Below are 144,179 nucleotides of genomic sequence, written 5' to 3'. Positions count from 1 at the left end.
GAGTCACAGGGAAGTTGTAGAGGCCCAGAGACTGAATTTTCTCCTCTTTATGGCAGTGGTCCAAGTCAAAGCACATAATATGCATAGCTATTCTCATGTACAGGTGTATCTGTCTACGGAAGACCAGAACACTTTGATCCCGGCAAAAATCTTCCTCACGAGCCATTATAAGTGAACCAAAGACCAATGTGGCTACTTTTCTCCAGATCTCTTATACTAATGTGGCCAGCTTTATTAGCCCTTCAGGACTTTTCTCATGCTGCACCAATTCTGTGGAACTCGCAGCCCCAGACCCTTAAACGTTCTCCTCACACTACCACTCTTAAGCTCAGCTTTAAAAAAAAACCTCATTCCTTCAAGAAAGTCCATATCATGAAACCATAGTCCAGACACAACCTGCAATGGTCAAACATCTACACTCCACCCTGTCCAAAACTAGCTACCAACAATGCATCTGTCACAATGCATAGAATGACAACAGAAGGCAAATGACCAGAAACTAGGCCTCACGGCTAGGGAAAGGGAAACGATCGCCACCTAGGAAACCCTAAACCTAGCCCTGACTCCTGTCAGTATGAATAGACCCTAAAGGTGGGAATATTCATACACCGGAAACCTAAGCCCTAGTAACCCTGAATAGCCCTAGGAGTAGTGACAGGGTCTGAGACCACTGGTTCCTTCACAGATGAACGAACCAGTATCTCCCTGAGGCCTAGTAGACAACAAGCAAATGGGAACAACAAAATACAAAGGGAAGTACACTTATCTTCAATAGAAAATGGATGAGCAGGAACTCAGATGAGGACCACACACCAGCTCTTCCAACTCCAGGCAGATATCATCAACCGCATGGTATGAAGTGTGAGTCCAGACTAAATAGAGGAGCAGTAATGAGAACAAGCTACACCTGAGACAAGAGGTGTGGTCATTACCAACAGCAACACTGCAACAAGTGAAAACAGATAGGCTGTCAGATAAACGAACGTGCAGCCAGTCTCTCAGATCTTCTAACCTCTATCACAGGAGGGACCGTGACAGTACCCCCTCTTCTACGGGTGACCTCCGGACACCCAGGACCAACCTTATCTGGATGAGCCCTGTGAAAGGCTTTCACAAGGCGACTGGCGTTAACGTCGGCCGCTGGAACCCACATTCTCTCCTCTGGACCGTAAACCTTCCAGTGAACTAGATACTGGAGGAATCTACAGAGAATTTGTGAGTCCACTATCCTGGCGATCTGAAATTCGAGATTACCGTCCACCATGACAGGAGCGGGAGGCAAGGAAGACAGTTCAGCAGGTTCGACATATCTCTTCAGCAATGATTTGTGGAAAACATTATGAATTATCAAAGTCTGCGGATGTTCAAGACAAAAGGCTACCGGGTTAATAATGGCAGAGATCTTATATGGACCAATAAAATTTGGACCCAACTTCCAAGAAGGTACCTTCAACTAAATGTTTCTTGTGGACAGCCACACAGAATAACCCACTCTCAGGTCCAGACCACTCATACGTCTCTTGTCAGCCATCCGTTTATACTTGTTGCCCATTATTTAGAATTTTCTGCCAAATAGATGACAAAGAAGAGGAAAATATTTCCTCTTTAGGTATACAAGAAGTCTCAGTACGAGAAAATGTGCCAAACTGCGGATGGAACCCATATGCCCCAAAAAACAGCGACTTATCAGTGGACTCCTGCATACGGTTATTTATGGCAAACTCGGCCATGGACAAAAATGAAGACCACTCCTCCTGATTCTCTGAGACAAAACATCTCAAATAAGTCTCCAGATTCTGGTTAGTGCGTTCAGTTTGTCCGTTCGACTGAGGATGAAAGGCCGAAGAGAAGGACAATTGTACCCCCAGGCGAGTACAGAACGCCTTCCAGAATCTAGAAACAAACTGAAAGAAAGCACATGGGCACCATTTACTAGGTGAAGGACCCTGCGACAAAACTGCTCCTGTCAGGAGAATAAATTAAAATATCATCCAGATACACCACCACAAACCTGCCCACCAGATGATAAAAGATGTCATTGATGAAATGAAATGTTGAAAAACCACAGGGGCATTGGTTAACGCAAAAGACATGACCATATTCTCAAAATTACCTTCTGGGGTATTAAAGGCTATCTTCCATTCGTCCCCCTCTTTGATCCTTACCCAGTGGCGTACATACAGGGGTCGCAGTTGCGACCGGGCCCGGCACTCCAGGGGGCCCGGCCGCCTGTGGACCCCTGGCCCCTCCATTAGTGCCACTGAAACTCAAGTGTGGGCCCGCGGCAGCGGCAAGTGACAGGGAGATGAACGCTTCCATTGTGGAAGCGTTCATCTCCATAGTGATCTGTATCGCTGTCCTCAGGACAGCGATACAGATAGCTGTGCTGCGGCCGGGCAGGGGAGGGAGGCGTCTCCCTTCCCTGTTCCTCTGATAGGCTGTAGGCCTTGTGTCGGCTGCCTATCAGAGCGGAGCCATACAACGTGGGACACAGGCCAGAAGAGGCCTGCATCGCATCGCTGCTAAGGAGGTAAGTATAAGGGTTTATTTATTTTTTTATATACCGGACTTTACTGGGACATGAGGGGGAGGGGGTTGGCGCTTACTGGCATATAGAGGGGGGTTGGCACTTCATACTGGCAGATGAGGGGGGGTTGGCACTTCATACTGGCAGATGAGGGGGGGTTGGCACTTCATACTGGCAGATGAGGGGGGGTTGGCACTTCATACTGGCAGATGAGGGGGGTTGGCACTTCATACTGGCAGATGAGGGGGGTTGGCACTTCATACTGGCAGATGAGGGGGGTTGGCACTTCATACTGGCAGATGAGGGGGGTTGGCACTTCATACTGGCAAATTAGGGGGGTTGGCACTTCATACTGGCATATGAGGGGGGTTGGCACTTCATACTGGCAGATGAGGGGGGTTGGCACTTCATACTGGCAGATGAGGGGGGTTGGCACTTCATACTGGCAGATGAGGGGGGTTGGCACTTCATACTGGCAAATGAGGGGGGTTGGCACTTCATACTGGCAAATGAGGGGGGTTGGCACTTCATACTGGCAAATGAGGGGGGTTGGCACTTCATACTGGCAAATGAGGGGGTTTGGCACTTGATACTGGCAAATGAGGGGGGTTGGCACTTGATACTGGCACACGGGGGGGTTGGCATTTGATACTGGCACATGGGGGTTTTGGGACTTGATACTGGCACATGGGGCGGTTGGCACTTGATACTGGCACATGGAGGGTTGGCACTTGATACTGGCACATGGGGGGAGAGAGGCACTTGTTACTGGCACATTATTGGGGGCACTATTGGGGACCACAGGGCACAGTATTGGAGTAGTAGGATGTTTTATCCAGAAGATGGTGGGATGATGGAAAAGTAGTAAACTAGGATTTTTTTTTTTCTGTCAAACTGCAGAGATTAAAAAAGGCGTAAAAATGGTGGTCTGATCTGAAAGGAGAAGATGAGGACAAAGAACATCTATATCAAAGGAGACGTCACTGGATGTAAGAGGTACGGGCGCGATTTATGGGTGGGGCTGTGTGTGGGTGTGGTTTGAGGGCGGGTGGGGACACAGGGGCCCCATAATCTCCTATTGCCCGGGGAAACGCCCCTCCTATTGCCCGGGGGGGGGCCCATGGATCAGTTTTGCACCGGGGCCCCATGGATTGTGTGTACGCCACTGTCCTTACAAGATTATATGCCCCCCTCAAATCCAATTTAGAGAACACCTTGGCACCGACAATCTGATTGAACAATTCCGGGATCAAAGGAAGGGGGTAAGGATCACGGATAGTAATGCGATTAAGCTCACTGAAGTCCAAACATGGCCTAAGAGTTCCGTCCTTTTTCTGAACAAAGAAGAATCTTGCATCCACTGGGGGTTTGGATGGTCTAATTATGACCTTTAGCCAAACTCTCTGTGATATATTCTCGCATGGCAGCTCTTTCGGGTTCATAAAGATTATACAACGGAGACTTGGGCAACTTAGCTCCGGGAATAAGGTTAATGGGGCAATCATACTCCTGATGTGGAGGTAACTCCTGGTCTCCACTTTCAGAGAATACATCAGAAAAATTAGAAATAAACAAAGGTTCAACTTTAGTGGTTACAACAGAAAGCGATGTGCTAAGACAGTGGTCTATGCAATAATCACTCCAATCAAGGATCTGTCTTGCTTGCCAATCGATGGTAGGCTTATGTTTGCTTAACCATGGTAAACCTAGCACCAAGGGAGCAGGCAGACCCTCCAGCACAAAACACGAAATGGATTCTTGATAAAAAAAATCTCCCACTTTTAAATGGATATCCTGTACCATTTGTGACAAACATTTCTGTGTGAGTGGAGCGGAATCAATTGCAAACACCAAAATATTTTTGTCTAATGCACCTATTGTCAACCCATGCATACGGACGAACTGACCATCAACTAGGTTGAACCCTGCCCCACTGTCAATAAACAATTCAATTCCCACAGTTTTGGAATCTAGCGCCATCTCAGCAGACAGGAGAAATCGGGTACCACCAGTAAATGACAAAAGTAAATTCTCAGATTCCCCACCCACACCACCAAGAGTGAGATGAAGATTAAACATTTTTCTTTTGTTTTCACCTTGACGCTGAACATAAGGACATAAAGGTACGTTAACAAAATTTCCCCTTTTTCCCCAGAAAAAGCAGAGTCCCTTCTTAAGCCTAAAGTTCTTATCACCAGGTCCATGTGTGGCTCCCCCCAACTGCATTGGTTCGTCACCAGACATGAACTCAAGTGTCTCTCTACCCACCTTATATGATACTACGTCCTGAGAGTGAGGAACCTTAGATCTCTCCCTCAGGCGTCTATCAATACATACAGCAAGGGACATGGCTGCTTCCAATGACTCAGGATATTCGTGAAACGCCAATGTGTCCTTTCGGCTCTCAGATAACTCTTGACAGAATTGACTACGGAGAGCAGGATCATTCCATTCCGTATCCTTAGCACATCTCCTAAATTCAGAGCAATAGGTCTCCGCAGAACTCTTTCCCTGCGGTAAGCCACGCAACTTGGTCTCGGACAGGGAGATCCGATCTGAGTCATTGTAGATAAGACCTAGAGCTCTGAAAAATTCATCTATCAACCGGCTTTAAGTAACAAAATGATTATACCCACTCTTTGACTCTCATCCCCAGAAGAGTTAGGACGTAGTTTAAAATATAATTTGCACAAATCCCTGAACCGAATAAAATTGTCACTTCCCCCGGAAAATCTACCCGGGAGAGCGACCTTAGGTTCAGGACAGGCCTCGTTCCCACTGCCAGAACCAGCCGCCTGTGGTCTCTGGATCTGTGAGACGGTCGTGCGGAGGTCAGCTACCTCCAGACAGCCCCTGCAGTTGTTCGACCAGTGCAGAAATAGCATCCATTGCTGCACTGACACAAACAAAATGGCGGTTTTTTGGCGGTTGATAATGTCACAATGTAGGGGGAGGGGAGGATCATATAATGACAACAGAAGGAAAATGACCAGAAACTAGGCCTCACGACTAGGGAAAGGGGAACAGTCACCACCTAGGAAACCCTAAACCTAGCCCTGACTCCTGTCAGTATGAAAAGACCCTGAAGGTGGGAATATTCATACACCGTAAACCTAGGCCCTAGTAACCCTGAATAGCCCTAGGAGTAGTGACAGGGTCTGAGACTACTGGTTCCTTCACAGATGAACAAACCAGTGTCTCCCTGAGGCCTAGTAAACAACAAGCAAATGGGAACAACAAAATACAAAGAGAAGTACACTTATCTTCAATAGAAAATGGATGAGCAGGAACTCTGATAAGAACCACACACCAGCTCTTCCAACTCCAGGCAGATAATATAAACCGCATGGTATGAAGTGTGAATCCAGACTAAATAGAGGAGCAGTAATGACCACAAGCTACACCTGAGACAAGAGGTGTGGTCATTACCAACAGCAACACTGTAACAAGTCAAAACAGATAGGCTGTCAGATAACGTACAGCCAGTCTCTCAGATCTTCTAACCTCTATCACAGGAGGGACCGTAACAGCATCACTCTGGACTTCGTTTCTGTGTTGACTCAGATACTGTCAGGTGATAGGTTTATAGAGCTCAAGGGACTGGTGCCCTGGACAAAATAAGTGCTGTGTACCCATTGTGTCACCCTCCTTTGCCATTTATACAGCAGGGACCCCTCTTCTGTAGAGTGTAAGCTCTTATGGGCAGGGTCCTCTCTCCTGTAGAGTGACAGCTCCTGTGGGCACAGACCTCTCTCCTGTAGAGTGTAAGCTCTTATGGGCAGGAATCTCTCTCTTATAGAGTGTAAGCTCTTATAGGCAGGGTCCTGTCTAACGAAGAAAACCGTTTTTTATGGTTTCTCTGACACCTGGCTATCCGCCGTTCACCACTCCTGGCCGGATATCTCCCCTGTAGGCAGTGTATTGCACCCATGAAAAGATAGAGTCTCTCTCCTTTCTGGCTTCTGTATTATTGAATAGGTGATATGGATGGGTTGTCATGAGAGCGCCTTTAGATACAATTTTTTAGATTGTCCACATGATTCTCTTTTTCCGTGAAACCTTGTGACCTAATGTTTCCTTCACTAATAAACCCATTCTGTGACGTTACAGGTCGCGGTGGCCGCGTGGGCACACATGGAGGTACCTTGTCATCTTTCATCGTGAAGAACATCGCCCTGGATAAGACGGATGATAGTAATCCTCGAGAAGCCATTCTTCGCCATGCAAAGGACGCAGCGGACAACCCCTACTGGGTGGCACCGGCCTATTCCACGTGAGTTATGGGTCTACATTCAGAAGGTCTTTCTTTTCTGTTTTCTTATTGACATGGTCACCCTTACTACATTAACCTGCACTGGTCTCAACCTAGGCTACTCAGCTAATTTCTGGCGGCAGAACTGATTGAGCCATTTGCATCCATTTTTGCAAAAATTCCAAAGAACATGGAGCAAAATCATTGCAATACTTTCAGACATTGAGGTAGTCATCCGGCCGACGAGGTTTTCCGCTCTGCACACTGCAGATTAAAGGGGTTGTCCGGGTTCAGAGCTGAACCCGGACATACCTTCCATTTTCACCCAGGCAGCCCCCCTGACTTGAGTTCATGCTCCGATGCTCTCCTTTGCCCTGCACTAAATTGCACAGAGCAAAGGCATTTTCAGGAGTTCCGGTGACATACTGGGCTCTCCATGGGGCTGCCAGGAAGCCCGGTGATGTCACCGGCACTGATGGGCGGGATTTAGCGCTGCCCTAACCTGTAAAATGGCTAGGGCAGCGCTAAAGCCTGCCCATCTGAGCCGGTGACGTCACCGAACTGCCTGGCGAAAGCTTCTGCCCGGCAGTGTGTTATTGTAAACAAAAGAGCCTGTGCCCTGCGCGATCTAGCGCAGGGCAAGAGAGCGCATTGGAGCATGAGATGCTCCGATGCCAACATCAGGGATGCTGCCTGGGTGAAAATAAGGGTATGTCCGGATTCAGCTCTGAACCCGGACAACCCCTTAAATGGGGGTTTCCAGCCCCCAAAATAACCCCACAGGCTCTGCCTTCTTGATATTTTTGCCTCCCCAAAACCACATATGCCTGAACGGACTGACTATAGCTGGTTTGGCGAACAGGCTACGGAAGTGGCCTCCAGCATTCTCATTGTGAAAGGATCGGACACGGTCCGGATTTGTCGTTGATCCTCAGAACAAGAACTACAAGTAGCAGCGCTGCTACTTGTAGATCTTGTTTGTTTTTGCATTGCAGCCATGGTAGCGTGCACCTGCACTCTTTTTATACATAGTTTGGAAGTGCTGGTTTTAACTCTCTTTTGCATTGTATATTTTAGGGAGTCCATATTTAACCAACGTTTCAGTTGGTAAAATCGGGGCATCTAGGCCCCATCTCCAGAAATGACCCCACCCAGGAACACCCACTTATGCATGGGGTTTGCATCAGCCCCAACCATTTTGGCCCGGGACAGTGCAAATTTGCCCGGGACTGTCTGCAAATCGGGGACGGTCCTACTTAATAACTTAATTCGGGACACTGTGGGAGTGGCTCCCCTCATTAGACCGTGCACTCCATCTGCTTGGTGCTTTTAATCAGAGTATCCCATAGTTTGATTCTGCATTGCCCTGAAATTTGTAGGCCAAAAGCCCAGGAGAGGCAAAGTCTGATAGTGTAGGTCCTGTCTGATAGAAGCCACCTTGTCGCTGGTAGATGGGCCCCGACGTAGCTTGTAATTTTCATATAGTAAGAAGTTATGCAGTTTACATGTATTCTTGTTTTCTATGTTTGCGCGTGTCTTTGTGCATAAAGCAGTGTGATGCTACTTATAGTCCTTTTTTGTTGTTGCATTGCAGCCATGGTAGCGTGCACCTGCACACCCTTTATACATAGTTTGGAGGTGCAAGTCCGTATGTAGTCACACCTGCCTCTACTCCCTGGGCACTGCACCTGGTTAGGTATGACAGACCCCCCACACACACATACCTGGGGGAACAAACCTGCAAGATTTTATCCTGTAAAAAAAATTTATTCAATTAAAATTCCACATTTTTTTGCTTGATTGGATGTCCAGTCTGTTATTTTTGGTGTGTCCGCACAGGCAAGGGTTAAGGTGGCCGTCCATGCAGAACTGATGCCCGGTTATTGAGCCACATTTACCATGTCTGACAATAGCTGTCAGGTTCACATGCTTCCAGCCATTGTTCATCCCGCCTGACAAGCTTCCACATAAATATATGTATCTCCTGCGGTGTAAGCTAATAGCGGCCATCGCCTCCATCCGGCCGGCTGCCTCTCCCCCCCGGCTACTGCTCTTTACAGGAGCCTGTAATGCAATCAGCCCACGTGTGGGACGCCCGCCCTCCCGGGATCAGTGTCTATTAAATCTTTCATGACTGTAACATTGCAGGTGTCATGAATGTAACCGGATATGTAGGGGACGATGAACCTGTTACCGAATTACCTTTATGTCCTTCTTCTGGGATCGATGAGTGTATTTCTCAAAAGTATGAGGGGTGTGACAAAGGAGATGAGCCCCTGTGGGTATATGTGTGTGTATGTATGCATACGTATGTGTGTGTGCGGATATACCTAGTATAGTAGATAGCATTGGTATCCAAGTGGCTGGATAGTAGATAGCGGTGGTATTCTGTGCCTGTATTGTAGATAGTGGTGGTATACAATGTCTGCATAGTAGATAGCGGTGGTATACAATGTCTGCATAGTAGATAGCGGTGGTATACAATGTCTGCATAGTAGATAGCGGTGTTATACAATGTCTGCATAGTAGATAGCGGTGGTATACAATGTCTGCATAGTAGATAGCGGTGGTATACAATGTCTGCATAGTAGATAGCGGTGGTATTCTGTGCCTGTATGGTAGATAGCAGTGGTATACAATGTCTGTATAGTAGATAGCGGTGGTATTCTGTGCCTGTATTGTAGATAGTGGTGGTATACAATGTCTGCATAGTGGATGGTGGTGGTATTCTGTGGCTGTATGGTAGATAGCAGTGATACACAGTGTCGGTATAGTAGATAGCGGTGGTATTCAATGTCTGCATAGTAGATAGCGGTGGTATTCTGTGCCTGTATTGTAGATAGTGGTGGTATACAATGTCTGCATAGTAGATAGCGGTGATACACCGAGTCTGGATAGTAGATAGCGGTGGTATATTGTGCTTGTATAGTAGGTAGTGGTGGTAGACTAGGGGGGTCATTTATTACGCAGAAATACTGTTAGTTCTTCTCCCCACTCACGCCAGGTCAGTGTGGCGGGTAAGGCGGAGGGCCGGGCTGTCTGATTTACCATTTTTACGCCTGCTTTAGGAGTAGAGAATGGTCTAAATTTATGCCAGCAAGGAGTTATGTAGAGGGCGGCGCAGGGGCTTATTAAGACGGGTCTCTAAATCGTCGGTAGTGGTGGTTTACTGTGTCTGTATAGTAGGTAGTGGTGGTTTACTGTGTCTGTATAGTAGGTAGTGGTGGTTTACTGTGTCTGTATAGTAGGTAGTGGTGGTTTACTGTGTCTGTATAGTAGGTAGTGGTGGTTTACTGTGTCTGTGTAGTAGGTAGTGGTGGTTTACTGTGTCTGTATAGTAGGTAGTGGTGGTTTACTGTGTCTGTATAGTAGGTAGTGGTGGTTTACTGTGTCTGTATAGTAGGTAGTGGTGGTTTACTATGTCTGTATAGTAGGTAGTGGTGGTTTACTATGTCTGTATAGTAGGTAGTGGTGGTTTACTGTGTCTGTATAGTAGGTAGTGGTAGTTTACTGTCTCTGTACAGTAGGTAGCCGAGGTTTACTATGTCTGTATAGTAGGTAGTGGTGGTTTACTATGTCTGTATAGTAGATAGCTGAGGTTTACTATGTCTGTATAATAGGTAGCTGAGGTTTACTATGTCTATATAGTAGGTAGTGGTGGTTTACTATTTCTGTATAGTAGGTAGCTGAGGTTTACTATGTCTGTATAGTATGTAGTGGTGGTTTACTATTTCTGTATAGTAGGTAGCTGAGGTTTACTATTTCTGTATAGTGGGTACTGGTGGTTTACTATGTCTGTATAGAAGGTAGCTAAGGTTTACTATGTCTGCATAGTAGGTAGTTGTGATTTGCTATGTCTATATAGTTGGTAGCTGAGGTTTACTATGTCTATATAGAAGGTAGTGGTGGTTTACTATGTCTGTATAGTAGGTAGTGTTGGTTTACTATGTCTGTATAGTAGGTAGTGTTGGTTTACTATCTGTATAGTAGGTAGCTGCGGTTTACTATGTCTGTATATTAGGAAGTGGTGATTTACTATGTCTGTATAGTAGGTATCTGAGATTTACTATGTCTGCATAGTAGGTAGTGGTGGTTTACTATGTCTGTATAGTAGGTAGTGGTGGTTTACTATGTCTGTATAGTACGTAGCTGAGGTTTACTATGCCTGTACAGTAGGTAGTGGTGATTTACTATGTCTGTATAATAGGTAGTGGTTGTTTAATATGTCTGTATAGTATGTGGTGGTGGTTTACTGTATCTGTAAAATAGGTAGTGGTGGTTTACTGTATCTGTATAGTAGGTAGCTGAGGTTTACTGTATCTGTATAGTAGGTAGCAGTGGTTTACTGTATCTGTATAGTAGGTAGCGGTGGTTTACTGTATCTGTATCGTAGCTAGCGGTGGTTTACTGTATCTGTATAGTATGTGGTGGTGGTTTACTGTATCTGTATAGTAGGTAGCGGTGGTTTACTGTATCTGTATAGTAGGTAGCGGTGGTTTACTGTATCTGTATCGTAGCTAGCGGTGGTTTACTGTATCTGTATAGTAGGTAGCCACATATATACTTCTTCCATATTTTCCCCCTGCCCCTGTCTACGTCACTGTGTCTGAAGCTGACCGGCCTTATCACCCCCTCTTGGTATGACCACCCCCAGACATCGCTGTGTAATATTCGTCATTGACCCCTATGTCAGGGATTACTTGCTGTGCTGCGGCATTGATCTGGGGTAATACAGAGGAGTCTTATACGTGAGCCGCTCCCTGTCGTGGGGCATGAAATGCCTCATTTATCCATAGGATGGAGGCTTCTGATGAGTCACGGTCCAGATCTGTATCTTGCTCTGGACTCTATCTCCAGTCTATTCATACAGCGAGGGCTCAGATGTCACGGCTGTGACGAATTTTCTGCTTTTTTCCATGTTAAATTGTTGGCTCCTTGACTCAGGAACCGCAGTTTATCCTCTTGTAATTGACCCGTGACTTCTAATCTTATTCACAGCTGTATCTGCTCTGATTCACTGGCGATGCATAGGGCTGCGGGAGTCGGTGACGCTCTCTACTTAGGGGTGTTTGAGGGTGACCCTTCCCCAACAGCAGATGTTGGGGAGAAAGAAGGAGGATCGGGCATGCTGTATTTCAACATGCCTGATCCTTTACTCCAGCGGAAGGTAAGAGGTGTCTTGCAGGGACTTATTCTCCTCTCCCTATTGAAAACACATGCACGCTCGCCTTGCTCAGCATGCATGTGTAAACCGAATAGCTGTTGTCGAACGTATGTGAATGGACAGAAATACATTAGAGGGATCTACCTGACAGTCACATGTAGTGGTGGGCCCCGGAGCCAGAAACACCTTCAGCAAGCGTGGACTCCAAATATCACCCAGTATTTCACTGTGCAGGTGAGGGTGGTGTCAGATGGGATTGTGCTTTTTTATGCAGGTTTTGTTGCAGGTCTGCAGTGCACCTCAACCTCTGCATTGCAAATGTTGAAATCAACTATTAGAATTTGCAGCATAGTGGGCATGCTGCTATGAAAATCTGCAACATAGTGGGCATGCTGCTATGAAAATCTGCAGCATAGTGGGCATGCTGCTATGAAAATCTGCAACATAGTGGGCATGCTGCTATGAAAATCTGCAACATAGTGGGCATGCTGCTATGAAAATCTGCAACATAGTGGGCATGCTGCTATGAAAATCGGCAACATAGTGGGCATGCTGCAAATATGAAATTCTGCAACATAGTATGGGATGCTGCAATAAAATTTTTTAAACATAATGGGCATGCTGCAAATATGAAAATTAGCACAATAGCGGGCATGTTGCTGATACACAAATATGCACCATTGTGGGAAATGCTGCTATGAAAATTTCCAACATAGTGGTTATGCTGCAGATGTGAACATTTGCAACATAGCCGGCATGCTGCTGCTGTTATGAAAATATGCAACATAGTGGGGAAGGCTGTTATGAGAAATTCCATCATAGTGGCTTTTCTGCAGATATGAACAGTTGCAACATAGTAGGCGTGCTGCTGATATGAAAACATGTAAAATAGTGAGCATGCTGTCAATATGAAAACATGCTACATAGTTGCATCCTGCTACAGTCATATGGAAACATGTAACATAGTGGGTGTGCTGCTGATATGGAAACATCCTACATAATGGGCGTGCTGCTGATATGAATACATGTGACATAGTGGGCGTGCTGCTGATATGAATACATGTGACATAGTGGGCGTGCTGCTGATATGAATACATGTGACATAGTGGGCGTGCTGCTGATATGAATACATGTGACATAGTGGGCGTGCTGCTGATATGAATACATGTGACATAGTGGGCATGCTGCTGATATGAATACATGTGACATAGTGGGCGTGCTGCTGATATGAATACATGTGACATAGTGGGCGTGCTGCTGATATGAATACATGTGACATAGTGGGCGTGCTGCTGATATGAATACATGTGACATAGTGGGCGTGCTGCTGATATGACTACATGTGACATAGTGGGCGTGCTGATGTGACATAGTGGGCGTGCTGCTGATATGAATACATGTGACATAGTGGGCGTGCTGATGTGACATAGTGGGCGTGCTGCTGAATGATTTTTCACTGTGTGAATGCTGTTTTGAAAACCCCATCCGTAAGCGTTGTACTGCAAATGGTTTTTGACCTTTGGTTCAGAATCCGCACAGAAACTCTGATAATTCTGCAGTGTGTGAACATTCCCCCTAGAAGCCTGTTCTTACAGAGACGCTAAAAACCTGATCTACCGGTGAAACTCAAAAAATTTGAATATCAAAGTTCATTTATTTCAGTAAAGCAACTTAAAAGGTGAAACTAACATATGAGATAAATGTTACGTCGGGAACTGCGTGCACTTTGTGAGATAAAATAATACGTAACTTTTATTAATCTCTTTAAAATAAGTGAGACCGTGTTACTAAAATTCTTACACACGCACTTTGGTGCGTATGGCTCTTTGCTAGGAGAGGGGTATACGGTCTTTTGCCCTAGTGAGGGCTTGGCGGTTTGTGGTGGGGGTTGCTTCTAGGCGAGATCTGCAGACTGTCAGCTTTAATTTGAGGGGATTTACATCCAAATCAGGTGAACGGTGCAGGAATTACAACAGTTTGCATATGTGCCTCCCACTTGTTAAGGGACCAAAAGTAATGGGACATAATAATAATCATAAATCAAACTTTCACTTTTTAATACTTGGTTGCAAATCCTTTGCAGTCAATTACAGCCTGAAGTCTGGAACGCATAGACATCAGCAGACGCTGGGTTTCATCCCTGGTGATGCTCTGCCAGGCCTCTACTGCAACTGTCTTCAGTTCCTGCTTGTTCTTGGGGCATTTTCCCTTCAGTTTTGTCTTCAGCAAGTGAAATGCAGCTCAATCGGATTCAGGTCCGGTGATTGACTCGGCCATTGCATAACATTCCACTTCTTTCCCTTAAAAAGCTCTTTGGTTGCTTTTGCAGTATGCTTTGGGTCATTGTCCATCTGCACTGTGAAGCGGCGTCCAATGAGTTCTGAAGCATTTGGCTGAATATGAGCAAATAATATTGCCCGAAACACTTCAGAATTCATCCTGCTGTTTTTGTCAGCAGTCACATCATCAATAAATACAAGAGACCCAGTTCCATTGGCAGCCATACATGCCCACGCCACGACACTGCCACCACCATGCTTCACTGATGAGGTGGTATGCTTAGGATCATGAGCAGTTCCTTTCCTTCTCCATACTCTTCTCTTCCCATCACTCTGGTACAAGTTGATCTTGGTCTCATCTGACCATAGGATGTTGTTCCAGAATTGTGAAGGCTTTTTTAGATGTCGTTTGGCAAACTCTAATCTGGCCTTCCTGTTTTTGGGACTCACCAATGGTTTCCATCTTGTGGTGAACCCTCTGTATTCACTCTGGTGAAGTCCTCTCTTGATTGTTGACTATGTCACACATACACCTACCTCCTGGAGAGTGTTCTTGATCTGGCCAGCTGTTGTGAAGGGTGTTTTCTTCACCAGGGAAATAATTCTTCGGTCATCCACCACAGTTGTTTTCCGTGGTCTTCCGGGTCTTTTGGTGTTGCTGAGCTCACCGGTGCGTTCCTTTTTAAGAATGTTCGAAACAGTTGTTTTGGCCGCACCTAATGTTTTTGCTATCTCTCTGATGGGTTTGTTGTGTTTTTTCAGCCTAATGATGGCTTCACTGATAGTGACAGATCTTTGGATCTCATCTTGAGAGTTGACAGCAACAGATTCCAAATGCAAATAGCAGACTGGAAATGACCTCTGGACCTTTTATCTGCTCATTGTAATTGGGATAATGAGGGAATAACACACACCTGGCCACGGAACAGCGAGAAGCCAATTTTCCCATTACTTTTGGTCCCTTAACAAGTGGGAGGCACATATGCAAACTGTTGTAATTCCTGCACCGTTCGCCTGATTTGGATGTAAATGCCCTCAAAGTAAAGCTGACAGTCTGCAGGTAAAGCGCATCTTGTTCGCTTCATTTCAAATCCATTGTGGTGGTGTATAGAGCCAGAAATGTTAGAATTGTGCCCATGTCCCAATATTTATGGACCTGACTGTATGTGTTAACTGCTGACCGATGATTTCTATGTGTTGCAGGACGCAGCCCCAGGCCGTGTTCGCCGAGGTGTCTTCTGAAGAAGACGAACCAGACAATGAGCCAGAGTGGAAAAAGCGTAAAATCTGAAAAAGCGGCACCCGAGATGTGTAAATGGAAACTGATGCGATGTGTATATTTTATTACCATTCTTTTTATATAAATAAAGTAAACTGCACACCAGTGTGGAACGTGTCATTGTACAGGGACACCCTAAAAAGAAAAGCGATCAGGTTATCGGGCTTTACCTTGTCTCATTTCACTTCCAGACAGAGGAGATTTCTGCTGCAGCAAGCTGCTTCCCAGCCAGAAATGGAGTCCCAGCCCTACCCTAGTGTTTTATGATCTTTCAGTTATTAAAACCCTTGCAACTTTCTGCAACTACTGTTTCAAATAATTTCTAAGATCTCTGCTTGCTACTGTTACATTAAGTGGGTGTAGAACCACTGTGTCAACCAACAGGTTTAAATTTGGACTAAACCTATGGGCATTATCCCGACAGTCCTCTCGTTTTCAGTCATTAAATTCTGTACAGAGATCCAACCTTCGCTGCAGGGTAGCCAACAGGCCGTTACCTCTTGGAGTAGTCCTGGTGTGGTTGACAGCTGACCCATGGGGGCCAGAGACACCAGTGCGTGGCACCAAAGGAAGAGGCAAATACTTAGTCGGGAACAGGCTGAGGTCAATGCAGGCAGAATTCGTGCAAATACATGAAACGGGTCTGAAGTCAGGACAAGTCAAGCAGTGGAGGATCAGAGTAAGGAATTGGGCAAAAGCCAGTACACGGGCAGGCAAATGGAACAGCACACTTATCACAGAACTTAGCAAGATACAGAACCTTATTGCTCAGGCACCTTCCCAGGTTAACCATCAATTAGCAGGTTAAGGCGTGCGTGTGCTGACCCTTGAAGAGCTGGGGAGAGTGGCAGAAGAAGGTGGACAGGGCTGCACTGCGGGAGGGCAGAGGAGGAGGAGCAGCCAGTCCAGACAAGCGGCAGGGCGAGTGAAGCGGAGCCCACGCACACCCAGAGAAGTGAGGCGGTAGGCACGGGACGCAAGAATTGGAAATTCTTATTCACATTCAGAAGCTGAAATGCCCTTGGGCAAAAGATTTGAAACGAGAAAGATCAGGATACTGTCTGATACTTGCGTTGTAAGGGCCCATTCATACTGCATTTTTCTCCTGTGGAATTTCGGCGTGGACACCTGTGCCAAAATTCCGCCAGCGGCCTCATGTCTTCTGCCTGCCATTGCTTTCAATCGCAATTGCTTTCTACGTTCCTTCCACTATTTTTAGAAGAAAGCAGCCATTTTTTCCTGGACAACCCCTCTCGTGTCAGCAGCAGATGTCACCGGGACTTGATACATGTTCTCTACCACACAGTCCAGTCCTTCTGTCAATTTGTCAAATATGTGTCCATAAATGATTATTCTATAGCATCAAATAGCCCAGTAACACCAGATCATAAGAGAGAGAATCGTCTGCCGTAGGGCTGCCTACAGTGGGCGCTGTTGCTCAGTGGCGCTGACCGTTATGATTTGCGGCTTATAACGTCTGCATGAGGTTCTTCATGGTTTTTCCACACGGCAGGAACCTGAGGACAGGGACTTGTACAAGCATCTAGCGTGCTGCAAATTATTGATGTAACAGACTCAAATCTGTCATTTACTGATTTTCCTTCCTTTTGTCATAACTTATGGAGCAGATTCATTTTGTAATAAATCTTTATAGCATCCAAAGATCTGGTTTTCTGATACAGAGCTCTAAATTCCCTGCATAAACATAGTTACATGATACATTCAATAATAGTCTTCCTGCATCCACGACGAGGGGGGAGCTCTCTATGTATAATCAGTATGCAGTAAGCTCTTGAGCTCCTCCTAGTGGTGGCTGCAGGTAGACAGAATCGTATCCTTTACTCCTATGGCTATATAGAAGATTTTGAATATATTATCTTGTATGTTATACCTTTTTTGGGGGTAAGGGAGTGGTTGTTAACGGTGAGCTGAGGGCAGTTTAAGGACTTTACTATCTTTACTTGCGATTTTCTTTTTCTTTCTTGTGGATTCCCTAAGCACTGACTAGACAGAGGTCACGTTGACATTTATCCTGTAGAGAGAGTTCATACAAGCCACTTACTAATGTATTGTGAGTGTCCATATTGCTTACTTTGCTGGCTGGATTCATTTTTACGTCACATTACACACTTCTCATTTCCATGGTTACGACCACCCTGCAGTCCAGCATCAGTGGACGTGCTTTCACACTATAGGAAAAAGTGCCAGCCTCTCTGGAGGCAAGGACCATAGGAGCACACATAGGGCAGCGCTCTTTCCTGTGGTGTGCAAGCACGGCCATCAATGCTGGATTGCAGGGTGGTCGTAACTGTGGATACGAGCAGTGCATAATGTGATGGAAAAATTAATCCAGCCAGCAAAGGAAGCAATATGGACAATCACAACACATTAGTAAGTGACTTGTATTAACTTTCTCTACATTCTAAATTCCATTTGCATAAGAGAGATGACCCCTTTAACCCCCACAAGGAGGTGTGTGATTTGCCGAAAAAGATCCCCGGGTCACGGCCACCAGAATAGTCACGGATTTGCAGCAGTAGCTCTGATGGAGCAGTAGCGTAGTCAGGAACGGAGCCAAGGGTCCTCACGAGGAGATCGATGCAGATGTGACAGGCCAGAGCATGAGACATTAGAATACCAAGTAGTAAAGATAAAACAGGTACCAGACAAAGGGTGAGGCAGGTGTGTATCTAGGAACAAGGTCAAGATCAGAGTCAACATTAGACCCAATAACACAAAGAACGAGAGACAGCAGGCAAGACAGTGGAGGCTACTTGACCTTTCAATACACCGCCAGTCTTGTGGTCACTGGCCGTGGTGGTGAAGAAAGCCGGAGCTGAATCCAGAAAGGCCCTGGCAGATACTGGACCAGAGGAGGCGGCAACCAGATCCAGTAGGGTCTCCAACTGCTGGAATTGAGACGTCGGAGTAACACAAAGATCTAAATATAAACCCAGAAAACTCATCTGATTCCTCATGAAGTAATTCCTGATTTATTTGCAGGCTACAAAGCGACTTGGATTTCTGTACAGGATCAAATACGTAAGTTATACAAGGCCTGGAAACTGTTTACCTTCATGTGATACCGAACAGCGCCCGCGAATGTTTTACTATTTTCTCTACAAAAACACATGCCGACAGAACAGTATGTAACTGAAAAAACCCTATAAAAGCCGGAGGAGGGGAGGAGAGGTTCCCAGCTCACATGGGTGACTATGGTTGGGAAGTCAGGACGGGATAGGAGGCCGTTCCCCTTATCCTTCGCAGAAAAATAAACATGAGCCAATCATGATCTGCCTCCAGGCATGTGTAGCCGATTACAGAGCTCAGGAGCAGCCGGCTGTAACGGGAGGATAAACTCTACATCCATCTACAAACCTTACACCGTCCATATGGTTTACTGTATCTGTGGGGTTTACAAGCTTTGACAGACAGAAAAAAACACAAAAATCCTTTATTGCCTCCTGTGTTCTCTGGGCTTCTGAAACCGGTTGTAGTAACACATGCGTCTCTGGTGGAAGCCAAGAACATAGGAAAAGATTGAAGGAGCCCCGGCAACTCCAGCAAATATCGATAGAACCATGGAGGACAGTGTAGGGTGCTAATTTCCAAAATTACACACCCCCTGCAGGCCTTGAGTACTGGGATTGCTGTTGTGGGAATTTAAAGGGACTGCTCATGCCTGCTTTCTTCGAGAAACAGCGCCACGCCCGTCCATGGGTTGTCTCCGTTATTGTAGTTCAGCACCATAGAAGTGAATGGGCTGAGCCTCAATACCACAAGTGACCTATGGACCAGTATAGTGCCGTCACTGGTGGAAGAAAGGAAGATTTTCTATATTATTTTTTTTTTTACTTAAATCCTGAACAAACCCTTTAAAGAGAACCTGTCAGCAGGATCAACTCTAAGGCTAAGTGCACACGATCAGGATTGCGTGCGGATTTTCCGCGCGGAAAATCTGCACCGTAGGTCATGTACATTGTATTCTATGAGAATTTGAAATTCTCAATGCGCACAATGTGGATTTTTTTTTCCGCAAGGATTTTGACCGGCGGTGCGGAATTTAAAATCGGCAGCATGTCAATTTATTTTATTTGTCCTGACCGGATTTTTCTTCATTCACTTAGTAAAATCCGCACACAAATCTGCATGCAAATCCACACCAATTGATGCGGATTGAAGGCACAGATTTGCCTGCGAACACCTGCGGATTTCAGTGCGGATTCTCCGCACATGAATCCTGAACGTGTGCATGTAGCCTAAGGGCTCTTTCACACAAGCGGATGCCGTGCGGGTAATCCGCTGCGTGAAAGAGTGCGCTCTGGACAGCTGAGACACGGAGTATTAACATGATTGGTAATACTCTCTGTGACCTTTTTACTACAAAATCACAGTGACAACTTTATCTCTGTGATTTTGTAGTAAGGCTACTTTCACATTAGCTTTCGGGGCTCCGCTTGTGAGTTCCGCTTAAAGGCTCTCACAAGCGGCCCCGAACGGATCCGTCCAGCCCTAATGCATTCTGAGTGGATGCGGATCCGCTCAGAATGCATCAGTCTGGCAGCGTTTGGCTTGCAGCGTTCGGGTGTCCGCCTGGGCCGTGCGGAGGCAAACAGATCCGTCCAGACTTACAATGTAAGTCAATGGGGACGGATCCGTTTGAAGATGACACACTGTGGCTCAATTTTCAAACTGATCCGTCCCCCGTTGACTTTCAATGTAAAGTCTGGACGGATCCGTCTGAAGCTACTTTCACACTTAGAATTTTTTCTACAATATAATGCAGACGGATCCGTTCTGAACGGATCCCATCGTCTGCATTATATGAGCGGATCTGTCTGGGCAGACCCCAGACGGATCCGCTCTGAACGCAAGTGTGAAAGTAGCCTAAAAAGGTCACAGAGAGGCACGGATCATTATCAATCATGTCTCTGCTGTCTGGAGCTGGGCTTGGCTCTCTTTCACGCAGCGGATTACCCGCACGGCATCCGCTGATTACACTGATACCTGTCTTGCAAAATTCAGTTATGGTATTATCAAGAAAAAATACTTTTATGCTATATGCATAAAAACATGCTCACAGAGCATTGCCTAGACTGGATACAACTGTGCTAGTTTGTTACAATGTATCAGTCTGGAGTCCAGGCTGTTTAGCTCACAGAGCATTGTCTAGACTGGATACAACTGTGCTAGTTTGTTACAATGTATCAGTATGGGGTCCAGGTTGTTTAGCTCACAGAGCATTGTCTAGACTGGATACAACTGTGCTAGTTTGTTACAATGTATCAGTCTGGAGTCCAGGCTGTTTAGCTCACAGAGCATTGTCTAGACTGGATACAACTGTGCTAGTTTGTTACAATGTATTAGTCTGGAGTCCGGGCTGTTTAGCTCACAGAGCATTGTCTAGACTGGATACAACTGTGCTAGTTTGTTACAATGTATCAGTCTGGAGTCCGGGCTGTTTAGCTCACAGCGCATTGTCTAGACTGGATACAACTGTGCTAGTTTGTTACAATGTATCAGTCTGGAGTCCGGGCTGTTTAGCTCACAGAGCATTGTCTAGACTGGATATAACTGAGCTAGTTTGTTACAATGTATCAGTCTGGAGTCCGGGCTGTTTAGCTCACAGAGCATTGTCTAGACTGGATATAACTGAGCTAGTTTGTTACAATGTATCAGTCTGGAGTCCGGGCTGTTTAGCTCACAGAGCATTGTCTAGACTGGATACAACTGTGCTAGTTTGTTACAATGTATCAGTCTGGAGTCCAGGCTGTTTAGCTCACAGAGCATTGTCTAGACTGGATACAACTGTGCTAGTTTGTTACAGTGTATCAGTCTGGAGTCCGGGCTGTTTAGCTCACAGAGCATTGTCTAGACTGGATACAACTGTGCTAGTTTGTTACAATGTATCAGTCTGGAGTCCAGGCTGTTTAGCTCACAGAGCATTGTCTAGACTGGATACAACTCTGCTAGTTTGTTACAATGTATCAGTCTGGAGTCCGGGCTGTTTAGCTCACAGAGCATTGTCTGGACTGGATACAACTGTGCTAGTTTGTTACAATGTATCAGTTGAGTCCGGGCTGTTAAGCTCACAGAGCATTGTCTAGACTGGATACAACTGTACTAGTTTGTTACAAAATGTATCAGCCTGGAGTCCGGATACTGGATACAATTATATCCACTTCTCAGCTGAGAGCAGGACTAGTTATGGACAGGATTATTGTTTTTGAATGGGAACTAGAGTGTTCTCATTCACTGACCACAAAGATCTTGATAAGATTTGAAACATAAAATCTGTAGAACTTTTCATTTATACCTGTATTTATATAAAATCGTGAAACCTTTAGCGAAGCTCTGAGCAATTTTAATTTGCATGGGAAAAAAAGACACATTTTTTTTTAAAATACTTTAGCCAAGAGATCTCTATGAAGCCTGGAAATGTGGTTGTGTGTAGAAGCAGGCGGTGCTGCACAGGACCATCCAGAGCCCGCCTGGATAAACACTGTAAATTGCACGTTTTACAGAAGTGATGCAGACCATGGCTGCTGAATTCCTTATGACCCGTCTTGTGCAGAGGATAGAAAAGGACTACAAACGGTCACAGGGTTCAATCCCAGCATGCACGGCATTGGAGGCACTTGTAAATTACACCCACTGCCAATGATCTGCAGTAAATGTATATATATAGTCCTAGCTGCTTTTATAGTGCCAACCTACTCCACGACGTTGTACAGCGATTGTCAGCACTCACATCAGAACCAACGGGGCTCACACACATTGGGACCAATTTGATTGGATTGGAAGCAAATGATCCTATCAGCAAGAAACCAGAGATCTCAGAGGAAACCCACAAGAAGCCACAAAGAACATGCAACTGTTATCCTTGGTGGGATTCGAACCTGGGTCCCCAATGCTGCAACCATTGGGTGATCATCCATGAGCACAGTCTTGCGCTTCCAGGTCTGAGGGAGAAGCGGACTTGGCTCCACGGATAAACTTCACACTTAAATCTCCGTTTTTACCATCCCAGCGTGACGAATCTGACTCCAGCATGAGGGCTGCACCTGCGCACAATTACCATGGAACATTGGTCACATTACCATGGCTTGTTAAATGGACAGAATGCAATTGGAGCTGAACGCTACCAAAATACAGAATTCCCCATCGTTGTATTAAAGGGATATTCCTTATAAAAAAAACAAGTGCAAATGAGGATTTACTAAATGAAGGGTGCACTATGATCAAACTGTACGCAGAAGACATGAAATGGTCAAGTTTAGGTTTCCCCCACAAGAACACGGGAAGAACATGCAGCTCCATACAGAGGTTTGTCTTCAGCGAGATATGAGCCCAGGTCTGCTGCGACCACTGGGTAATTATCTATGAACGAAGACACGTATGCAGCTTGGGCGCGCTATGATCTAACTGTATGCAGGACGCTCGCAACACAAAATGGTCATGTAAACATCAGCTCTGCTACATGGAACTGGCCATTAGGCTAGGGCTACACGAAGACGTGTCGCGTGACAATTTTTATAATGATAGTCTATGGTTTCGCCCTGCGACATACGGCGACACGACAGTAGCGAAAAAATCCATCCAAGATGTCGCAGTCGCATCATGCCGCATGTTGCAGTGCGACACCATAGACTATCATTATAAAAATTATCGCGCGACATTGATGCAACATCAATGTCGCGTGACACATGTGTCAGTGTAGTTGTGCCCTATGTGTCATGCGACTTATTGTCGTCGTGTAGCCCTAGCCTTAATCCAACTCTGCGACATTGGCCCCGCCACTTCATCAACTCTTCTACATCCAGCTGTACTGCATCAGACTTGCTACTATTCTAGCTCTGCCACTACATCTGCTTCGCTACAACTTAGCTTCCCGAAGTGTGCTTCAACTCTGCTTCATCACTGTATGTTTACAGCTCAGCATTGAAGCACTACTACAGCTTCCCTACACCAACGGGTCCTCCACTCTGCTTCATTGTTGTACATCTACAGTTCAGCATTTTACAGCACTACTACAGCTTCCCTACACCAACGGGTCCTCCTCTCTGCTTCATTGCTGTACATCTACAGTTCAGCATTTTACAGCACTACTACAGCTTCTCTGCACCAAGTGTCCCTCAGCTCTGCTTCATTACTGTACATCTACAGTTCAGCATTTTACAGCACTACTACAGCTTCTCTGCACCAAGTGTCCCTCAGCTCTGCTTCATTACTGTACATCTACAGTTCAGTATTTTACAGCACTACTACAGCTTCTCTGCACCAAGTGTCCCTCAGCTCTGCTTCATTACTGTACATCTACAGTTCAGCATTTTACAGCACTACTACAGCTTCTCTGCACCAAGTGTCCCTCAGCTCTGCTTCATTACTGTACATCTACAGTTCAGCATTTTACAGCACTACTACAGCTTCCCTACACCAACGGGTCCTCCGCTCTGCTTTATTGCTGTACATCTACAGTTCAACATTTTACAGCACTACTACAGCTTCTCTGCACCAAGTGTTCCTCAGCTCTGCTTCATTACTGTACATCTACAGTTTAGCATTTTACAGCACTACTACAGCTCCTCTACACCAAGTGTTCCTCAGCTCTGCTTCATAGCTGAATGTCGACAGCTCAGCATTGTACAGCACTGCTGCAGCATCTCTACACCAAAAGCTCCTCAGCTTCACTTCATTACTGTACATCTGCATGTCAGCATTGCCCAGCTCTGCTACACCAAGTGTTCTTAGAGCTCCGCTTCATTGTTGTACCTTTTATATCTCAACATTGTGCAGCACTACTACAGCTCAGCTACCCCAAGCATGCTACAGCGCTACTTCATTGCTGCCTGTTTATAGTTCTAAATTGCGTAGCACGACTACAGCACCACTACACCATGTATTCTTCAGCCCTGCTGCATCGGTTCTGCTCGGATTACACCCCCAGGTCACCTACATCTCGGCTTCTACGTCATAAAGTCTCATTCACTTACTGCCTGCAAAAGACATGACTTTCTTATTGCGCAGTCAGAATGGCCGCTGCCGGCTAAGTGCCCCCTAGGCGGACACCAGGGGGCACTTAGCTTAACAAGACATCCTCAGGACTTGTCAAGCTGAGGGTGGGTTAAGCGAGGGGTCCACATAACGGCCATATTGGTAGCCCGCTCCTCTGCCACCCGTGAAGCCCCTCATGTGCAGTCGCCCTGGAATGAGATTATATTGTCCAGAAATTCCTCCTTCTGCTTTGTTCCAGAAATTGGCTTCCTTGATAGGAACAAAAAGATTACGCCTTGTGCCAGAGCCGTGGCGGAGGGGTAGATCAGAACGCTGAGTAGGAGCCAGCAGAATTTGAGCGTATCTGTGAAATGAGGCGCTGGTTAGGATTACACAAGGGGAAGGAGCCTCCTGCCAGATCGCCCATCTGGTGTCAAGGTGCTGAATGGAAGCTACTCTCCGCATAATGAGGACATGAATCTGCGGCTCAGGCGAGGCAGGAGGCGCCTTGTGGAGCTGCCCAGTGTCCGTGTATGTCTGTGGACCGTATTCTTCTCGGACAAGCGATAAGCCGGTGATCACATCCCGAGGAACGTCCAGTGGAAGCCCCTGAGATCTGAACGAAGCCCTCCCAATCCTTCTGACATGACCTTAAATGGAATTTATAACGATTCTCCATTTTTATTATGTATCAATTTCTTAAATGTAATTAGTTAAGGACTGCCAACCGTTTATTACAGCGTAGGCGTTATCCAGCTGCAGTCAAAGATTGCCTTCTTTAAATCCTGTGTATAAAATATACGTGGCGGTGCCGCTGCTGACTCTATTGGTGCCGGTTGTCATGTAACCGGTCAAATGATCACGAGGAGGTCGGTACCAGGGGACACCTGGGCATGACCAAACCAGGCACAGCCCTGAACGTGGGGGCCACAGCGGGAAAGTATTTTGTTAAAAATACTAATAATCATAAAGGCCTACAATGGTCTTTTCTGAGCTTTGAAGACACAGGCCTTAAAAAAAATTCCCCCCCCCAAAAAAATGTAATAAAACAATTTTTCCCAATCTGATTTGCCCTTGTACTGCTGGCCAAGACACGATTACTCTAAATTAAATTTGTAATCTGTTGATTTTTACAGTAGAGAATGCTGAGGACAAATAAAAAGTAGATTTTTGGCTAATAGTGTATTATGACCAGAAAAATAAAATTGTCAAAATCTAAAAAAGAAAAACGGAATATTTTAAAATATTTCCTTTTACTCTCATCCTAAAAATAAAAAAAAATTAATAGCTGTTAAAATGACACGTGAAAATGGGCTAAACTCCGTCTGGTCCTGAATCGGTTAATTGATACCGTCAATGTAAACAAACCTAATAATGCAATATGGCCGGGACATGGACCATCTAGGACGAGGATCAGCAACCTCTGGCACTCCAGCTATTCTGAAACTGCAACTCTCAGAATCCACCTTTCACTTCTATGGGAATTACAAGAACAGCCAAGTAGGTGAGCATGCTAGGAGTTGTAGTTTCACAGCAGCTGAAGTGCCGAAGGTTGCTGATTCCTGATCTAGGAAAACTGTGGGTAGAGAGGGTCGAGGCTAAAAGGAAAAAAGATGACAACAAACTAGGCGGTTCTCTGAGTGAGGAAACCTAAGGGCTGGGGCCATGAGGTCCTAGAAGGCATCAGTTAGGGGAAAGCTGGTTAGATGTGGGGATCAGGCAAAGGGTAAAATGTAACTGACCTTATGGCTAGCCCTAACAGGTAAGTACAAAAAGGAGCGGTTTGAACCTTAAGTAGGTTTAAGAACATAGATTTCATTCATCACTGGTCAGGCGGTAAAGGTGGACACACGAGGGATTTAAGTGCAGGTTCTGCCTTCCATCACTTTATGATTTTGAGACGGACTGTGATGTTATACACAGTAAGTTAATTCACGCACACGGCATTAGCTCGGTGGTGCGGCATGTTCACCCAGTAGGGAGCGTTAGCGGTACTGCGGCTTTCAGGATGTGAACAGTAAATTGGAGGAGATCAGTGTTTTCACACATGGTCGGCCAAAAGATGCTGACATGGTATCCGATTTGGAGTCAGGCAAGGCCCAGCTCATGGAGAATGGGAGATAGAACGAGTCCGGAGAGTGCTGCGATATACCGAGGGGGACAACAAGGGCTACATGGATGTCCAAAGGCATGCACATGGCAGAGAACCCTCAAATGCTGCGCTCCAGGACCTAGCTCATGTTATCATGGGCATACACATGGCAGAGAAACCTCAAACGGTGCACTCCAGGACCTAGCTCATGTTATCATGGGCATGCACATGGCAGAGAACCCTCAAACAGTGCGATCCAGGACCTAGCTCATGTTATCATGGGCATGCACATGGCAGAGAACCCTCAAACAGTGCGATCCAGGACCTAGCTCATGTTATCATGGGCATGCACATGGCAGAGAACCCTCAAATGGTGCGCTCCAGGACCTAGCTCATGTCATTATGGGCATGCACATAGCCGAGAACCCTCAAACAGAGCACTCCAAGGCCTAGTGCATGTTATCATGGGCATGCACATGGTAGAAAACCCTCAAACGGTGCGCTGCAGGACCTAGCTCATGTTATCATGGGCATGCACATAACAGAGAACCCTCAAATGGTGCGCTCCAGGACCTAGCTCATGTTATCATGGGCATGCACATGGCAGAGAACCCTCAAACGGTGCACTCCAGGACCTAGTGCATGTTACCACATGCATGCACATGGCAGAGAACCCAACCCTCAAACAGTGTGGCCCAGATCCTAGTTCATGTTCACAGGCATGGCAGAGAACCCTCAAAAGGTTTGACCCAGGACCTTACACATGTTATTGAGGGCATGCACTTGGCGGAGAACCCTCAAATAGTGTGCTTTAGGACCTAGCACATGATATTTAGGGGAAGCACATGGCAGACAACCCTCACATGGTGTGCTCTAGGACCAAGCCCATGATATTGAGGGCATGCACATGGCAGAGAACCCTTGAACAGTGTCCTCCAGGACCTAGCCTATGCATATTATCAAGGGCACGCACATCATGAGAGCCTCAGGTTGAAGACCACTACTCCAGATGCTCAGATCTTTCTAAATTGATATATCTCTACAGGAAAGCCTGGTGGTGGAGACCCAGGTGTGTATCTATACAGAGTGCGGAGATGGCAGTCACATCTGGGTCCTAGTGCCTAAGTGGGCCCCTCTGCCACATAGGAAGGTCCCAGTTTTATAAATGGCACATGGTAGCTGGGGATCTTGCTACAGATTTTAAGAAGCTTTGGGTTATGTCTTTGTGCCCCCTTCCCCCTATTATAATGGGCAGTAGTGAGATCACACACCCGTTATAAATAGTAGTCACACTTTATAAGATCATGCCGACGCCGTTCTTGGGGGTGAGCTCACTGTGGTTTGCAGTAGTTTTAGTCATGGACACACGGGTGACATCACAGGCGAGTTTCGCCTCCTCAGGGAGCAGAGAATGTTCTCCTTGTGCAGGGCTCAGAGATAATAATATCACTTTGTCTGGGATGTCTCTGCCCAGTGACATGTTCTCGTCCATCTTATGGCTCATCCTTATTTTTAAGACTGCGGCGCTATAAATAAACTTGAGCGATATTTATACTCTTATTACAGCGTTACATAACCCCCCCTCTCCCGAAAATAAGTGGATTATTCTATTACACCCAGATCGGAAGGTATTATAATAGAACAAAATGACTTGTCAAATGAGTCTGGTTGAAAAACCTTCCGGACGCTGCGATTGTGCGATTTTCCATTTTTTGCTCCCCACTTTCCCGGAACCATAACATAACTTTTTTTTTATTTTTCTGTTCACATAGACATATGATGGCTTGTTTTGTTTTTTCAGGACAAGTTTTACTAATGGTGCCATTTTATATTGCATACGATGTAGTGGGAAGCTGGAAAAAATTGGAATTGGAAAAAAAAAACTATTCCACCATAGTTTTATGGGTTTCATTTTTCGTGTTCATTAGGAGGTAAAACTGACTTTCATTTTCCATACAACTACAACAATACCACATTTATATAGTTTTTCCTAAAAAAAAAAAAAAACATATATAAATATTGTGATACAGTGAGGTGTTATGTCTGGCAAGGCATGTATTTTCCTCCCAGCATGTGCGGCTGGGCTGGTTTCCAGTCAGGTGAGGTCAAATACCGGACCGGGTTTTGGCAGCACCTGGCTGTCCTTAAATAGGCAGCTAGGTTCAGCAAAGATGTCTCTGTTTTTGGGATCTGAGGATTTGTGCCGTGCTGGAGGGTTGAGAGCCACACGCTGGGGAAGCAGGCCCCCTAAAGCCTGCTGTGGACTACTGGAGGCAGAACTGCCAGCACGGTGACTTGTGTTATATGAACTTTCCATTGTGTGTGAATTAACACCAAGACTGCAGAGTTACGTGCTGTTTTGTGCAATTGCCTCAAGTGTGAATAAACACTGACGTTTTGAGTTAAGAACTTGTATTTTGCCTCTGTGCCCGCTTACCCTATCTACCAGAGCGAAACCCCACAATATCTGTGTATATATATATTTTTTTTTCCATTGCCATATTGTGACCCCCCCATAATATTTTTATAATTACGTCTACGCAGATGTGTCAGAGCTCATTTTTTGTGGAGTGATCTGTAGTTTTTATTGATACCATTTTAGGGTGTATATCACTTTTTGATCACTTTTTATTACATTTTTTTGGGGAGGTGAAGCAACCCAAAAACTGCAAATTGTTTTCACCTTTATTTTTAGTCCCTCTAGGGCAGGGATGGGCAAACTGCGGCTCTCCAGCTGTTGTAAAACTACAAATCCCATCATGCCCTGCTGTAGGCTGATAGCTGTAGGCAGACTGGGCATACTGGGAGTTGTAGTTTTACAACAGCTGGAGAGCCGCAGTTTGCCCATCCCTGCTCTAGGGAACTTTAAAATGTGATCGTCTAATCACTTCTCCCATAGACTGAAATGATTTACTACTGTAGTCTATGGGAGATTCTCTACTCTCCTATCTGCCATAGGAAGGGTTCAATAAGAACTTTGCTATCACAGGCCTTGGAGCCTCAGAAGGCCCGAGGCTGCCATAGCAGCTGAACGGTTCCTGCGATCTCTCCTCGGGGGAGCCATTGGGCATCTGGCTGCCTGGTAAAACAGCAGGCACTCGGCAGCTATGGCACCCCCTCGCAGCTCCTTAGCAGGTGCTATCTTTAAAGAGGTTATCTGACTCTTTGTAACTGATGACCCGTGACGTCACTGGCCTAGGGTAAGCAACGATAAGGCCACAGAGCCACAGGACCTTTTCAAATAGCTGATTGGCAGGGGGCCTAGGTATCGGACAACCACCAATCAGATGCAGAGGATAGGTCATCAGTTACAAAGAGTTGAATAACCCCTTTAAAAACATGACATCTGCTATATATGTACGGTGGATGTCGGGAAGGGGTTAAAGGGAACTCTGCTTACAGGTGCTGTGGATACACATCGTTCCTGAGAGTACATTACAGCATTACAGATACTGCCGATACTGCGCTTTGAAAAGTATGTGCCCCCTATTGTTCCATATTTATAACTGTGGGCTCTATTTACACTAGTGACATGGATTCTGATGAAGGACACCATAAATCTGACTCTATGTTGCGCCTCCTCCCCCTCAGCTCTCTACCAGTGTCTTCTGATATCAGCTTGTCTTGGTGTTCATAATTCTCATTAGAAAACGGGTTAACCAACCACTTGGGGAAATCCTCTACTGATTGGCTGCTGCGGTTTAAAGGGGATTAACCGCAATGTTATTACTATAAATTGTTTAGAAAATGAGTCACCAAGAAAAAAACAAAACCCAAATGTTCTGGATAATGGTTGTCTGCCCCTCCGCCATTATGCTTAGAAAGTGTGTGGATCAAGTAAGCTGTGCCAGACATAGGGGTACGGAGGTACCAGTCGCATCTGGGTCCTAGTGCATGAAGGGGGCCTGGAAGCCCCTCTGATATATAAGACTGAAAGGAATGCTTTCCTATATTACTTGCTGACCTGGTAATTTTGCCTCCTTCACTACAGAGGCACAAAAGCTTTATGCTTTCAGAATACTCTTAAAGGCACAGTATGCTTGTTGGTTACAGGAACACACTTGGTGGCACTATACACTTGGTGGTTGCCCCATCATGGAAAAATGATGCAGCTTTTTGCTTTTTAAACTGGTACAGAGGTAGCAGTCACATTTGCGTACTAGTCCCTGAGGGGGCCCATAAGCCCCTCTGCTACATAAGAAGACTGAAAGGGATTATTGATCGCAGAACATTACAGTTGAACCAATGACTTTACCTGCTTCCCCACAGAGGCAATGCTAAGTCATTACTAAATACTCTTAGGCTAAATGCATACGATCAGGATTGCGTGTGGATTTTACACTCTGAAAATCTGCACCGTAGATCATGTATTTTTTGAAATTCTCATGCACACGATGCAGATTTTTTTTTCTGGCGGATTTTGACCTACTGTGAGATTGTGAAACAGCTCTCACTGTTCAGTCTGTGTGTAATGAAATATCGGCCTGTCATTCTGTGTTTTGGCCACTAGATGCCACTGTTTTTTAACATAGCTAACATTCTGCAAGTATTTGTATATTCAATTGTAGGTGGAGACTCTCGCTCTGGAGAAGAAGCAGGAAGCATCTTAGGAGAAAGGCAGAGGGGCTGGAGAACAGAATCCAGTTGCATCCAGACGTCACAGGGAGTCCTTGAGTGGCCGGAGTTGCAGCTGAAGGAGGCTGATCGCAGTCCAAGTCCCAGAGTCCGTCCGGAGAAAGAGGATCTATCTGCATCCAGGTCTGGAGCATTCTTCAGTGATCAGAGCTGCAGTTGAATGACCTCACCGTTTGTTCCAGAACCAGATTCTGTTCCGAGGAAAGAGCATCAATTTCAGGAAGCTGATGAGGACAGAGAAGCAAAGTTACAAACCATGCAGGATCACATGTTGTGGCAGGGACTTGTTGTTCGATCCGGAGCCGCCAGCGGATACAGTACAAACCAGGGTCAGTAAATTTGTGCACGCACCTCATAGTTTTGGCGCCTAGAGACTGAGTTACGGCCTGTAGTTAGCTAGTTAGGGCCTCTCTCTTGTGTCAGGCCGAAAGTGTTATCATTAATCCCAGGAATTCCAGCCAGTTTTATGTGTTTGTCCAGGAGTGATTCTTAGGCGCGTGCTACGTTATTAGTTAAGGGAAAGGGGGGAATTCTGTGTAATGTTGCAAGATTGTAAGCTCTTGTGTTGCACCGCAGGCTAACCCGTCCTACGCACCCAGTTATTCGCATTTTATTTAGGGTAATAACAGGTATGCAGAGGCAGAGTTAGCTCTGCTCGCAGTAGGTAAATTGTTCAAGTGTTTTCAGGCTACCATTGGAGGGCGCCATGCTGTGCGACAAAGGGATCTCAGCCTCCGGGCTTAGTGTATGTAATATAAACTTCTGTTCACTGCATTTGGGGTTGTGTTTGATAACCCGTTACAGTAAAAAGTCTGTTTTACAAAAGCTAGTGTCAGAGTTGCTTTTCTCGTTCGTGACTTCGCTGTATCCTGGGGAGCCCACCCCGCTACGCGGCTTACAACTTGGCGTAGTTGGCAGGATACAGCGACCGTTATGGACGGGAATGCAGCGGGAGACCTTCCCTTGGCGCCAATGGCACCTGATCAGTACCCAGCTCAGGGTGCGCCAGCGCAAGGCCAGCTTGCCCCAACACTACTGATACAGCCCGCCCCCAACGCTATGCCCGCCCCAGTAGGGTATGTAACGGATCTCCTGGCACCCCGACCGGGTACCTCTGTCGATTAATGCTCCTAGCGCTTCCCGAGGACTCCAAGCACTCCACTTGACACCGTAAGCACTGCAGACCCCACGAACCGCCGAAGCTTGGTTGAGGTCTCTCCGTCTCCTACCCACCCTGGAATGGAGACTGGGCTCCCAATTCCCTGTAGATTACACGGCCGCTGGGGAATGGAGACTGGGCTCCCAATTCCCTGCATATCACACTGCCGCTGGGGAATGGAGACTGGGCTCCCCATTCCCTGCATATCACACAGCCGCTGAAGAATGGAGACTGGGCTCCCAATTCCCTGCATATCACACAGCCGCTGGGGAATGGAGACTGGGCTCCCAATTCCCTGTACATCACACGGCCACTGAGGAATGGAGACTGGGCTCCCAATTCCCTGTAGATTACACTGCCACTGGGGAATGGAGACTGGGCTCCCAATTTCCTGCATATCACACGGCCGCCGGGGATGGAGACGATGCACTCCTCTCCCTGCAAAACATCCTGCCGCTGGAGAGCAGGACCGACTGTCCCTACTCCCTGAAACTCCGTCTGCCGTTGGGGATCTGGGCCGACTGCCCAGCATCCCTGTAGGGCCAGTGGAGAGACCTAGGTCCCATCTCCACCTGCCATATGGGGTTCCCCCCAGGACCCGTCTATGAGGTCCCCTACCTGTGTAGCTGGTACTGAAGCAGGGGATACTTCCGTCGGGTCTTCCCAGTAAACCTCCACAATATCCTCCCAGCTGAAGGGCTCTGGACCTGGGTCTGACACTCTGCTCTCTCGCTGAGCCCTCTCAATGGAGTGGAAAAGATCTTGGTAGTCCTGCTCCAGTTCCCACTCCAGGGTTGCTAGGTGAGCCAGGTCTTTCTCTACCTCGTGGGGGTCATCCCAATCCTGCCTCGCCTCCCTCTCGTAGAAAATGTTCTGAAGTCTGGACTGTGCAGGGCTCCCAAAGTCAGGCTCTGCAAAGGACTCCCATAACAAGCCAGGACCATCAAACTCCTCTCCCTCTGGCTTGTCATGCTCAGCTGTCCAGGGTATATACTGTGCCATATACCACCAGAGCGCCTGGTAGGCCTCCTCCAAACATAGCTCCTGCGATACCCGGTGCTCTAGTTCCTTCACCCATTCCTCCAGGGGCTGCTCTCCCAAGAAGGGCATCCGCAGGGCCACTTGCTTCTGCAATCGCTGCTCTCCACTGGGGAGACTCTCACCTCGCTGGTATTGTACATTACCCAGGGCCTGGTACCAGATGCCTTTCCTTAATGCACCCCGGCCATCCAGGTCTTCCTCATCGTATGCCACTGCTGGTTCTATCCTGCTGCTGTAGCCAGGGGCGCTGTACGGATACTAGCGTTGCCCTCAATTTTGTCAATACACGAACGGTGTCTCCGAGCTGCTTCTCCTCTCACTAGGACGCCATCCCACTGCTTGCCACCAATGTAACAGATCTCCTGGCACCCCAACCGGGTACCTCCGTCGATAGATGCTCCTAGCGCTTCCCGAGGACTCCAAGCACTCCACTTGACACCGTAAGCACTGCAGACCCCATGAACCGCCGAAGCTTGGTTGAGGTCTCTCTGTCTCCTACCCACTCTGGACCTACGACAAGGCTCCAGTCTCCAGTGGGTGAACCTCTCCTAAATCCAGAGAGCCGGAACAGCTCTTACAAGAGCTAATAGTATAGCCAGGGGAGTATAGCAAATCTTCAGCGTATAGCAATCCCCAGTGTCGATCAGTGTGATGTTGTGATAGATCACTGTGACCTTTACCCTTTTTCTCCTGATGCATGATGGGGGAGGAGGAGCTGTACCAGGAAGTCAGACAGTGTGTGTGAGGGGAACTGGAAGCAGACACATGAGGCTGAGAAGGGATTACATCTGATAAGGACAGAAGCTGTTGGAATAAGACTCCTCCATGTAAGAATGCAATAATGTTCTGAGTAATAAACCTTGCTCTGGTTAAGTAGTACATCGGCCTGTGTGCGTAACTTGCTGAGCAGATACCGGCAGCATTGCCAGCAGCACCTGAGAGACACAGAGTGTCCAGGGGACAAAACAGTGGCGACGAGGATTGTGGATTTTAGCACACATGGCCTTCATAGGGTTTATTCAACCATTTGATCCTGCAGCTGAGTCATGGATCTCCTGGGTGGAGAGGCTGGAACAGTATATGGAAGCGAATAATGTGACTGTTGAAAAGAGAAGTGCAGTTTTTCTCACTGCATTGGGTCAAGCTGCATATGGAACCCTCAGAGACCTTGTTTCTCCAGACAAGCCAGCCTCTAAGTCCCTGCCTGAGTTAATTCAGACGCTACATACACACTACAACCCGAAGCCGTTGGAAATCGCGGAGCGGTTTAAATTCTACGGTAGAAGGCAGCAGGCCGGGGAGGATATAAAGACATATATCATTGCTTTACGTAAACTGGCTGCCACTTGTCAGTTTGGAGACTACCTACAGACGGCTCTCCGTGACATGTTCGTCATGGGACTCTGCGACCCAGCCATACAGAAACGTTTACTCACAGAACCCGACTTGACTCTGACGAAAGCCACTGACCTTGCTACGGTCATGGAGTTGGCAACACGGGATGCCACCCTACTGAAGGCACCACCTACAACTCCTGCAAGCCAGGGTGAGGAAATATTCCACACTGCTATCACTCAACGCTCGAGACGCCCGTCCCCTGCCACTCAGCTTAAACCTCGCCACCCTAATTCTTCTGTCTCTGGGACCCCGACTTGCTACTGTTGTGGTAACACTACTCACAGTGCGCCTGCTTGCAAGTTCAAGGATGTCGTTTGTTTTCGCTGTGGGAAGACTGGTCATATTGGGCGCGTTTGCCGCAGCTCTCGCTCCCCGAACACTACCACTAAAGATAGACGTAAACAGACATTCCGTGTGGATATGGACAATAACGGTTTTAGCTCTGATGAGGAGACATGTGTCCAGCATGTTGGACTGTTTCGAGTAGCTGGGAGTACTCCGGCGATTAAAGTGGATGTCACACTCAATGGCTGTCCTGTCTCCATGGATGTTGATACAGGGGCAGCTGTGTCTGTCATTTCATGGACTGATTTAAAGGCATCGGGTCTGTCCCTGCCGCTAAAACCTACAAAGCTCACGCTACAAACCTACAGCAAGGAACTACTACAGCCCTTGGGTTATGTAAAGCCCCTTGTTACATTAGGCAACCACAGTCAAAGTCTACGCCTTTATGTTGTAAGGAATGGAGGTCCTCCGCTGTATGGAAGGGACTGGATCAAAGCCCTGGGCATGCCTCCTTTTACCATTGGCCAATGTACATTGCTTTCTAAAGTAGACCATTGGGTGGAATCCCTGAAGTCACGTTTTAAAGAGGTTTTTGAGGACTCTTTGGGCACCGTAAAAGGAAAGATGGCCCACCTCCTCTTGAAGCCTGGTGCTACACCTCGTTTTTGTAAGGCAAGATCAGTACCTTTTGCCTTGCGGAAAAAAGTGGAAGCAGAGCTGGACCACCTATTGGCTGAAAAGATCATAACGAAAGTGGATAGAAGTGAATGGGCATCACCAATTGTGCCTGTCAAGAAAAAGAATGGAGACATTAGGATTTGTGGTGATTTCAGGGTAGCTCTGAACAACCAACTTCTTGTGGATCAATACCCATTGCCTCGACTTGAAGATTTATTTGGCTCACTGGCTGGGGGGCAAAAGTTTACAAAAATAGACTTAAAGCAAGCTTACCTGCAACTGCAAGTACACCCAGATTCACGCCATCTGTTGACCATTAACACTCATAAAGGATTATTCCAGTATAACCGCATGGTTTTTGGCATAGCCCCTGCTCCAGCCATCTGGCAGCGGATCATGGATGAGGTACTGGCAGGAATACCTTTCACCCAATGTCTACTGGATGACATGCTCATCACTGGTCCCACTGATGAAGAACACAGAAAGAATGTTGAAGCTGTGCTAGGGAGACTCCAAAAGTATGGTTTACGTGTCAATCTGTCAAAATGCGAATTTCTCAAGTCTCAACTGGAGTTTTGTGCCCACACGGTGGACCGTCATGGGTTACACACTACTGAAGAAAAGGTTAAAGCCCTTACCCATGCCCCTACCCCCCGGAATGTCACCCAGCTCAGGTCCTACCTTGGCCTCCTAAATTACTACCACCGTTTCTTGCCGAACCTAGCGCACCAGCTCTACCCATTACATCGCTTACTGGATGCAAGAGCTAAATGGATATGGACAGACAAATGTGAAGAAGCTTTTCGGCTTTCTAAAGAACTCATTCTGTCTTCTCGAGTTCTGGTCCACTATGATTTAAAGAAACCCGTCATCCTGGCTTGTGATGCCTCGCCTTATGGACTGGGTGCAGTGCTTTCCCATGTCATGCCGGATGGCACGGAGCGCCCCATTTCTTTTGCCTCCAGGTCTTTGACCTCAGCAGAACAAAACTACTCCCAGATTGACAAGGAAGCTTTGGCCATTGTATGGGCCACAAAAAAATTTCACGCGTACGTCTATGGTCGGGAGTTCACACTTATCACTGACCACAAACCTCTGTTGTCAATACTGAACCCTCAGAAAGGAATTTCTACAACAACCGCATCTCGCTTACAAAGGTACGCTTTATTTTTAGGAGCTTATGCTTATTCGATCAGATACCGCTCCCATGATACCCATGGCAATGCAGATGCATTTTCCAGATTGCCACTAAGAGATGACCACCCACTAAGAGAGGTACGTGTAGTGGAAGTACACAGGCCACAATCTTGCATGTCCACCTCCCTGATTGCCAGACATACAGCCACAGATCCTTTCCTGTCTCAGATATTCTCTTATGTTCAGACTGGATGGCCAGGGAGTGTTTCAGGTGACTTTCGTCCGTACTTTGCCAGAAAATGTGAGCTTGTGACTAATGCTGGTTGCCTACAATGGGGCAATAGAGTGATTGTACCCCAGTACTTGCAATCAACCATGCTAAGGATACTGCATGAAGGCCATCCTGGTGTGGTGCGCATGAAGCAGCGGGCCCGGAGCTATGTTTGGTGGCCACAAATGGATACAGCAATTGAAGATTATGTTGCTCAATGTCCTGGGTGCTGTCAAGCCCAGCGACCCCAAAAGAGAGGAACCCTGCAACCTTGGCCATGGCCAACAGAACCGTGGTCCAGACTCCATCTTGATTTTGCTGGCCCCATCCAGGGAAAAATGTATTTGATCGTGGTAGATGCACATTCAAAATGGCCGGAGGTTTTTCAAATGCCTTCTATTACCTCAGTTGCTACCATTCTAGTCTTAAGGAAGCTCTTTGCTCAATTTGGCTTGCCTACAGCCATAGTCTCCGACAATGGAACTCAATTTACATCGCATGAGTTTCAATCCTTCCTTAGTGGTTTGGGTGTCCAACACTACAAAACAGCTCCTTATCATCCAGCTTCAAATGGGCTGGCAGAACGATTTGTGCAGTCATTTAAGAAGCACTTACTGTCCACTCTGGACCAGGTTGGACTGTCAGAAGAGAAGCTGCTGGAATTCTTGATCATGTACCGTAACACGAAACACGCTACTACTGGGCTGTCACCGGCTTTTCTTATGTTTGGCAGGCATCTCCGCACCAAACTTGATTTAGTTTGTCCGCAGGAGCAGTCACCAACACCTCCTCCGCCGGGCCGTCTGGGATTCCGTGCCGGTGATCTTGTATGGTCTCAGAATTACAGAGCTTTGCCTCCTTGGCTTCCTGGCGTTATTGATGGAACTCTTGGCAGAAGAATGTACCTTGTCCGCCTGGAGGAAGGCATTTGTGTTCGGCGACACCTTTCACAATTGAGGAAACGCATTTGCCGGCCACTAGTGACGAAACCGGACCCTTCTTTCTGACCACCCACCAGAGTCTACTCTGAACTCTGCTGGTGACATATGGCATGGTGTCTGGCATGATCCCACAAGTTTACACCCAAACCCTGAACCGGTTGGTGACCATATTCCTGAGGAGCCCGGACATGTGCCTGAAGTTACAGAGACTGATTTGTCTGTGGGACGCCCACTGACATCTCCAGTACCTTTGACTGACTTTATTCCTCCCGGTGCTGTACCTCTGCGTAGGTCTACCCGTCAAAGACGTCAAACGCCTCGCTGGCAAAGTGCTGAAATCTTACGGGACACATTGGAGGTCAGGGAACAGAGACAAAGGGCTCATGAAGTGCTGCGGAAATCACAGACCTGAATTGGAGATACTACTTGCTGAACTGATCTCGCTTGCCTTGTTATGTTATGTGTTCAACATTTTGTTCTCTTGTTATGTTTTTTTTTTTTTTTTTTTTTGGGGAGGAAAGGAGGTGTGATGTTGTGATAGATCACTGTGACCTTTACCCTTTTTCTCCTAATGCATGATGGGGGAGGAGGAGCTGTACCAGGAAGTCAGAGACAGTGTGTGTGAGGGGAACTGGAAGCAGACACATGAGGCTGAGAAGGGATTACATCTGATAAGGACAGAAGCTGTTGGAATAAGACTCCTCCATGTAAGAATGCCATAATGTTCTGAGTAATAAACCTTGCTCTGGTTAAGTAGTACATCGGCCTGTGTGCGTAACTTGTTGAGCAGATACTGGCAGCATTGCCAGCAGCACCTGAGAGACACAGAGTGTCCAGGGGACATAACAATCAGTTACCCAAACACCAGCCTCAACATGATGAAGGGTAAAACAGGAACTCTTTATTGAACACACAAGCATTGACTTATACACATTTTCCAACAAGGTTACCACCCACAGGGTTTTGTAAAAACAACCAATAAACACGTACAATACAGTAAAACACTCCCACACAAAATCCTCCCCTCTGCCTGTGATAGAATTACCTCACACAATGGGTTGATGTAATTAACACAGGCAGGAGAATACACAATGTCTTCTGTCCTGGAGACAACCGAGGAGTAAGTCAATTATCTCTCAGGACAAAGGGAAATCACCAATACACACGTGGGGACAATAGGACAGACATCACTACTCAAATATACAATGTCCCACCCTTTACAGTACACATAGACATTTAACATATCCCAAAATGGCACGAATTAGACCAGGGGTTCAGAAGTTAGTAAAAGTCCTTTGTGAACAAAGGAAGCCTGGATGATAAGAGGGCCCATAATCCTGGGGCAAGAGGCTGGTAGCCAGGCTTCTCCACCACCCAGTGGCGAGGTTGGTTTCATCACAGTTCTCCCCTTTTCCAAACAGACTAACAGGGTCTCTGACCTTCTGCCGGTCAGTGCCCTTGTTAGTCCAGCAGTACAGCCCACCCACAATAAATTGTTACTACACCTGAGCAAGGGATAAACCTGTCCATGTGCCTCACCACGGCTGTGTGGGGGACTGGTAGACTGCCTTGGTGGGTTGCTGAGTGGCAGAGACCAGCGGTACTTTGCCCTGGTGCCAGCGCTACCACGGAAGAAGCCTGGTTGTAGCCTGGTTGTTGTAGGGGGAGACCAACTGTCTCCCCTTTAGATACACCGCTCTGCTGTTGTAGGGAGAGACCGACTGTCTCCCCTTTAGATAGACCACCATGCTGCTGTGGGGGGAGACCGACTGTCTCCCCTTTGGCTAAACAGCCCTGTTGCTGGGGGACAGGACCGACTGTCCCTACCCCCTGTGCTGTGAGTGCAGAGACCCTGGTCCCATCTGCACTGTTGTGGTGCTTACTGTATCCCCCTGGTGCGTTAAACTGCCACTGGGGGATGGAGACTGTGCTCCCAATTCCTTGTAGATCACAGAGCCACTGGGGAATGGAGACTGGGCTCCCAATTCCCTGCATATCACACTGCCGCTGGGGGATGGAGACTGGGCTCCCCATTCCCTGCATATCACACTGCCGCTGGGGAATGGAGACTGGGCTCCCAATTCCCTGCATATCACACGGCCGCTGGGGAATGGAGACTGGGCTCCCAATTCCCTGCATATCACACTGCCGCTGGGGAATGGAGACTGGGCTCCCAATTCCCTGTACATCACACGGCCGCTGGGGAATGGAGACTGGGCTCCCAATTCCCTGTAGATTACACGGTCGCTGGGGAATGGTGACTGGGCTCCCAATTCCCTGCATATCACACTGCCGCTGGGGAATGGAGACTGGGCTCCCAATTCCCTGCCTATCACACTGCCGCTGGGGAATGGAGACTGGGCTCCCCATTCCCTGCATATCACACTGCTGCTGGGGAATGGAGACTGGGCTCTCAATTCCCTGCATATCACACGGTCGCTGAAGAATGGAGACTGGGCTCCCAATTCCCTGCATATCACACTGCCGCTGGGGAATGGAAACTGGGCTCCAAATTCCCTGTACATCACACGGCCGCTGAGGAATGGAGACTGGGCTCCCAATTCCCTGTAGATTACACTGCCACTGGGGAATGGAGACTGGGCTCCCAATTCCCTGCATGTCACACGGCCGCTGGGGGATGGAGACGAAGCTCTCCTCTCCCTGCAAAACATCCTGCCGCTGGGGAGCAGGACTGACTGTCCCTACTCCCTGAAACTCCGTCTGCCATTGGGGATCTGGGCCGACTGCCCAGCATCCCTGTAGGGCCGGTGGAGAGACCTCGGTCCCATCTCCACCTGCCATATGGGGTTCCCCCCAGGACCCGTCTATGAGGTCCCCTACCTGTGTAGCTGGTACTGAAGCAGGGGATACTTCCGTCGGGTCTTCCCAGTAAACCTCCACAATATCCTCCCAGCTGAAGGGCTCTGGACCTGGGTCTGACACTCTGCTCTCTCGCTGAGCCCTCTCAATGGAGTGGAAGAGATCTCGGTAGTCCTGCTCCAGTTCCCACTCCAGGGTTGCTAGGTGAGCCAGGTCTTTCTCTACCTCGTGGGGGTCATCCCAATCCTGCCTCGCCTCCCTCTCGTAGAAAATGTTCTGAAGTCTGGACTGTGCAGGGCTCCCAAAGTCAGGCTCTGCAAAGGACTCCCATAACAAGCCAGGACCATCAAACTCCTCTCCCTCTGGCTTGTCATGCTCAGCTGTCCAGGGTATATACTGTGCCATATACCACCAGAGCACCTGGTAGGCCTCCTCCAAACATAGCTCCTGCCATACCCGGTGCTCTAGTTCCTTCACCCATTCCTCCAGGGGCTGCTCTCCCAAGAAGGGCATCCGCAGGGCCACTTGCTTCTGCAATCGCTGCTCTCCACTGGGGAGACTCTCACCTCGCTGGTATTGTACATTACCCAGGGCCTGGTACCAGATGCCTTTCCTTAATGCATCCCGGCCATCCAGGTCTTCCTCATCGTATGCCACTGCTGGTTCCATCCTGCTGCTGTAGCCAGGGGCGCTGTACGGATACTAGCGTTGCCCTCAATTTTGTCAATCCACGAACGGTGTCTCCGAGCTGCTTCTCCTCTCACTAGGACGCCATCCCACTGCTTGCCACCAATGTAACGGATCTCCTGGCACCCCAACCGGGTACCTCCGTCGACAGATGCTCCTAGCGCTTCCCGAGGACTCCAAGAACTCCACTTGACACCGTAAGCACTGCAGACCCCACGAACCGCCGAAGCTTGGTTGAGGTCTCTCTGTCTCCTACCCACTCTGGACCTACGACAAGGCTCCAGTCTCCAGTGGGTGAACCTCTACTAAATCCATAGAGCCGGAACAGCTCTTACAAGAGCTAATAGTATAGCCAGGGGAGTATAGCAAATCTTCAGCGTATAGCAATCCCCAGTGTCGATCAGTTACCCAAACACCAGCCTCAACATGATGAAGGGTAAAACAGGAACTCTTTATTGAACACACAAGCATTGACTTATACACATTTTCCAACAAGGTTACCACCCACAGGGTTTTGTAAAAACAACCAATAAACACGTACAATACAGTAAAACACTCCCACACAAAATCCTCCCCTGTGATAGAATTACCTCACACAATGGGTTGATGTAATTATCACAGGCAGGAGAATACACAATGTCTTCTGTCCTGGAGACCCTGATGCATTACTCCAATTCGCTATAGAAAACGCTAAATGACATTCAGCGGCGAGACCCAGAGGCCATGGGAGCCTTCCGGGAGGTGGACCGGCTACTAAGAGACCAGTTCATAGTGGGGCTCTCCAACAAGTTCCTACAGGATAAGCTGCAAGAGATGACTTGGACGGCGGCCGACATGACATTCTACAGTGTCTACCAAGTTGCCGTGTCTACCAAGTGTCTACCAAGCTGTGACGGCGAGAGTAGTGAGCATCACCCACCCTACAAGGGATCGACCGGGGTCTGAAGAATCCGAGTCTTTAAAGTATCTGGTCCAGGCCCTGCGGACAGAATTAAGAAAACTTCGGTTGGAAGTGTCCCAGATAAAGGCGGATCACCAGAGCCGGAGCCGCCAGCGAATACAGTACAGACAAGGATCATAAAATTTGTGCATGCACCTCATAGAAGTTTTGGCGCCTAGAAACTAAGTTATAGCCTGTAGTTAGCTAGTTAGGGTCTCTATCTTGTGTCAGGCCGAAAGTGTTATCATCATTCATCCCAGGAACTCCAGCCAGTTTAATGTGTTTGCCCAGGAGTGATTCTTAGGCACGTGCTACGTTATTAGTTAAGGGAAAGGGGGGGGGGGAATTCTGTGTAATGTTGAAAGATTGTAAGCTCTCGTGTTGCACCGCAGGCTAACCCGTCCTACGCACCCAAACAGCTATTCACATTTTCTTTAGGGTAATAACAAGTATGCAGAGGCAGAGTTAGCTCACAGTAGGTAAATTGCTGAAGTGTTTTCCGGCCACCATCGGAGGGCGCCGTGCTGTGCGACACAGTAATCTAAACTTCTGTTCACTGCATTTGGGGTTGTGTTTGATAACCCGTTACAGTAAAAAGTCTGTTTTACAAAAGCTGGTGTCAGAGTTCCTTTTCTCGTTCGTGACTTCGCTGTATCCTGGGGAGCCCACCCCGATACACGGCTTACACTACGGTGCAGATTTTTAAATCCGCAGCATGTCAATTTATTCTATTTTCCTGACCGGATTTTCTCCATTCACTTCAATGGGGAGAGTAAAATCTGCATGCAAATCCGCATCAAATCCACATGTAAATCCTCACCAATTGATGTGGATTGACCTACGGATTTCCCTGTGAACACATGTGGATTTCAGTGCAGATTTTCCACACATAAATCCTGAACGTGTGCATTTACCCTTAAAGGGCACCTGTCACCAGGATTCTGGATTATTATCTGCAGTAACATGTGTAGTACTACTCTGAGTGATGACAGTGAGAAAATAGGGGGCAGTAGAAAAATAAATAATAGTGATCTGACTCCTTATGTGCAGGACTACTCATGTACTACTGCAGATAATAGTCCAAGATTGTGGTGACAGATTCCCTTTAAAGGCATAGCATGTTTGCTGGTTGCAGAAGCACACTTGTGGCACCATACACTTGGTGGTTGCCTCTCATGGCTTTTTGCTTCGTATATTGACCCAAATTGATATGAGCTTTATTGTGTTTAGCTCTGCTACATCTGTAGTTCTAATCTTTGTGAAAATAAAGTGAGAAATGGATACAAGAAATTATATTTTTTATATTGCATTTTATAGATGCTGGGTCTGAATGTTTGCCATTACTGCACCCCTTCCGTGTAACGTCTTGTTCCATGGAAATTACTAAAGACCCATTTTCTGTAACTTGTTTATAGAAATAGGATGGGAAAAAAATCACAGAAAATGCAGAATTATATCACAGTCTCACTATCTGTCAGGATCTTGTATCACAACCCTATGGTGTCGGCTTCATGTGGTACCTTTGCTGAGATTATAACTGGATGTAGTGCCGTGATTGACAGTTTGCACCCAAAGCAAAGGGTAGGATTGGAGAAAGCTCTGATCCCAGGACTCCAATGGCAATCGCTGGGGCTGACAGATTTATTGGACAACCCTGGGTCTAATAGGGCCCCCTAAGGCCCCAGGGCTGTCCCAAGGTAATGCCTTTTAGTAGCACATTCCTGAAGTACCTGTGTATTAAAATGGGTCTGTTCTTATGATCCTGGATCGGCAGACGCCTACTTCGGTTTGTTGACATTGCCTCCATTTTGCTGCAGTTTCAGAACCCCATCGCCTACCTTTACCATAGTTCATAATGCAGGCATCTCAGTCAGCAGAATATCCTTCCATTACACCTTCTTCCTATCAGACCACTCCTGTGACTGGTCGGGATTGTCCAATAGGATATAGGGGTCTGAAGATCTGATTTGGGGTCAGATATTCTGATCTGAGGATCTGATATGGGGTCTGCCATGGAGGTCTAAAGGGGGTCTGATCTGAAGTTTAATATTGGGGGTCTTACATGGTGGTCTGATGGGGGTCTCATGATGGGGGCTGAGGATCTGATCTAAGGTCTGATATTGGGGTCTGACCTGAGGTCTGATATGGGGGTCTGAGCATTTGATATGAGGGTAAGAGGATCTGATCTAAGGTCTGATATTGTGTTCTGATCTGAGGATCTGATATGGGGGTCTGACATGAAGGTCTAAAGCGGTCTGATCTGAGGTTCGATATCGGGAGTCTAACATGGAGATCTGATGGGGGTCTCATCAGAGGTTTGATATGGGGATCTGATATGGGGGTCTGAAATGAGGATCTGACTCAAGAACCCCCCTCCCACACATGTTCTGGGCCCCTCACCGGTAATATATTTACCCTGCTTGACGCTCCCGGCGCTGGTTCTGGTCCCCGCATCGCCGCTGCTGCTTCTCGCTGCACACGGATGAAAACATCCAGTGTCGGGGAGGAGAAGCCAATGGCACGCGGGGACGAGCCTCCCTAGTCCCACCAGTGATGCTAGGGAGGCTGGTCCCCGTCCCCGCCTGTTATTGGCTGCTCCCCCCGACACCCAATGTTTTCATCCGTGCACAGGAAGAAGCATCAGCGGCGGTGCGGGGACCAGTAGCGGCGCGGGGAGTGGGGTAAGTATTACCGGTAAGGGGCCCGGCACATGTGGTGTTTTTTCTTGAAATTGGATAAACCCTTTAAAGGTCTGATTTGAGGTGTGAGCTGAGGATCTGATAAGAGGGTCTGATCTGAAAGTTAAGAGGGTATATTTTGTACTGGCACGCATTATAAAGTGTTATTTTTGTTACTGGTGCATATTGTGAGGGGGCATTTTTCTACTGGCACACATTAAAACAAGAATTATTACTACTGGGGGATTACTGGGGAACATGATTGCTAGTATGGGCACTATTGGGGGCACTGTTAACAGTATGCAGATTATTACTATTGGTGGGACTTTGGAGAGCACTATTACTGTGGGGGTCACCCTGGTGCAGTATCAGCTTAGCACTATTATTTATAGGGGACATTATGTTTACACTATTAGTGTCTGGGACACTATTCTGTGGGCACAGTTATTTTTTAGGCTACAGTGTGGCAAAAATTATTGAAGAAGGCACTTTTTGTATGGTTCTATTATTTTCCAGGGGATTATCTGTTTCTGCAGTATTGGGGAACACAGAGCACAGTATTGGGGTGTTCAGAAGGTGGGAGGATGATGGAAAAGTAGGAAGCTAAGATGTTTGTTTGTCTAACTCTCCAGAGACGAGAGATGGCTGAAAGAAATAATCATTGTGACCTTATCCGAATGGAGAAGATGAGGAAAAAGAACATCTACATTAGAGGAGACCGTCACTGGATGTAAGAGGTATGTGGCGCTGTATTACCTCGTAAGATTTATAGCACTGTGTGCAATGTTTTCCAAGTATGTCTTTAACAGTAAGACTGGAGGGGAAGGGGTTAGGTTGAGAATTCAGGCATGGGGTGGGGGCGCTGTGTACATTTTTGTCTCAGGCAGCAGAAAGGTTAGGTGCACCCCTGCCCCTTGCTGCAAAGCACTGAAGGAAGGGGAGCCTAAGCTAAACTTGCACCGAGGCCCATGAGCCTTCAGCTACGCACCTGCATAGACCCTAGTAGTAATTGATAGCTCCAAAGTCACCTCCAATGGAGCAGTCTTCTGCTGGACCAAGGGTCCATTCTTGAGTCTGAACCCACGAGAGGATCCTCTGGGGGCAGTCTGACCCTGTACCATCTATGAGATGTAATACACCACTGGATATGAATAGTTTCACCTGCACAGAATAAAACGTCAATATGACATCGGTTCCTGTCTCTATCTCTAGATCTCCGGCCTCTTCCTAGAATTCACGGATGCCTCCTGATAAGATTTAATCTTCGTTTCCCATATTTTACATCACACTTGTAGTGATGTTCCTTCCTGTGCAGTGTGTTTTATGTCTGACTGTTGCTGTGATAAATCCCACACAAAATTACACAAACATACAGTGTAACGCCCCTAGATTAGGACGACGCTCATTCTACAATTCTCCTGATTATCACCATTCATCATCAACATTTCTCCTAAATTCCAGATAAGAATATTGTCTTGGCACGCTCTCCACCAGTCTTTCACATTGCTGTTGGGTAACTTTATGCCAATGCAAGCAACTTGGCTTTCTTTGATGGTTTGATCACATTCCAGAGGTTATCAATTGGGTTCAGGTCTGGAGATTTGGCTGGCCATGATCTGGTGGTCTGCACCTCGATTGACCTGGCTGTGTGACATAGGGCATTGTCTTGCTGAAAAAAAGAATCGGCGGAGTTGGAGTACATTGTCAAAGCAGATTCATATGTCCTTCACAAAGACACATCTGCCTGATTCCAGCCTTGCTGAAACACCCCTATGTCATCACCGATCCTGCACCCAATTTCACAGTGGGTGAGAGACACTGTGGCTTGTAGACCCCTACATAGCTGAAAATTGGACTCATCAGAGAAGACCTTACTCCAGTCCTCTATGGTCCAATCCTGGACGTCTGTTGAAAACTTCTACCTGGCTCTTCTTTGCATCTCATTGATGATGGATTTTTTTTCTAGCTCTGCATTATTTCAACCTCTAGAAGCCTGTTTTGTACCGTTCTTGCAGTGCATTTCACCCGAGCTCCCACTTTGTAAGTCACTTGATGTCATCCTACGGTTTTTAAGTGAGATTAGAATGAGGTGGTGGACATCATGTTCAGTAGAGAGTTGTTTCTACTCTCTGCTAGTCTGTAGCTTTGTTGTCCCCAATGTTTGCAACTTGACCATGTTCTTATGAACCCTTGTGTTTGATGGAAGCAACCTGACACTCCATGTTAACTGCTCAAAGGGTCTGCACTGGTCCTGATGGTCCAGGCACCTGAAGCTTGCACTGCGGATTCCCCCCATGCCTGAACATGAGGAATATCAGCTGCATTGGATACCGCAACATCCCCTTGTATTTAGGTTCAGGCTCGGACTGGCCCACCGGGGAGGCGCAGGATTCTTCGGTAGGCCCTCAGTGTCCTGTGCCCGGAGATAAGACAGAGGAGTAAATATTTCTCTTGTTTCTCAGGAGAGATAATTATTGTAGCCACTAGGTGGCAGTATCACACAGTGATGCAACCTCCTACTGGTGTAAATTGTACAGGAGGCCCCGCAGTATCCTCTAAACCTCCAGGGCTGCTGGCAGTGAAGGAGGAGAGAACATGTTTGGCCGTCCTCCTGCCCTCCCTGCTGTCAGAAAACTGGCTGCTGGAGAGAAGGACTCCTCTGTGGTGCTGGGCTGATTTCTCAGGTGTGTGACAGTAGTGAGCTGTAGGAGACTGTAAGGGGGAAATAGGGGATTTGTTTATAGCAGACTCAGATCTGTATATGTGTGCTGCTCTCTGCAGAGTTCAGAGTGGCATTGGGGGGACTCTGCCATAGGTCCCCCCAATGCCTCTGCTTTAGGTGCACCCCCATAAGTGCCCCAGCTCCAGATTCCCCCTAATTCCCCCACTTTAATGCACCCCTAATATTGCATCTTTTCCAGTTTCTCCCCTAATACCTCTGCTGCAGGATCACCACTATTACCCTGCCTGAGGTGACCCTAATGCCTCTGCTTTAGGTGCACCCCCATTAGTGCCCCAGCTCCAGATGCCCCCACTCTAAATACACCGCTAATATTGCCTCTTCTCCAGTTACCCCTGCTCCATGATCCCCACTATTACCCTGCTTCAGGTGACCCTAATGCCTCTGTTTCAGTTCTGACCCTCCGGTTGTGCCCTTTGCTCACGTTGCTCCTCTAGCGCCTTTGCTTGAGCTTTGTTAAAGGTTGTGACCTGCAAAGGGGGTTGGATTTATGCCTGAAAAATTCTGCACAGTGCGTCACATTCTCCAGTATTGACACGTACGGTTTACATGGCGGCAGTGACGATATTCCGTATTTACATCATTGCTGCCATGTAAAGAAATACTGGTGGTGGAGGATTTAAAGGGGTTGTCCAGGTTTTCAAGTTATCCTCTCCACACCATAGAGCACATCTATATGATTAGTGGGGTCCAATTCTGCGACCCCCACTAATATCAGGAACGGGTCGTGTTCCCCCTTTTGATGGTAAGTTTTCCCCCTTTTTGATGGTGTGACAGGCCACACATACGCCCTGCTGCTCCATTTATTCTCTTTGGGACCACTGGAATTAGCCAGCGCTGTACTCCGCCATCTCCAGCGACCCCATAGAGAATGGATGGAGAGGCAGGGAATATGCTCCACCTGCCACTCAATCAAGAAGGGGGATCAGTGGGGGCTCCAGCGTTGAGACTGCCACGGATCACTTAGTTATCCCCGATCCTGTGGATAGAGGAGAACTAGAAAAGTGGACAAAGGCCCTTTAAAAGGCGAACATTTCTATTTTAGTTTGACACATATTTTGGGCCAGATTTTAAATTTTTTTTTTTTTTTACACCCAAAGAAAACCTTTAAGGATAGGGAATGTGAAAAGCTCCAACAGATATGACACGACAGGTGATAAGTGTCTGATTGGTGGGGGTCTGACTGCTGGGACCCCCCATGATCAAGGGAACGTGGTCTTAAGACCCTTGTGTACATAGATTGGCGGTAATGTAACTGAATGTCTCAGGACCCCTTTTTCCATGATCAGTGGGTGTTCCAGCAGTCAGATCCCAGCAATCTGATATTTATCACCGATCCTGTAGATGGGCGATTGGTCATTATGGTAGGACAACCCTTTTAAATACACTGTAGATTATGTGCAATCTGAGGAGGTTACGATTTGGTAAATTTCATGCCAGACATTTATGGTTAAAGGGTTTTTCTCACTTCAGTAAATGACATTTATCATGCAGTTAATACAAGGCACTTACTAATGTATTGTGATTCTCCATATTGCCTCCTTTCCATCACATTATACACAGCACATATCTGTGGTTATTACGACAGTGTAAACCAGCAGTGGTGGCCGTGCTTACACATTATAGGGAAAGGCTGGAAGTGCTCATAGGCCATCACCTTTCCCTATAGTGTGTAAGCACGGCCACCGCTGCTGGTTTACACTGTCGTAATAACCACGGATACGTGCTGTGTATATTGTGATGGAAAGGAGGCAATATGGAGAATCACAATACATTAGTAAGTGCCTTGTATTAACTTTCTCTACATGATAAATGCCAATTGCTAATGTGAAACAAACCCCTTTAATCCCTTTTAAGGCCTCATGCACATTACCGTTGTGTGTTTTGCGGTCCGCAAATCGCGGATCCGCACAACAAGGATGTTGTTCGTGTGCGTTCCGCATCTTGCGGAATTGCACGGAAAGCCTTTAATATAACTGCCTGTTCTTGTCTGCAAAGAGCGGACAATATTAGGACAGGTTATATATTTTTTGCGGACCACAGATCGGAGCAACGGATGCAGACAGCACACGGAGTGCTGTCCACATCTTTTGCAGCCCCATTGAAGTGAATGGGTCCGCATCGGAGTCGCCAAAACTGCGGCTCAGATGCGGACCAAAACAAAGTCTTTTTTTTTTTTTTTTTTTTTTGCGGCCCCCATTGAAGTGAAGGGAACGGTACGGACATGGAAAAAAAATAAGTTAGTGTACAGGAGGCCTAAGATGGGCCCCCCAAATCAGTTACACTGGTGGACCCCAAGTCCCCCAGTCCGACACTGTATAGGTTATGCAGTAGTCTGACCTTTGAGACCCCCACCTTTCAGGAGAATGGGGGGTCCTGTTCAGGGTTGCCAACAATCTGTAGATTTACTTACAGTCTGCAAACAGGGTATTTTATTCTACAGTCCACAGCGTTATCTTCAGTATTCACGGCACATGCGTCATGAATCCTGTGGCTCTGTTGCCACTGCCGCCGTGAATGATGTAGGCTGCAGGCCTCTTCCAAGCCAGCCTGTAGCCTGAGTTACTTAGCTCTACTCCGACACAGGCGGCTTGCGCATGTTGATGTCATCATGCCTGCATGTTTGGGATGACATCATCATGCAGCACACCGCTTGCGCCGGGACAAAACCAACTTTGGCTGCAGGCTGGCCTGGAAGAGATTTGCATCGTACATCACGGACAGCGGCATGGAGGAGGAATCAAGTAAGTATTTTTTCCCCCAGAAATACAGACCACGCAGGCAGTGTGGCACTATAAGGGACAATGTAAACTACTGGGGCACTATAGGGGCTTTGTAAACTACTGGGGGCACTATAAGTGGCCATTTATACTACTAGGGGCACTGTAGGGGACCATTTATACTACTGGGGGACTGTAGGGGACTATCTAAACTACTGGAGGCATTATAGGGGGCTATGTAAACTACTGGGGGGCACTATAGGTGGCCATTTATACTACTAGGGGAACTGTAGCCGACTATCTAAACTACTGGGGCACTAAAGAGGCCATTTATACTACTGGGGGAACTGTAGGGGACCATTTATACTATTAGGGGCACTGTAGGGGACTATCTAAACTATTGGAGGCACTATAGGGGGCCATTTATACTACTGGGGCACTATAGGGGACTATGTAAACTACTGGGGGCACTATAGAGGGCTATCTAAACTAGAGTAGCATTATAATTACTGGAGGTGCTATATGGGAGCATTATAACTACTGGGGCACTATAGAGGGGTCTCATTAGTTCTGGGGGCACTATGAGGGTCTTTATCAATACTGGGGACACTATGGGGATCTTTATCACTACTGGGGGCACTTTTACATCAATTTTACTGCTGGCTTACTATGGAGGGCTTTATTACTATTGCAGGCATTATGAGGAAAATTATTTCTATGATGGGGCATTATTACTACTACTAGGGGTACTATTGGGGAGCATTATTACCATTTGCGCACTATTACTAACGAGGGCATTCTGGGAGAGAATTATTAGTATTAGTGGGACTTAGGGGGCACTATTAGTATGGGAGGACTATCTGTATGGCACGGTTAATTTTACGGTATAGTATTGGGGGGCACAGCAGGAACAGTATTTGGGTAGCAGCAGGATGAAGATAAAAGAAAAGTAAGGAACTTAAGATGTCTGTGTGCAAACTCTACAGAGAGAAGATGTGGCTGATGATGATGATGATGGTCTGAGCCAAACAGAGAAGATGAGGAAAGAGAACATCTATATCAGAGGATGTAAGAGATATGTGGTGCTGTATTCTCCTGTGTGTTTGGTAGTGTGAATGTAATGTCCATCCAAATATATCTTTAAAGGGGTTGTGTAACCTCTTTATATTGATGACTTATCATCAAGATAGGTCATCAATATCTGATCTGTGGGGGTCTGACACTCGGCACCCCCGCCGATCAGCTGTTCGAAGAGGAGGCAGCGCTCCATGCGCCGCCGCTTCCTGTTACACTGCCTGTCGTCTCCCCTGTAGCGGTGGTAGTGTAATTGCAAGTACGTATTCACGTGAATGGAGCGAGTAATTATCATTACACTGCACTTCTGAGACGACGGGCAGTGTAATGAACAGGAGGTGGCGCTCACATCCTATAGCTCCTTGTTTACAAACTGCCGCGGGGACTTACTGGTGTACGGCATGTTACTGCTTCAGCCAATCTCCTCTCAGTGGTCTAATGCTGAGGACAGTGACTGGCTGCAGTGGTCCCATGCCGACACTGTACTTGCCGGTTATATACCTGTCAGTCTTTATTTACATGGCCGCAGCAATGATGCCAGAAAGTCAGATGCGTCACATGCATCATCACAGCAGCCATAGAAACAAAGCACTAGAGAGGCGCGGATGGAACAGCTGAGAATTGTGGATTTTTATCCACATGTTGCTGCCAGATTTTATTTTTAACTACTGGACAACCCCTTTAATTCTGGGGTGTTTGTGATTCAAGGGCATTCTGTTTAAGACATTTTGAGGCCGTGAAATGGGGCCGTGGTCTCTAAAAAAGGGTCGTGGTGTAAAAGTTTTAGGCTGTCCTTAAAAATTTAAAGGGAAAGTTGGCAACCCTGCTGTTCCCCATAATGAATGGAGTGGCAGGTTGCATATGAATATGACCCCTATGTCTGGCACTCTCATAAAGATGAATGGATCGGCTGCGGTCACACACAATCTATGACTCCATTCATTCTAAACATTCTGAAGATTGGGGCCCCCATTCTTGTGAATGGTGGGGGCCCCAGGGATCAGACCCCTCCCCCCTCTCTTGCTGATAAGTTGGTTTTCACCTATCCTGTGGATAAGGGATAACTTGAGAACTTGGCACAAGCCCTTTAAGGCTTTTTCATTGCACAAACCATGAAAATTTAACTATATTTGCAATTTAGATATATTAAAACATTTATTGGGGGATATACTGTATGTACAACTGCCAGAGGGGGAGGAGACTGGAAGATTGCTGAGGATTATATTTACAGCTGACAGAGGGGGAAGTAGACTGATAAGTAAACCTACTGTGTACTATATTTAGAGCTGGGAACTTACTGAGGATTAGATTTACAGCTGACAGAAGGGGAAGGAGACTGATTAGGGAACTTATTGTGGACTATATTTATAGCTGCCAAAGGGGGAGCATGACTGACTGGGAACTTACTGGGGATTATATTTAGTGCTGGAAGTGGGATGAGGAGACAGACTGAGGAACTTACTGGGGTCTATATTTACAGCTGCCAGAGGGGGAAGAAGACTGACTTTATGTTCGAATTATCTAGTATGTGGTATCCATAGGAATTTTCAAACCCAGTTACCCAAATGCATAGGTGCTGGTAAGACACATATAGTAACAGTCCTTCATTATAGATCGGCAATCAAAATGACTGCTCACATACATGACAGCTCTGCGAGAAATCTACATGTGAACCTATCTTCGTGCTGCGAAAACCTGTGGCTTATTCTTTTCTATGCGGCTCTCACTCAGATACACATGCATCTCGTTTAGAAAAATTCCTCTGCAGCTGCACAGGCAATAATGTAGTGTCATATAGATATATAACATCTTCTAGTTAATGGGAAAAATATGAAAAAAAAAACAAAAGGCAATAAAATTATTTTTATTTAGTAAGTTAAAAACATTCCCACATGAGGCATCACCATACTGATTGTTAGCTAGACCATAATGTCATGGCATCTATTATCATGAACAGGGCTGACCCTAGCTTTTCTGCTGCCTGAGTTAAAAATTGAAATAGTGATCCCCTGCCCTCCTGCCAAATTCTCCTTCTAACACCTTCTCTTCTCTCCCCCTACTGATACAGACATAGTTGGATGGACATTACATATTGCACTTCCAAAATTGCAGGAGAATACAGCACCACATACCTCTTACATCCAGTGACGTCTCCTCTGATGTAGACGTTCTCTTTCCTTATGTTCTCCATTTCACCCAGACCGCCATGATGACTTCTTTTAGCAATGTCTCATCTCTGCAGAGTTTGCCACGCAGACGTCTTAGGTTTCCCACTTTTCTATCATCCTCCTCCTGCCCCAACATTCTTATCCTGCCATACATACCAACATGTGAAAAATAATACCTGAAAAATGTACAACCCGCCTCGTAAAAAGCCTCAAATTGCCCAGGCTCTTATGGGGTTAAATTAATTGATGATTCCGGTCAGGTTTCTTGGAGTGTCCGTAAAACAAAAGGGTAAAAACGAGAGTGCAGTAAACGTCCCTGACAGCGTGAAGATCTCCGCCTCGGATATTAAACGGCATGTCATTTATGATGTGCGTGCGCGAAGCACGTGACAGTTTAATGCAGCAGATAAGAAGACAATTGTGTAAAAGACAAATCTGAAAGCAAAACTTTGTCCTGTTTATTGGCTCAGCTAAAAATAATGGGAAGATGTCACCAGGAAGGTACAAGTCTCTGCTTTTTGCCTGATAAAAATCATTGTCATTAGGCTTCAGCGAATGAAGTTTCGGATCACAGATCCCAAGTTGATTGGTTCAAAAACTTAGGTTTTAATGCAGTTTCCGTACCGCACTAAAATGTATTGGCTCTGCGGAGCCAAACTTCATCTCGCCCGAAGTCGTGTAAGACCTCTGTGAATTATTACGATATTCCTATCTGCGTCTTTAAAACATTTTAAAATAGGAATCCAGCAATTGCTCCAGCCCACTCTGAAATTTTAAAATGCTTTTAAAGGCGCAGATAAGAATACCGTAATAATTCACTAAAATCTCGTGCAACTTCGGGCGAGATGAAGTTTGACTGCACGGAGCCAATACATTTTAATTCAGTACGGAAACAGTATTAACACCGACGTTTTTGAACGAATCGACTTCGGATCTATGAAGCTTGATTGGCTCAAGTCTAATTGTCATTCTGCATCTATCTATCTGTACTGTGACATCACTGTGTTTATTATCCCTGTACTGTGACGTCACTGTGTTTATTATCTCTGTATTGTGACATCACTGTGTTTATTATCCCTGTACTGTGACGTCACTGTGTTTATTATCTCTGTATTGTGACATCACTGTGTTTATTATCCCTGTACTGTGACGTCACTGTGTTTATTATCTCTGTACTGTGACATCACTGTGTTTATTATCTCTGTACTGTGACATCACTGTGTTTATTATACCTGTACTGTGACATCACTGTGTTTATTATCCCTGTACTGTGACATCACTGTGTTTATTATCCCTGTAATGTGACATCACTGTGTTTATTATCCCTGTACTGTGACATCACTGTGTTTATTATCCCTGTACTGTGACATCACTGTGTTTATTATCCCTGTACTGTGACATCACTGTGTTTATTATCCCTGTACTGTGACATCACTGTGTTTATTATCTCTGTACTGTGACATCACTGTGTTTATTATGCCTGTACTGTGACATCACTGTGTTTATTATCCTTGTACTGTGACATCACTGGGTTTATTATCCCTGTACTGTGACATCACTGGGTTTATTATCCCTGTACTGTGACATCACTGGGTTTATTATCCTTGTACTGTGACATCACTGTGTTTATTATCCCTGTACTGTGACATCACTGTGTTTATTATCCCTGTACTGTGACATCACTGTGTTTATTATCCCTGTAATGTGACATCACTGTGTTTATTATCCTTGTACTGTGACATCACTGTGTTTATTATCCCTGTACTGTGACATCACTGTGTTTATTATCCCTGTACTGTGACATCACTGTGTTTATTATCCCTGTACTGTGACATCAGTGTTTATTATCCTTGTACTGTAACATCACTGTGTTTATTATCTCTGTACTGTGACATCACTGTGTTTATTATCCCTGTACTGTGACATCACTGTGTTTATTATCTCTGTACTGTGACATCACTGTGTTTATTATCCCTGTACTGTGACATCACTGTGTTTATTATCCCTGTACTGTGACATCACTGTGTTTATTATCTCTGTACTTTGTTAAAGATCCTTCAAGGGTTCAAAGTGAAGACTCTGAGTCCGCATACATGTTCTTTTACGCATCTTGTCTTTTTTTCTAGCGCTTCTCACGTAGACACAAGAGAAGGCAGTCGAGATGGACGGGTTATAGTTGTAGAATAAGTATCAGCCCCGTCCTGGGTACTAGGGACATAGGTGCAGCAGGTTCTGGACAATTTATCTAAAAATAAAAAAAAGTTTACGGACAAATTGCAAACCGTCATGAACTATAAGGATTCTCGGTCTATGGTGAACATATTACCAGCACTTATTGTGAGCTCTAAAATGCTGAGAATAAATCTGAAGCGACGTGCTCACCAACAGTCTAAAAAAAAAAAAAATCACAGCACATCTAATTTTTTTCACGGACAAAAGTCCCCTGTTTTCATGGACAGTCCAGGAATTTCTGTTACAGATTTTGAATTTGCACTTACGTTACACCTCCGATAGCGTCACGTCGGTCTGACTCCTTCTGCAGCGTGTTCTTCAGCTGCATTTTTTGTGGTCACCTTTACTAAAATAGTTTATAAACCCCGGCTTTTCTGGAGCAGGCCACAACCCTTATGCACGCTGCATTGATGGTCATGCCGAAGGTCACACAACTTCTTCATACAGATGTAGAAAGGTTTTACTGATCAGTAGGCCTTAGGGTGCCCCCCCCTATCAATCCTTGTAAAAAGGGAAGATGGAGTGAGGACGTCTCCATGGTGCAGCCTGCTGACTTCTGGGAGTAAATCTTCTGCAGGAGGCCTGAAATACAAACGTCTCTGTCCTACATCACTTCTGTTTATACAGACGTCAATAGCGGCAAGGAGACCTGGACATGTCCTTGGAAGACATCTTTCTGCATTCAGAGATTTCTCAAGTGCTGGAGGGGAGAGCAGGGGGGAGAGCAGACTGCAGCCACGGGAGGGTTAATACAGGAGAACTAGTCACCATGGGTTCTGATGGGGTGTCCATTCTGCAGTCAGAGCTGAAGCTGTAAACCCATCATTAAAGGGGGTTTCCTGTAAATTATTATTATTATTTTTTAACAAGTTCTTGCAGGAAGGACAGAGTCTGATGAGGCACGTAATTGTACATTTGGTTCAGGCTCAAGAGATTTGTCAGCTCTTGTAGAAATCCACAAGCCTCCAAGAAATTCTGGGAGAGATGCAAGTAGTTACGGTCTTGGGCTACTTTCACATGGATCCGGATCCGTCATGGGTTCAGCAAAATCACATCCGTTCAATAATACAACCATCTGCATCCGCTCACTATGGGGCATGTAGGGGCACTCTTTACTGGCACATTATTGGGGGGCACTATGTGGGCACAAACGTGGAATTTTATATGGGGGGCACTATGGGAGCATCTAAGGGCACTCCTTACTGGGACATTACTGGGGGGCACTATGTGGGTACAAAAGTGGTATTTTATATGGGGGCGCAAAAGTGGTATTTTATATGGGGGCATCTAGGGGCACTATGTGGGCCCATCGTGGTATTTTATATGGGGGCATCTAGGGGCACTCATTACTGGCACATTATTGGGAGCACTATGTGGGCACAAACGTGGAATTTTATATGGCAGGCATTGGGGACATCTAGGGGCACTCCTTACTGGCATATTATTGGAGGGCACTATGGGGGGGGGGGCACAAAAGTGGTATTTTTTTATATGGTGGGCACTATGGGGAAGGGGGGAGAGGAACATTATGGGGGCATCTAGGAGCACTTCTTATTGGCACATTATTGAGGGTCATTTACCGAGAGCCCAATGAAGGGGTATTTTATATGAAGGCTCTGTATAGGAGCATTTTATACTGGGACACATTATGGGGGGTACTATGGGGAACGAGGAGCCCTATGAGGGCATCTACTGGGGGCACTAAGAAAGGGTATTTTATACTGGCAAATTATGGGAAACGCTGAGGGCATCTACTGGGGCACTATATAGGGGCATTTTATATTGGTACATTATGGGGGCACTATGGGGAATGGGGGAGAGGAGCACTATGGGGGCATTGACTTAGGGGGCATTATATAGGGTATTTTATGCTGGCACACCTTATGGGGGCACTATGGGGACATTAGGTTAACTGGGGCATTAAAAGGGGGTATTTTTTGCACTGGCACACATTGTAAGAGGGCATTTTTTGTACTGTACTCATTTTACGGGGGCATTTTTCTACTGTCATATTATAAGGAGAATTATTACGACTGGGGGGGGGGACTGTGGGGAACATAATTACTGTTATGGGCACTATTTGAGCATTATTACTTCTGGGGCACAGTGGGGACATGTTGGTGGCACTGTAGAGGCAGTATTACTACCAAGTGTGCTCTGGCAGAGAATTATTAGTTGGGACTTTTGGGAGCACTATTACCATGGGGGCACCCTGGGTTTATCTGTTTCTGCAGTATAGTATTGGGAAGCACAGCAGCACAGTATTGGGGGGTATACGTAATGTTAGTAGGGAAGGGGTTAGGTTGAGAATTTGGTATGTGGGGGGGTGCTGTTTCAATTTTTGCCTCAGGCAGCAGAAAGACTGGTTCACCCCTGACATAGCCCCCCAGTTACCATGCGCCATTTTAATGCTGGTGTCTTTTGTGTGTGGCAGAAGGACCTTTGGACCCTGCAGATACCAGTTGGTGGGTGTGACTTCCACCTTTGTAGCCACACCCCGGCATACAAACCACCTCCCCCTGTAGGATATAGGTACAGTTTCGGTAACAGACAAAACACAAACCACAAAGGATGATAGAAATGAGTTTTATTTTGTAAAAAGTTAAAAAATGAATATTGTACAAAAATAAAGTTTGTAGAGAACTTTGGTTGAGTAACACAAATGAACGAGACATAACTCATAGGTGAAGTCTAAACTTTCAGATAAGCACATAGTTATAGCTTCATACTGTTGGGGAAGGATATATACGACCATCACAGACTTTACCCCTTTTTCTCGGAACATGAAGTGATCAAAAAAGAATTAAAACCCTGAAAAAAAAAGCCCCAAAAAGTTTAAAATGGGCAAAAATATGTGATCCACAGAAGGACTTAGAAACTTTCTTACAGCAAGCAGCTAATGCAGAATATTCACAATACTAAAGACTTCAGAGCTGAAATCTCCCAGCATCCCCTGCTGGTTCAAGGTCTGCCCAGTATCTATATACCAGCCTCTGCACAGTAATATGGGAAATAGTAACCGTACAGAGTGCAGTGCAGCAGAGGGCGCTGTAATACAGAAACTGATGGGTTAGGGGTTTGTCGACAACCTGTTGACTGTTTCCAACAGCAACCAGCAGATTTGTGGATACAAGCGTTTAAGGCTTTCACCTCCCAGTATAAAAATCAGGAAAGCCTACTGTGAACAGACACTGAACCAGCAGAGGGTGCCAAGAAACATTAAATCACATATTTGAATTTTAGATGAGAATGGGCTACCAATAAGTGGAGGACAGATGGATTGCAGGAGCAGACTACAGAAAGCTTGTTTGTAGTCTGTAACCATGGAGACTCATAGGAGTTGCAAACACAAAACTGGAGGATATTTCTCATCAAGTCCGTTTGCAAAGCTGCTTGTTATTTTTTTATTTTAGATGCATTTGAACAAAAAAATATTGCAAATGTGGACAAAAAAACTTTTAACTGCTTGGCTCAAATGTTTCCATTCATCCTTCTTCACAGGTCTAAGATCCAGCGCCAGAATCATACCCAACCCCTTCATAGTAACTGTTCATGTGCAGCCTCTCCACTGGACTCTTGAACTAACATTAAACCACTGGGAAATTTTTATTTTCCCCATTTTAGGGGGTTTCTGCTTTTTAAACCCCATTTTTGCGCACCATATGGAGGTAATGTATGGGGGTCCGCCATTCATCATATTCTTCTATTAGCCAAAAGAAAAGAGCAGCTACAAAGAGCGTCTCTTGCTGAGGAGGACTCAGCGCATTCATGCTTTACATGGACTACCCATTCATTTTAATGTGGCGCCGTGCAATACTTTATTTACCCTGTGGGGGTGCTGCAGGGAACTAAACACTCGCAGACAGATTTCTTTACAAATTACAGGTAATTTCTGTAGATCCTCACAGCAGTGTACCATGTAATCAGGTGTTTTCTGGGGACCTCTTCAAGCAAAAAGTGGACACCCCCTTTAAATATAGTCATGCGAAGGTTCTGCTGTCCTGACCATTAATTCTCAATTTTTATAGTATTTAAAAAAATTCTCTCACTATATTATGATCCATGGGTTTGCAGTATCTGGACAAGTCCACATGAGCACTTCGATTCTCCTCCAACTGGTGGTCCTGGATTAGAAAAAAAACCATGGCTGTGTCCTTCCGAAAACAGCGCCACCTCTGACCACAGGTTGTTTGCACTGTGGTGGCCGAGCTGCAGTACCACACGCAACCTGTGGACCAGTGTGTTGCTGTTGGTCTGTTTATTTTTTTTGGAAGAAAGCAGCCAAGTTTCCCATATCCAGGACAACCTCTTTAAGCCTTCCAAAAACATAAGCAAAAAAGGGTAAAGTCTGTGATTCTACAGCTACCAACATACAGTTGCTTGCATCCGTCTCATCGTAGTCTTGAGAGCATGCTTCGCTTTGGCACCATCAAAGAAGAAATTGCAATAAATAGGAAAAAAAAGAAACATTCATAACTGGACTGTAATAAATAGCAATAACTTAATAATCAATAAATATATTCTATATTTTTCATGTATCTGAGTGGATGCATGGCATCAAGTAGTCTGCTCGGCCTCTTGGACCAATTACCAACGTACTGTCGAAAAATAACAAAACAAAAAAAACATGAACCTCTAAATTCATCCTGTGTATAAATCGGTGTGATCATTTTCTGTGGTTTAGAATGTATCTACCAATAAAGGCCTTCACATTGAGCCATACTTGATTTAAAGAGCAGCCATCAGCAGGGTTGACCCCATTAAACCCATCAAACTGCCTGCTGAAATTGATCCTGCTGATTAAAATGATACCTATCTCGTGAAAATCGGTTGTAGCATTCCAGAGAAAAAAGATGACTTTTATTCTTCATGCACCAAGGGGCGGGGCTTAGCTCTTTAGCTTTCCAGTGATGGCCACACCCATCCGTTCACTGAAGCCCTTATTTCCATAAAGAATAGAAGTCTTTTTTTGGGGGGAATGCCGCAACCGATTTTCACAAGACAGGTATCATTTTAATCAGCAGGATCAATCGTACCAGGTAGTGTGCCTGCTTTAATAGGATTGATCCTGCTGACAGGTGCCCTTTAAGTAGATGTCCTCAGCAGGTTTAGCCATATGGTGGGTTTCCCTGAGGACTTGACTGGGAAAATCTGAAGGCATCTTTGGTTCTGGCATACCCTGTAACTGCTACTCAGGGACCCGTATGTGCAAGGTACAATGGCCAAGGCTTTCCATATCAGGCTCCATGCACATTTGGCTATGGCTCCATGAGCCGTATATTCAGCGCCAATGATGGATCCAGTTCTTTAGGAAAGGCTTCCCTGAACTGATAGAATAAGTACATTGCCCTACTCATGGGCAGAAAACGTTTCTATTTTTTAAAAATTATGGGGTAAAAAAGAAAGAAGAAAATAAAAAATAATAATAAAAAAAAATTTGAAATGGAAGTGACATCATTGATAATTACCTGTAGATTGTACTGAGAATGACTGACAGTATTTGGTACAGTAAAGTAATATGAACTGGAGTAGCAAAAATTTTAATTAAACCCCAAAACACAGAACTAACGGATTATGTAATACACTTGTTTTTTTGATGTAACAAAAAGATATACAGGAAAAACCTGACATGCATGATGTATAAATGCCGGTGCTTAAAAGCTGGATATCGACCTTTCCAGTCAACACTGCTGGTGAGTCACATATAGAAAAATCTGTCAAAATCCATCCCCCGTCTTAGAGCAGTGTCTGCATCTCTCCTGTGGAGGATTTTTTTATTTTTTATTATATCCTGGCACTCACTGGATTAATGCCACAACAGATTTTCATGATAGCTCCATGCCCAACCATCCTTGGTCCTCTTCTCCATCTCTGACTTCCGGGAGACCTCTACGTGGCGGAAACTTGATCCCTTCCTTTGCCTTATTTCAGGAATGCAATACGCACTGCCGCACGGCTATCCAAAAAAATGAAATCATACGCATCCACATTTCTTAGCGGAATGTTGCCTCAAGGTGTGGTAAACTAGATTGTCGTCCAGAAATGAAACGTCATCATCAAAGGCAATGGGCCTGCAGCATGCTTGCTTCACCTTGTCGTTAACCAACTTTTTCTTGATGGTCAAGTTTTTTAGAATTTGGTCATAAGTTGTCTCTGGGTTATTGCAGGACCCACTGCAGTACCGGAACTTAAGTTCTTCTTTGGCTTCATAGCCCAAACCCAAATCAGTCACATTCAAGTGTATCTCCCTAAGAACGCATCCCTTGTTTCTCCTTTTTTTAGTCTCCTTGCTCGTCTTTTTACTGGAATCTGACTTTCTACTGGAGTCTATTGTAGCAGCTCTTCCTCTGTCTCGTCTGGAGAGGGATTGCCTGTTGGATGACCTCCGAAGTCTTTTTATGGTGTCTTGAATAAACTCTAACACATCATCGAACTGATCTGGGTAGTCATCGGGCACTTCAGCTGCAACTACATTTTTTAAGGAAAGAAAAGAAAATATTAAAAATCATGCCACAAGATGTGCAAGTCTTTAAGATGTGTCAATGAGAAATTCTACTAATTCTTTCTTCTTCATGACTCTAGAGTAAATTCATATCCCACATTCCATAATCAAAGACTCATCGTGTTGGCAAAAATCTTGTCCATGTGTCTGCCGTGAAATATTATTATAAGCATGCATAGTGATATTCTACAACAAAAACATGTAAAAATAGGCAAATATTTATTCATTTCCATCAGGACAACCCCTTTGTAGTTTGGAGAAGATCCAGTGAACTGTTTTAGATCTTGTTTCAGAAACAATGGCCAGCCAGAAGAAATGTAGTATTGCATGGCAACCAGGGGCATAGCTATAGGGGAAGCAGAGGAAGCAGCTGCTTTGGGGCCCTGACCCAAAAAGGGCCCATCCAGAAGGAGGAGGACTAAAAAAATTGTCAGGGTCCCCTCAACAGTATTACACAATGAAATGATATACAGTGACAGTATAGACAGTGTAGGAAACGGATGGAACAGCTGCCAGGCCTGGCCTGAGAGAGGGATCTTTACTAGCCACAGGAATGGGGGCGGCATGAAAGGAAGGGGTTGCGAAAAAATGACTGAGAGAGGAGGCCCCATTCAAAAATTTGCTGTGGAGCCCAGTCATTTCTAGCTACGCCACTGATGGCAACTATTTACCAGAATGGCTGAACATGTAATGCATAAATGAGCTGGTTCTGCCAGAATGGGATGTCCATAGACTGGCCCAGCAATCAGCTGATCCATGCAAGTCTTCCTTCAGAAACAATGCCCACTATAGGGGAAATACAGTATTACATGGCAACCATTTAACCGAATGGCTGAGCAGGTAATCCATGAATGAGCTGAGTCTGCCAGAGTGGGAATATTAAACAGCAGCTCCGAAGGGTGGTCCTATTAATAGGGTATATGGAAATAGGTCCTCCATTTCATACAGTAATGGGCCAAAAGCAACTATATGAGTTCCATTCACCACTGAGTATGGAACATTTCAAACCTGAATGTCTATTAAGAAAGTCAAATACATATGAATGTTTCCTTTATTTTATATTATTTTTCACAGAACTTCTTTTAAGTTTTAGCAAGCAATTTCTCACTATAATACTGAATGTGTAACAGTGTTTAAAACGCATGAAATGTGTCATACAGAGAAAATATAAATACACTCTACCACCCTAGTCACCAGATTTATATAGCAACAGTGTTTGAATGTCAAATTAATTCTAAGAATTGGGTTGTGAGCTGTCCTGGGGTTACTGTAGGACCCATCGCGGTTCCTGATTTGTATCTCAACAGATGCCTACTTTATTTTACTTTTTGCTGTATAGTTTTTATTCAGTATGATCTCTGCATACACACTAAGTTTACTTCTAGAGTTTACTTCTAGATAAGGCCTAGTAACCTTGTGGGTAATGTAGCCCGATCTTCATGCTGTGAAATTTTACATTTTAAGGGTAAATCTTGTTTTATTTTAAAGAAATATGTTTTTTCCCCCTTCCCAATAGGTCAGCATGTAATATAATTGTAATTAAAAGCATGCTATGAAATGGGCATGGTCACCAGAGACCAAACAGTGCAAAGTATAAGGAGGAGCTCAAAAATGTTACAGTGGCCGTATGCAACTAATAGGTCTTAGAAATTAAGAGAAAACTTAAGTGAGATCCAGTCACTGAGAATACAAGTCTATGCTGTATAATGCAGTATATATACACAAGACTGGCTGGATTATCAAAAAGGTCTGTGCTTACCCTGAAATATATAATGAAGACCACATGTCCACCATATGTTTGCATACACAGCTCCAATATAAATGACACAAGTATCTCATTATATCAATGCATTCCATCAGTAAATAACAGAACTATGTACTAACAACAAATTCTTTCATAGAAAACTTTTTAGACACAACCAAGCAATGAAATAATTGAGGGTTACGTTTCTTTTAGATTTTTATCGTGTGTACATGCTCAATACATTTGCTACTTCATGAAGCACTCTATGAAATATTTATTTTATTTTTTGCCTCTTTTTTTTTTTTACACTCTTCCTGGACACTTTATGACCGAGCTATCTTCTCCGGTCCACCGTTATACTGGGAGACCTATAACTACTACCTGAATCCTACAGTGCTGTGTGGACCGAAAGTCAGTCTTTCCATGCATGAGAGCTTCAATGTGAATCTCATAGGCTTACATGAAAAGCCTGAGATCTGGTCCACACAGCAGATATTGTAGGATTAGAGTAGTCTGAATGCAGGTCATGTGAATGGTCATCCATACAATGCATGGTCGGCTGCGTCTGCTGGAGCAGCAGACACTCTTAAAGGGAGGCCCTATGTTCTGGCTCCAAGAAGGAGAGCACCGAGTGGGGACACCCATCTATGTCCTCCATATGCCTCAATAAGACCTGGGGAAGAAATAGTCTTTATCAGAAAAAACCCTTTAAAGGTCATCAATATCATATCGGTGGGGTGACGGTCCAACATTACGCACCCCTTACCGATCAGCTGTTTCAGGCAGCTGGCAATGGACAGAATCAGAAGAAGAAGGACCTATCTAATTTGTGAATCAAATATAAACGATATAGCTATAGCTATATAGGTAATGTAATATTGTGATGAGGTTGTATAGCCGGTGGATTGGGACTCCACGTGGTCTTGATATACCCCTTGCTATGTGGAGGAGGAATTTGATAATATCACTTATTCAGCTAAGTACAAAAGATTTATTACAACCTATAATAAAAACATCAAAAACCTCATAAAATATAACAACAAACTAGTAACTTCCACCCGCCGGACCCTTGTGGTAATGGGTCTAGTATGATTTTGTAGACAATAAATACAATAAGGCCTTTTATAGGGAAAGTTAAAAAATATATCTAAAAAATAATACATTAATAATATTATTAAAAATAATAATAATAAAAAATATCAAATCGCCCAAAAGGAGGAGCAGTATAAAGAACAGCTGGGTCGTCCCAATTGATCATTAAAGCATATGTCTTATTTGTGGGATCAGCATTAAAAACAGAAGGAAACTACACAGTGGATGGAGGCTTCTGCTTCCGTCATTGGCCAGACTCAGCTGATCGGTGGGGGTGCCCGGTTCAGACCCCTGCTTATCTGATATTAATGACCTATTGGAGGATAAGGTCATCAATATCTATGTCCCGGAGAACCCCTAATGTACAACACTGACCAATACCGCCTTTATTCTGGTTAATACTTTGCCTATCCTGGTATTTAGGTCACTTTGACTTTGCAAACCTTCAGAGATTACACTTAGAAGTGCAGTTCCACTATGGCTTTAAGTCACAGACATGACAGAGCAGGTGCACTGCATACTAAGCCCAATGTCCCATATGCAAAATTCAGCACAGTAAATATCTGTAGAGCGTGGACCGTGGTTTACACCCCCGTTCCTAGTAATCCCGTCAAGGAACTAAGTATATTTTATCACACTTTGGGTTTCAATTTGCAGGACTGGAGAAACGTGGCTGCTTACGCACCAAAACGGCACCACACCAGTCTACAGGATGTATATGGTATTGCACTTTAGCTCCATTGAAGTGGCGGAAATGAGCTGCAATACCAGGCATATCCTGTGGACAGGTGTGGCGCTGTTTCCAGGAGAAAGCAGCCATGTTTTTTTTTCAATTCCTGTAAAACTCCTTTAAAATCGCAGTCACTGAAGGAGACGGGCATAATCACCAGATGTTAAGTTTGCAAGTCAAAAGACCGCTCGCTGATCGTTCAAATAATAGTCGTCTCAGGTGTCTTCACAAGCTTTCCTGTGTATAAGCTGCATACAAATGCGGATCAAGTTATTCGCTCATTCCCTTGGCATTCATGTGTCTTGTTTGCTTGATTACCTGTTCTTGTTCCAATGAATATTCTATTTGATTATGCAAATTCTGCTCGACTTTGGCTTCTCCTGATCCGGCTTCTTATATACAGTGTGTAAAGCCTACCCAGGATGCATTGTGCTCTGCCGCAGCATTAACATTAATACGTAGGGAATGTATTGTCAAAAAATGACAGGTTTTTATTATAAAATAAACAAAATATATATTTTTTTTATGTGACTAATATCAAGAAAATCGTGCAATAATTTTCAAACTGGCCACTAAAGAAGTCACAATAGGCTGAAATGTCCTGTCGTCTGCAGCTTTGCTGTATAGACTGGGACAGTATGAGCAGAGTCGTCTCATTATCATTAGAGGGCAGGTGAGATTGTGATAGCCATAGAGGCCTAGATAAGATATAGAGACACATGATATTAACAGATAAGGTTCTGATCTATTCAGATTTCTTTAACCATTATCTGTCATCCATTGCAGCTGTCAAAAAGTACACACAATTTAATGCCATGTCTTTATAAACAGACTGTACCGGAAGTGTGTGTCTCCAATATGGCCGCCCCTATACAGACAATACAGGAAGGAAGTGTGTGTCTCCAATATGGCTGCCCGTATATAGACAATACAAGAAGGAAGTGCGTGTCTCCAATATGGCCGCCCCTATACCGACAATACAGGAAGGAAGTGTGTGTCTCCAATATGGCTGCCCGTATATAGACAATACAAGAAGGAAGTGCGTGTCTCCAATTTGGCCGCCCCTATACCGACAATACAGGAAGGAAGTGTGTGTCTCCAATATGGCTGCCCGTATATAGACAATACAAGAACGAAGTGCGTGTCTCCAATATGGCCGCCCCTATACAGACAATACAGGAAGGAAGTGTGTGTCTCCAATATGGCCGCCCCTATAGAGACAATACAGGAAGGAAGTGTGTGTCTCCAATATGGCTGCCGGTATATAGACAATACAAGAAGGAAGTGTGTGTCTCCAATATGGCCGCCCCTATACCAACAATACAGGAAGAAAGTGTGTGTGTCCAATATGGCTACCCCTATACAAGCAATACATGAAGGAAGTGGGTGTCCCCAATATGGCCTCCCCTATACAGAAAAAACTGGAAGGAAGTGTGTGTCTCCAAAATTGATGCCCCTATACAGACAATACAGGAAGGAAGTGTGTGTCTCCAAAATGGCCGCCCATGTGCAGACAATACAGGAAGGAAGGAAGGAAGGAAGGACATGTCTCCAAGATGATCAATAAAACTACAATTGCATACACAAAACATGCCCTTTAATGAATAATTCTATGTTTGGTAGAAGGTATCTGAATATATTCAGGCCGTTACCAAGCATAGCAAGAACAGTGGCTATACCAGATCTCCTTACCACTGTGGATCCTGAGCTAGTCACCAACTAGTCTCGAATTTTTCTACACTACAGAAAGAAAAAAATTACTGAAAAATAATTAAAAACAGCAAAAACTTCATGAAGATAACACACACAGAAGGTGGGTTGTCCATCTACTGACTATTTTGACAATATTGATCATCCTTCTAAGAACTGTGACATAGACGGAGAGCTTGTTGGCAGGTATTATACGGACGTTTGGTGGATAATAGTGGAAATGTTGAAGAACAAAACCTGCCGGTCATACAGTAGCACCTGTCAGAGAAGCACACATAGATATGTAAATGAAGGCCTAAAGCCCAGAATAACTCTGAATGCCAGGATATCACGTATCACCAGTGCACAATGCCGGCTCCTGTGCTGCGAGTCCATACCGAGTGTTGCTAAGTGAGGTATGTTACACAGATTCCAAAAAGTTTAGGTGCTGTGCCAGACTGTAGTGCTAAGGACCTGCTAATATCCTCATATAGAGGAAATCGTGGCACTTCTGTCCTGTGGCTCATGTTTCATACATGGAGGTAGCCAGTGCTATTACTGTTCTATATGCAAATTAGCTCTTCTCCAGAATGAAGAAAACTATCACATACCAACCAAACAAGATGCTCTTCCGAAAGGAGGAGCCACCCATATGTAGTTTTCTTCTCTCTGGAGGAGAGCTAATTTGCTTATTTTCATCCCATGAAACATTGCCTGGAAATAGGTCTTCATACACTTCTATATCCCTTCAGAGAGAACCAGTACTCTCCTCCACCAAAGTCCAGCAAGATACTATTGGTGGGGCCCAAGTACGAAGACCACCACCACCAATGGCTGGAACTTGGATACTTTTCTAGTTTGCTATGTTTGGAAGAAAGGGCCATTGTCCTTCTGCTTCTATGTCCATGTTCATGGATTGCCTTCTACCTACACGTCCATGCATGGTGGAAAGAGTTATTGTCCTTCCGATTTTGGATGATAAGAGTCACTGCCTTTCTGCTTGGGGACAGAATGACACACTCTTCTTTGACCTCTCTTGGGTTCCTTCAGAAGTTTTCAGGCCATAGACTTTAATGATTCAAAAACATCTCTCCCAAAGGAAGCTTCGAAAGCCAAGAAAGTTAAAAAGCATGGCACTCAGTAGAGTTAAGAAGGCCATATGTTCTAAAAAAACAGTAGAGACTCAATACATTGACTCCACTTTACCTAACAAGACCATTATGTCCCAATGACATGTTCTGAATGCGTGGTGCATTTCTTGAGGTGTCCTTGACGCAGTCCACCCAAGAAGCCAAACTGGAAATTGAAGAATATTAGTGGAATGAGAGCTGAAAGACTACGGCAGCTATCATACCAAGTACCAGTGGCTCAGGTGGTGACATACATTGAGTCCCTCACCCTTTGAGATAGTTTCTCTTGACTAATAGTGAAAGAGAGAAGGAGCCTAATCCAGACAGTAGACGAGTAGCAATAATTTGATCACATATCAGTCTTGAAGGAGTGATACATGCGTGACATTGTAAATCTGTCTGTGACAGACCAAGTGTAACTTCAGATGAGCTGCTGGAGAGGAAGACAGAAACCGTATATTATGCAGCCTTATAAAATGTCACCTAAACTCAAAGACCAGCGGAAGGGTATAAAAATGTGCCACACCACTAAACTCATAGTCACACAGCAATCATTTCCTACTTCATCATGAGGTCCACAAACTCTAGCTGTTCATAACGCAAGTCTCAGATGGCCCAATTGGTCCCCATTTTCTCTGACATCACTTAAGACCAGCCCACAGAATATTATGGGTTAACCTCAAGTAGGTCAACATGGTCCTATGTAACACAAAGACAGGTTAATCGATTTCAGAAAATGCAAATGTGACGCTTGTCCCATGACTGGTGGCTTGAGAACCTTTACTATAAGGATTCTTGACTATTCTTCTCTCACGCCTTGGGACGATGGCATATCACCCAATGGAAACACCTCCTGTCCACTCTCCGAACAAGATAACGGTTTATTGAGGGCAAGACTGTCCTTGAAACCCAAGGGTCAGGGATTCTATCAGTCACGCCCTACGGATGATAGACCACTTACTTTCTTCCCTTCTTGCGTTCACCTGGCCCATCGTCTTATACGTTCCTTTTCTAACCTTCATCCAAAGTTGGGATCCTCTCCCCAGTTCTCAATATTCTGTGTCTCCATCTTTCTTATTACCCATGTATTTTAAAATATAGTTGAAGTTGCTGGACAACTACACACCCGAACCCCAACTACAGCTCGCTAGTGGACTGTGGACATCTTATTTCTACCAGGGTTGGTCTTAGGAGGTGGAAAACATGGCAATTGTCCAGAGCCACTGATAACTAGGAACTGTCCCCCAAGGATAGGAACAGTAGAAGCAAAGTAAAATCACATAGTAGTATTTATAGATAATTAGATAATAATTCTGCCCCTACGTATAAAAATATAACTGCTAAAAACTGCTATGTACAAGAATATAACTACTATAATACTGTCTCCTATGTACAAGAATATAACTAATAAAATACTGCCCCTGTGTACAAGAATATAACTACTATAATACTGCTCCTATGTACAAGAATATAATTACTATAATACCGCTCCCCTATGTACAAGAATATAGTAGTTATATTCTTGTACATAGGAGCAGTATTATAGTAGTTATATTCTTGTACATAGAAGGCAGTATTATAGTAGTTATATTCTTGTACATAGGAGGCAGTATTATAGTAGTTATATTCTTGTACATAGGGCAGTATTATAGTAGTTATATTCGTGTACATAGGAGGCAGTATTATAGTAGTTATATTCTTGTACATAGGAGGCAGTATTATAGTAGTTATATTCTTGTACATAGGGGGCAGTATTATAGTAGTTATATTCTTGTACATAGGGGCAGTATTATAGTAGTTATATTCGTGTACATAGGAGGCAGTATTATCGCAGTTATATTCTTGTACATAGGAGGCAGTATTATAGTAGTTATATTCTTGTACATAGGGGGCAGTATTATAGTAGTTATATTCTTGTACATAGGATCAGTAATATTGTAGTTATATTCTTGTACATAGGGGGCAGTATTATAGTAGTTATATTCTTGTACATAGGAGCAGTATTATAGTAGTTATATTCTTGTACATAGAAGGCAGTATTATAGTAGTTATATTCTTGTACATAGGAGGCAGTATTATAGTAGTTATATTCGTGTACATAGGAGGCAGTATTATAGTAGTTATATTCGTGTACATAGGAGGCAGTATTATAGTAGTTATATTCTTGTACATAGGAGGCAGTATTATAGTAGTTATATTCTTGTACATAGGGGGCAGTATTATAGTAGTTATATTCTTGTACATAGGGGCAGTATTATAGTAGTTATATTCGTGTACATAGGAGGCAGTATTATCGTAGTTATATTCTTGTACATAGGAGGCAGTATTATAGTAGTTATATTCTTGTACATAGGGGGCAGTATTATAGTAGTTATATTCTTGTACATAGGATCAGTAATATTGTAGTTATATTCTTGTACATAGGGGGCAGTATTATAGTAGTTATATTCTTGTACATAGGAGCAGTATTATAGTAGTTATATTCTTGTACATAGAAGGCAGTGTTATAGTAGTTATATTCTTGTACATAGGAGGCAGTATTATAGTAGTTATATTCTTGTACATAGGATCAGTATTATTGTAGTTATATTCTTGTACATAGGAGCAGTATTATAGTAGTTATATTCTTGTACATGGGGGGCAGTATTATAGTAGTTATATTCTTGTACATAGGATCAGTATTATTGTAGTTATATTCTTGTACATAGGGGGCAGTATTATAGTAGTTATATTCTTGTACATGGGGGGCAATATTATAGTAGTTAAATTCTTGTACATAGCAGTTTTTAGCAGTTTTATTTTTATACGTAGGGGGCAGCATTATTATCTAATTATCAGAATATGGGTCCACCCAGCTGTGCCCAACCATTTCCCTATTACTTTAGGGTCATACTGATGCTTGTTAAATGCCGCCCTATTGCCAGCACCACATGATTGTGCCACATCTTTTACTCAGCCATGGACAATTTCATTTCTGAGTTTGTTGAATTCAAATTCTACCATTTGACTAATGATTGCTGCCTGATTCATTTAGCTAAACAGACCGTGGCGGAGTAAATCTACATCTCTATATGTACAGGAGCCGCTGCGCGCATTGTTGTGGTCTGGGGGAGGGGGAGTTTGCACCTGCTGACATCCATATAGATGCCTCCACAGCTCAGATGTGTTGGTTATTTAAAGCCCTAGGATTATAATGTACATGAGCCAGGAATGTCAGGGTCCTTTGTAGGTAAATTAATCTGGCTCGATGACCACAAACAGTGCCTACGGGTCTATAATATGGACCACTATTGACTCTGTGTGCTGCTTTGCAGGGTACGTGCACATAGCACTGCCACGTATGTGGACCTGATCTGTGGAGGACATTTACATAGACATCCATTCATTACATCAATTAAATAAAAAAGAAAGCATGCCAGTAATGACAGCTGTATACAGAGCAATGCTTGCCTGGCGGATGCAGAAAGGACGTCTGTCCGCCCCAATGGGGTCTATGGGTCCATTCGATATTTGCACCGGGATCGAAAAAATTGCTGTAAAACCTAAGATTACCGCTTCACAACTTCAATATTCTCCAATGAAAGTCATGACATGCAACCATAAGGCCATCAGAAGTTACCCAGCGCGGTCAGCGCTTTCTTTCTTGAAACTGAAGCACCACGACTACTGAGCGCCGCCGTATTACACGGGAGCCGTAGCCTCGCTCTTTACTAATGACTACTGAGGTGAGACAATATGGCGATCCCGGGGCACAGAAGGCCTATGGGGTGTGTGACCAGGGCACAATGGCTGACCTAAAGCCTCCAATCTGAACATTGGATATCAGCATTATTTAGACATGTTATTTAGCACTATATGGCGGTATTATTTGAGCAATGTATAACAGCATTTACTGTCAGTGTATTATTTTGCTAATTATGGTAACACTTGATATTGGGATTTTGTCGATGTATGGCACTATTTGGGCACTAAACGGCACATATACGTAGGCACTGTTTGGGCACTGTACTATACGGCACAGATACGTAGGCACTGTTTAGGCACTATACTATACAGCAGATATACGTAGGCATTGTTTAGGCACTATACTATACAGCAGATATACGTAGGCACTGTTTGGGCACTATACTATACAGCACATATACGTAGGCACTGTTTAGGCACTATAATATGCGGCACATATACATAGGCACTGTTTGGGCACTGTACTGTACAGCACATATACGTAGGCACTGTTTGGGCACTATAATATGCGGCACATATACGTAGGCATTGTTTAGGCACTATACTATACAGCAGATATACGTAGGCACTGTTTGGGCACTATAATATGCGGCACATATACATAGGCACTGTTTGGGCACTGTACTGTACAGCACATATACGTAGGCACTGTTTGGGCACTATAATATGCGGCACATATACGTAGGCATTGTTTAGGCACTATACTATACAGCAGATATACGTAGGCACTGTTTGGGCACTATAATATGCGGCACATATACATAGGCACTGTTTGGGCACTATACTATACAGCAGATATACGTAGGCACTGTTTGGGCACTATAATATGCGGCACATATACGTAGGCACTGTTTAGGCACTTTACTATACAGCAGATATACGTAGGCACTGTTTGGGCACTATAATATGCGGCACATATACGTAGGAACTGTTTAGGCACTTTACTATACAGCAGATATACGTAGGCACTGTTTGGGCACTATAATATGCGGCACATATACGTAGGCATTGTTTAGGCACTATACTATACAGCAGATATACATAGGCATTGTTTGGGCACTGTACTGTACAGCACATATACATAGGCATTGTTTGGGCACTGTACTGTACAGCACATATACATAGGCATTGTTTGGGCACTGTACTGTACAGCACATATACATAGGCATTGTTTGGGCACTATAATATGCGGCACATATACATAGGCATTGTTTGGGCACACAGAATATTGTGTTTCCTTATTACATCCGAGTGATTTGCGGATAACAGGGAGACCTATGTAATCTATACAATCTACACCTCCTCAGAGTGACACAAAACTGCGTCCATTCCCTGGAACGTCGTGTCCAGTATTAAATATCCTGGGACTATTAGGCTACATGCACACGACCGTGCTGTTGGATCCGCAAAAAACGGAAGCCGCCTGTGTGCCTTCCGCAATTTGCGGAACGGGCGGCCATTGATATAACTGCCTATTCTTGTCCGTTTTGCGGACAAGAATAGGACATTTTATATTTTTTTCGTGGGGCCGCAGAACGGAGCAACGGATGCAGACAGCACACCGAGTGCTGTCCGCATCTTTTGCGGCCCCATTGAAGTAAATGGGTCCGCAACCGAGCCGCCAAAACAGTGGCTCGGATGCGGACCTAAACAAAGGCCGTGTACATGAGGCCTTACTCTCATCTGACTCGCTACAACTACATCTAAACTATGTTCTCCAGCGGTAACATAAGACACGACCTCCTGGTGAGTCACCGCGGCCTGCGGCCTGTCACCTGGGATCCAGTCTTCTCCCATAGGGTGCTGCATTTCAGAAATTGCATTAAATCATATGTGAAGATTTGAGATTTCCGCCCATGTACCAGCAATGGAGGAGTCCCGACCCGCAGTCCATCAGTGTTAGTCTTTTTGGGGGATAGAACAGTCAATAACGATTTACTGTGTCTCCGAAAAAAGACGAATACTGGTGTAAACCATGACGCCTTCCTCTGGATCAACTCTGCAGGAGAACAGGCTGAACTGGATGGAGCGGGGTCTTCTTTCAGCCTCACAAACTGTGTTACTATGATCTAGAAATCCCATCAACAACAGGAAAACTCTATCAAAATCTCATTATCTATCTAATATCTATCTACAAAAAACAGCTAGAGCAGCAGCACAGTTAGACAATTTCTCAGGGAAAGTAGGCAAATCTTCCACTGTTCAACAATTCCAAAAAATTAGGCAGCACTCCGACATCAAGTAAAAAAAGGTGGTGACCCAATTTATTCCCAGGCTGAAACATTGCCTAGGAATAAATTGGGTCAATACCTTTTTCACTTGATGTCGGAGTGCTGCCTAATTTTTTGGAATTATCTATCTATCTAGAGTCCGGGCTGTTTAGCTCACAGAGCATTGTCTAGACTGGATACAACTGTGCTGGTTTGTTACAATGTATCAGTCTGGAGTCCGGGCTGTTCAGCTCGCAGAGCATTGTCTAGACTGGATACAACTCTGCTAGTTTGTTACAATGTATCAGTCTGGAGTCCGGGCTGTTTAGCTCACAGAGCATTGTCTAGACTGGATACAACTCTGCTAGTTTGTTACACTGTATCAGTCTGGAGTCCGGGCTGTTTAGCTCACAGAGCATTGTCTAGACTAGATACAACTGTGCTAGTTTGTTACAATGTATCAGTCTGGAGTCCGGGCTGTTTAGCTCACAGAGCATTGTCTAGACTAGATACAACTGTGCTAGTTTGTTACAATGTATCAGTCTGGAGCCCGGGCTGTTTAGCTCATAGAGCATTGTCTAGAATAGATACAACTGTGCTAGTTTGTTACAATGTATCAGTCTGGAGTCCGGGCTGTTTAGCTCACAGAGCATTGTCTAGACTAGATACAACTGTGCTAGTTTGTTACAATGTATCAGTCTGGAGTCCGGGCTGTTTAGCTCACAGAGCATTGTCTAGACTAGATACAACTGTGCTAGTTTGTTACAATGTATCAGTCTGGAGCCCGGGCTGTTTAGCTCATAGAGCATTGTCTAGACTGGATACAACTGAGCTAGTTTGTTACAATGTATCAGTCTGGAGTCCGTGCTGTTTAGCTCACAGAGCATTGTCTAGACTGGATACAACTGTGCTAGTTTGTTACAATGTATCAGTCTGGAGTCCGGACTGTTTAGCTCACAGAGCATTGTCTAGACTAGATACAACTGTGCTAGTTTGTTAGAATGTATCAGTCTGGGATCCGGGATGTTTAGCTCACAGAGCATTGTCTAGACTGGATACAACTGTGCTAGTTTGTTTCAATGTATCAGTCTGGAGTCCGGGCTGTTTAGCTCACAGAGCATTGTCTAGAATAGATACAACTGTGCTAGTTTGTTACAATATATCAGTCTGGGGTCTAGGCTCTTAAGCTCACATAGCATTGTCTAGACTGGATACAACTGTGCTAGTTTGTTACAATGTATCAGTCTGGAGTCCGGGCTGTTTAGCTCACAGAGCATTGTCTAGACTGGATACAACTGTGCTAGTTTGTTACAATGTATCAGTCCGGAGTCCAGGCTGTTTAGCTCACAGAGCATTGTCTAGACTGGATACAACTGTGCTAGTTTGTTACAATGTGTTGCAGCCTCTTCATGGTATACTAAGCATAGCGCCATACATTGTATATTGGCTGTGCTTGGTTTTTCAACTGTATCCCATTCACTTGAATTGGACTGAGCTGCACAAAGTCCATGTGACTGATGGACTGGACGTCACAGGCTATCTATCTATCCATCTATCATCTACTGTATCTATCTTTCTATCATATCTATCTCATATCCATCTATCTATCTATCTATCTATCAAATATCTATCTCATATATATATATATATCTACTGTATTATCTATCTATCTATAGAATATTTAGAATCCAGGTGCACAGTGGTTTTATTGTATTGGATGGATTCTGTATTACTGTTACTTTCTATCATTTCTTTGCTTGCTGTCAGGAGCAGAGCCTGGTGTCAGATTTGCCGCCACACATGTCTTTATTACCACCCTGTCCACACAGGCATCAAAGGCCCTGTACATAATGCTGGTGAACATGCCAGAGGCTAATCCAGAGCGGCGGAGCCTCCCCATTTATGTGCAGGGAGGGAATATGACATGAAAGGTGCCGAGGTCAAAGCCTCATTCTTAGTGATTAATAAAGGCTTCTTTCTCCGGCTCATTCACTGATTCTTCGAGTGCAAAAAGACACAGGATTCCTCTTCCTCCAGCTCTAAAGATCTGCTGAAACCGACACGACCCCCGCTATCACCTGTCACCGTATTAAATGACAATGCCTCGGCCCTGTCCACACTCATTCACATCCACTTACCCCAAACACTGAGGCCTCATTCTCACAAGGAGGGTTCCTGACCTTTCTACAACTTACTAATACATTTTATGGCTTGAGTCTTCACTGTTTCTAAGATCTCTGCTGGCTGTCAGTGAATGAGGAAATAATCATGTCCATAGCTAGTTCTGCTCCCAGCTGGGAACTGGATACAATTGTATCCAGTGTAAACAATGCTCTGTGAGCTAAACAGCCTGGACTCCAGACTGATACATTGTAACAAACTAGCAGAGTTGTATCCAGTGTAAACAATGCTCTGTGAGCTAAACAGCCCGGACTCCAGACTGATACATTGTAACAAACTAGCAGAGTTGTATCCAGTCTAGACAATGCTCTGTGAGCTAAACAGCCCGGACTCCAGACTGATACATTGTAACAAACTGAGAGATTTGTGCTGCTGATGGAGTTGAGCTAGCAGAGCATTTTCTAGACTGGATACAACTCTGCTAGTTTGTTACAATGTATCAGTCTGGACTCCAGACTGTTTAGCTCACAGAGCATTGTCTACAACTGTGCTAGTTTGTTTCAATGTATCAGTGTGGAGTCCGGGCTGTTTAGCTCACAGAGCATTGTCTACAACTGTGCTAGTTTGTTTCAATGTATCAGTCTAGAGTCCGGGCTGTTTAGCTCACAGAGCATTGTCTATACAGGATACAACTGTGCTCGTTTGTTACAATGTATCAGTCTGGAGTCCGGGCTGTTTAGCTCACAGAGTATTGTCTAGACTGGATACAACTGTGCTAGTTTGTTACAATGTATCAGTCTGGAGTCCGGGCTGTTTAGCTCATAGAGCATTGTCTAGACTGGATACAACTGTGCTAGTTTGTTACAATGTATCAGTCTGGAGTCCGGGCTGTTTAGCTCATAGAGCATTGTCTAGACTGGATACAACTGTGCTAGTTTGTTACAATGTATCAGTCTGGAGTCCGGGCTGTTTAGCTCACAGAGCATTGTCTAGACTGGATACAACTGTGCTAGTTTGTTACAATGTATCAGTCTGGAGCCCGGGCTGTTTAGCTCATAGAGCATTGTCTAGACTGGATACAACTGTGCTAGTTTGTTACAATGTATCAGTCTGGAGTCCGGGCTGTTTAGCTCACAGAGCATTGTCTAGACTGGATACAACTGTGCTAGTTTGTTACAATGTATCAGTCCGGAGTCCAGGCTGTTTAGCTCACAGAGCATTGTCTAGACTGGATACAACTGTGCTAGTTTGTTACAATGTGTTGCAGCCTCTTCATGGTATACTAAGCATAGCGCCATACATTGTATAGTGGATGTGCTTGGTTTTTCAACTGTATCCCATTCACTTTAATCGGACTGAGCTGCACAAAGTCCATGTGACTGATGGACTGGACGTCACAGGCTGAGGAAGAGGCCGCAGAGCTCACCCGAGGCCCTTTTCAACAGCTGATCGCGAGGGTCCCTGGAGTCAGTCCCCATGGATCAGATACTGATGACCCTTTTTTGAGGATATGGATATTCTGGACAACCCTTTTAAGCTTTATTAGCTTTATTTACATTAAATCAACCCCCCCCCCCCCAAGACTAGGCACCAGGCAGATCTATACATGCACAGTCTGTATATACTCTGTTTGACACTTACAGTTATGTTGGATGCCTTGTTGCCCCTGCACGGCAGTGGGACGCTCAGAATTCGCTGCGTACATTCCCAAAGCCGAGTCCTCGTCTTCCAGCAGGGATTCTTGACTAGATCTCTTCTTACCAGTTGACCAGCTTGAAGGCAACGGGGTGTTGGACACAGATCTCAACAGCAAAATGCAGACAGCCAAGATAGCCCATAACTTCATCTTAGAAAAGCTTCCAAGAAAGGGACCTTCCGGGGGACAAGGAGAAGAAGACATCTTAGTGTCTCAGTTTAGTTATAATGCATCACTTCTTCCTTCTCTAATGCAATTGCCATTAAGTTACATTACTAACCTGGCATCTCCTGATAATTTCTAATGTTAGAATAGATCACTAGGAAATCCCATAATACTCTGATTGGCGGTGGTCTGATTTAGGAGAACCCCCACCAATCCAGAGAACAATGAACCAAACCGGCTGCATGTATAGATGTAGCAGAGCTGAGTTTGGGCACTGCTATTTTATCAGAGACGTCACATACAATACTACACAAAATGCAATTATGTTACATCTGACCAACTCAGCTCTGCTGCATCTGTTAGCTAATGGCTCACATAAAAAATGTGGAAGAGCGCCAGTTGAGCTGATGCGGTGACCATTTGTTTATCCAAGATCGGATTGTGATGGATTAAGATATCAAATGGCTCTTAAAATATTTTCATTTTTCTCATAAATACGAAAACATTGCGATGTAGCAGAGCTAAATATGTTAGTCAATTAGTTCTTTTGTGCATCTAAAAAAGTCGTTATTTAGGTCCTGACTACGAAAAAAGCACATAGAAAGATATAGGATATCCATTCACAGAGGTGGAGCCCAGACGTCACCAGAAGCTATACTGTACCTGTTTCTGATCATACTTGACCCCCTAAACAAAAAATGACCCCCCAGACCAGACGCTATAAATAAGCACACATGCAGGATCCCCAAACACATACAGACCTAAAGAACAGAGCTCCTAAATACAGACCCCAGACCAGATCCCCTAAACTAATACAAGCTCCAGACTGGAACCTCTCAACTAATATAGATGCCCTAAATATAGAGACCACAGTCCAGACCCCCTGAGTAAATATACAACTAAGACCAGGTCCCCTAAACTCATACAGAACCTGTAAAGTAATGCAGACCCCCCTAAATAAAGAGACCCCAGACCAGATATTAGTTTAAAAAAAAATTACAAATCCGGTAATGCAGACCAGACCTATTTATTGAGACCCCAGACCAAACCCCCTAAACTAATACAGGCTGAAGACCAGACCTTCTACATGCTAGACCCCAGACCACATCCCCTAAACTAATACAGGCTGCAGACCAGACCTATTTATTGATATCCCAGACCAAACCCCCTAAACTAATACAGGCTGCAGACCAGACCTACATGTTAGACCCCAGACCACATCCCCTAAACTAATACAGGCTGCAGACCAGACCTCCTGCATACTGAGACCCCAGATCACATCCCCTAAACTAATACAGGCTGCAGACCAGACCTTCTACATGTTAGACCCCAGACCCGATCCCCTAAACTAATACAGGCTGCAGACCAGACCTCCTGCATACTGAGACCCCAGACCACATCCCCTAAACTAATACAGGCTGCAGACCAGACCTCCTACATACTGAGACCCCAGACCAGATCCCCTAAACTAATACAGGCTGCAGACCAGACCTCCTACATACTGAGACCCCAGACCACATCCCCTAAACTAATACAGGCTGCAGACCAGACCTCCTGCATACTGAGACCCCAGACCACATCCCCTAAACTAATACAGGCTGCAGACCAGACCTCCTGCATACTGAGACCCCAGATCACATCCCCTAAACTAATACAGGCTGCAGACCAGACCTTCTACATGTTAGACCCCAGACCCGATCCCCTAAACTAATACAGGCTGCAGACCAGACCTCCTGCATACTGAGACCCCAGACCACATCCCCTAAACTAATACAGGCTGCAGACCAGACCTCCTACATACTGAGACCCCAGACCAGATCCCCTAAACTAATACAGGCTGCAGACCAGACCTCCTGCATACTGAGACCCCAGACCACATCCCCTAAACTAATACAGGCTGCAGACCAGACCTCCTACATACTGAGACCCCAGACCAGATCCCCTAAACTAATACAGGCTGCAGACCAGATCTCCTACATACTGAGACCCCAGACCCGATCCCCTAAACTAATACAGGCTGCAGACCAGACCTCCTACATACTGAGACCCCAGACCAGATCCCCTAAACTAATACAGGCTGCAGACCAGATCTCCTACATACTGAGACCCCAGACCCGATCCCCTAAACTAATACAGGCTGCAGACCAGACCTCCTGCATACTGAGACCCCAGACCACATCCCCTAAACTAATACAGGCTGCAGACCAGACCTCCTACATACTGAGACCCCAGACCAGATCCCCTAAACTAATACAGGCTGCAGACCAGATCTCCTACATACTGAGACCCCAGACCACATCCCCTAAACTAATACAGGCTGCAGACCAGACCTCCTGCATACTGAGACCCCAGACCACATCCCCTAAACTAATACAGGCTGCAGACCAGACCTTCTACATACTGAGACCCCAGACCAGATCCCCTAAACTAATACAGGCTGCAGACCAGATCTCCTACATACTGAGACCCCAGACCACATCCCCTAAACTAATACAGGCTGCAGACCAGACCTCCTACATACTGAAACCCCAGACCACATCCCCTAAACTAATACAAGCTGCAGACCAGACCTCCTACATACTGAAACCCCAGACCACATCCCCTAAACTAATACAGGTTGCAGACCAGACCTTCTACATGTTAGAACCCAGACCACATCCCCTAAACTAATGCAGGCTGCAGACCTCCTACATACTGAGACCCCAGACTAGATCCCCTAAACTAATACAGGCTGCAGACCAGACCTTCCATATGTTAGACCCCAGACCACATCCCCTAAACTAATACAGGCTGCAGACCAGACCTCCTACATGTCAGACCCCAGACCACATCCCCTAAACTAATACAGGCTGCAGACCAGACCTTCTACATACTGAGACCCCAGACCACATCCCCTAAACTAATACAGGTTGCAGACCAGACCTTCTACATGTTAGAACCCAGACCACATCCCCTAAACTAATGCAGGCTGCAGACCTCCTACATACTGAGACCCCAGACTAGATCCCCTAAACTAATACAGGCTGCAGACCAGACCTTCCATATGTTAGACCCCAGACCACATCCCCTAAACTAATACAGGCTGCAGACCAGACCTCCTACATGTCAGACCCCAGACCACATCCCCTAAACTAATACAGGCTGCAGACCAGACCTTCTACATACTGAGACCCCAGACCACATCCCCTAAACTAATACAGGCTGCAGACCAGACCTTCTACATGTTAGACCCCAGACCACATCACCTAAACTAATACAGGCTGCAGACCAGACCTTCCATATGTTAGACCCCAGACCAGGTCCCCTAAACTAATACAGACTGCAGACCAGACCTCCTAAACAAATACAGAGCCCTAAATATAGAGCCCCCAGATCCAATTAACTAATACAGGCTTTCAGACCTTCTACATATTGAGACCCCAGATCAGATCCCCTAAACTAATTCAGGCTGCAGACCAGACCTCCTATATATTGAGACCCAGACCAGATCCCCTATACTAGTAACGGCTGTAGATCAGACCTTCTACATATTGAGACCCCAGGCCAGACCCCCTGAATAATTGCAGACTCTAAATCAAATGCCCTAAATAAGGAAACCCCAGACCAGATATTATTTTAAAAAATTACAATCCTAGACCCTTTAAATAGAGCCCCCAGATCCAATAAACTAATGCAGGCTTCCGATCAGACCACACAGATAGTGTCCCTTTTGATAATTATTGCCACATAGTGCGCTAAAAAATTGCGCCAAGCAAATAGTGTCCCTGACACTAACCGTGTCATAACCATAATGTCCCACAAAAATAATTGTGCTAAACTGATACTGTGCCAGGGTGCCCCCCACAGTCCCAGCCAGAGTGCACTTAGTGATAACGGTGCCCCCATAAGTAATAATATCCCTACTGCGCTCCAGAAGTAATAATGTGCCCGTCCTAGTGATCATGATCCCCTTAGTCCCGTAGTGGTCAGACAAATACAGACCCCCCCACCTACATATTGAGACCTCAGATTAGACCCTTTTAGATAAATCAAAAACCCTAAAAAATAGACCCCTTAAATAAAGAGACTCCAGCCCATACACCTTGAATAAATAAAGATCTGAGATTTCCTAAGCGAATACAATCTGTAGAGCAGACCCCAGACCAAACACCCTAAACTAATACAGACCACTGACCAGACCCTCACAGCTCTTCCAAGAGTTTTCCTCACTTTTTGGGAACCTTCTAGATATTTTATGAGGGTTGGTCTAGTAGTATCTCCTGAGCTTTGTAAGAGCTGGGAGTTGTCTAGCGACCACTTCACTTGCTGTCTGGGCGACCACCATTAGAGCGCATGCACTGTTGGTCACAGGATGTCCTGATGAAGACTGATTTGATTGCTTTGACACGTGAACATGGGGCATTTGATAACCCGAGGGGCTGTGGCGACCGTGCCAATGACCGGACAACATGGTGTCACTTTAAACTGTTGGGAAACTCTAGCAGTCAGTTCACAAAGCGATCGCATGTCCAGAAGAATGCAGTAAAAGCAAAGTTTACACTACCAAAATACTCTGTGTGGGAAACACTAGAGCCGAGTGTATGCAAGGCAAAAATAGCCATCACTCCTGTTGGACTTAACCCCTTCTATCCCTGGAGCACATGGGGATAATCAGCCCCTGCAGAACCTGACCCCATAGGGAGGTGGTCTTCTCTGGAGGTGTACTCCACTGTCCATCCTCCCATGTACATACTGAATTCCCATCTGGTGAACAGGGGGACATCATGAGGACCTCAGAAATAGATGGGGTGCCCACCATATAAAATCTTAAAGGAATTGTCCTTTTTTGATAGAAGGACCCTAAAAAATAAGCTGATCACTTGGTCTCCCTCAGCGATCAGCGTCGATCTTCAGCAGACCTGGCAGAAGGTTTTGATTCCCTTGCAGCGCCAACCACAGGAGAAATGAAGCATTACATGGCGCCCATTGAGACGAATGTAATAGATAATTGTCCTGGGTTCCTCCAGAGAGAGAGGGAGATGCTCTTTGTAGGTATAGTACTTTCCGCACTGGATGGTTACACATGGGGGAGGATGATCCCTTTAAATATAAAAAAAATCCAAATATCTGCTACCCAGGTGAAGCTCGGAGAAGTGTTGTGGGTGCCTAGATCTATGGAGGTTCTCATTCATCCAGGCCTTGGTATATCAGTACTAATAGGTCAGGGCAACCGGACTTATTGTAATTTTTTCTTGAAGACTTTTTGCTGGTCGTCCGACCAGCTTTCTCAATTAGAAGGTCTTGTCCAAAAAAGAATCTGTTTATCATAATCAGGAGAATCTTAGAGGTAAGATGATTGCATTGGTATAACTGAATCAGGTGTGATTAAACTGCCTGGGGAGAGGTGTTAGAACAGCTTTGTAAGTGGCAGACAATAGATGTCTCGCCTCTATTTAAGCTCGGTTTCTCCAATTTAACGTAACTATCTCCTTTCTCGCCTCTTATGAACCATCCTCCTGCAATATAGGCGCCATCGACAACCATATTACTAACAGGAATGAGAACTTCTTGAATTTTTGTCTTCTGTTGGTTGGCGATTGAAAATGGATCCGCCCTATGTATCTATGGCTATACGCATACACTACGGCAGATGTAGCAGTGCTGATATTGTGATGTAGCTCTGTAATTCTACATGCACTGCGTTTGGCTCGCCAGCAGATACCAGTTGTGCTCATGACAATCTTGGCTCTGCTACATCTTCATGTGTTGTATGGAGGAAACTATCGTGCATTTGGCGATATACCCTGCGTTGTTTTTTTTTCAGGATTAGCCTCAATGTAGCGGGGAGGACAGGTTTCACGTCTTACCATTTCACCCATCTTGCTGGGATTGCAGATCCTTCTGCCTGTGGTTTGTAACTGGAGATGTAGAGTTAATCTCAGCAGAACCTGTCACACGCGGAGACATTACCCAGCGCCGCGCGGACTGTTTAAACAAGCCCTATACCTTCCCAGCCCCGGACAAATGAGCAAGATTAATTTTGCTGCTACTATTTTTAAGCGTGTGGCTGGGAAAAACGTACGGGACCTGACACACGAGCAGCGCCACGGCCTATGACGCCTGGACCGACCAATCATTATATCTTATAAATGACTAGATATTCCCTTCCCCCAATTCTGGCATTTCACACCCCATCTTAAAGAAAGATTTTTTCAGCTATCTTCCAAAACAGCGCCACACCTGTCTACAGGCTGCGTGCGATATTGCAGCTCCACTACCGTTTCTATGCCGGACACAACCCATGGACAGGTGTGGCGCTGCTTTCACGAGAAGGCAATCATGTTTTGTGCCATGTCTTAAAGGGGTTGTACAAACTTCAGTAAAACTTAAAGAGGTCTTCACAGCCAGGTGCCCTCCTGATATTGAGCTTTTTGTAGGGAGTTTTGTCATATGCACCCCTGGACCAAATGTAACTGCCATGGGGAGCCGCCAACAAGACCTTTCATGTCGCTGCATTTGGCATGGCACCCACTGAAATCTGTTCCATCCAGCCGGGACTAATAAAAAGAGAGAGTTGTGCTGCTACTGCTTTCTTGACTGATACACTGTAGCAAACACATCAGGCTTCCATTCACTGAAAGCAAGCAGAGTTTTTGAAAATGGCAAGGAACTGAAACATAAAGTTGTGAACTTTCAATTAGTCGTCGCTTACGTTTTTTTTTTTTTTGCAGAAGACTGAACCATCCCTTCAAGCCGTCGGGGACAGACTGACGGACAGGACCCCCGCGGTTACTGGATTAAGACGAACGACTAGTGGAGCTCAGGGCGGCCCCCAGATTACAGCTAATGATCCGTTGTCACCGTCACTGACATGTAGCAGTGATCAAACAGACGGGTGACAGGGGGGACACAGCGCAGACAAATGAGCACAAAACCAAGACCCCCCCGAGCAAATAACCCCCGTGCCCTCCATCCACAACCCTCAAGTCTTACTTCCCCTTCTCCAGTCTCAATTCTAGCCATGCTGGAAAACAATTGGGCATTGACTATTGTGCAGGGGGTGCAACTGCTCATCTGGAAGGTATAGCGCCCCCTATGGATCGTGGATGTGTACAGAAGGGAGGGGGCCTCCAGTGCCAGGATGGAGCTCCCTACTGGTGCTGGCCAACGCACCACACAAAGCCCCCCCGGCTCCGATTTTTACCCCCTTCTATTGGTGGTGGTCTGATGGGCACATAGAGGCAGGGGTGTAGCTATGGGGGGTGTCTGGTGACTGGAGGGGGCCAAGGACTACTCTACCCTTCCCCCACCTACCTTGTGCCATTCTTACAATGTCCAGATGGGCAAACCCCTTTAAATCTGTTTGTGCCACATATGTCATGTCACCGAAAGCATTAAAGGGGTATTCTGGATAGGGGGTATATAACTATTATATTGGTGGGGGTCCTACCTACTGTTGAGAGAACAGGGACCCCCAAAATGAATGGACCGTTAGGTCGAGCACATGGCACTAGTGGTCCCAGTGGTAGGACCCCCACCCATCTAATAGTTCTCCCCTATCCACATAACCGGAATACCCCTTTAACCCTGAGCAGACATGAAAACCTCTTACCATATAAGATGATTTCTCTGCACCTGTCACTTTACACCAAGCAGCATGAATGCTAGTAGTCCTGATACACCAAACCTGCACATACAGATGTAGCAGAGCTGAGTTTGTCATCTGTTACGGAGCTACATCTTCTAGGAATCTATACACTTCAGTGGAGCTGCACGGCAATACCAGACACAACCCATGGACAGCAGCCATCTTTTTTTTTTCTAAACCTGTACAACCCCTTTAATTATAGGACCTTTGTATAGTAGTTTTATCATCATGCAGGGGGAGGGGGGCAAAGGAAAAGGAATGGACTTATGTGACTCTAATCTAGGTCAGGAAAGTCTGGCCTAGGTTTTCTATTGATATATTATACAGATGTAGCAACGCTGTGTTGGTCAGGTGTAGCAGAGCTGAGTTAGTCACTCAATGCACCTCAATGGGAAGATTTGCTAAGCAGAATGTGTCGGAGTTCTCTAAAAACGTGGAGTATGAAAAAGGTGCAGGAGGAGTTGTAAAAAGCGTTAAATTTATGAATGGCCCGCGTAATTTTGGGGGCAAATATTGATGTGAATGAAGGGAGAAGCGGAGGGGTCTGCAAGGCAAATGTATCATCCCATAAGCACCATGTCGATACATTGTCACATAAGCCGATACATTGTGTGACGTTATCGATACATCGTCCATGATGTATTATCTGAGGTTTTACATGGGACTGCCGGAGACTTATCCCAATGCCGTGCAACCCTAAAGAGTTCAGCGACAAGATCAGCTCTGCTTCATCTGCACGACCTGCGGCACGTATATCTGATTCTATGGCGTGGATTCTGACGCTTCTGATATTCTTGCCTCGTCCACAAATCTGGGTCTGTTTATTGAGAAAAAAAGAGAACCACATGTGCGCGCTCGGGGGGGAGCGGGGGGGGGGGGGTATTTTTGTGTTTTGAAACACTATACTTTAATGAAAGCCACTTGTGCTGCCCCCTCCCAGCTTTGCGTTGCACGGTTTGGCGGTAAGAAACGTATACATTGGTATGGGAGGTTACAACCGAGAGGCTGAAACGCACGGTGTCAAACTGTATCAATATATTCATCCTGGAGTCAAGTTTTTAAAAAATTCTGTTCAGCAGTTCCTGGTAAAGCTGGGTGACATGTGTCTGACTGGATAAAGACAAAAGACTGCATTCCAAGGGGGTCCCCCTGAACTAACCAAAGCAGAGAGAGAGCCCCTCTGTGCATTGTAGGGAGGGTCCATAGAGTTCAGCGAATGGCCTTTTTTTACAGCTCACCAAGCACAGCGCCGTACATTGTATAGTGGCTGTTTTTGGTATTGCAGCTCAGTCCCATTCACTTGACCATGTGACTGATGAGCGTGACATCACTGGCCCAGAAAGAGGCCGCAGCGCACGCCAGAGAGCCACATCCTCTTTAAATGGCAGATGGGCGGGGGTGCCGGGAATCGGACCCCTGCCGATCCAATACTGATGATGACCATCCAATATCAAAATCTCGGAAGACCCCTTTATTGACCTAGGACAGGGATCAGCAGCCTTCAGCACTCCAGCTGTGGTGAAACTACAACACCCTGCATGCACACATGCTTGGCTGTTCTTGTAACTCCCATAGAATTGAATGGAGCATGCTGGGAGTGGTAGTTTCACCGCAGCTGGAGTGCCGAAAGTTGCTGATCCCTGACCTAGAACTTAAAGGACTTTTCATAAGGAGAACCACTTCTCTGCTTTTGACCCCTCTCTGCCGCAAAGTTCCATCTATTACATGGTTTCCTATCCATATAAATGGGCGCCACGCAGTACCACATTGTTCCTGTAGTGGCCGCTATAGGAAAAAGTGCTTTCAGTTTTAGCTATCAGATCGGTGTCGATCATCTGATCACCAGCACATATTTTTTAGCCAGGCACCGAATCTTTACCCAGACTGACCCTCTAACCACCAGACCGACTCTTTGGGCTATGTTCACACATAGCAAATTTGTTACAAAAATGGATTTTCTATAGACGCGAATAGGGCTATTTCTGCAGCAGGTGCGCAGATTTCTGCACATTTAAATGTATGGGACAGTCACAGAAATGTCTGCAATAAATCTGAACTTAACCCTTATTGTGCTGCTATTCTACGGGGCGGTCTGCCACATGTGAGCTTAACCCTTAATGTGCTGCTATTCTACGGGGCGGTCTGCCACATGTGAGCTTAACCCTTAATGTGCTGCTATTCTACGGGGCAGATAGCCCCTCTGGCACCAAGGGCTTGCATCATCTATGTAGATCGGCCGCATCATGTACCTATAGTTTTAGACTGGAGAGGCGTGTATCTTTCAGCACTGCTACGTCTGTTAATTGTGAACAGTAGTGCATTAACAGCATCTTATTCATGCAGAATAGTCTATTATTTGGGACTTTTAGATTAATGGGGTCTGGAGGGGGACACTTTGCTAGCCTGTATTATGCAGCTCGAGATATTATATAGTTGAATTTTCTCAAAGTGCTAAAAAATCTATAGTATTTTCCTGGATATTAATGGTCCAGTGTGTCATTTGATAAGTGTACTTCCATAATCTGGCCACAAGAGGGCAGGAGAGAACAATCCCTATGATTACTACACTGATCAATTCTTTTAGTAGATGGTGAGGAATTCTTCAGTCTGGATTTCTGGCCGGGGGTTATTGCTGTGTGGATTCCCCCTGATCAGCAGTCATCACCGGGGGGACCCGTGGCTAAACCACCCATTGTTGCAATTTTCATTAGAATCAACAGGCATCAACTGATCCGGAGCAGATTGCTGCAGCCCTTGTTTGGGGTGTATTTACATGAGTCCGTTTTAATTGTATTTATTTGCAGATCTCGTTCATAATTGTACAAAAATTGCGTCACTTTTGCTGCAGTTTTTGCAGCAAATATAAAAATGGTGGCAAAAAAACAAAACGCCACAAAAAGAACGTAAATTTAAATAGACCCTTAGGACTCATGCACACGACTGTATGTATTTTGCGGTCGGCAAAAAATATGAATTGCGGAATAATAGAACAGTCCTATCCTTGTCCGTAATGCGGAAACGGAATGCACACGTTTTTTTGTGGCCCCGTTGAAGAGAATGATTCCGCATACGGGCCGTAATAAAACCGGACGGACGCGGAAACAAAATACGTTGGTATGCATGAGCCCTAATGGAGTGGATCCTGAGCAGAGGACCTTAACATGTCCTTACCTGTACACAGGTGCACATGTAGCAGAGCAGAAGTTGTCATATAGCACATCTCTGAGGTTTTACATAGGACTGCAGCTACACACACACACTACACTGCAATGTCAGTAAGGCAGGAGGATATAGAATTTTACTACTGTACAGGTATCAGTACAAAACCTGAGCAAATCAAGATAATGTGATTGCTGACGTTATATCCACTAGATGTTACATTTGTCATTCATTTCATCAAGATAAGTTCCTTTGCAGTCCCATGTAAAAGCAGCAATCTGCTACAAGGGCTTTCCTGCTGGGGACTTCTAGTCTAGCCACAGGTTGTCGATGCGGACTGATCTGGATCCTGACATTTTATCTTCCTTCAGAATATGGGATTTCCATCTATTCCACATTACTGCTGCTCCTGGCTTTATTACTCTCAGGCCTTGTTCACACTTCAGTTATTTCCATCAGTTATTGTGAGCCAAAAGGTGCGGATCAAAAACACGGAACAGGTGCAGATCTTTCCCTTATACCTTATCTCTGAGGCTTCCCTACTGATTTTGGCTCACAATAACGGCTAACGCACACGACCGTTGCTGTTTCGCGGTCCACAAATTGCAGATCCGCAAAACACGGATACTGGCCGCGTGCAGCCCGCATTTTGCAGAACGGCACGGCCGGCCCCTAATAGAACAGTCCTTTCCTTGTCCCGTAATGCGGACAATCATAGGACATGTTCTATTTTTTTGGGACATACGGACACGGAACGCACACAGAGTCATTTCCATTTTTTTCGCGGCCCCCATTGAAGTGAACGGTTCTGCACACGGAATGGACAAGAACAAAAAAAAATATGTTCATGTGAATGAGCCCTAACTGATGGAGATAACTGACCCTATAACTGAAGTGTGAAAACCCCTTTGCATTGTTTGTTTTGCATTTTGCACTTGATACAATGTTTCACACGAGGCTCGTGAACTGATGCATTCTACATATTCGGCGGTTAGGTTTGTGATACATTGTTACATTTTAGGGGTGAGTACCGGATATAGTTTCACATTGGGCTTGACCGCATACAGTGTACATGTAAGGCTGCGTTCACATCACATTTTTGTCCCAGGTGTAATGTAAACACATGACTTATACAATAAACGGACGCCTCCTCCGCCTCCTCCATACAGTGGCGTCCGTCATAAGCAAAAAAAAAACGATTTAACCTGCACTTTTTTCTGCTGGACTCTAAAGGATGGAGGCCGCAGTGTACTAAAGATGGTCAGCCCCTCAGATGACTTTCACACTGCACATATAAGTATACACCGTCCTCAGTTACACTGTGCGGTATACGTTATTTTACTGGAGACCATCGTGTGGAATCGTGTAAGGTGCTGCGCTATTCCGTACGTCATATAACGGACTAGCGGAGGCTGTAAGGACACCCCCCTTGGCCTCCGCCTATGGATACGTTTGATGTATGTGCTGGGAACTTTCAGTGTGAAAGCAGCCTCGGGCTTCTAAAATGCGAGTGCTTGATACATTGTTACGTTAGGGTTTTTACATATGAATATTGATACAGTGTTTCATCCTAGGCTTCTGACATATAAGTATGTGATGTACTATTAGGCATTGGGGTCACGAAATGTTAGCAGTTGGTACAGTGTTACATGCTAGGGCTGTTATATGTTAGTATACATTGTTACATGCTAGGGTTGTTATATGTTAGTATACATTGTTACATGCTAGGGCTGTTATATGTTAGTATACAGTGTTACATGCTAGGGCTGTTATATGTTAGTATACATTGTTACATGCTAGGGCTGTTATATGTTAGTATACATTGTTACATGCTAGGGCTGTTATATGTTAGTATACATTGTTACATGCTAGGGCTGTTATATGTTAGTATACATTGTTACATGCTAGGGCTGTTATATGTTAGTATACATTGTTACATGCTAGGGCTGTTATATGTTAGTATACAGTGTTACATGCTAGGGCTGTTATATGTTAGTATACATTGTTACATGTTAGGGTTGTTATATGTTAGTATACATTGTTACATGCTAGGGCTGTTATATGTTAGTATACATTGTTACATGCTAGGGCTGTTATATGTTAGTATACAGTGTTACATGCTAGGGCTGTTATATGTTAGTATACATTGTTACATGCTAGGGCTGTTATATGTTAGTATACAGTGTTACATGCTAGGGCTGTTATATGTAGTATACAGTGTTACATGCTAGGGCTGTTATATGTTAGTATACATTGTTACATGCTAGGGCTGTTATATGTTAGTATACAGTGTTACATGCTAGGGCTGTTATATGTTAGTATACAGTGTTACATGCTAGGGCTGTTATATGTTAGTATACATTGTTACATGCTAGGGCTGTTATAGTTAGTATACATTGTTACTGCTAGGGCTGTTATATGTTAGTATACATTGTTACATGCTAGGGCTGTTATATGTTAGTATACATTGTTAATGCTAGGGCTGTTATATGTTAGTATACATTGTTACATGCTAGGGCTGTTATATGTTAGTATACATTGTTACATGCTAGGGATGTTATATGTTAGTATACATTGTTACATGCTAGGGCTGTATATGTTAGTATACATTGTTACATGCTAGGGCTGTTATATGTTAGTATACAGTGTTACATGCTAGGGCTGTTATATGTTAGTATACATGTTACATGCTAGGGCTGTTATATGTTAGTATACATTGTTACATGCTAGGGCTGTATATGTTAGTATACATTGTTACATGCTAGGGCTGTTATATGTTAGTATACATTGTTACATGCTAGGGCTGTTATATGTTAGTATACATTGTTACATGCTAGGGCTGTTATATGTTAGTATACAGTGTTACATGCTAGGGCTGTTATATGTTAGTATACAGTGTTACATGCTAGGGCTGTTATATGTTAGTATACAGTGTTACATGCTAGGGCTGTTATATGTTAGTATACAGTGTTACATGCTAGGGCTGTTATATGTTAGTATACATTGTTACATGCTAGGGCTGTTATATGTTAGTATACATTGTTACATGCTAGGGCTGTTATATGTTAGTATACATTGTTACATGCTAGGGCTGTTATATGTTAGTATACATTGTTACATGCTAGGGTTGTTATATGTTAGTATACATTGTTACATGTTAGGGTTGTTATATGTTAGTATACATTGTTACATGTTAGGGCTGTTATATGTTAGTATACAGTGTTACATGCTAGGGCTGTTATATGTTAGTATACATTGTTACATGCTAGGGTTGTTATATGTTAGTATACAGTGTAACATGCTAGGGCTGTTATATGTTAGTATACATTGTTACATGTTAGGGCTGTTATATGTTAGTATACATTGTTACATGCTAGGGCTGTTATATGTTAGTATACATTGTTACATGCTAGGGCTGTTATATGTTAGTATACAGTGTTACATGCTAGGGCTGTTATATGTTAGTATACAGTGTTACATGCTAGGGCTGTTATATGTTAGTATACATTGTTACATGCTAGGGCTGTTATATGTTAGTATACATTGTTACATGCTAGGGCTGTTATATGTTAGTATACATTGTTACATGCTAGGGCTGTTATATGTTAGTATACATTGTTACATGCTAGGGTTGTTATATGTTAGTATACATTGTTACATGTTAGGGTTGTTATATGTTAGTATACATTGTTACATGTTAGGGCTGTTATATGTTAGTATACATTGTTACATGCTAGGGCTGTTATATGTTAGTATACATTGTTACATGCTAGGGCTGTTATATGTTAGTATACATTGTTACATGCTAGGGTTTTTACATCTGGCTGAGTATTTGAGGCTTCTTACAAGAGGATGTGATACATTACTACATTTTAAGGATGTTGTATTTTAGCAACAGGGTTATTATATGACAGTATTAGTTACATTGTTGCACATTAGGTTAGTTATAGGTCAGTATTAGTTACATTCTTACACATTAGGGTTGTTATATGTTCATATCTGATACTTTGTTACATGCTATAGCTGTTACTTGTTCCTATTTGAAGCGCGGTGTCCTGTTAGAGCTTATTCCATGTGATACATTGTTATGTGTTACGGTTGCTACAGGTTGATACTTGATCAATTTATTACTGCCCTTACGTGTGCGTTAACTGATACATTGTGACAAGTTAGAACATGCTACAATGTCATGTGCTTGGCTCCCATTCTAGATTCACTCAGTGTTTTAGAGAAGTTTTTGATACATGGCGGCTTGTGGTATTGTGATACATTGTTGCGCCTTAGTTATGAATACATTGTTGCATGTTAGTTTGGTGGCTGGGTGTATAGGTAAGACACCTACCGTTTGTCTGGCCTCTCTAGCCCTAAGATGGACATGAATCCAACCTCCTGAGGATGAGTGACCTGCTGGGAGTCCAGGGATCCTGACAACTTGTCCTGGGGGAGAGCAAAGACCAAATCACAAGGCTGGGCAGGTGGGCTGAGGCTCAGCAGACCTGTCCCTGAAATGAAGCAGCTGCTGTGTCCTCCTTCCCTCCAGTGATCAGCAGGAGAAGAGACAGCAGCAGTTCTGCAGAGTGCAGCTCTGGATGCTACAATCCTGCTGAGGAATCCAAGGATCACACACCATCAACAACTGTGGGGAGTCAAATGAAGACATGGGGGCTCCTGTAACAGCAGCTGGGCCAGGGACAACCACAGAGGGGGCCAAACAGCTGAGCCTGGGCACCACAAGGACTCTAGACTGGTGCAAAGCAAGACTTTCTCCAGGGTAAGATCCAAGTGGAATGTGTAGAGATGGATGACTTCTGCAATGCAAACTCCTTCCAGTTTGAAGAAGAAGAAGAGGAAGAAGAAGAAGCCTCCTAATCCTGCAGGGTCCTGGGCTGGAGGCTCTACCTGCACAATGCACTCACAAGCTGGAGGGCAGATGTGCTGCACTCTGCACATGAAAGGGAATATTTGCCAAGACAAGAAGCAGGGGGAATGGATTTATAGGCTCCCTGGGTGTGACTACTCCTCCAGCCCTCCTCTGATTGGCTCCCCTGCACATCCAGGACCTCTCCAGAGTTTCTGAATATCTGCTGGGTGAAGTCAGGCTCTAAAACCATGCAGCTCTGGATGCATGCAGGCATGGCACAAGGGTGGCATCTCCTCTGCACTGACCTCAGGGGCATTTCCCTGCCACGGCTGCCATCCTGGCAGTGTCTGGGAGTGGATGCCCAGCACCTCGGATTTCCATACACCCTCCTAGGACAATCCCTGTGACTTCCTGCAGGACCCAGGACAAGTCAATGTTCTGCTGCTGAGGACACAATGCAAATCAGTGACAGAAGAGGAGCAAACAGAGGGAAATGAGGCAGGAAACAGGGTCCCCTGCCAAGGATTCAGTGCAAAAGTCTTCACACTGTGTGAGAGCTCATATCTATCTCATATCTATTATCTATCATCTATCTAATATCTATCTATCTATCTATCTCCTATCTAATATCTATCTATCTCCTATCTATCTTCCATCTATCTCATATCTATCTATCTATCTATCTATCTATCTATCTATCTATTATCTATCTATCTATCTCATATCTATCTATCTATCTATCTCCTATCTATCTATCTATCTATCTTATATCTATCTATTATCTCTTTTTTCAATATTCTAGTATCTCTTTATATATATATATATATATATATATATATATATATATATATATACAGACGTGGACAAAATTGTTGGTACCCTTTGGTCAATGAAAGAAAAAGTCACAATGGTCACAGAAATAACTTTAATCTGACAAAAGTAATAATAAATTAAAATTCTATAAATGTTAACCAATGAAAGTCAGACATTGTTTTTCAACCATGCTTCAACAGAATTATGTAAAAAAATAAACTCATGAAACAGGCATGGACAAAAATGATGGTACCCCTAACTTAATATTTTGTTGCGCAACCTTTTGAGGCAATCACTGCAATCAAACGCTTCCTGTAACTGTCAATGAGACATCTGCACCTCTCAGCAGGTATTTTGGCCCACTCCTCATGAGCAAACTGCTCCAGTTGTGTCCGGTTTGAAGGGTGCCTTTTCCAGACTGCATGTTTCAGCTCCTTCCAAAGATGCTCAATAGGATTGAGGTCAGGGCTCATAGAAGGCCACTTTAGAATAGTCCAATTTTTTCCTCTTAGCCATTCTTGGGTGTTTTTAGCGGTGTGTTTTGGGTCATTGTCCTGTTGCAAGACCCATGACCTGCGACTGAGACCAAGCTTTCTGACACTGGCTAGTACATTTCTCTCTAGAATTCCTTGATAGTCTTGAGATTTCATTGTACCCTGCACAGATTCAAGACACCCTGTGCCAGACGCAGCAAAGCAGCCCCAGAACATAACAGAGCCTCCTCCATGTTTCACAGTAGGGACAGTGTTCTTTTCTTGATATGCTTCATTTTTTCGTCTGTGAACATACAGCTGATGTGCCTTGGCAAAAACTTCGATTTTTGTCTCATCTGTCCACAGGACATTCTCCCAGAAGCTTTGTGGCTTGTCAACATGTAGTTTGGCATATTCCAGTCTTGCTTTTTTATGATTCGTTTTCAACAATGGTGTCCTCCTTGGTCGTCTCCCATGTAGTCCACTTTGGCTCAAACAACGACGGATGGTGCGATCTGACACTGATGTTCCTTGAGCATGAAGTTCACCTTGAATCTCTTTAGAAGTCTTTCTAGGCTCTTTTGTTACCATTCGGATTATCCGTCTCTTAGATTTGTCATCAATTTTCCTCCTGCGGCCACGTCCAGGGAGGTTGGCTACAGTCCCATGGATCTTAAACTTATGAATAATATGTGCAACTGTACTCACAGGAACATCTAGTTGCTTGGAGATGGTCTTATAGCCTTTACCTTTAACATGCTTGTCTATAATTTTCTTTCTGATCTCTTGAGACAGCTCTTTCCTTTGCTTCCTCTGGTCCATGTCGAGTGTGGTACACACCATATCACCAAACAACACAGTGATTACCTGGAGCCATATATATAGGCCCAATGGCTGATTACAAGGTTGTAGACACCTGTGATGCTAATTAGTGGACACACCTTGAATTAACATGTCCCTTTGGTCACATTATGTTCTGTGTTTTCTAGGGGTACCATCATTTTTGTCCATGCCTGTTTCATGAGTTTATTTTTTTACATAATTCTGTTGAAGCATGGTTGAAAAACAATGTCTGACTTTCATTGGTTAACATTTATAGAATTTTAATTTATTATTACTTTTGTCAGATTAAAGTTATTTCTGTGACCATTGTGACTTTTTCTTTCATTGACCAAAGGGTACCAACAATTTTGTCCACGTCTGTATATATACAATCACCTACAATCCATATATACCATTACTTATCCTGTACTGATCCTGAGTTACATCCTGCATTATACTCCAGAGCTGCACTCCCTATTCCGCTGGTGGAGTCACTGTGTACATACATTACCGTACTTATCCTATGTTACATCTTGTGTTATACGCCAGAGCTGCACTCACTATTCTGCTGATGGAGTCACTGTGTACATACATTACTTATCCTGTACTGATCCTCACTTACATCCTATATTATACTCCAGAGCTGCACTCACTATTCTGCTGGTGCAGTCACTGTGTACATACATTACATTACCTCCCCTGTACTGATCTTGAGTTACATCTTGTATCATATTCCAGAGCTGCAATCACTGTGTACATACATTACTTATCCTGTACTGATCCTGAGTTACATCCTGCATTATACTCCAGAGCTGCACTCACTATTCTGCTGGTGGAGTCACTGTGTACATACATCACATTACTTATCCTGTACTGATCCTGAGTTACATCCTGTATTATACTCCAGAGCTGCACTCACTATTCTGCTGGTGGAGTCACTGTGTACATACATCACATTACTTATCCTGTACTGATCCTGAGTTACATCCTGTATTATACTCCAGAGCTGCACTCACTATTCTACTGGTGGAGTCACTGTGTACATACATCACATTACTTATCCTGTACTGATCCTGAGTTACATCCTGCATTATACTCCAGAGCTGCACTCACTATTCTGCTGGTGGAGTCACTGTGTACATACATTACTTATCCTGTACTGATCCTGAGTTACATCCTGCATTATACTCCAGAGCTGCACTCACTATTCTGCCGGTGGAGTCACAGTGTACATACATTACATTACTTATCCTGTACTGATCCTGAGTTACATCCTGTATTATACTCCAGAGCTGCACTCACTATTCTGCTGGTGGAGCCATTGTGTACATACATTACATTTCGTATCCTGTACTGATCCTGAGTTACATCCTGTATTATACTCCAGAGCTGCACTCACTATTCTGCTGGTGGAGTCACTGTGTACATACATTACATTACTTATCCTGTACTGATCCTGAGTTACATCCTGTATTATACTCCAGAGCTGCACTCACTATTCTGCCGATACAGTCACTGTGTACATACATTACATTACTTCTCCTGTACTGATCCTGAGTTACATCCTGTATTATACTCCAGAGCTGCATTCACTATTCTGCCGATACAGTCACTGTGTACATACATTACATTACTTCTCCTGTAGGGATCCTGATGGGAAATTGGAGGACCAGGGACTGGGTGGGGTTACATTCAGTCCGCTGCTGATTACATGTACTGGGTGGTGTTAGGTGCTGTGTGTGGAGAGCCGGAGGCTGCAGGATGTAAACACTGAGTGTAAATAATATCAGGTTACGTCTATATCCATTTCCCTGTACACCAGCTCTCCGAATACAGAGAAACTTGGAGAGATATTCACAGCCTTTATATAAAGGAATTGCAACGGGCGCCTCCCCCTAGGGCCCTCTATAACGCGGCCCAGGTGTAGTAACTGCCGAGTGGGTTTAGTGCGGTCTAGAATGTCTTTGTATGTCAAGGTGCTCCTACCTGGATACCGCTGGAGCCCAGGCTTTGGCTCCGAAGCAATAAATAGGGGGAATAATTGAGGGATAATAGAATAACTTGAGTCCAGACCTTGTATGTAGTTGAACAGCAGCTTTACTTGAATAAATGTTTCTCCAAACAGTTTCAGGCTTTGTCTTGGTTCCAGCAGGCTTTAGCATTAAACCGGCAGGCTTCTTCAATAACTCTGCTTTCTTTCTCTCTCTCTCTCTCTGCTGTACTGATAAGCTGAATAGGTAACTTGGCTTCTTTCATACATGAGCCGAAACGTCGCTCTGTGCCACTTTATGGGTGAATAAAGTTCATTGACTTTTTGGAAAGTCTTCCGGAGTGCAGTCCAATTTTTGTCCTACATAAGTGGGTAAGCACCTATTGCCATACTTGGGCTCTGCACCCTTTTCTCCTCCTTTTTTTTCTTGGATGGTGCTGCTGGTGGTTTTCTTGTGTGTGTGTGTATATATGTATATATATATAATCAGTTATTTTAACCCCTTAAGGACACATGATGTAAATATTCCTTCATTATTCCCTTTTATTCCAGAAGTTGTGTCCTTAATTACATATGGTTTGTGATTCTGTTTGCCCCCCTTTAGTGACTGTGTTTTTAACCCCTTAAGGACTGAGCCAAATGTACACATTGTGATCAAAACAAAACGTAAACAAAAACTGGAATTTGCACTATATGTCTGTTCAGGCGTAATTCGTCTCTTTCATATTATAAGCTCCACTTATATATAATTTACTTACAGTTCTGAAGATTCAGGGGTGCTGACAGGCTTGGCCTCAGGGGTGCTGACAGGCTTGGCCTCAGGAGTGCTGGCTGGCTTGCCCTCAGGGGTGCTGGCTGGCTTGCCCTCAGGGGTGCTGGCTGGCTTGCCCTCAGGGGTGCTGGCTGGCTTGCCCTCAGGGGTGCTGGCTGGCTTGGCCTCAGGGGTGCTGGCTGGCTTGGCCTCAGGGGTGCTGGCTGGCTTGGCCTCAGGAGTGCTGGCTGGCTTGGCCTCAGGGGTGCTGGCTCGCTTGCCCTCAGGGGTGCTGGCTCGCTTGCCCTCAGGGGTGCTGGCTGGCTTGCCCTCAGGGGTGCTGGCTGGCTTGGCCTCAGGGGTGCTGGCAGGCTTGGCCTCAGGGGTGCTGGCAGGCTTGGCCTCAGGGGTGCTGACTGGCTTGGCCTCAGGGGTGCTGGCTCGCTTGGCCGGGCAGAACGAGTTTGGGAGACTGTCAGGCCTTTTTTCTCCAAGCTGCTTCGGAAAAAAATAAAAATTGATTACACCTCAGGTCAGACCACTAATCAGACCCCCAATGTTAATCAGACCTCAGCTAACAGCCCCAATAAGATCCCCAATGGTAATAAGACCCCAATAAGACCCCAGATCAGACCTCAGCTCAGACTCCAATATGAATGACCCCCAATCAGACCTCAAATAAGAGCCCCATGCCTCTCCACCAGCCCCCAGTGCCTCTCACCAGCCCCCAGTGCCTCTCCATCAGCCCCCAGTGCCTCTCCATCAGCCCCAGTGCCTCTCCATCAGCCCCAGTGCCTCTCACCAGCCCCCAGTGCCTCTCACCAGCCCCCAGTGCCTCTCCATCAGCCCCCAGTGCCTCTCACCAGCCTCCAGTGCCTCTCCATCAGGCCCCAGTGCCTCTCACCAGCCTCCAGTGCCTCTCCATCAGACCCCAGTGCCTCTTAATCAGCCCCCAGTGTCTCTCACCAGCCTCCAGTTCCTCTCCATCAGCCCCCAGTGCCTCTCCATCAGCCCCCAGTGCCTCTCACCAGCCTCGTTCCTCTCCATCAGCCCCAGTGCCTCTCACCAGCCCCCAGTGCCTCTCCATCAGCCCCCAGTGCCTCTCCATCAGCCCCCAGTGCCTCTCACCAGTCCCCAGTGCCTCTCACCAGTCCCCAGTGCCTCTCCATCAGCCCCCACTGCCTCTCACCAGCCCCCAATGCCTCTCACCAGCCCCCAATGCCTCTCCATCAGCCCCCAGGGCCTCTCACCAGCCTCCAGTGCCTCTCCATCAGACCCCAGTGCCTCTTAATCAGCCCCCAGTGTCTCTCACCAGCTTCCAGTTCCTCTCCATCAGCCCCCAGTGCCTCTCCATCAGCCCCCAGTGCCTCTCACCAGCCTCGTTCCTCTCCATCAGCCCCCAGTGCCTCTCACCAGCCCCCAGTGCCTCTCCATCAGCCCCCAGTGCCTCTCCATCAACCCCCAGTGCCTCTCCATCAGCCCCCAGTGCCTCTCCATCAGCCCCCAGTGCCTCTCACCAGTCCCCAGTGCCTCTCACCAGTCCCCAGTGCCTCTCCATCAGCCCCCACTGCCTTTCACCAGCCCCCAATGCCTCTCCATCAGCCCCCAGTGCCTCTCACCAGCGGCCCCAGTGCCTCTCCATCAGCCCCCAGTCCCTCTCCATCAGCCCCCAGTCAGTGCCTCTCCATCAGCCTCATAAAATATAAAATAAAAAAACACTTACCCTCTCCTGCTCCTGGACGCCGCCACTCCTCTCCTCCTGCGCGATGATCCTGCTTTCGGCTCTGCTTTGAAGGCTGCGCACAGTGTGACGTCAAAGAGCGTCTTAGCCCTCATGCCTGTGCGCAGCCTTGCATAGCCGACATCCGAGGACCAGAAAGAGGTTAGTACAAAGCCTTCACTGCTTCCTGGTCCTTTTGCCCAGCGTTAAAGACGGCCGGCCTTGAAAAGGAACGGCGTTCCTGCTATGAAAAAAGTGCAGGAACGCCGTTGCCACACGTTCCAGCAGGACTCGAGCCCTGCTCTCACCTCCTTCCTCCATTCACTGACGTATTCCTCCTGTCTCTTGTTTACTGTGTTTCTGATCCCGGATTTTGTGAGGTGGTGGGGGGTGATTATCTGGTCGGGCTGGGTTTCAGTAAGTTGATTTGGGGGCTTTGCCTTGCCTGGGATCCCTTGGTGTAGCAAGGTTTTATGGAGATGGGAGCCTTCACTACTACCATGTAGATGGCCCCAGAATGACAGCGCCCTCTTCTGGATTGTGAAGTGTAGAGGGAATCTGCCCAGCTCCCCTCGACAGGCACTGTTAGAGGTGCTCCGATGGAGCCCAGCAATGGAGGTCACATGTGATTTCAGAATTCGATCACATGACAAGCAACATTATAACGTATAATTAATTGCAAATTAAATAACACAATGTAAATATATGTTAAGCACGATATGGGTCAGCATATATCTATCTATCTATCTATCTATCTATCTATCTATTATCTATCTATATAAAAAAAGAAACTCCATGGCACTTCCAAATATGCGTATTTTATTCCACCAGATGCAACGTTTCGGTCCTCTCAATGGAACCTTTCTCAAGCAATGACAATAGTGGTGCATAATACATGTATAAATACCACCCACATGGTGATTAAACAATTACAATAGTAAACCAATAAAGTGCAATAGTGCTCACAATATACAAAAATAGCTCATACATGTGAAATATACATATTCATATTACTATAGTACAATCTATTCATCCCAAAGATACATCATAAATACATTAAAACTCTCTATAAAAGTGCAAAAATGAATAATAATGTGTAATTGATAAAGTGCAAACATGTGCTAACACATGATGAACAAATGAATGGGCGTCGGAGGGACTCTACCTGGCCAGCATGGAGTCCTATCTAATATCTAGCTATATAAAAATTCCACGGCACTTCCCAAGCGTATATCAAATAAAATGTGTTTCAATCACCAAACAGCAACGTTTCGTTCTCACTGGAACCTTTCTCAAGCAGTGACAATATACATAGGTGCTCAGTGCATATTTATAGGGTGCGTAATATAACTCAATAATTAACATAATTAAGCGTAAATAATATATCTAAACAAGGTGATATAATAATGTGCATAATTATATATTCTCAATCATCATGATCATCGTGATACAAAAAATAAGCTCTATATAAATGTGTACACAATTCATATAATATCATAATTACCCATCATTTATAATCAAAGTGCACATGTGCAAAATTAAAAACAAAGATGTGGGGGACACTTAGCCAGCATGGCTCACGGTGCAGCAGGTAATTCTCAGCGTGATGATTAATCCACTGCGCATGCGTCATCAGTGCTTTCACTTCCTACATTCACATGAAGTGCATCGGTGGAACGCTCACATGACCTCCCAGGTCCGATCACATGACCGCTTCCACATCCGTCAGTCACATGGAGCGCACATGTGATTTCAGAATCCGATCACATGACAAGCAATGTTATGACGTATAATTAATCGCAAATGAAATAACACAATGTGAATATATGTTAAGCACGATATGGGTCAGCATATAAAGGAACAACATATATACACCTGGGGGAATGCAAAATAGTATTAAGAAGAAATGGTGGTATATAGGGTTAAAAAGTATAGTATAATAGTATTACATCGGTGATATATGGAGTCATCCACATTTAGTCACATAATCAATGTGACCACAATGTTTCCGAGGGCGTCACTCATTATCTGAATATCAGACATAGAATGTGACTGTGTAAACCTCACCTCCCTTTACACCAAAAATATATTGAGGAAAAAGATAATAATAACAACTAACGTGACAGATGAAATAATCTCATTATAAACTAAAAAAGACAGGCTCCAATGGCCATAGACCACTTGTTGTGTCTGTTATATATCTGGGATCCACCTGTACTAGTGTCACCACCAGACATCTGAGAAGCTCTGACAGACGTTCTTCAGAACCTCCTGCTTGAGGTTCTTTTGTTTTGCTTTCGTTTTGTCATCTCGTTTCCCTCTCTCAGCTGTCATGTAGTTGCACTGATTGCATCCCTTTAAAGCCCCTCCCATACTGCATCACTTTGCGGTTTATACAACTTCCTGGAGTGTGTACATGCTGGATGCTACAACTGATCCTTCTACAGATAAGTCTGTTCATTGATTTGTGTTTTCCTGTTTGCTTGATCCTAGGTGACCCTGACTCCCTCCGTATTAAGTGTAGGGAGCCGGTGGTCGTGTCCCCTCACTATTATAGGGTGTTCAGGTGTCATACAGTCGAGGCACGAGGGCATGCAATTTTCTATCATAGAGATCTTTGCATGGGCTGAGAGGACAGGGAGAGTTTCAGGGCTTAAATAGGGGTCTCCCTTTTGTTCCTTAGTTTCGGATCAAGCCAATCAGATCCTTATTTGTAACTTCTTGTTCTCTGTTACACCATCCGTGACAACTAGATTCCTCCCATCATTTTATGTCACACAACCACCATAAATAGATGCATATTAAACATTCTTCTGCATCCACCCTATGTCTGAAATCAATGAATATGGCAAATACGCCCTTGTTATAAATATGTCCGACACATATCAAGCGAAACCTACGAGGTAAGTCTCCTCTATTGTAATCTATAGAATCCATAGTTTTGTGTCCGCACTCGTTTTTCTTTCTGCAAGAGATGAGAAAAATAAAGTATCAGAATAAAAAGCACCAAATTGGCAAACACAAGATAATAAGGCAAAGAAAGTCACAAACAGTGGTAAATATTTCATCACATGTATTATCCAATGAACAACTGAATGTATAGAGTAAGGGTTTGAGTTTCGGTCCCAATCAACAAACAGATTGGTTGCAACTTGAATTAGATTTGCACCAATTCTTTAGGAGACTGAAACTCAAAGCCTGGTTCACATCTCAGTGATTTGGTATCTACAACAAGGACTGGATTACAAATGTCTGATTTTTGATTTATTTTCCAAAAGTGATTTTTCTCCACCCACGATTTTTCCTGCTATTGAATTGTTTGCGGAAACTGTATTAAGAGATTCATGTTCTAAGGATGAACGATTATAGAACTCTTCAACATCCTAATATTGTCACGGATGGTGTAACAGAAAACAAGAAGTTACAAATAAGGATCCGACTGGCTTGATCCGAAACTAAGGAACAAAAGGGTGACCCCTATTTAAGCCCTGAAACTCTCCCTGTCTTCTCAGCCCATGCAAAGATCTCTATGATAGAAAATTGCATGCCCTCGTGCCTCGACTGTATGACACCTGAACACCCTATAATAGTGAGGGGATACAACCACCGGCTCCCTACACTTAATACGGAGGGAGTCAGGGTCACCTAGGATCAAGCAAACAGGAATACACAAATCAATGAACAGACTTATCTGTAGAAGGATCAGTTGTAGCATCCAACATGTACACACTCCAGGAAGTTGTATAAACCGCAAAGTGATGCAGTATGGGAGGGGATTTAAAGGGATGCAATCAGTGCAACAACATGACAGCTGAGAGAGGGAAACGAGATGACAAAACGAAAGCAAAACAAAAGAACCTCAAGCAGGAGGTTCTGAAGAACATCTGTCAGAGCTTCCAGATGTCTGGTGGTGACAAATATGACACGTCAGGAATGTTTGACCCTTAATGAATTGGTCCATGACCGCAGCATCACCATCAAACCGGCGGATAAGGGTGGTGCGGTCGTGGTCATGGATACCAATAAATACATAGAGGAAGCAACGAGGCAATTAAATGATACAAATGTTTACCAGAAGCTCACTCAAGATCCTAGATGGAAGATTGAAAAACAGATTAAAACCTCTACTAGATATGGGTCAGCTTCTGGGAGGATTGATATAAAATCAAGAGATTTTTTGTTGGTTACACATCCAACAACACCGATGTTATATCTGTTACCCAAGATACACAAGGATCTCATCAATCCCCCTGGAAGGCCCATTGTCTCAGGTAGAGGTTTCCTACTTAGCAATATCTCCATCTTTTTAGATAGTGTTCTGCGCCATTTTTCAACTTCTGCAAGATCATATGTGCGTGACACTTCTGATTTTCTGACAAAGTTGCAAGATACTAATGTTCCTGATAATGCTGTATAGGTCTCTTTAGACATTGTCAGTTTATATACGTCTATTAACCATTTTTGGGGTCTTAAGGCAGTTAAACATTTCGTGATGAGCGCACAATATACATTGGATTGTCAGGATTTTTTGCTTAGTCTTCTACACATGGTTTTGCCAAATAATTATTTTTTGTTTGGTGATGATTTTTTTAGGCAAATGAGGGGAACGGCAATGGGGTCAAATGTGGCGCCCACATATGCCAACATAACGGTTGCCTTCCTGGAGGAGATGTTCGTCTCTGTGTCCCACCACTTCAATAGGGTTTTGAGGTGGTGGCGATACATTGACGACATCTTCCTCATTTAGACTGGTACTGAGACAGACTTACTGGTTTTTTTTGCTTTTTTAAACACAATTGATGATGACATAAAATTTACGGTACATTACTCGACTGAGGAGATTCCGTTTTTCGATACGAGTATTATTTTGAGAGATAATCGGATAGAAACAAAAGTATATGTTAAACCTACAGATAGGAATACTCTACTTCATTTTAATAGCGCTCACCCTAAAACTATGGTTAAATCTTTACTATTCAGACAATTTCTTAGAGCCAAACGTATAGTAAGCAACCAAGAACAACTAAACCACACATTAATAAAAATGAAGGATTCGTTTAGAGAACGTGGTTACCCAAACACTAATACCTTAATACACATTTGGCCAAGGTAGATGGGAAGAATAGAGTCGAGGTACTTCAACAAAAATCACACAACAAAGCAAAGAGGAATAGGATTCCACTAGTGACTACTTATACTGAAAACCGCTACAAAGTTAGAAGTATTATAAATAAACACTGGTCTATTCTAGTGTGGTATGGATACGGATGAGGAATTTAAATCTTTTCCTCTAATGTCAGTATAGAAGACCAAAGAATTTGAGAGACAAATTGGTCCATGCAGATATAGGCCCTCAAACCCCTGGACACAGCCTTTTACATCCCCCTAAGATGAGATGTTATCCTTGGTTGAATTGCATTATTGCAAATATCTAAACAGGGGTAACATCTTTATACATCCTGTGGCCCAGAAGAATTATAAAATTAACTTTTATTTAACGTGTGATTCATCATACGTAATTTATGTGCTATGGTCTCCGTGTAAATTGCTATATGTGGGTGAAACCATATTAGGCTACTTTCACACTCGCGTTTTGTGTGGATCTGTCATGGACAGATACCTTCAGATAATACGACCGTCTGCAACCGTTCAGTAGACTTAGGCCTCATGCACACGACAGTATTTTTTCACGGTCCGCAAATCGGGGTTCTGTTGGTCCGTGATCCGTGACCGTTTTTTCGTCCGTGGGTCTTCCTTGATTTTTGGAGGATCCACGGACATGAAAAAAAAGTTGTTTTGGTGTCCGCCTGGCCGTGCGGAGCCAAACGGATCCGTCCTGAATTACAATGCAAGTCAATGGGGACGGATCCGTTTGACGTTGACACAATATGGTGCAATTGCAAACGGATCCGTCCCCCATTGACTTTCAATGTAAAGTCAGGAGTCCCTTTTATACCATCGGATCAGAGTTTTCTCCAATCCGATGGTATATTTTAACTTGAAGCGTCCCCATCACCATGGTAACGCCTCTATGTTAGAATATACTGTCGGATATGAGTTACATCGTGAAACTCATATCCGACAGTATATTCTAACACAGAGGCGTTCCCATGGTGATGGGGACGCTTCTAGTTAGAATATACTACAAACTGTGTACATGACTGCCCCCTGCTGCCTGGAAGCCCCTGATCTCTTACAGGGGGCCGGGATCAGCACAATTAACCCCTCAGGTGCCACACCTGAAGGGGTTAATTGTGCGTATCATAGCCCCCTGTAGGAGATCAGGGCTGCCAGGCAGCAGGGGGCAGACCCCCCTTCCTCCCCAGTTTGAATATCATTGGTGGCACAGTGCGGCCCCCCCTCCCTCCCTCTATTGTATTAATAACATTGGTGGCACAGTGTGCGGCCTCCCCCGGCCCCCCCTCCATCCCTCTATTGTATTAATAACATTGGTGGCCAGTGTGCGGCCTCCCCCCCCCCCCCCCCCCGATCATTGGTGGCAGCGGAGTTCCGATCGGAGTCCCAGTTTAATCGCTGGGGCTCTGATCGGTAACCATGGCAACCAGGACGCTACTGCAGTCCTGGTTGCCATGGTTACTTAGCAATAGTAGAAGCATCATACTTACCTGCTGGCTGCTGCGCTGTCCGGCCGGGAGCTCCTCCTACTGGTAAGTGACAGGTCTGTGCGGCGCATTGCTTAATGATCTGTCACTTACCAGTAGGAGGAGCTCCCGGCCGATCACAGACAGCGCAGCAGCCAACAGGTAAGTATGATGCTTCTACTATTGCTAAGTAACCATAGCAACCAGGACTGTAGTAGCGACTGCAGTAAACTGGGACCCCGATCGGAACTCCGCTGCCACCAATGATCGGGGGGGGGGGGGGGAGGTCGCACACTGGCCACCAATGTTATTAATACAATAGAGGGAGGGAGGGGGGCCGCACACTGGCCACCAACGTATTAATACAATAGAGGGAGGAAGGGGGGGGGGGCGCACACTGTGCCAACAATGTTATTAATACAATAGAGGGAGGGGGGGCGGGGGGGCCGCACTGGCCACCAATGAAATTAAAACTGGGGAGGGAGTGGGGTATGCCCCCTGCTGCCTGGCAGCCCCTGATCTCTTACAGGGGGCTATGATATGCACAATTAACCCCTCAGGTGCAGGGGTTAATTGTGCTGATCATGGCCCCCTGTAAGAGATCTGGTGCTGCCAGGCATCAGGGGGCAGTCATGTACACAGTTCATAGTATATTCTAACTAGAAGCGTCCCCATCACCATGGGAACGCCTCTGTGTTAGAATATACTGTCGGATCTGAGTTTTCACGAAGTGAAAACTCAGCTCTGAAAAAGCTTTTATGCAGACGGATCTTCGGATCCGCCTGTATGAAAGCAACCTACGGCCACGGATCACGGACACGGATGCCAATCTTGTGTGCATCCGTGTTCTTTCACGGACCCATTGACTTGAATGGATCCGTGAACCGTTGTCCGTCAAAAAAATAGAACAGGTCATATTTTTTGGACGGACAGGATACACGGATCACGGAGGCGGATGACAAACGGTGCATTTTCCGAGTTTTCAACGGACCCATTGAAAGTCAATGGGTCCGCAGAAAATCACGGAAAACGGAACAACGGCCACGGGTGCACACAATGGTCATGTGCATGAGGCCTTAGACTTCGAAACACGTATACGGAAAAAAAACATGGATTTGCCAGAATCTAAACATTTTTGAGAATATAGGCATAGTGAACGGGATCTAAAATGTGTGCTCATATATCATATCCTGATTTCTCATAAAGGGGGTAATAGGACTGTGGTTTAAAAAAAAACTTGAAATTGAATGGATAATTAAATACACTGAAACCACAGGGACTGAATGTAGACTTTAAGCCGTGGAGTTGTATATAACTGTGTTCTTCTGTTGGTTTTTTACTTTCTTTGGCTTATTATCTTGTGTTTGCCAATTTGGTGCTTTTTATTCTGATACTTTATTTTTCTCATCTCTTGCAAAACTATGTGAAGCCGATATGGACCCCTGTGCAGCATAAGAACTTTCTATAGATTACAATAGAGGAGACTTACCTTGTAGGTTTTGCTTGATATGTGTCAGACATATTTATAACAAGGGCGTATTTGCCATATTCATTGATTTCAGGCATAGGGTGGATGCAAAAGAATGTTTAACCCCTTAGGGACACAGCATTATTCCACCTTAAGGACCAGGCAATTTTTTGCAAATCTGACCAGTCTCACTTTAAGTGCTGATAACTTTAAAACGCTTTGACTTATCCAGGCCATTCTGCGATTTTTCAGAAATTTTCAAAAACCCACTTTTTAGGGACCAGTTCAGGTCTGAAGTCACTTTGTGAGACTTACATAATAGAAACCACCCAAAAATGACCCCATTCTAGAAACTACACCCCTCAAGGTAATCAAAACAGATTTTACAAACATCTTTAACCCTTTAGGTGTTCCACAAGAGTTAATGGCAAATGGTGATAACATTTCAGAATTTAGATTTTTGGGCAAATTTTCTATTTTAATCCATTTGTTCCAGTAACAAAGCAAGGGTTAACAGCCAAACAAAATGCTATATTTATTGCTCCGATTCTGTAGTTTGCAGAAACACCCCATATGTGGCCGTAAACTACTGTACGGGCACACAGCAGGGTGCAGAAGGAAAGGAATGCCATACGGTTTTTGGAAGGCAGATTTTGCTGGACTGGTTTATTTACACCATGTCCCATTTGAAGCCCCCCTGATGCACCCCTAGAGTAGAAACTCCAAAAAAGTTACCCCATTTTAGAAACTACAGGATAGGGTGGCAGTATTGTTGGTACTAGTTTTAGGGTACATATGATTTTTGGTTGCTCTATATTACACTTTTTGTGCGGCAAGATAACAAGAAATAGCTTTTTTGGCACAGTTTTTTTTGTTATTTACAACATTCATCTGACAGGTTAGATCATGTGGTAACTTTATAGAGCAGGTTGTTACGGACGCGGCGATACCTAATATGTATACAATCTTTTTATTTATGTAAGTTTTACACAATGATTTCTCCATAGTCTGAGAGCCATAATTTTTTCAGTTTTTGGGCAAATATCTTGGGTAGGGTATGATTTTTGCGGGATGAGATGACGCTTTGATTGGCACTATTTTGGGGTGCGTATGACTTTTTGATCGCATGCTATTACACTTTTTGAGATGTAAGGTGACAAAAAATAGTTTTTTCTACACGTTTTTTTTTTTTTTTTACGGTATTCATCTGAGAGGTTAGGTCATGTGATATTTTTATAGAGCAGGTTATTATGGACGCGGCGATACCTAATATGTATACTTTTTTATTTATGTAAGTTTTACACAATTATTTAATTTTTGAAACAAAAACAAAAAAATCTTTTTTAAGTGTCTCCATATTCTGAGAGCCATAGTATTTTCAGTTTTTGGGCGATTATCTTAGGTAGGGTCTCATTTTTTGCGGGATGAGGTGACGGTTTGCTTGGTACTATTTTGGCGTACATACATTTTTGATCACTTTTATTACCTTTTTTTGGGAAGTAAGGTGGGCAAAATTTCAATTTCATCATAGTTTTTTATTTTTTATTTTTATGGCGTTTACCGTTCGGGTAAAGTAGCATGACTGTTTTATAGATCAGGTCGTTACGGATGCGGCGATACCTAATATATGTGTAGGGAATTTTATTTTTTTCATTTTTAATCAGTGATAAATGAGTTTTTAGATTTTTACTTTTTCCCACTTTATTTTACTTTTTTTGACCCAGACCCACTTGCTTCTTGAAGATCCAGTGGGTCTGATGTCTGTATAATACAATACAGTACACTATATAGTGTATTGTACTGTATTTTACTTACACTTTGTCTGAACAGATCTATGCCTTTAGCACAGATCTGTTCAGCACCATGGACAGCAGGATGCCTGAGAAGGTGTCTTGTTGCCATGGGAACCTTCCCCGTCTGCCACAACTGAGCAGACGGGGAAGGGGAAGGAGGGGAGCTGTCTGGGGTCTCCCTCCCTCTGTGACCCCATCCTGTCTGTAGGCTGAAAAGGCACAGCAGCCTCCCGATGGGAGAGGGAAGGAGCTCCCTGACAGTTATTAACCTTTTCCATACCGCGGTCCGTACGGACCACGGTATGGAAAGGGTTAAACGACTGACATCGCAGCACAGATGTCAGCCGTTTATACCAGAGTGTCAGCAATGTGCTGACACTCTGGTATAACCACTGCACACCAATGAATATTCAAGAGGAGGCGAGCGGGGGATCGTGATCCCGCCTGCCGCACCGCCTGCACCACCTGCAACACCCCCCCTGCACCACCCGCCGGCATAATAATCATTCGGCGGTGCGGGGGTGAAAAATCTATATTTCCCGCATTTTTAAGTTTCTGTCAGGGACCGCGGGGATCAGAAACTGCCGAAAGCAGCATCAATCCGCAGGTCTGAATTGACCTGCGGTTTGCTCCGATCGCCGACATGGGGGGGGGGGTCACAGGACCCCCGGTGCATCTAGCCAAGGTGCCTGGTCAATGATTTGAGCAGGAACCGGGTTCCGATCAGCGCCCGCCAGGCGGCAGTGATCGGAACCATGCATGACGTACCGGTACGTCATGTGTCCTGAAGAGGTTAATATGTATATGTTTATGGTGGTTGTGTGACATAAAATGATGGGAGGAATCTAGTACAGGTGGATCCCAGATATATAACAGACATGACTAGTGGTCTATGGCCATTGGAGCCTGTCTGTTTTACGTAGTTTATAACGAGATTATTCCATCTATCACGTTGGTTGTTATTATCTTTTTCCTCAATATATTTTTGGTGTAAAGGGAGATGAGGTTTGCACAGTTACATTCTATGTCTGATATTCAGTGTCATCCACAGATCTCTCATAACAGTGCGTCATCCACAGATCCCCCATAAGTGTGTCATCCACAGATGCTCCATAACATTGTGTCATCCGCAGAACCCACATAACAGTGTGTCATACACAGATCCCCCATAACAGTGCGTCATACACAGATCCCCCATAACAGTGTGTCATCCACAGATCCCTCATAACAGTGTCATCCACAGATTCACCCATAACAGTGTGTCATCCACAGATCCCTCATAACAGTGTCATCCACAGATTCACCCATAACAGTGTGTCATCCACAGATCCCTCATAACAGTGTCATCCACAGATTCACCCATAACAGTGTGTCATGCACAGATCCCCCATAAAAGTGCGTCATCCACAGATCTCCCATAACAGTGTCATCCACAGATCTCCCATAACAGTGTGTCATCCACAGATCCCTCATAACAGTGTCATCCACAGATTCACCCATAACAGTGTGTCATGCACAGATCCCTCATAACAGTGTCATCCACAGATTCACCCATAACAGTGTCATCCACAGATCTCCCATAACAGTGCCTCATTCACAGAGCCCCAATAACAGTGTGTCATCCACAGATCCCTCATAACAGTGTCATCCACAGATTCACCCATAACAGTGTGTCATGCACAGATCCCTCATAACAGTGTCATCCACAGATTCACCCATAACAGTGTGTCATGCACAGATCCCCCATAAAAGTGTGTCATCCACAGATCTCCCATAACAGTGTCATCCACAGATCTCCCATAACAGTGCCTCATTCACAGAGCCCCAATAACAGTGCGTCATCCACAGATCCCCTATAACAGTATGCCATCCACAGATCCCCTATAACAGCGTGCCAACCACAGATCCTTCATAACAGTGTGTCATCTACAGATCCCCCCTATAACAGTGTCACCCACAGATCCCCATAACAGTGTCACCCACAGATCCCTCATAACAGTGTCACCCACAGATCTCCCATAACAGTGTCACCCACAGATCCCCCATAAGTGTCATCCACAGATTCACCAAAAACAGTGTGTCATCCACAGATCCTCCATAACAGTGTGCATGCGCAGCATTTTCTCCATTCACTGCTATGGAATTGCCAGTGATCAGCTAAAGTATTTTCAGAGCACTCATAGGATAATGGAGGATGACCATGTATGCACATTGTGCTTTCCCTTCGCTTCAGGGGCCCAAATGGGTAACACCTTTTTTTCTGCTTGTGGTTTTATAAACTGCACCATGGAAAAAAGAAGTGCCCTGGCCAATGCGGGGTCCATGTCCAGAATTCTCTTTAAAAATGGGCATTAATGAAAATCCATGGAAAACTGCGCCAAAAAGCGTGTTATATAATGCATCAGAAAAAAAACATCCAAAAAATCCTGATGCAGATCTGCATTCGTTTTTTTAAGCACAGAAAATACTCTATGTGAACATACCCAAAGAGGCTGCAGGATCAGCAGCTTACAGTGGAAAGGCTGAAGAGATATAATGTGGCAGTCTGCAATCAGCTGCTGAGCTATGTAAATGCTGTGCCTACAAAGTCCTGTCAGACTTCTGGTCCAATATCTCAGGAATTGGGGGCCCCACTTTCAATTTTGCCCAGGGCCACACTTTGTCTAAAACTGGCCCTGACTATAGCCTACGTCAATAGACTGTCCTGTTGCTGTTGTTAACTGCCAAGCCTCCTACCTCATATCTGTGTGTGTAACCGCCAAACCCCTACCTTACATTTTTGTATGTGTAGCCACCAGTGGAGTACTGCGTAACGGTTTTTGGCTGCTCCCATATGTTTCTGACCCTGTTACACAAAGGCCTTTCGTCCACGGCAATATATGTATCTGCATGGACGGCACAGAAGGAGATTATTACTTTGGTGGCACAGTAACAATAATGTCCACAAGAGGGCGATGTAGGACCCACTAATGATAACATAAAGCACCATATATTATGACATATATTGTGCAATATTTGTAGGCTACACTAGGGCAGGATGCTATCAAGGGATCCCCATTTTCCTTAGAGGCATCTTGCACTTGTGGCTAGGTGCTGTGCACTTGTGGCTAGGTGCTTGATGGGCCAGTCATGTCCCAATGCAGTGTAATTGCTATCAAGTCACAAGTGGGCACGCCCCATCCATGCTCATATGACTTCTGCAGCCAATCCGTAGCCTCAAAAGTGATATGCACACAAATGACACGTGACTGTTGAGCCTTTACGGTCATATGCCATTTTCACATATGTAATATATTATTCCCCCTCCCATACCTGATTATTTCTCCTGAGCAAAACGCTGAACTGAACTGGGTGTTTGTCAGCAATCAAATGTGCAATGTCCCTTTTAGTAATGGAGTCCTTGTAGCACCAGTAGAAACTCTTTAGACCTGACACAAAGCAGAGACCCTAACTAGTTAACTACAGTAGAACCGAAAAAAGAGGAAAAAAGGCCTCCCTATAATACCGTAAGTGAGGGCAAACAGAGAACCAATTATATAAACCTAAAAGTGTTGCTAGAAAAACAACCATAGAATGCCCAATAAAAATATAAATACTTTATTAAATCATCAATTGATCAAAAAATTCATAAGTCTCTAGGCGCCAACACTGCACTGAGATGCGTGCACGATCTTACTGACCCGGGTCTCCTCTTCATCCACTGATGTCTCTGAACCGAACAACCAGTCTCTCCAGCAAACATGAGGTCTCACAGGGTATGCAGCTTGTTCCTTAGCCCTGGTCAGCCTTCCTGCAAACAATCCTCCTTTCCCCGGTCTGGGTCTTGGACAACGATCAGCTTCACTCAGCCGCAGCTGTGGTCACAGAGGAGGTCCTCTCACTCCTGGACCATTAGTTTCTCTGCTCACACACAGTACCTCAACTCTCAGCTTGCTCCTAAGATGGCTGCAGCTACTTCTTCATCCTCTGAAGAACCACACCTCTCATGAATATGGAAATATATATGCAGTCAGTCAGCTGTGCCTGGGAAACAGCAGCATCTTGTGGCCAAACAGCAGAACATCAGTCTAGAACATTTAATTTAATCCACACACAGTATTCAAACAATGGGAGCTGTTTCTCAGTCTCACACGTACGTCACAGCTGAGGCCAATGATTGGCTGCAGTGGTCATACGACTGTGTAGGCCCCCCAAAAACAAAGAGGTCACACTGACTGTTTTAAATTTTTTTACACACATTGCAGGCTGTGATAAATGTCATAGCTTATTATAGTCTTCAGGAAGCGATGGAGTACTCCCCTCCCCCAGAGGGTGGCAGGAGTGCTGTATACGGAGCCATGCATCTATAGTAGTACTATCCTGTGGTATCTAGATGTCAAGTATTACTAGAGTATTAATAGAGCTGTCCTTATCTCGCCCAAGTTTTTAATGATAATGAGATGACTGCTCATTCTGACCTAGCACAGCTGACAAGTGAACTACAGAAAACAGGATGTATCTACTTAAGGTCTAAGAAATGTAATTTTTCAAGATTTTTTTAATCATTATTTTTACCTATTTTTATATTGACAGTATGTGCTGAGGTCAACCAATGAAAGGAGACACCGGTCGTATTGGGAGATCTCCCTTCGGTATCAGAGCTGCGGATGATGTTTTATTTAATGTATTGTCAGGACACAATGGCTCCCGGCTGGTAATATATATTATGTGGCTTGTGTTTCCTGCATGGACAATGAGGATGAGGAGCGCGGCTCATTAACTGTAGGACCAGGGCGAGCCCTCTATTGAGAGGATGTTCTTGTATTAGTAAGTGATACTCTGCACCGATCATCATGTGTTTGATTAGAAGTTAGAGCAAGCTACTCCATTAATCAAACGTCAGGGGTAACGGACAAATACATGGATACTGGTAGAGATCAATGAAGCTTCATCTCTGCAGGAATGAAAAGTTGAAAAACACTTTCTAAAAGACTTCATATATCAATTCTTCACCATTTTCAAGATCGAAACAGCCTGAATGGCCACCATACCTGCCCCTGAACTGTGACCTCCACAGCACTCCGCTCCCTTAACAGTGTCATCTACAGCGCCCTGCCCCTTTAAAGCTGACCTACAGCAGTGAAGAAAAATGGCTGGGTTGTTATGGAAACCTGGTGTTAAGCTGTGTGTGTGTAGACTAAGAGCCTGCAAGCTTCTATAAGCTGATAAGGGTCATGTGACCAGGCTTCTATTGGGCAATTAATTTTTGGGGAATATCTCACGCAGGGATGTCCTTTTGACCAGCTCACTCTCGGACAGCAGCACTGTGCTGTCTGAGTGTGAGCTGCAGGGAGAAAGTCACCCTCCCTCCCACCCCTGCAGCTGACAGAAGTTGATTTTTACCTTCATTTTTTCAATCCCCGTAGGCTACGGAGTGGGAGAGGGCGTGGCCTAACAGGATTGGGGACGTGGCCTTGAGCGCTTCTATTGGCTGATAAGGGACATGTGACCGTGTGTATGACAGTTGGGATATGAAAAGAAAGACCTGCAGGCTTCTATTGGCTAATGTAGGTCATGTGATGTGCCATATTTGCATTTTTTGGGAATATCTCAGGAACGGTAAGTGCTAGAGAGCTGTGACCCTCACAAGATTTCTTTCCAGGTAGCAAGGGATGTGTATATTAAAGGGAACCTGTCATGTGGATATTTGATTATAATCTAACTAATTATATACAATCATTAACTACTAAAAAGGTTACCTCATAATATACACACAAAGATGCCGCATGCTAATGAGCTGATTTGATTCCAGCGTGATGTCATTGAGTCCAGCGTATATTTTATTCAGAGCTACAGCCACTCCCCTGCCCACCCGCTGCTGATTCATATGGAAACAAACTGTCATTCAGCAGCAGGTGGGCGGGGAGAGTCAGGACTTCATGAATATTCATGACTCCTCATTATCAGCTGGAGCTTTTCAATACAAGATGTTGGCAGATTGACTGGGTCAATTAAAGAAAGTGACCCAGCATTTTGCTAAGAGAATCAGTCACTTATTTATGTTGCCCTTAGTTAGGACACCATAAAACTGGTGACAGGTTCCCTTTAAGTTTAGTTAAAATCGATTGTTGCGTTTTTGAGTGATCGCGGAACATACACACATATATACGTCCTTCTTTAGATATACTGTATCTGCTTATACTGGTAATTACATGCAGGGTGTATATGGTGATTTTCCTGTGTACTGTATATACTGTATCTGCTTACCGTGCCTTGCAAAAGTATTCACCCCATTTACTTTTTTTTTATTTTGTTACATTACAGCCTTGAGTTCAATGTTTTGTTAATCTGAATTTTATGTGATGGATCAGAACACAATTGTTCAAGGCCTCTTTCACACTTGCATTATCCGGATCCGGCGTGTACTCCACTTGCCGGAAGTACCCGCCGGATCCGGAAAAACGCAAGTGAACTGAAAACATTTGAAGACGGATCCGTCTTCAAAATGCGTTCAGTGTTACTATGGCATCCAGGACGCTATTAAAGTCCTGGTTGCCATAGTAGTAGTGGGGAGTGGGGGAGCGGTATACTTACAGTCCGCGCGGCTCCCGAGGCGCTCCAGAATGACGTCAGAGCGCCCCATGCGCATGGATGACGTGCCATGCGATCACGTCACTCTGGAGCGCCCCGGGAGCCGCACGGATGGTAAGTATGCTGCTCCCCCGCTCCCCACTACACTTTACCATGGCTGCCAGGACTTTAGCGTCCCGGCAGCCATGGTAACCATTCAGAAAAAGCTAAACGTCGGATCCGGCAATGCGCCGAAACGACGTTTAGCTTAAGGTCGGATCCGGATCAATGCCTTTCAATGGGCATTAATTCCGGATACGGCCTTGCGGCAAGTCTTCAGGATTTTTGGCCGGAGCAAAAAGCGCAGCATGCTGCGGTATTTTCTCCGGCCAAAAAACTTTCCGTTCCGGAACTGAAGACATCCTGATGCATCCTGAACGGATTTCTCTCCATTCAGAATGCATTAGGATAAAACTGATCAGGATTCTGGGGTTAGGTTATAAAAAAAAAAATACAAATCTTTGATGATCCCCAGGAGCACCATCAAATCTATCATAACCAAATGGAAAGAACATGGCACAACAGCAAACCTGCCAAGAGATGGACGCCCACCAAAACTCACGGACTGGGCAAGGAGGGCATTAATAATAGAGGCAGCACAGAGACCTAAGGTAACCCTGGAGGAGCTGCAGAGTTCCACAGCAGAGACTGGAGTATCTGTACATAGGACGGCAATAAGCCGTACGCTCCATAGAGTTGGGCTTTATGGCAGAGTGGCCAGAAGAAAGCCATTACTTTCAGCTAAAAACAATAAGCCACGTTGTGAGTTTGTGAAAAGACATGTGGGAGACTCCCAAAATGTACGGAGGAAGGTGCTCTGGTCTGAGGAGACTAAAATGGAACTTTTCTGCCATCAAAGAAAACGCTATGTCTGGTGCAAACCCAACACATCACATGACCTAAAGAACACCATCCTCACAGTGAGACATGGTGGTGGCAGCATCATACTGGGGGGATGGGACTGGGAAACTGGTCAGAGTGGAGGGCAAGATGGATGGTGCTAAATACAGGGATATTCCTGAGCAGAACCTGTACCAGTCTGTGCGTGATCTGAGGCCAGGACGGAGGTTCACCTTCCAGCAGGACAATGACCCCAAACACACGGCTAAAGCAACACCTGACTGGTTTAGGGGAAACATGTAAATGTGTTGGAATGGCCGAGTCACAGCCCAGATCTCAATCCAATAGAAAATCTGTGGTCAGACGTAAAGATTGCTGTTCACAAGCGCAAACATCCAACCTGAAGGAGCTGGAGAAGTTCTGCAAGGAGGAATGGGCAAAAATCCCAGCGGTGAGATGTGGCAACTGCTCATAGAGACTTATCCAAAGCGACTTGGAGCTGTGATTGCCGCAAAAGGCGGCTTTACAAAGTACTGACTTTGGGGGGGTGAATAGTTCTGCACATTGACTTTTTCTGTTATTTTGTCCTATTTGTTGTTTGCTTCACAATAAAAAAAAACATCTTCATAGTTGTGGACATGTTCTGTACATTACATGATGCAAATCCTCAAACAATCCATGTTAATTCCAGGTTGTGAGGCACCAAAACACAAAAAAAGTCAAGGGGGGTGAATACTTTTGCAAGCCACTGTATATCGGTATTTATGTCACCGTATAAATCCAAGGGAAAGGTGTGTGATTAGATTTATATCATAATCTCTGTGTAATTAATAGATAACCATTACATTGCATTTCTCAAGAATTTTTCTAACATTTTTTTGTGGCAAAAGCTGAATCCATGTACAGCAGGTCACACTGATCACTCAGGTACAAGAGGGGCCCCCAGCCCCTTAGTCAGTGTGAGAAGTCACCAAGCTTTATGCCAATGGTTGTATTAGGGTGCCTTCACACGGCGCCGGTTTTGTGGTAGAAATCTGCCGCATGTGAATGTGCCCTAACATCTTTATACAATCTCTTAGGCTAATTTCACATCTATGGCAGGGTGATCTGGCCGGGAATGCCGGGATTCGATTGGACATAAACCATAACGTGCAGTGGTTTCCGTCCGCTCTTTTTTCTCCATTTTTGGCGGAACTTCACCGGATTTCCTTATAGCTGATGGGGTCGTTAGACATTCCAGTTGCATCCGGCAGTGCCGGATCCGGAAAACTTGGGTAGGCTGTTTTCTGCCGGAATAACTGCCAGAATTGCAGCCGTAGATGTGAAAGTAGCCAAAAGCCTGTATTACGCTGCACGATTTTTGTCAGATGATCGCTAACGAACATTCGTGTGAACCCTCGTTAACAATCATCTTGCAGTGTAATACTGCCGCCGATTGCTCATTCATCCGGCAATCCAAATATTTTGACATTTTAAAAAATGATGGTTTGCAGGCGGCAGATTGTGTTGTCTAATAAAGATCTGCCGCCATTAAACCTCTATACAGCATGGGGGCCAGCGACGCCATGGCGATCGACCCTCTCCATGCTGCGGAGGAGATCGCTGCATGTAATAGCCGTGGTCTCCTCCGCTAGTGAGCAGGCGATTGCTGGGAGGGAACGCTTCCTTCCGACAGTCGTCTGCCACATCGGGCTGCGTAGTAAAGCCTTAAAGGGAACCTGCTGGGGACACAAAATCCCGGTGACAGGTTCCCTTTAAGGCTATTTTCATATCTGCGCATTCCTTTCCGTTTTTGAGATCTGGCAGAGGATCTCAAAACTTCAGGAAAACGCATCTGTTTGAATAATACAACCGTCTGCATCCGTTCATAATGGATCCAGTTCTACTATATCAAAATTGAACATGACCGATCCAGCATCCGATACCATTGTAGGTCGATGGTCACATAAAAACAGATCCGGCACCATTGATGTACACGTTTTTTGATGCCAGATCCGTCATGTTCAGTTTCCCATACCGCACACAAAAACGCTGCTTGCATCGGTTTTGTGTCCGGCATGGGAACGCATTAATTCTGGAGCACTCCGTTTCGGTTTGTTCAGTTTTGTCACAATTGACAATGAATGAGGACAAAACTGACAGATCTCAATAGCGGAAAGGGAAACGCAGATATGAAAGTCAACCTTAGTCGTTTGGTGCCATAATACACTGTGCATACACCTCTGGGGGCATTACTGTATTATGGTATACATTATTATGATGTATACATATGTACAATCATAGCAGAGCCATATTTGTCATGTAGCTTCATGAACAGAAGTGATCATAATGTTGTAGATGTCACCTGCAGTCCTATGTAACACCACAGATAGCAGAGTGATAACTTTCTGAGTACAGGTAACGTTATAGATGTTATCTGCAGTCCTATGTAACACTCCAGATAACACAGTGATTGCTCTCTAAGTACAGATAATGTAGTAGATGTCACCTGCAGTCCTATGTAACACCATAGATAACACAGTGATAACTCTCTGAGTACAGATAATTAAGTAGATGTTACCTGCAGTCCTGCAGATAACAGTGATAGCTCTCTGAGAATACATAATGAGGTAAATGTCACCTGCAGTCCTATGTAACACCACAGATAACACAGTGATAACTCTATGAGTACAGATAATTTAGTAGATGTCACCTGCAGTCCTATGTAACACCACAGATAACACAATGATGACTTTCTGAGTAAAGGTAATGCTATAGATGTTACCTGCAGTCCTATGTAACACTCTGGGTAACTTCTATTAGACTTCTATTAGGACGGAGAGCAAACGGAATGCCTTTTAAACACTTCCGTTTTGCATTCCGTCATAATACAAGTCTATGGGCAGAAGAACGGATCCGTCCTTCCGTCTTATGGATTCCGTTTTTTTCCCGTTATAACCATGTTATAACGGAAAGCCATAACGGAATCCCTAACGCTACTGTGAACCCACCCTTACCCAAAAAAAGTGTAATATTAAATGATCAAAAATCATATGTACCCAAAAATTGCACCAATATAAGCGCCAGCTCTTCCTGCAAAAAACAAGCCCCTACACAAGACGATCGGCAGAAGAATTAAAAAAATATGGCTTTCAGAATATTGAGACATAAAAGCATGATTTTTTTTCTTAAAAATGCTATTTTTGTTACCTCACAAAAAGTGTAATATAGAGCAATCAAAAATTATATGTACCCCAAAATAATACCAACAAAACTGCTACCTCTTCCCGTAGTTTCCAAAATGGGGTCCGTTTTTTGGTGTTTCTACTCTAGGGGGGTCTTCAAATATGACATGGCAACTTAAAATTATCCCAGTGAAATCTGCCTTCCAAAACCCATATATCACTCCTTCTCTTCTGTGCCCTGCCATGTGTCCCTTACAGGAGTTTTACGACCACATATGGGGCGTTTCTGTAAACTTCAGAATCAGAGTAATAAATATGGAGTTTTGTTTGGCTGTTAACCCTTGCTGTGTTACATAAAACAATTGATTAAAATGAAAATCTGCCAATAAAGTGAGTTCTGAAATTTCATCTAGATTTCTCTTTAATTGTTGTGGAACACCTAAAGGGTTAGCAAAGTTTATAAAATCAGTTTTAAATAACTTGAGGGGTGTAGTTTCTAAAATGGGGACATTTATGGGTGGTTGCTATTATGTAAGCCCAACAGTGATTTGCTCCTAAAATTCTAAGCCTTCTAACGTCCAAATAAAATAAAATGGGATTCACAAAATGATCCAAGTAAACATATGGGGAACATAAAGTAATAACTATTTTATGAGGTATCACTGTCTGGTTTAAAAAGCAGAGAAATTGAAATTTGGAAAGTTGCGTAAGTTTGTAAATTTGGGATTAAAAAAATAAAGAAAAAATGAAATATATTGACTCAAATTTACCACTGTCATGAAGTACAATGTGTTATGAGAAAAGTTGAAAACAATCTCCGAATGGCTTGGATAAGCAAAAGCGTTCCAAAGATATTACCACATAAAGTGACACATGTCAAATTTACAAAAAAAGTGCATGGACCTTAAAGGAGTATTCCCATTTCAGATAATAGGGGCATATCGCTAGAACCCGCACCTACAATGAGAATGGAGCGGGGAGAGCTGTGGCTGGAGGACCCCGGATTTCGCTCGGCTATTTTCGGCGACCCCATAGAAATGAATGGAGGGCGGCTGCGCATGCGTAGTGCGTCCTCGTTCATTTCCCCGTTCTGTTCTAATTGTAGATGTGGACCCGCACCTATCAGACAATTGGGGAATATCCTAGCGATATGCCCCCATTGTCTGAGATGGGACAACACCTTTAAGGTGAAATATGGCACGGTCCTGAAAGGGTTAATGCCCATGGATTTCGAATATGACGTCAGAAAAGCTTCTGGAGGTGGAATGTGAAGTGTCCAATACTTTCTGCCTTACAGTGGATATGATTTGAGAATACAGTCGTGGCCAAAAGTTTTGAGAATTACATAAATATTGGAAATTGGAAAAGTTTCTGCTTAAGTTTTTATAATAGCAATTTGCATATACTCCAGAATGCTATGAAGAGTGATCAGATGAATTGCATAGTCCTTCTTTGCCATGAAAATTAACTTAATCCCAAAAAAAACTTTCCACTGCATTTCATTGCTGTCATTAAAGGACCTGCTGAGATCATTTCAGTAATCGTCTTGTTAACTCAGGTGAGAATGTTGACGAGCACAAGGCTGGAGATCATTATGTCAGGCTGATTGGGTTAAAATGGCAGACTTGACCTGTTAAAAGGAGGGTGATGCTTGAAATCATTGTTCTTCCATTGTTAACCATGGTGACCTGCAAAGAAACGCTTGCAGCCATCATTGCGTTGCATAAAAATGGCTTCACAGGCAAGGATATTGTGGCTACTAAGATTGCACCTCAATCAACAATTTATAGGATCATCAAGAACTTATTTATAGGCTCAACAATTTATAGGATCATCAAGAGGTTCAATTCTTGTTAAGAAGGCTTCAGGGCGTCCAAGAAAGTCCAGCAAGCGCCAGGGTCGTCTCCTAAAGAGGATTCAGCTGCGGGATCGGAGTGCCACCAGTGCAGAGCTTGCTCAGGAATGGCAGCAGGCAGGTGTGAGCGCATCTGCACGCACAGTGAGGCAAAGACTTTTGGAAGATGGCCTGGTGTCAAGAAGGGCAGCAAAGAAGCCACTTCTCTCCCAAAATCTTCTGCAGAAAATATGGTAAATGGACTGCTGAGGACTGGGGAAAAGTCATATGAAGCCTCTTTCCGATTGTTTGGGGCATCAGGAAAAAGGCTTGTGCGGAGAAGAAAAGGTGAGCGCTACCATCAGTCCTGTGTCATGCCAACAGTAAAGCATCCTGAGACCATTCATGTGTGGGGTTGCTTCTCATCCAAAGGGAGTGGGCTCACTCACAATTTTGCCCAAAAACACAGCCATGAATAAAGAATGGTACCAAAACACCCCCCAACAGCAACTTCTTCCAACAATCCAACAACTGTTTGGTGAAGAACAATGCATTTTCCAGCACGATGGAGCACCGTGCCATAAGGCAAAAGTTATAACTAAGTGGCTCGGGGACCAAAACGTTGACATTTTGGGTCCATGGCCTGGAAACTCCCCAGATCTTAATCCCATTGAGAACTTGTGGTCAATCCTCAAGAGGCTGGTGGACAAACAAAAACCCACTAATTCTGACAAACTCCAAGAAGTGATTATGAAAGAATGGGTTGCTATCAGTCAGGAATTGGCCCAGAAGTTGATTGAAAGCATGCCCAGTCGAATTGCAGAAGTCCTGAAAAAAGGGCCAACACTGCAAATACTGACTCTTTGCATAAATGTCATGTAATTGTCGATAAAAGCCTTTGAAACGTATGAAGTGCGTGTAATTATATTTCACTACATCACAGAAACAACTGAAACAAAGATCTAAAAGCAGTTTAGCAGAAAACTTTGTGAAAACTAATATTTGTGTCATTCTCCAAACTTTTGGCCACGACTGTACTTTTGTAACCCCTACAGAGAAAGCAGAGGGTCTAGTGGATGCTGCGGCTGACAATTAAAAGCATGGACTCACAGCAGCAGCATTAGTCCTGATTCTTCTGAGGTGAAGTGGACTATAAATCCCATGAGCACTTGCTCCTCCCTGCAGCCAATAGCGGGGGACCAGGGGGAAAGGCTAAGGAAGGAGGAGGAAGAGCAGCCATCTTAGAGACAGCAGCATGGCCAGAAGATAGAAAGACTGAGATCTCGGCAGACAGAAGTGTGCACTGCTTCTGTGCAGACATTACAACATATTCCTGACAGCTCCTGTATGAGGAGAGAAAGCTCAGCTGCTGCACTACCCCTACAGCACAGTCCTGACAGCTCATATATCTCCAATGTTAGAAGAGAAAGCTCAGCTGCTGCATTAACGCTACAGCACAGCCCAGACAGCATCTGTATGAGAAGAGAAATCTCAGCTGCTGCATTAACCCTGCAGCACAGCCCAGACAGCTCCTGTATGAGAAGAGAAGGATCAGCTGCTGCATTACTCCTACAGCACAGCCCAGACAGCTCCTGCATGAGAGGAGAAAGCTCAGCTGCTGAATTACCCCTACAGCACGGCCCAGACAGATCCTGTGTTTTCTCTATGAGAAGATAAATCTCAGCTGCTGCATTAACCCTGCAGCACAGCCCAGACAGCTCCTGTATGAGAAGAGAAAGGTCAGCTGCTACATTAACCCTACAGCATAGCCCAGACAGCTTCTGTATGAGAAGAGAAGAATCAGTTGCTGCATTACTCCTACAGCACAGCCCAGACAGCTATTGTATGAGGAGAGAAAGCTCAGCTGCTGAATTACCACTACAGCACGGCCTAAACAGCTCCGGTGTTTTCTCTATGAGAAGAGAAAGCTCAGCTGCTGCATTCCCACTACAGCACAATCCTGACAGATCCTGTGTTTCCAGTATAAGAAGAGAGCTCACCTGCTGCATTACCAGTAAAACCCAGTCTGCATCCGAGGAGGATCTTGCCCCTGAGTCCACTGCTTTCCAAGCTTCTGAATGCTGCAGCCCCCAGCTTGTGTCACAGTGTGGTGTGAGAGGTAAACTCCACACTGAACACAGGAGGGAAGGGAAGAGGTACTAGGCCTGGAAACTAGGGAAAGGGAAAAGGTCACCACCTAGTGAATCCCTAAACTGAGCCCTGACTACTATAAGTATGAACAGACCTCGATGGTAGGAATGTTCATACGCTGGAACCTAGAGCCCTGACTGACCCTAAAGGGCCCTGGAAATAGTGTCAGGGGAAAAGATGACCTGTTCCTTCCCAGCTGAAGGAACAGGAGACTCCCTCAGGCTTGATACCAAAGATAGGGGACTACAACAAACAAGAAATAGGAAAAAGATACCCAACTCTGAAGTACGCGGACGAACAGGAACTCAGAGGAGAACCAAACACCAGCTCTTCCACAACCAGAAGGAGCTATCAACCGAATAGCATGATAGGTGAGACCAGACTAAATAGAGGAGTGGGAATGACCACTTAAGCTACACCTGAGACAAGAGGTGTGGTCATAGCCAGCAACAACACAGAAACAAGTGGAACCAAAGAGGCTGTCAGATCACATCCTATGCAGCCAGTCTCTTAGATCTTCTGACCCCTGTCACTGGAGAGACCGTGACAGCTGGTTCCCGGGCAGGACAATCGTAAGTGCACCAACATTAGAGCGCCAACATTTTCTAAAACCGGGCCCCAACGTTCGGACTTGGTCAATTGATAGACAGTAGGGAATAGTAAGCTGAGTGCTAGGAAGTGGGAAGTGTATACTGTCTTTATCTTCCAAAGGAAAGTGTGTGTGACCACCATCACTGGTTACTGTTATAGATAGCCCACTCCCTTCACCAGGGGTTTTAGACAGAATTACAATCCGTGATTTGTTCCTTTTATTGCATTATTGCAATCTTCACCATTTTTTCCCAAATAAATCTGTTGAACTCCTTCCTTGGGTAAGTGTGTACTGAGCTGGGCAGGGGTATCCCAAGTCAGCCCCGGCAGAAGTGGAAGACCCTCCTGCTAACTTCTAGAGCTCCAAGCAAGATTTGGGTGGATGCACTGCTCCATAGTGAGGTGAGAACCACCATACACCCTGCCTACCGAGGGCTGCCCAAAGAGGTGTTGCACTTTATATGGTGTTGGTACGCCATTGAGTCCCATTATTCTGACCACTTCCTACTTTAGACATCGGCAGCGTGTAGCTCATAAAGGAAGCCATGTGTTGTGAAGCCATGTGTTGTGAGCTGGCTCTGTGGGTATATAAGGTGTGCTGAGCTGGCTTGGTAAGCATATAAGGTGTGTAAGATAGGCTGTCTATACACATATCCCTCGTTATTGTCATCCATAAAAGGGGCCATTTATCAGAGCTGTAAAATAGGATGATTCTTGGCTTTAGGCCCCAGGTGGCAGTATTTCTGACACTGCGCAGTGTGAACTGTTCTCGTGCTGCTGTGATGAAAGTGTATGGTGACTGGACAAATGGTGCCATTGTGAATAAGCCACGTGGAAACTGCGGAGCACCACGTGTCATTGATTTGAGAGGTAACGTGGGCTACGAAGGTGCGTGAGGGTGACCAACACGCTACAGTGGAGCACCTCACCGCCAAAATGAACCAAGGGGAAACCAGACCTGTGTCTAACACAACACTTCAAAGAACCCTACTGCGTATGGGGCTCCGAACCAGACGGACGGTCACTGCTCCTATGATAACAAGGTTGCATCGGCAGGAAAAGGCTTTAGTTTTGACAGCAGTATCAGAACCAGATCTCCGCTGATTGGTAAATGGTTGTCTTCTACGATACCCATACACATTATACTGTATATGTATACACTGATGAGTAAAAGGGTAACAATGTTAGAACTTTTGTCTTTCAGGCTCCATATCTCACCATCCACTACAGCTTCGAATGTGAGACTCTCATCATTTTATAGACAGTCCTCTTGGCTATCTCATACATAAATTGGACTTGCAGCTATTGTCACGGTTGAGGATGGGAGAAACCCTCAACTGTGCGATGCTCAGAAATGTCCGGTCGCTACTCGGTCAGGGCAACAGAATTAGGGAGCAGGTCACCTCCTATTGCGTCCCTAACACTGACCCTGTCTCCTGTCCGTATGAGCCGACCCTGATGGTAGGAGGGCTCATACTCTGGAACCTAATAGTCCCTACAAGCCCTCAGGATGGCCCTGAACTAAGGAGCAGGGTAAGACAACCTACTCCTCCTAGGCACGGAGGAACAGGAGTCTCACTGGCCAAGCAGCATGAAAGAAGAGGAACATGAACAGATCTATGAATATGACAGGTGAACCAAACAGTTCCACACTAACCTGCCACAGCCTTGCTGACTGGGACCCGTGCTCAGAAAACGCTGTCCACACAAACATTAGACAAACAGCACACACATAAGAACACACAGGAACCAGGACATCCATAGCTGCAATAAAAACCAAAGGCAAAGGACATCAACTAAACATCAGGGATATGGATTTTATGACCGGAAGGGTGGCCCTTACTGGAAAGATGGTAACAGGATACCAGGAGGACGACTCCAGCAACATGCCTGGAGTACCCCCCAAGCTTCTGCCATCCAGCAGGAAGCTAAATAACCCAAGCGGCCACACCCACACTCAGACACACCCAGTGCACACACACTGAGGGAGTTAACCCTTCCTTCACCAGGCAAGGGATGGAAGCCACTTAAAGGGGAAGTGTCCAAACGAACAACACACTGCAGCTGTTACCGCAGGCAACGACATGCGTGGCAACCATGTCCTGGGAGTCAGCCAGAAGGCCGAGACACTGCCACCACATGTACACAATACCAAACGTTGCCACGGGCAGCCACAGTGAAGGGAAATGTCACAGTGCACACCTAACATAACACCTAGTGCACACCAGACATACAAAGTGCATAACATACACACACCCAACCAGGAGTTACCGCATGCACTTGACAGCAAGCTGCCCAGCAACAGCTCAGGCTGCTATACTGCCAAGTACAACCATGTTACCAGCGGCAACCACACGTGAGGCAACATACAGCAGCCCTCACCATGTGGTTGACAATAAAACCAAACCGCAGGCAACTGCATGCGGATCCTGAGTCACGACCAGGAGCATGGTCGTGACAGCTATTTATCCTATGATTAGTTCTGCAGATTCTTCTCATGTAACTGCATTGTTAGTGTTTTGCTCCCGGTGGTGGAACAATCTTTTTCTTCTTGTTTACTACAAATTACAACCTGTCCTCACATTCCCTAATAGCTCAGTGTGTTATAAGGTTAATTCCCAAGCGAAAGGTCATTGGTTCAAATCCAGTAGCAGCCATGTAGAAGATTTCCCAAGAAAAGAGAAACATCATCATCCAGCTCATCAATAACGGTATCTCGGCCAAGAAAATTGCCACACTGCATCATGTGAGTGCCATGACAGTTGAAAGAATACGAAATGAAGTCCCTCTACCAAAGCCAAGAGGTGGACGTCCAGGCAAAATATTGGAGTCAACAAGTCGGCTCATCACAAGGTCTACCAGTTCAGATGCAAAAAATACGGCAGTAGAGGTGGTTTGTATGCTTCGTTATAATGAGATCACAGATGTCCATGCGACACACATTACTCAAGTCTGGTGGCCCGAAAAAAGGTGCAGAACCCTAAACGTCAATGTTGTCATAAGAAGCGTTGGCTCGAGTTTGCAAAAAAATACGAATAGTGGATAGTAAAAGATTGGAAACTGGTGATTTGGAGCAATGAGATGAAATTCATTAGACTGGGTGCAAATGGGTCTGGAAGAATCAAGGGAAAAGGGGGCTAACGGATCGTGAAATTGAAGGACCTCTTAAGTTCGGTGGAGGAAGCCTGATGTTGTGGGGTTGTTACACAGCCAAAGGAGTTGGATACTTGACCAATGTATATATGGTGAGGTATAATGTATATATGGTGAGGTACAATGTATATATGATGAGGTACAATGTATATATGATGAGGTATAATGTATATATGGTGAGGTACAATGTATATATGGTGCATGGTTCTTGCTCATGTATACAGTATATGTAACAGTATTACAGAAGACGTTTGATGCTGTGATTTCTGCTGGTCACCTCCATCGTCACATCTTTAAGATAAGCAGATTTTATTTCACATAAATACAGAAAAAGTTATTTAATGAAAATCTGGTCAAAATCCACTTAAGAAATATGTTGAGCCCATCGTCCTCCAGGCCTCACTAATTGATGTGGTCGGCGGCCCCCGTGGCCCAGCAGTGCGTTCATTTATATGTCATCAGTGGATAAAGCAGAGATTTCTATTTCATGAAGAAAGACTCAAGGAAAATGCAGTGAAACGGACGGAGCTCCAGAAATCTGTGTAACCCGAGTCCTGTGAGAAAACTGACGGAGAAGGAGACGGCGGACCGTGCGTGTCTAGAACATAGATGGAAGGACTGGAAAATGATTGCTTTATATATCTATGAGTGTTGAGCAAAGAGAAGCAGTCAAAGCGGAATTCGGTCCGAAGTGTAGGAAATCTTCCATTTGCAACGAATCCAAATTTCCTCACGCTTTCTGGTAAAAGTGGTGTCTGCATGTGTTACAAAGCGAAACTAAGTGTAGAGGAGACAAGGAACGCAAGATCACCCATAATGCCGTGCAGTCAGCCAATCCGCAGCTAGCCATCCTATGTCACAGCCCTATAAAACCCTCATCCTGCGCAGTCTCCGCCATTGTCCTGTGAGCTCAGCATAAGGAGAGACACTCCCGCTCCCGCGCTAGGGACAGTGTTGCTGAAAATGATTAATAGATTAATATTGGAGAAGGAGAGTGCAGAGAGAGCGCAGGAAGACTGCAAGGAGAGCGCAGGGAGACTGCAAGGAGAGCGCAGGGATACTGCAAGGAGAGCCCAGGGAGACTGCAAGGAGAGCACAGGGAGACTGCAAGGAGAGCACAGGGAGACTGCAAGGAGAGCGTAGGGAGACTGCAAGGAGAGCACAGGGAGACTGCAAGGAGAGTGCAGAGAAAGCGCGCCCCTTTGAAGTTGTCTTTCCTTTCCCTTTTGTATTTTGTTTGTGTTCTGTGTGCTGCATTTCCCTATTTTTTGTATTAGGCCTGAAGGAGACTCCGGTTCGTCCTTCCTTTTGAAGAAACAGGTAGTCTCGTCCCTGCCATTAGTACCAGGGTTCTATAAGGTTAGATAGGACTATAGGTATTCCTTTGTATGAACTCACCTACCTTTGGGGTCTGTTCATACTGGTAGTATTTCAGGATTTTGGTTAGGGTTTTCACTAGGAGGTGTCCATCTTCCTTCCCTAGTTCTCAGGTCTAATTCCCTGTTCCCCCCTTCTCTCCTATGCTCGGTGTGGTGTTTCCCTCCCACACCGAAGAGTGACATTAATATTCTGTGTTTACTGTCAAATAACCTGCAGGAGATAATCTGCAATAATCTGTATATTGTTCCCTCAACCATCCAGACCCCATACCAGCAACAGCCCCTGTTTAATGAAGAAGGACTTCACCGCAGCACGGCTGCAACCCGCCCCAAGCATAGCCGCTCCGTGTGGCCATAGCCTAAGGCAGAGTGGCATGGGTATACCTGATTTATAGCCATTCATGACAAATGAATTCGTAACTAATCAAATTTCTTGGGGAACTTGGGCGATTTTTCAAATATATCTATCTCATATATATCTCATATCTATCTATCTATCTATCTATCTATCTATCTATCTATCTATCTATCTATCTATCTATATCATATCTTATAATCTAATATCTATCTATCTCATATATATCTCATGTCTATCAATCTAATATCTATCTATCGTCTCTTGCTGAAACTGAAGTTGAACACATTCTCCACAGAAACGTATTTTTATAAATCTGGTTATTAAGGCAGCGAAAGAAACCCCTGAGCTCAGAGCCAACTTGAATTATGAGAAAGGTTATTCTGTTGTTCTATTCATCTCCAAAGAAGGGGAAAAGTTACTAATAACATTTTTGGGTGGAACAAATTGTTAGGTTCGCTTCACATTTTGCTCTGCCTTGAATCTGAGAGTAGAAGAGCGGTTTTATGATAGAGATCAGATTGTTCATGACATTTTATAAACCCCCTTCCCCATTCTGCAGTGTTAGGAGGACCAGGTCCTCTCACTGGAAGTACCCCACATAGATATAGATGAGATAGGTACATGGATTAAAAGACAGATAAAGATTGTAGATAGAAAGTTAGATATGAGATAGATATTTTTATTATTATTATTTATTAAAGCGCCATTCATTCCATAGCGCTGTACATATGATAAGCGGTGCACAGTGGCGTAGGGATCGCCATAGCAACCATAGCAGTGGCTATTGGGCCCTACGCCACTGGGGGCCCGTCCGGACCGCATTCATTTATTTTATTTTATTATTTTTTTTATTAACAGTCACAGTGCACAGTAAAAACACACAGGCAGCCAGGCCCGACCGCCCGCCCAGTGTAGTGGGCGGGGCGTGGGCGGTCCGCGGCTCGGGCCTGGCTGGGGGGGAAGGCAAGGAGGAGTAGTCAGGTCAGGACCGTGGAGGGGGCGGGGCCGAGCCAGGCCGTGGAGGGGGGGGGGGTTACCTGTTGTGGAGGGACTAGGGAGGGAGAGGGAGTACTGCTGCACTGGCGCCAGTCAGATTAGCGCTATCTCTATCTGAGTCGCTCTGTCACTGACCTGACATCAGTGACATTGCTCCGCCTCTCCCCTCCTTAGTTCTTATGATGGACAGTGACCAGCAACAGGACGGCCCAATGTGGGCAGAGCTATAATAGCCCCGCCCCCTTTTCTGCCCGCGATTCCCGCTGCATGAAGTTGAACCTTCCCTGCCCAGCGTGCTGAACACCAGTTGGATTGCCACAACTGCACCAGTGATGTGAGTGGCAGGGGAACTGGGGTTATATTCAGCTTTCCCAGACTGTGCACATGTGACCTGCAGTACAGTAGGAAAGCTGGGTGAATTATATTATGAAATGTCATCCAGCTTCCCTGCTATCCTGCATGGCACAAGTGCAGAGGCATTAGAGTATAGGGGAGAGGCACAGCAGGAAAGCTGGGTGTCTATATATGTGTATTGTATATGTGTGCGTCCATGTATGTGGTGACTGTGTGTATAAGTGCGCCCCTGTATGTGAAGAGTATGTGTATGAGTGCGTCCATGTATGTGAAGAGTATGTGTATGAGTGCGTCCATGTATGTGGTGACTGTGTGTATGAGTGCGTCCATGTATGTGAAGAGTGCGTGTATGAGTGCGCCCCTGTATGTGGAGAGTGCGTGTATGACTGCGTCCATGTATGTGGAGAGTGCGTGTATGACTGCGTCCATGTATGTGGAGAGTGCGTGTATGAGTGCGTCCATGTATGTGGAGAGTGCGTGTATGACTGCGTCCATGTATGTGGAGAGTGCGTGTATGACTGCGTCCATGTATGTGGAGAGTGCGTGTATGACTGCGTCCATGTATGTGGAGAGTGCGTGTATGACTGCGTCCATGTATGTGGAGAGTGCATGTATGACTGCGTCCATGTATGTGGAGAGTGCGTGTATGACTGCGTCCATGTATGTGGAGAGTGCGTGTATGACTGCGTCCATGTATGTGGAGAGTGCGTGTATGACTGCGTCCATGTATGTGGAGAGTGCGTGTATGACTGCGTCCATGTATGTGGAGAGTGCGTGTATGACTGCGTCCATGTATGTGGAGAGTGCATGTATGACTGCGTCCATGTATGTGGAGAGTGCGTGTATGACTGCGTCCATGTATGTGGAGAGTGCGTGTATGACTGCGTCCATGTATGTGGAGAGTGCGTGTATGAGTGCGTCCATGTATGTGGAGAGTGCGTGTATGACTGCGTCCATGTATGTGGAGAGTGCGTGTATGACTGCGTCCGTGTATGTGGAGAGTGCGTGTATAACTGCGTCCATGTATGTGGAGAGTGCGTGTATGAGTGCGTCCATGTATGTGGAGAGTGCGTGTATGACTGCGTCCATGTATGTGGAGAGTGCGTGTATGACTGCGTCCGTGTATGTGGAGAGTGCGTGTATGAGTGCGTCCGTGTATGTGGAGAGTGCGTGTATGACTGCGTCCATGTATGTGGAGAGTGCGTGTATGACTGCGTCCGTGTATGTGGAGAGTGCGTGTATGACTGCGTCCGTGTATGTGGAGAGTGCAGTGTATGACTGCGTCCATGTATGTAGAGAGTGCGTGTATGACTGCGTCCATGTATGTGGAGAGTGCGTGTATGACTGCGTCCGTGTATGTGGAGAGTGCGTGTATGACTGCGTCCATGTATGTGGAGAGTGCGTGTATGACTGCGTCCATGTATGTGGAGAGTGCGTGTATGACTGCGTCCATGTATGTGGAGAGTGCGTGTATGACTGCGTCCATGTATGTGGAGAGTGCGTGTATGACTGCGTCCGTGTATGTGGAGAGTGCGTGTATGACTGCGTCCATGTATGTGGAGAGTGCGTGTATGACTGCGTCCATGTATGTGGAGAGTGCGTGTATGACTGCGTCCATGTATGCGGAGAGTGCGTGTATGTCTGCGTCCGTGTATGTGGAGAGTGCGTGTATGACTGCGTCCATGTATGTGGAGAGTGCGTGTATGACTGCGTCCGTGTATGTGGAGAGTGCGTGTATGACTGCGTCCATGTATGTGGAGAGTGCGTGTATGACTGCGTCCATGTATGTGGAGAGTGCGTGTATGACTGCGTCCATGTATGTGGAGAGTGCGTGTATGTCTGCGTCCGTGTATGTGGAGAGTGCGTGTATGAGCGCGTCCATGTATGTGGAGAGTGCGTGTATGACTGCGTCCATGGCTGTAGTATGAAAGGTACAGAGGCTAAAATACTTGTGGATATGTAGAGGTAAATCAGACGTCTATTACAATTGCAGCGCAGGTTTTAAAGGTGTTGAGTTGAATATAAACTCCGTCAGCAACTGGAAATGTCAAAAAACAAAGTCGTGCTAAAAATGACAGTAAATAAAAAGTCTTTGTGAAGAAGTGTGTGTGTGGGGGGGGGGGGGGCCCTGTACAAAAATTTGCTATGGGGCCCAGTCAGTTCTAGTTACGCCTCTGGCGGTGCACATACATAACACAGACAACTGCACTAAGCATGAACAAGACGAGTTACAGAAGTCACTCTGAAATAATTGAAAAAATGAAAAAAGTTTATTCACCCGTGTGGCGTCCACATGGGTGAATAAATTTGTTTCATTTTTTTGTTAGAGAGTGCCGGATATTTGCATTTTTAGATAGATAGATTTAGATATTTACAGATTTATTATGTATTTGTCTCCCCTTTGACCATTGTACAGAGGAGCGCAGGTTTGCGCAGGCGGCTGGAGGATCCTTCATTAGCATTTCATGAAGCCTCTTGCTCCAGCGCAGGATCTTTCTCTTCAGTGACGGCTTCTCCTGAGCCCTGGGGGCCCCAGCTGACAGGTGTGCTCCGCCATTTACATAATGCATCAGACATGGTAATTTGTTCTCTAATTGCTCGGCTTATGAATTCAGCCTGTCTATCAGATTCATCTGCCTGAAGCTGCACTGCTGAGATGGAGGAGCGGAGAGCGCTGCAGATAGTCCTACTGGACAGAACTCTGGTCCAAGTGGAGGGTCCCAGGGCACAGTAACACCATGGGAAATAACTGATGCATAATACTGGGGCGTACATAGGGTTTTCACCTTTCCCAACCATAAATACCGGCCAAGTTAAGCCACACCCCAAAGGGGGTGTGGCTGTGAGTGTAGTTTAACACCGGGTGTTAAGTTGCTAAGTCATAATGTGGCTCCCAATATTAATGACCCCCAGTAATATTAATGCCTCCATTAGTGCCCTCCCAGAATGGATAATGCCCCTTTTAGCACCCCCCAGGATTAATAATGCCCCCAGTAATAGTAATGCCTCCATGAGTGCCCCCTAGAATTAATAATGCCCCCATTAGTGCCTCCCAGAATTAATAATGCCCCCATTAGTGCCTCCCAGAATTAATAATGCCCCCATTAGTGCCCCCAGTAATAGTAATGCCTCCATTAGTGCCCCCTAGAATTAATAATGCCTCCATTAGTGCCTCCCAGATTTAATAATGTCCCAATTAGTGCCCCCAGTAATAGTAATGCCTCCATGAGTGCCCCCTAGAATTAATAATGCCCCCATTAGTGCCTCACAGAATTAATAATGTCCCCATTACTGCCCCTATTAATAGTAATGCCTCCATTAGTGCCCCCCAAAATTAATAATGCCCCCATTAGTGCCCCCAATAATAGTAATGCCTCCATTAGTGCCCCCTAGAATTAATAATGCCTCCATTAGTGCCTCCCAGAATTAAAAATTTCCCCATTAGTGCCCCCAGTAATAGTAATGCCTCCATGAGTGCCCCCTAGAATTAATAATGCCCCCATTAGTGCCTCACAGAATTAATAATGTCCCCATTACTGCCCCCATTAATAGTAATGCCTCCATTAGTGCCCCCCAAAATTAATAATGCCCCCATTAGTGCCCCCAATAATAGTAATGCCTCCATTAGTGCCCCCTAGAATTAATAATGCCTCCATTAGTGCCTCCCAGAATTAATAATGCCCCCATTAGTGCCTCCCAGAATTAATAATGTCCCCATTAGTGCCCCCAAAATTAATAATGCCTCCATTAGTGCCCCCCAGAATTAATAATGTCCCCATTAGTGCCACCCAGAATTAATAATGCCCCCATTAGTGCCCCCAAAATTAATAATGCCCACATTAGTGCGCCCAAAATTAATAATGCCCCCATTAGTGCCTCCCAGAATTAATAGTGCCCCTATTAATGCCCCAAATAATAGTAATCCCTCCATTAGTGCCCCAGAATAAATAATTCCCCAATTAGCACCCCCAAAATGAATAATGCCCCCATTAGCACCCCCAGAATTAATAGTGCCCCCAGTAATAGTAATGTCCCTATTAATGCCCCTTAGAATTAATAATGCCCCCATTAGTGCCCCCAAAATTAATAATGCCCACATTAGTGCCCTCCAAATTAATAATGCCCCCATTAGTGCCCCCAGAATTAATAGTGCCCCCATTAATGCCCCAAATAATAGTAATCCCTCCATTAGTGCCCCAGAATAAATAATTCCCCAATTAGCACCCCCAAAATGTATAATGCCCCCATTAGCACCCCCAGAATTAATAGTGCCCCCAGTAATAGTAATGTCCCCATTAATGCCCCTTAGAATTAATAATGCCCCCATTAGCACCCCCAGAATTAATAATGCCCCCAGTAATAGTAATGCCCCAATTTGTGCCCCCCAGTATTAATAGTGCCCCCATTAGCACCCTCAGAATTAATAGTGCCCCAGTAATAGTAATTCCCCCATTTGTGCCCCCCAGAATTAATAGTGCCCCCATTAGAGTCCCCCAGTAATATTAATGCCCCCAGTAGTGTCCCCCAGAATAACTAATGCCCCCATTAGTACCCCTGATCTTCTCTGTGCAAAAAAACAAGGAAAAAAAGAACTCACCTCATCCATTAGATGGCGCCACTGTGAACACTCGCTGCTGACTGGAAGCTCAGGACAGGACCTGCGAAACGTCATCGTGCTGGAGCGCAAGTCCTGTGCTGAGCTTCCAGTCAGCAGCGAGTGTTCACAGCGGCGCCATCTAATGGATGAGGTGAGTTCTTTTTTTTCTTTTCTTAACACAAGTGGGGGGGCAAAGGCTGTACTAATGAGGGCTCAACAATGGAAGCATTCATTAGTTACAGTCCATGTAGGAAAATACTGGCAATTATTATTGCCGGTCTAAAAAAATTACCAGCACTGGCAGGGGCACATAATTACCGGCATGGCCAGTGAGATACCATCCGGGTTGCAACCGTAGGCATACAGCAGATGTTGCCAAAACCACGACCTCCCCCGTGGCATCACTGCCTGCTCTGCAACTATTGGATGAGGATGCACCTTATAGACTTCCTGCTCTGCAGCTATTGGATGAGGATGCACCTTTCAGACTTCCTGCTCTGCCGCTATTGGATGAGGATGCATCTTATAGACTTCCTGCTCTGCCGCTATTGGATGAGGATGCACCTATCAGACTTCCTGCTCTGCAGCTATTGGATGAGGATGCATCTTATAGACTTCCTCCTCTGCGGCTATTGGATGAGGATGCATCTTATAGACTTCCTGCTCTGCAGCTATTGGATGAGGATGCACCTTTCAGACTTCCTGCTCTGCCGCTATTGGATGAGGATGCATCTTATAGACTTCCTCCTCTGCGGCTATTGGATGAGGATGCACCTTTCAGACTTCCTCCTCTGCGGCTATTGGATGAGGATGCACCTTTCAGACTTCCTCCTCTGCGGCTATTGGATGAGGATGCACCTTTCAGACTTCCTGCTCTGCAGCTATTGGATGAGGATGCATCTTATAGACTTCCTGCTCTGCCGCTATTGGATGAGGATGCATCTTATAGACTTCCTGCTCTGCAGCTATTGGATGAGGATGCATCTTATAGACTTCCTGCTCTGCCGCTATTGGATGAGGATGCACCTTATAGACTTCCTGCTCTGCAGCTATTAGATGAGGATGCACCTTTCAGACTTCCTGCTCTGCAGCTATTGGATGAGGATGCACCTTTCAGACTTCCTGCTCTGCAGCTATTGGATGAGGATGCATCTTATAGACTTCCTGCTCTGCCGCTATTGGATGAGGATGCATCTTATAGGCTTCCTGCTCTGCCGCTATTGGATGAGGATGCACCTTTCAGACTTCCTGCTCTGCAGCTATTGGATGAGGATGCACCTATCAGACTTCCTGCTCTGCAGCTATTGGATGAGGATGCATCTTATAGTCTTCCTGCTCTGCAGCTATTGGATGAGGATGCACCTATCAGACTTCCTGCTCTGCAGCTATTGGATGAGGATGCACCTATCATACTTCCTGCTCTGCAGCTATTGGATGAGGATGCATCTTATAGACTTCCTGCTCTGCAGCTATTGGATGAGGATGCATCTTATAGACTTCCTGCTCTGCCGCTATTGGATGAGGATGCATCTTATAGACTTCCTGCTCTGCCGCTATTGGATGAGGATGCACCCATCAGACTTCCTGCTCTGCAGCTATTGGATGAGGATGCACCTTTCAGACTTCCTTCTCTGCAGCTATTGGATGAGGATGCACCTTTCAGACTTCCTGCTCTGCAGCTATTGGATGAGGATGCATCATATAGACGTCCTGCTCTGCAGCTATTGGATGAGGATGCATCTTATAGACTTCCTGCTCTGACGCTATTGGATGAGGATGCATTTTATAGACTTCCTGCTCTGCCGCTATTGGATGAGGATGCATCTTATAGACTTCCTGCTCTGCCGCTATTGGATGAGGATGCACCTATCAGACTTCCTGCTCTGCAGCTATTGGATGAGGATGCACCTTTCAGACTTCCTGCTCTGCAGCTATTGGATGAGGATGCACCTTTCAGACTTCCTTCTCTGCAGCTATTGGATGAGGATGCACCTTTCAGACTTCCTGCTCTGCAGCTATTGGATGAGCATGCACCCATCAGACTTCCTGCTCTGCAGCTATTGGATGAGGATGCACCTTTCAGACTTCCTTCTCTGCAGCTATTGGATGAGGATGCACCTTTCAGACTTCCTGCTCTGCAGCTATTGGATGAGGATGCACCTTTCAGACTTCCTTTTCTGCAGCTATTGGATGAGGATGCACCTTTCAGACTTCCTGCTCTGCAGCTATTGGATGAGGATGCATCTTATAGACTTCCTGCTCTGCCGCTATTGGATGAGGATGCATCTTATAGACTTCCTGCTCTGCAGCTATTGGATGAGGATGCATCTTATAGACTTCCTGCTCTGCCGCTATTGGATGAGGATGCACCTTATAGACTTCCTGCTCTGCAGCTATTAGATGAGGATGCACCTTTCAGACTTCCTGCTCTGCAGCTATTGGATGAGGATGCACCTTTCAGACTTCCTGCTCTGCAGCTATTGGATGAGGATGCATCTTATAGACTTCCTGCTCTGCCGCTATTGGATGAGGATGCATCTTATAGGCTTCCTGCTCTGCCGCTATTGGATGAGGATGCACCTTTCAGACTTCCTGCTCTGCAGCTATTGGATGAGGATGCACCTATCAGACTTCCTGCTCTGCAGCTATTGGATGAGGATGCATCTTATAGTCTTCCTGCTCTGCAGCTATTGGATGAGGATGCACCTATCAGACTTCCTGCTCTGCAGCTATTGGATGAGGATGCACCTATCATACTTCCTGCTCTGCAGCTATTGGATGAGGATGCATCTTATAGACTTCCTGCTCTGCAGCTATTGGATGAGGATGCATCTTATAGACTTCCTGCTCTGCCGCTATTGGATGAGGATGCATCTTATAGACTTCCTGCTCTGCCGCTATTGGATGAGGATGCACCCATCAGACTTCCTGCTCTGCAGCTATTGGATGAGGATGCACCTTTCAGACTTCCTTCTCTGCAGCTATTGGATGAGGATGCACCTTTCAGACTTCCTGCTCTGCAGCTATTGGATGAGGATGCATCATATAGACGTCCTGCTCTGCAGCTATTGGATGAGGATGCATCTTATAGACTTCCTGCTCTGACGCTATTGGATGAGGATGCATTTTATAGACTTCCTGCTCTGCCGCTATTGGATGAGGATGCACCCATCAGACTTCCTGCTCTGCAGCTATTGGATGAGGATGCACCTTTCAGACTTCCTTCTCTGCAGCTATTGGATGAGGATGCACCTTTCAGACTTCCTGCTCTGCAGCTATTGGATGAGGATGCACCTTTCAGACTTCCTTCTCTGCAGCTATTGGATGAGGATGCACCTTTCAGACTTCCTGCTCTGCAGCTATTGGATGAGGATGCATCTTATAGACTTCCTGCTCTGCCGCTATTGGATGAGGATGCATCTTATAGACTTCTTGCTCTGACGCTATTGGATGAGGATGTATCTTATAGACTTCCTTCTCTGCAGCTATTGGATGAGGATGCACCTTTCAGACTTCCTGCTCTGCCGCTATTGGATGAGGATGCACCTATCAGACTTCCTGCTCTGCAGCTATTGGATGAGGATGCATCTTATAGACTTCCTGCTCTGCAGCTGTTGGATGAGGATGCACCTATCAGACTTCCTGCTCTGCAGCTATTGGATGAGGATGCATCTTATAGACTTCCTGCTCTGCAGCTATTGGATGAGGATGCATCTTATAGACTTCCTGCTCTGCCGCTATTGGATGAGGATGCACCTTTCAGACTTCCTGCTCTGCAGCTATTGGTTGAGGATGCATCTTATAGACTTCCTGCTCTGCAGCTGTTGGATGAGGATGCACCTATCAGACTTCCTGCTCTGCAGCTATTGGATGAGGATGCATCTTATAGACTTCCTGCTCTGCAGCTATTGGATGAGGATGCATCTTATAGACTTCCTGCTCTGCAGCTATTGGATGAGGATGCATCTTATAGACTTCCTGCTCTGCCGCTATTGGATGAGGATGCATCTTATAGACTTCCTGCTCTGCCGCTATTGGATGAGCATGCACCCATCAGACTTCCTGCTCTGCAGCTATTGGATGAGGATGCACCTTTCAGACTTCCTTCTCTGCAGCTATTGGATGAGGATGCACCTTTCAGACTTCCTGCTCTGCAGCTATTGGATGAGGATGCATCTTATAGACGTCCTGCTCTGCCGCTATTGGATGAGGATGCATCTTATAGACTTCCTGCTCTGACGCTATTGGATGAGGATGCATTTTATAGACTTCCTGCTCTGCCGCTATTGGATGATGATGCACCCATCAGACTTCCTGCTCTGCAGCTATTGGATGAGGATGCACCTTTCAGACTTCCTGCTCTGCAGCTATTGGATGAGGATGCACCTTTCAGACTTCCTGCTCTGCAGCTATTGGATGAAGATGCACCTTTCAGACTTCCTTCTCTGCAGCTATTGGATGAGGATGCACCTTTCAGACTTCCTGCTCTGCAGCTATTGGATGAGGATGCATCTTATAGACGTCCTGCTCTGCCGCTATTGGATGAGGATGCATCTTATAGACTTCCTGCTCTGCCGCTATTGGATGAGGATGCATCTTATAGACTTCCTGCTCTGCCGCTATTGGATGAGGATGTATCTTATAGACTTCCTTCTCTGCAGCTATTGGATGAGGATGCACCTATCAGACTTCCTGCTCTGCCGCTATTGGATGAGGATGCATCTTATAGACTTCCTGCTCTGCAGCTATTGGATGAGGATGCACCTTTCAGACTTCCTGCTCTGCCGCTATTGGATGAGGAGGCACCTTTCAGACTTCCTGCTCTGCAGCTATTGGATGAGCATGCACCTATCAGACTTCCTGCTCTGCAGCTATTGGATGAGGATGCACCTATCAGACTTCCTGCTCTGCAGCTATTGGATGAGCATGCACCTATCAGACTTCCTGCTCTGCCGCTATTGGATGAGGATGTATCTTATAGACTTCCTGCTCTGCAGCAATTGGATGAGGATGCACCTTTCAGACTTCCTGCTCTGCCGCTATTGGATGAGGATGCACCTTTCAGACTTCCTGCTCTGCAGCTATTGGATGAGCATGCACCTATCAGACTTCCAGCTCTGCCGCTATTGGATGAGGATGTATCTTATAGACTTCCTGCTCTGCAGCAATTGGATGAGGATGCATCTTATAGACTTCCTGCTCTGCCGCTATTGGATGAGCATGCACCTATCAGACTTCCTGCTCTGCAGCTATTGGATGAGGATGCACCTATCAGACTTCCTGCTCTGCTGCTATTGGATGAGCATGCACCTATCAGACTTCCTGCTCTGCAGCTATTGGATGAGGATGCATCTTATAGACTTCCTGCTCTACAGCTATTGGATGAGGATGTATCTTATAGACTTCCTGCTCTGCAGCAATTGGATGAGGATGCATCTTATAGACTTCCTGCTCTGCAGCTATTGGATGAGGATGCATCTTATAGACTTCCTGCTCTGCATCTGTTGGATGAGGATGCACCTTTCAGACATCCTACTCTGCCCACAACCTGCATGCATTTTGCTCATAGTGCTACTAAAGGAGTTGTCTTAATAGGGTATGCGGACATCATAGAGGGGGGTGACAAACCTTTAAAGAGGCTCTGTCAGCATGATCAACCGTAATATTTCAGGCATACTGCCTGGTAGGGCTCATGGTGATTACCTGTGTTTTTATTCATATGCAAATCAGCACATTGGAGCACCAGGGGGTGGGGCTGAATCCTTGGAGCACTGCTTTTGTCACACCCCCTGTGCTCTGCACACTCCACCCTCCCCTTGATTGACAGAGATAGACAGCAGGCTGAGGGCATGTACATATATACAGTACTTTATAGCCTTACCGTAATGAGAAGGGCGGATTTCAACATTTAAATTGTAACACCAAGAAGGAAAAGTTGTGGAACTATGGAAATCACAGGATCACTAGACATGTTAATGATATGCAAATAATAACAAATACAAACAAAATATTAAAAACATTAAATTTATTCAGTATCGAATATGAGCGCCACGTGCAGGAATACCCGCATTTCCACACCTTGGCTGCGATCAATGAGATGATTAATGGTTGTCTGAGGAATGTTCTGCCATGCTGAATGCACTTGGTCACACAAATGTCATGCCCTGCTCGGACGGTGTGCGGAGGTCTGTCAGATTGGCAGCACGTGTCTAACCTTTTGTTTGTTTTGGATTCATGCTGGATCCGCCTTCCTTCAGGTGCTATGGGTGGGGTCATTGGCTTAAATTGCCTTCAATCCCAGAGGGCCGTGTGGGTTATAGAATTCTGTCTGGCCTTTGATTCAAGGAAGGAAGGATTGTCTGTTCCAGCTCAGATAAGTTTGGTTTTTGTTTGTGTTGTTTGCGGTCTAGGCTATTTGTGTGTCTTCTGCCCCTTCTCCCCTTTCACCATCTCAGGGATTCTAGGTTGTTTGCAGTCTAGGCACGAGGACACTTCATTCCTACCATCAAGGTCTGAATGTGGGCTTAGCAGCATAGGGAGAGAAGTCAGGGATGTGCTAGGAGGTGACCTGTCCCCAGCATCTAGCCTAGACACTTGTGTATTTGGTTGTCTGTGTATCTGAGATCCTGTCTGCCGTGACAACAAATCATCAAGATCCGCTGCTGGCAGCTCCCTTCATAACTGCCGACCAATTACATCCCAGATCTGCTCAATGGAAGACAAGTCCAGGGACGCTGCAGGCCATGATAAAACATTTAGGTCATGCAGGCTGCTTACAGTAGCACAAGCAACATGCAGCCTGGCATTGTCGGAAAATGCCTCCTGGGACCAAATCAATGTAACATCGAGCTGTTAGTACCTGAAATGTCTGGCTACTGTACATTATACCACCCCACACTATATTCCCAGTAGTAGGACCTGTGTAATGTTCCCTTTGTGAAGGCTTCTTCATGGCGTTGCCCACGTGGTGTCCAGACCAATCTCTGACTATCATTGTGTCCAAGGCAAAAGCGGGACTCATCTCTGAAGAGGATAGACCTCCATTCCAGCCTCCAATGCT

At 45.2% G+C, this 144,179-nt stretch overlaps 2 protein-coding genes across 2 annotated transcripts in view; one reads left to right on the top strand and one right to left on the bottom strand.

Annotated features, from left to right (window-relative positions):
- WDR70 (WD repeat domain 70) overlaps nucleotides 1-15,606 on the top strand; it is a 214,460-nt gene extending 198,854 nt beyond the window's left edge. Inside the window, exons 17-18 of the mRNA XM_044293792.1 lie at nucleotides 6,638-6,800; nucleotides 15,426-15,606. Coding sequence (XP_044149727.1) covers nucleotides 6,638-6,800; nucleotides 15,426-15,513 — 251 coding nt within the window. The 3' untranslated portion in view covers nucleotides 15,514-15,606. The remainder of the gene's footprint in view (nucleotides 1-6,637; nucleotides 6,801-15,425) is intronic.
- A 43,331-nt stretch (nucleotides 15,607-58,937) lies between these two features.
- On the bottom strand, nucleotides 58,938-94,730 carry GDNF (glial cell derived neurotrophic factor). The gene is made up of 3 exons (XM_044294651.1): nucleotides 94,143-94,730; nucleotides 78,795-79,025; nucleotides 58,938-62,659 (listed from the first exon to the last, which is right to left on the bottom strand). Exons 2-3 carry the CDS (start codon nucleotides 78,997-78,999, stop codon nucleotides 62,166-62,168), a joined length of 699 nt encoding a protein of 232 aa, XP_044150586.1. The 5' UTR covers nucleotides 79,000-79,025; nucleotides 94,143-94,730; the 3' UTR covers nucleotides 58,938-62,165.
- Between the last annotated feature and the right edge of the window lie 49,449 nt (nucleotides 94,731-144,179).

This window comes from Bufo gargarizans, chromosome 5, assembly GCF_014858855.1.
Source record: "Bufo gargarizans isolate SCDJY-AF-19 chromosome 5, ASM1485885v1, whole genome shotgun sequence".
Classification (NCBI taxonomy): Eukaryota; Metazoa; Chordata; class Amphibia; order Anura; family Bufonidae; genus Bufo; species Bufo gargarizans.
This window is presented reverse-complemented; position numbering and strand designations above follow the sequence as displayed.

What these genes read in the sequence shown, in the direction of transcription:
- GDNF (XM_044294651.1), bottom strand. Translation starts at nt 78,999, where the DNA reads ATGAAGTTATGGGCTATCTTGGCTGTCTGCATTTTGCTGTTGAGATCT. An exon ending in ACAAGGCATCCAACATAACT is followed by an intron (nt 62,660 to 78,794) that starts GTAAGTGTCAAA and finishes TAAAAAATGTAG; the next exon opens with TTGCAGCTGAAGTGCCCGAT.